This window comes from Gymnoscopelus microlampas, assembly GCF_963454915.1.
Source record: "Gymnoscopelus microlampas genome assembly, chromosome: 7".
Classification (NCBI taxonomy): Eukaryota; Metazoa; Chordata; class Actinopteri; order Myctophiformes; family Myctophidae; genus Gymnoscopelus; species Gymnoscopelus microlampas.
In genome coordinates, this window is record NC_139944.1 from 9,907,064 (window position 1) to 10,051,242 (window position 144,179).

General features: G+C 42.2%; 4 protein-coding genes across 9 annotated transcripts; 1 reads left to right on the forward strand and 3 right to left on the reverse strand.

The window, feature by feature from the left end:
- Positions 1 to 2,585: 2,585 nt before the first annotated feature.
- Positions 2,586 to 27,687, reverse strand: stau1 (staufen double-stranded RNA binding protein 1). The gene is made up of 15 exons (XM_084063405.1): positions 27,520 to 27,687; positions 20,126 to 20,563; positions 17,681 to 17,802; positions 16,504 to 16,648; positions 16,162 to 16,315; positions 14,813 to 14,984; positions 14,170 to 14,268; positions 13,512 to 13,724; positions 11,731 to 11,874; positions 11,045 to 11,191; positions 8,973 to 9,048; positions 7,151 to 7,473; positions 6,402 to 6,524; positions 5,522 to 5,601; positions 2,586 to 5,413 (listed from the first exon to the last, which is right to left on the reverse strand). Exons 2-15 carry the CDS (start codon positions 20,379 to 20,381, stop codon positions 5,326 to 5,328), a joined length of 2,142 nt encoding a protein of 713 aa, XP_083919531.1. The 5' UTR covers positions 20,382 to 20,563; positions 27,520 to 27,687; the 3' UTR covers positions 2,586 to 5,325.
- A 2,476-nt stretch (positions 27,688 to 30,163) lies between these two features.
- On the reverse strand, positions 30,164 to 68,473 carry LOC311049646 (protein polybromo-1-like). 6 transcript variants are annotated; one of them, XM_084063386.1, is made up of 31 exons: positions 68,392 to 68,473; positions 65,909 to 66,078; positions 65,441 to 65,538; positions 64,931 to 65,078; positions 64,623 to 64,772; positions 63,359 to 63,475; positions 62,967 to 63,035; positions 62,238 to 62,336; positions 62,065 to 62,150; positions 61,637 to 61,719; positions 60,598 to 60,814; positions 59,813 to 59,954; positions 54,276 to 54,364; positions 52,381 to 52,660; positions 51,424 to 51,532; positions 50,088 to 50,317; positions 48,618 to 49,033; positions 47,058 to 47,269; positions 46,066 to 46,254; positions 45,586 to 45,743; positions 44,626 to 44,877; positions 43,475 to 43,620; positions 42,965 to 43,122; positions 39,570 to 39,753; positions 37,960 to 38,167; positions 36,917 to 37,118; positions 35,597 to 35,755; positions 33,556 to 33,687; positions 32,231 to 32,298; positions 31,656 to 31,860; positions 30,164 to 30,994 (listed from the first exon to the last, which is right to left on the reverse strand). In XM_084063386.1, the coding sequence occupies exons 2-31, from the start codon at positions 66,044 to 66,046 to the stop codon at positions 30,831 to 30,833; spliced, it is 4,908 nt and encodes a 1,635-aa protein (XP_083919512.1). In that variant the 5' UTR covers positions 66,047 to 66,078; positions 68,392 to 68,473; the 3' UTR covers positions 30,164 to 30,830. The 6 variants fall into 6 exon arrangements, with proteins under 6 accessions (XP_083919512.1, XP_083919514.1, XP_083919513.1 ...); XM_084063388.1 differs by having other exon boundaries at positions 35,672 to 35,755; positions 61,637 to 61,728; XM_084063387.1 differs by having other exon boundaries at positions 35,663 to 35,755; positions 61,637 to 61,728.
- A 10,277-nt stretch (positions 68,474 to 78,750) lies between these two features.
- camk1a (calcium/calmodulin-dependent protein kinase Ia) lies at positions 78,751 to 111,539 on the forward strand (the record flags this gene model as incomplete). Its single annotated transcript, XM_084063425.1, has 11 exons — positions 78,751 to 78,836; positions 96,803 to 96,934; positions 101,762 to 101,836; positions 102,336 to 102,474; positions 104,173 to 104,299; positions 104,966 to 105,041; positions 107,098 to 107,210; positions 107,310 to 107,388; positions 107,738 to 107,825; positions 108,706 to 108,874; positions 111,436 to 111,539. The coding sequence occupies 11 exons, from the start codon at positions 78,751 to 78,753 to the stop codon at positions 111,537 to 111,539; spliced, it is 1,188 nt and encodes a 395-aa protein (XP_083919551.1).
- An 18,088-nt stretch (positions 111,540 to 129,627) lies between these two features.
- On the reverse strand, positions 129,628 to 141,420 carry LOC311049406 (protein FAM3C; the record flags this gene model as incomplete). Its single annotated transcript, XM_084062978.1, has 9 exons — positions 129,628 to 129,733; positions 130,008 to 130,131; positions 131,446 to 131,524; positions 132,350 to 132,400; positions 133,460 to 133,518; positions 134,397 to 134,517; positions 140,634 to 140,669; positions 140,774 to 140,881; positions 141,408 to 141,420. The coding sequence occupies 9 exons, from the start codon at positions 141,418 to 141,420 to the stop codon at positions 129,647 to 129,649; spliced, it is 678 nt and encodes a 225-aa protein (XP_083919104.1). The 3' UTR covers positions 129,628 to 129,646.
- Positions 141,421 to 144,179: the final 2,759 nt, after the last annotated feature.

The following is a 144,179-nucleotide window of genomic DNA, read 5'->3' on the forward strand; positions in this document are numbered from 1 at the left end:
AGAAAATTCAAGGTGTAGTGTCTGCTACCCAGGAGCTGGTGGAACCACAGGCAAAATGGCAAATAGGCATTTTGCCTGCCTACTCTGCAGAGGTATTGTTTCCATTTTGCATCGGTAACACAGTAATAATCCAATATAGTATTGGAATTATTGTTGTGACAACTGGCTTGAACGGTTAAAATATATTGACTGTATATAAAATGTTGACGTAAATGAAAAAAATATGGATTGAGAGACAAGTAAATAAAATGTTAAGACTTTGCTTTTCAGGAAATAAAACAAAGAGAATCAAAAATCATTCAACAAATATACTAGCATAGATAAATGTCTGATTTTCAAACCCAACTTTTTATCAAACCAAAATTGTATCTATTGATGACATCATGTCACAAGACGGACATTTGTCCACCTAGACTAGTCCACACCAGTTATGGCTGGTGTGGACACTGAAAAATGTGTGTATAATATCAATGATAAAATATAGCTGCAAGCAGTGATAATACGGGGCCAGGAGAGAGAAAGAGAAATGATAATTCCTTTAACAGGTCAGTTCATGAAAGTCCTTGCGGTCTTGTTTCCAATGAGGGCCTGTGAGCAATTAGGGGTTAAGAGTCTTGCTCAGGGACAGAGAGAGAGAGAGAGAGAGAGAGAGAGAGAGAGAGAGAGAGAGAGAGAGAGAGAGAGAGAGAGAGAGAGAGAGAGAGAGAGAGAGAGAGAGAGAGAGAGAGAGAGAGAGAGAGAGAGAGAGAGAGAGAGAGAGAGAGAGAGAGAGAGAGAGAGAGAGAGAGAGAGAGAGAGAGAGAGAGAGAGAGAGAGAAGAGAGAGAGAGAGAAAAGAAAGAGAGAGAGAGAGAGAGAGAAAAAGAGAAGAGAGAGAGAGAGAGAGAGAGAGAGAGAGAGAGAGAGAGAGAGACGGAATAGATTGAAGAGACAGAGAGAGAGACATGGAAACGGAATAGATTGAAGATAGAAACGGAATAGATTGAAGAGACAGAGAGAGAGACATGGAAACGGAATAGATTGAAGATGGAAACGGAATAGATTGAAGAGAGAGAGAGAGAACCATGGAAACGGAATAGATTGAGTCATGTTTTCTGCAATTCAACTTAAATGAGTCTGCATCAAGTGAGGCTTGAACCGGCAACCTTGCGATCGCGAGGCACTCTTAGGTAGCTGCAACACTACCTATAGTGCTATAGCTTTGTCCAGACTGTTATTGTCTGTTGAGGATCACAAACTCTTGCCTTCTGTCATGACCCAAGCCCCTGTTTCACTAACACAAAGATCACTCGTTCACAAACCATTTACCAATGAAGAAGTTGTACATCTCCTCAGAACCAAAACTAGTGAAAGTAGCCGATCTACAAGCTCACAAACCATTAAAAGTTGTCAGATTGTACATCGGCTATTTTCACAATGAAGTATGTTATACATTGAAAAAACATATTCTCATTGCTATCTGAAAAGTTGTGAGATTGTAGATCAGCTATTTTCACAATGAAGTATGTAAAAAACACTCAATTAAGTATTTCATGTTATCTTTAACAATTGCAAATGTATTCATTGATAGTCATGTTGTGTGAAATGCAACTTAGATGAAGTCTGCACCAAGTGAGGCTTGAACCTGTGACCTTGAGGTTGTGAGACATACACTTAAGCGGGACGCTATTGGACCAACAGACAAACCTCTGAAAAAAGAGATCACACTGATCATACAGTTTCACGCAAATAGCTGAAAAATCCTGGGTTTAAGTGTTTTTCAAACTGCTCAAGATTGCGGACAATCTAAGGGCGGTGCTTACTGGTCAACGTGATAGATGTGTTCCTCATTAGTCAAGGCACATGTGTAAGCAGGTCTAATGGCTGTCGGCCAAACGAGGCATGACTTTTGCCTGTTTAAAGTTTCAATTTTCAAAAAATTGCTATAGCGCCCCCGTTTGACCAATTGGAGTAAGATTGGTTTCAGTGATATTTGGAATGGCCCTTTACATTTCTGCAAAGTTTCAAAGAATGGTAAGTCTGCATGTATGTGTTAGGGGCAGATGAATAATTGTCATAAAACTGCAATATTCATTGGCTCATTAAAGCTTCATTTTTTCACTTATGGAAAATATTTTGCAAACGTTTTTTGGCATAGGTCCAAAGTTCATGTGTAAAAAGTTTCGTGCAGATTACTCAAAAATCCCAGGAGGAGATAGGTTTTAACTGTTTTTCATATAATTCAAAATGGTGGGAGATCTAAAGGTCAGAGGTCAAAAGTCAGAGTGTGAAAGTTATTCAGCATGAGGAGACGCATGTGTGCATCGAAGTTTCATGGCTGTAGGTCAAACAGGGCATGAGTTGTACCTGTTCAAAGTTGGCATTTTTCAATTGAGTGCTATAGCGCCACCTTTTGACGAAAGATTGTGAGAATTATTTCTTGATCGTTTTTCATGACCATCTATCATATGGCCGAGTTTCATAAAAAGCGACTGCACGGTTCAGCCAGAACTGCCAAAAGTGGCAGAAGAAACGGAATAATCTCAATAACAAAACGGGTCCATGCTGGAAGCCTGGCCCCGTAATTATGAAATAAAAGACAAAGACTTGTATGTATGTTTGTGCATGGCAGCACACAAGTTTTACTTACATTCCATGGGGAGCAGAGAGGAACAACAGGAGGGGGGGTACAGAGATGACGGGGGGGGTTATCGTGCTTCGACCATACGCAACGAGAGACTTACACTGCCCCGACCGACGCACACACACACACGAGTGGGGGGACAACATCACATTTACAATCACACACACGCTACATTTAGTCACAAAAAAATAAAATAAAATACCAAAAAAAAAAAAAAACTTCCTGGCCCTACATGGTAATGTAGACCACCGTTTCTCAACGTCCGGTTCCAGGGACCACCGGGGGTCCGACGACTTCTACCGGTCTGCTAACTTCCGAGAGGGTACAGTGGGGGATATCTCTGGGACCCCCAATCTAACACTGTCACATCTGCCAGTGTTAATTTAACTACGAGAGGGTACAAATAGAACCGAATTCGGTTCCATTTGCACGCTCTCAGAGTTACAAACCTGTTAAGGGTCCATTTGGAACCACCCGTTGAGAAACGGTGATGTAGATAAAACACTTCACTTATGGGTGTTGATTGAAAGCACTCTAGGGAAATCAACAGTGGTTCGAACGCTGGCTGCATCCCAGGCATCCACGGGGGTCCAAATGTAACCTTCAGGGTTATCTACCGTTAAAAGAGTACTTTTATCATTTTCCCCCTTTTCCTGTTAATTGCTCTCCCCTTGAAGCCTTAAAATTCCCGGAGAATCCTTTGCTTTTATCGCATCTCTTAATGAAGAACACAAAAAAAAAACAGATGAGATTAGTTGATGAATTGAAGAAAATGGAACTGAAATGAACCATCGACAAGAACTCAAGCCACAGTCATAGCTGGGAAAGCTTTCTTCTTGCAATAGGCAAGGCACATATTGGATTGCGTTTTATTGTGTTCATGCCAAGGGTTGTCGTGTTGCTCCCAACCCCTGCAGCTCCGACAGAAAGAAGAAAGGGCGGGCCACACCAGGCTTATTTTCACTTTGACAGTGGACAAATCCCCACAATAAACGATTACGCCACAGGAGAACTTGCACGGTAAAGGAGGACAAAATTATATTAACATTTCTATCGGTGGCGATATTGACCGAAACTTAGCTTCAATTCCTTTTTTTCAGTCATCGAGAACCAGATGCAGACACTGAAAGAGCAGCCGGAATTTCGAGAGGAACATCAACGAGCAGAAACTGGAGAGTCAAGTTCCGGGCACTAGAATTGACCTTTGACATGGAGCTGTGGAGTGAAGAAGGAGCAGGAGGTGCAAACGACGCAGAGCCAGCTGCGCAGCCAGCCGGAACGTTATGACAACTTTCTAAACTGCAGCAGACACCGAGCCACTCTCATGGATGGGACGATAATCGACATTATCGTTTATCGTGATAAGACACGCTCACAAATTAAAACGATTTTTAATTTATCGTGAAATTGTCCTCCGTCATACACTGGGATCAATTCACCGTTGCCGAGCTGCATATCCGGTACCACTTAAACCCTCTAGAATTGGTCAAACACACCTGTAAAGAACGTATACTCCTCTGAGGAAGGTCGCGACTGACCAAAACTTTGCTTCAATGAATTTTTTTCTCCTGTATCATGGCAAGTTGGGCAGTGTGCGTGTAATCTTATATATAGTTGATGTTCACAGCTGCTTTTAGACTTTTAATCTAGGTGTGCAGACGTTTTTTTTTGTTTTGTTTAACTAACAGTGGGACAAACACCATCCATCTTCTCAGGGATACTTTCACATTCATCTCGGAAAAGGCCAATCTTCATTAGCTAGATCGAAAACTGTACATCTTATGGTATTGAGCAGTGGTTTCTCAAAGTGGGGTCCTGGGATTCCCAGGGTTCCTTGAGGGGGGGGTCTATAACTCTGAGAGGTCCACTTGGTTCCGTTTGTACACTCTCAGAGTTATGGGGGTCCTTCAAAATAAAAAGTTTGGAGAACCACTGGTATAGAGAATGCCTGGTTTTCAATACTTCATAACTTGCCATGCTGCATTTTGATAATTTGTTCAGGAATGCGACGGGAAAAAAATAATAATCTCCATGATTTCAAAGCTTCATGGGGGCGAGTAACAAGATGGAGAGAAACTCATTTTGGGGGCCAAGTACTCCTTAACCCCCCACCTCCGGGAGGGGGGGGGCTACAACATAAAACACTTAAAAATCCAGAGAAAAGCAAGTCTCACTAAAGAGGAAATTAAAAGAGAAAACAAGCTCTAGTCAAGAACAAAAACAAACAAAAAAAAGCTTCCACGATCGTCGTTTCGTTCCATTTCAGCACCGCAAAAAAACGCCCGCTTTCTTTGACTAGGATGCAGCCGCATTTAACGCAAACCAATGAAAAAAAACAAAAAAATAATAAATAATGTGTACAATTAAACAACATTGAGGAAAACATCCTTTTTTTTAACAATCTTGTTTAACTGTGAACATTGCGATTAACATCTTATATGAACAGTGTTGCTTTAGAGCCTACACCCGCCCTAAAAGCGAGCTGTAGGCTTCCAAAGTGATTTATACTTAGTGTCGTGCCGGTGTGTCGTGTGGCGGAAATAGCCGATCTACAAGCTCACAGCGCTTGTACATTTACTGCCGTTTCCGACACGCGACGCAGGCACGCAAAACCAAGTGTAAGTCAGTCTTTAAACATCCAGAACACAGTGTGAGTTTTCTCTAGTGCTTTTTGTCAAGACAACCCATTGTGTGTTTGTGCGTCTAAACAGTGCCGTCCAGAGTCTGTGCCAAGGTGCTTGAGTTAGCCTGTTTGAGGAGCGAGTCGCCTTCCATGTCTTGCTTGCCGCACCTGGAGGAAACAGCGGCGTTTAGTTTGTCTGACACTGAATCAAAAGGTTTCTTTAGTAGGGACGTTATGTTTTTGAGAGAGAGAAGAGAAAAAAGAGTAAGTCTTTACCCAGAGATTGGTCCGTTTCCTGTCCTGTCATTGGGCTGCTGGTCCAGCTCTGAGAGTAACTTCAGAATATTCAACGCAGCCTGTTGGTTAGGAGGAACGACATTAGCAAATACAACGCGGTGGTCCAACCCCTACACTAGGCCTGGACTTTCAACGTTTTAGGGCCAAGGCCATTTGTTGAGGACACAAAAGGTCCTCAACAAATGCAAAACGCAGCAAGGCGATAAAAAAACACACAAAAAATCCATTTTATTAATTGAATTTAAGGTTTAAGAATGATTTCATTTTAAATACACAATGATCAGCGAAATAAATACAGATCTTCATTATTTCAGAATCTCAACAAGACACTGAAGTAAAAAAAGAAAGGAGGAAAAGAAGGAGAAAAAAAGGTGAAATCAGCTGGCACACCGCGGCAGTGTGGACGGGGGCATCAAGGCCACTGTGGCCTCATGGGTAAATCATGTTTTGAAGGGCATGAGGCCAAAACGAGGGGTTTAACGGTAGCCATGGTCTTCATGGCCTGCGTGACATTCCTGCCCTACCCTACACTCCTCCGCAAGTCAAATACAACTTCCAACGTGTGAAATGCATTTCCATGTCTACTACATCAAGGGTTCCCAAACTTGCCAGGCCATGACCCCCCAAAATAAGTTTGCCTATAAATATTCGGTTCCACATAAATATTGTGAAAATAGCTGAACTACAAGCTCACAGCGCCTCGCATAGTAGATCGGCTATCTTCACAATGCTTGTCTCTTTCTTACGTAATATTTGACAATTTGGCCAATTTTCACACATTTTCACGATTTAAAAAGCTAGTAGAAAGATCTACAAGCTAGTAGAAATAATTACCGGTAGTTGTTGGAGACAGACTCACCATATCATGACACGACTCCACATCCTTCCCGATCCCATGACTGATGAGAGGGGGCTGGGAGGAGCAGTTAATCAGCGACACAAACTCATTCTTATTGTTTTTGGGAAAATCTTTATATTCCACCTGCAAGAGAGTAAACAAATAAACCATTAATGTCACATTATTCCGTTCGAATCAAAAATCGACGATCTATAAGCTTGCATATCGGATTTTTTTTTGGGAGAACGTAAGGTGAATGATCTCAAACTGAAGTTGAGGCATTGCATTTAGTAATTTAGCTCACAGCGCTTCACAGCACGAGGGGTTGTGAGCTTGTAGATCGGCTATTTTCAAAATATTTGCCTCTTCCTTATATTATTTAACAGTTTGGCCAATGTTTAACTAGTTTTACAGTATAGTTTGGGGAAAGTAGTTAACATAGCATCATAATCATTTTAACCACTTTATCCATTTATGTGTTGGCTATTCAAAAATAGCAAATCTACAAGCTTGTACATCTACTATTTTTGAAAATGTTTGAAAAATATATAAGACGTTTGGAACATTTTGAATAATTTCGTTTTCTTTTTTAACATAAATGTTCTCTTTTGGCGGTCCCTGTTTTTCAGAAGGGGGTCCAAGACCAAATACACATCAATTTGGGGGTCCTTGACATGAAACAGTTTAAAAAAACACTGGTATGACTAAAATAAGGACAGCATTGGACCCAAAAGGTCGGGGCATCGGTCAGTCTCAAACGTTTTTTTTACCTGCAAACCCTGCACAGAGGCCAGGAACCCGAGCTGTTCGGAGGGTCGGGTCATGGGTCCGTGGGGGAGCTGGCTCAGCTGGTTGCCGTTCTTCAGGATGGTCTCGGCGGTCAGGGAGGCCCCCGCGTACAGAAGCTCGTTGGCGATCATGGCAGTGATGGTGGCCACGGCCGGGTTGGGCGCGGGCCGGTTGTAGTCCTTGGCGTGGGGACCCTGGCACATCATCCCGACGGCCTGGGCCACCTCGGGCACCATGGGCAGGATGCCCGCTGGGAGCTGCTGGTGGCTCAGGTAAGGCATGCGGAAGTCCTCCTCCTTGGAACCTGGGAGGGTAACCCACACAGGATTAGAGCTAGACCCATTACAGTATATATCCATTTGGCCAATATAGACTTATTAGCACTTAGTAGCAGTTAATAGCACTTAGGCCAACACCCTGGATAAAGCTCCCCACGTCCTAAACTCTTCTCTTCGGGGCGGCAGTGGCTCAGGGGTAGAGTGGCCGGGTAGAGTGAACTGGAAACCGCAAGGTTCCCAGTTCGATCCTGGGCTGGGGCGCTCCCCAAGAGTTAGTGTCAAAGTGTACTTGAGTAAGACGCTGAACCCCTAATTGCTCCCGATGAGCAGGTTGGTGCCTTGCATGGTTTCCTCCGCCATCGGTGTATGAATGCGTGTGTGAATGGGTGAATGGCACAATCAATGTAAAGCGCTTTGGATAAAAGTGCTATATAAATGCACCATTTACCATTTCTCCCTTCTCTAAAACACCCTGGACAACACTCCACACGTCCTAGACTCTTCTCCCTTCCCTAAAACACCCTGGACAACGCTCTACACGTCCTAGACTCTTCTCCCTTCTCTAAAACACATTGGACAACACTCCACACATCCTAGACTCTTCTCCCTTCCCTAAAACACCCTGGACAACGCTCCACACGTCCTAGACTCTTCTCCCTTCTCTAAAACACATTGGACAACGCTCCCCACGTCCTAGACTGTTCTCCCTTCCCTAAAACACTCTGGACAACGCTCCCCACGTCCTAGACTCTTCTCCCTTCTCTAAAACACATTGGACAACGCTCCACACGTCCTAGACTCTTCTCCCTTCTCTAAAACACATTGGACAACGCTCCACACGTCCTAGACTCTTCTCCCTTCTCTAAAACACATTGGACAACACTCCACACGTCCTAGACTCTTCTCCCTTCCCTAAAACACCCTGGACAACGCTCCACACGTCCTAGACTCTTCTCCCTTCTCTAAAACACATTGGACAACGCTCCCCACGGCCTAGACTGTTCTCCCTTCCCTAAAACACTCTGGACAACGCTCCACACGTCCTAGACTCTTCTGCCTTCCCTAAAACACTCTGGACAACGCTCCACACGTCCTAGACTCTTCTGCCTTCCCTAAAACACCCTGGACAACGCTCCACACGTCCTAGACTCTTCTGCCTTCCCTAAAACACCCTGGACAACGCTCCACACGTCCTAGACTCTTCTGCCTTCTCTAAAACACATTGGACAACGCTCCACACGTCCTAGACTCTTCTCCCTTCCATTAAACACCCTGGACAACGTTCCACACATCCTAGACTCTTCTCCCTTCCATAAAACACCCTGGACAACGCTCCACGCGTCCTAGACTCTTCCCTCTCTCTCTGCTCCTAAAATGTGGAATTAAACTCCCCACATTGCAGTCAGAACTGTAGACTCACTCCCAATGTTTTACTTGCTTACTCTGATTTCAAACATTTAAGGATAAGATAATGGATAAGAGCATCTACTATAGGCCAAAATTGTAAATGTTAAACTGTACTCACCCATGGCCACCTCCTCCACAGAGCCTGGCTCGAAGAAGGTCACTTTGCGTCCATCTCCAGGTTTCTTTATTGGGGCCTAGACAATAAACGTCACACACAATGAGAACAGGCAGAAAACTCCTCTCTCCATATTCAAACTAGTTTTTTCGTAAATTAACACCCTACTTGATCATACTACAGCAGTGGTGTCCAAAGTCCGGCCCGCGGGCCATTTGCGGCCCGCGGACACATTTCATACGGCCCGTGGCTTCATTCCTAAATTGTATTATGAACGGCCCGCCTGCACCTTCCAAAAAAAAAAAAAAAGATTTATAAAAGTGAAAGTTGCATTTTCCTTCTTCGCCTCAGGATGGCAGCACCTTCTCTAGCTCTTCTCCACTCGCTGTCATTTGAGCCGGGTCACACCACGTGACCCTCATACTATGTCCGGAATGCTGACATGAACGCTGCGCGCCAGACCTGTTTACTGCCCGATTGATTCAGCGAGGCCAGGCAGCCTACAATAGCGATGGCAACTGCACCGAAAAAAAGGAAGGTAGATGTTGAGGGCCGCCGCTTCCAGGAGAGGTGGAAATTGGAATATTTTTTCACTGAATACAGAAACAAATGTGTGTGCCTAATTTGCACACAGCCCGTTGCCGTTGTTAAAGAATACAATGTGAAGAGACATTATCAGACCCATGCCAATACACATGACAAGTTAACAGGGAGCGAACGGAGAGAAGAATTAAAAAAGCTAGAAGCTGGCCTGGCTTCTCAACAGCAGATATTCACCCGAGCTCGGGATTCAAATGAAAACAGCACCAAAGCAAGCTACGAAGTGGCGATGTTAATTGCCAAACAGTGCAAACCGTTTTCAGAAGGCGAGTTTGTTAAAGACTGCTTGATGAAGGCAGTGGAAAACATTTGCCCCGAAAAGAAGCAAGAGTTTGGGTTTCTTGGTCGATATCACAAAGCACCTGAATGTACTAAACATCAGCCTACAAGGGAAAGATGCCGTGGTGAGCCAGCTTTACGCACACATCAAGGCCTTTAGAAACAAGCTCAAACTATTCCACGGACACCTGTCACAGACGGAGCCCAACACCTCACATTTCCCTGCACTGCGTGAGGTCCTTGGGAATTCTGGTGTGCAAACCAGGAGGAAATATGCAGCAGCCATTAAATCTCTTTCTGATGAGTTCAGCGGGCGCTTTAAGGATTTTTTTGCTATGGACAAGGACATGCTACTATTCTCATCTCCATTCTCCGTGGACCCCGACACTGTCCCGCATCAACTGCAGTTGGAGCTAATTGAGATGCAGTGCGACGATGTGTTGCGCGGCCGACAGCAGCATCTCGCACTTGTGGATTTTTACCGACAGCTGGATAAAGGTAAATACCCAGAAATGCGAACATTTGCAAAGAGAATGCTGAGCTTGTTCGGCTCTACATATTTGTGTGAGCAGACATTCTCTGTAATGAACTTGAACAAGACCCGCGTGAGGACCAGACTAACTGACCCCCACCTACGTGATATTTTACGCATATCAACCACTGCTCTCACACCAGACCTGGCAAGTGTACTTAAGTCCAGATCTCAGTTTCACCCCTCTCACTGACTAGTAAGTTTAAGAAAAATCAGACCTCTTTGTTTTCACTCACACACACAATGTTCTTTTTTATTGTCTGAAAATAAAATAAAGAGAAGAGGAAAAAAAGAGTTGCTTGTCTGGCTCAGTTCATTCATTATTTTTTAAATGTTTTTATAATAATGTTTTTGATAATAAATCGGTTAAATCAGGCATAAATACGAATTAAATAACATAACCCTAAACTTAACCCTAAAACCGAAATAAAGTAACAATAAAACGCCCAAAATTCACCTGAAAACCGCATATTTTTTGCCCAAAATCCACCTATAACCGCAAATTGCGGTTATAGGTGGGCAAATTACGCGCGCGTGCATGTATGGCCCTTTGGTGTTTTCATATTTTCTAATATGGCCCCCTTTAAAATAAGTTTGGACATCACTGTACTACAGCGTTACAAATAAACAACAAATTCAACATTCAATTGGATCGCAGCGATACCTTTTCATCAGTTTTGAGTGCGGGCTTGGGGGGCTGAGGCTGAGGCACTTTATATCCCAAGAGCTCCAACATCTTCTCTGCTGCGTTCCGCTTGGCCACCTTTTTACTGGGTCCCATTCCCTCTGCACACTGGCTGCACACTGTCACCTACCACCCACACACACACACACACACACACACACGTCAGTGAGCTGAGAGATGACAGGATAAGGGATGGGCAATATATCAATATCATGTTTTATAAGACTAGATCGTCTGGGATTTTCAATATCGTAATATGTATGGCATAATGGTTGTTTTTTCCTGGCTTTAATCACTTAAAAGGGATATTTCACTTTAACATGTTTGGGGTCATTTAAACATCTAATCTGGCTTATTTCTGCAGTGTGCACCCCAAGCAATTTTTAAGTTGCTTGATTCAGTATTTAGATCTTTGATATACATTTTATCAGACTTCCTATACAAACTGCATTGTAACTTCAACCTCCAACCATGTTAGATTCATTTAACTCTCTCAGTGCCAATGAAATAAAAAAATATGTTCATACTGTGCCAGGATCTTTTAGTAAAAAAAGTTTTTAAAAAAAAGCGCTTAGGAAGCGAGATACAGTTTGGCAGTGAGGGCATTCAGAAAAAACTCGGGATATCTCGTTGAGGAGAGAACTAGGCGGTGGTTGGTTGTGTACCTGCATGACAAACTCCCTGCGGCGAGGGAGTCCCCGTTCTGTCACCATGCTGTACTCTGGCTCCTTCTCCTTCTTGGCTTGCTGGATCTGAGCCAGGCGACTGATGGGGTTCATGCCCTGACCGTACTCTGGGCTGGTCTGCAGCTGGCGGGGGGAGGACCAGAGGTTCATGGTTAAGACACGGATAAGAGCAGAAACGCCATCTGGATATTCACATCGCTGCGACTACGTTTGGGACGGATTTGAACAATTACGGTTCCTTAACCCATTAAGACCTGAAGCCGATTCTACATGTCTCCTAAATCTCAACAGTTTTCTGAAAAACGCATGTTTCTATATCAGTGGTGCTCAATCTTTTTCATGTCAAGGACCCCCAAAATGATATGTATTTGGCCGCAGACCCCCATCAAAGATTTGCACACATTTTCAATTTTTTTCAAAAATAGCAGATCTACAAGCTCATAGCGCGGCACTCGGTGCCGCGCTATGAGCTTGTATATCTGCTATTTTTGAATAGCCCAAAGTGTAAAATAATGCTTTTTAGCTCAAATCTAAAAATGACACAGTTCCAGGTCTTAATGGGTTAACACGTCCCTCATAACACATTGCACAAGAACGTTCCTTCAAATCCATCACTTGCCTGCAATTTCTTAGACAACTTCGGAATGTTCTCCGTTCGTTTTCTATACCGTGTGGGGTAACTGGTTTTGCCCTATTTTGGCCTAAAAATCAAATTTTTGAAGATAAAACCGAGAACTGGAAACGGAACCCGCTAATGGGAAGTGAGTGCAAAGGGAACCTGATGGTGGAAGTTACAGAGAACAGCGCGATCGCCAATTAAACATGAAAAAGCAATTGACTCAAAAACGCGTCGACGGCAGTCAAAGAGTTGAGGTAAAAAACAATGGCATGGGGATAAAAAAAACAATGTTTTAATCTCAGGCAGTCAATGTGTTAACGGTCCGATTCTGTAACGGTTCCCTTTAATGATGACTATAGGGGGGTTCCAAATGGACCCTTACAGGTCTGTAACTCTACAAATGGAACCAAATGGACCCTTACAGATCTAACCTTTTCCATAAGTGTTGTGCTGGCAGGGTTTTGAAACTCACAGCCAATCAAATAGCTACCACAGCTTATCCCAAATATTTAGGATTTTCCCCTGACCTCTGTTGAACTTGAACTTGACGGCGTTGTGAGATTATGCAAACGCTTGTCAAATCTAATTATTCAGTAAGAACTAATTACATCAAATGGTTTGGCCTGAACCAACTAACATTAGCGATCGGCTGCCACGATGGCTGATTAAATATGGATTTACTGTCCGTGCTGGGTCTGCTGACAATCAATCAAGTTCAGAGTCGAGTGAATGAAGGGATGTGTGTGTGTGTGTGTGCCTGGACTGTGAACGACATGCTGCACCGTCAGCCATGTTGGCCGTGGCCACAACAGGCACACGCACCACAACGTTTTGCGCTGTGGCTCCTAGCGGGCGAGACGTCTAGAAGATAAATGACTGTAGCTGCAGACAGACACAGTGTGTGTGTGTGTGTGTCTGGCTAATTTCTCAAACCACTGGACTGATCAGTGCCATTTCTTGCCAGCAGGGCAAGGAAGTAAATCCTTCGATTATAGATTAATTGTTAACATCTCTATTGAGAGCTGGTCGATGCCTATCGCGGATTATATGCTTCTTAATAAATATTTCCATTTTTAATGCATGGTTGTATGACGACAGAGCAAAATGGCTGCCGTCCCGTGTGACTGCGGTGGATTGTTACCTTGATGATGGATTTGGTTTTCTTCTTCATGCGTGGCAGCATCTTCTCCACCGTGGGTATGTGTGGCAGCTTCCTCAGCTCCTCCAGCACTGCCGTGGCTGCCAGCTTTTTGGCAATCTTTTTGCTCTTGCCCTCTCCCTCGCCAGCGAATTCCCCCACCGCCACCCGCACCACAAAACTCTTCATGTGGGGCGGGCCCGCCTCCTTCAGAACCTGGCGGGAACCATCATGGGTTCTTGAGTCACGTTTCTATGTGACAATTTCTACACACTGAACCCAATTGGGCCTAGAAATACTACACATTTTTTGCTTTAACCGTAAATGTTATATTTTCTCCCGTTTTTTAATTAAAAGAAAACACGGAAAAATTACGGACAAGCACAATATCAGTCCCCAGAAGCAGGGATGTGTGTTTTCAATGAGTCTAACATGGTTATCATGGAGTTTAAAGTTGAATGGGCATATATAGGATGGGGCGTGTCTGATCATAATGAATATCAAATATCTAAATATCGAATCAAGCAACTTATGAACTGTCTGGGGTGCCCACAAAAGCAGGAGTAGACGTGGAAATGACCCCAGCGGTGTGTTAAAGTGAAACCACCACTTTTAAGTGGTTAAACCAGACAGCACACAGCATGAATGAATCTGTACCAACCTCAAAGTTGACAGGCAGGTTTCTCTTCAGTGCAATTTCAAACACCTGGCTGATTTCTGATTTATTGAGGTTCTCCTCCTCTTCATCGTCCCCGTTCATCTGCAAAGTAAAACAATTAGGAATGGTTTATTTGTCACTTTCTCATACATAATCAGCCAAATGTTGGACAACAATTAGGCTTGAAACGATAAGGAATATAATCTCCCAAAGCTGCTTCACTACTTAATCAATTTACGGTGCTGTAAGTGGTATTTACTGGTTTTATATATATATAAAGTTAAAAGCTAATCATTCATACTATTCGATTATAATCATTGCTATAGTGTTTGTTCAGTAACAGGAGTCTCCCTATCACTCCAGCTCTTTAACAGAAAGTACATTTTCAGGTGAGGCACCAATTGCATTCCGGAGAGATATAGAAATGTATGTTCTGTTTACTGAAGAGCTGGAGAGACGGGGACACCCCTGTTACTGAACAAACACTCTATAGCAATGATTACTATTGGGAATATAGAGCTATTTAACACATACTGGCAATGGAATATCACTTACAAAACCTTTAAGCAGCAATACCACATTTCTTTGACTGCCGTGTGGAACAGACACATGTATATACAAGTGTGTTGAATGATCGTGATCTCACCTCTGGCAGCTGTTGCACGATGGGTTCTTTCTGGAGGAGTTTGAGCGCCTTGGCCGCAGCATCGTGTTTGGCTAGTTGTCTGGTGCGTCCCTTCCCGTGGAACTGCTGTCCCCCGATGGAGAGCTCTATGTGGTACAACATTGGTCCCACTGGTGGAAACGGATAGTAATACCTGCAAGAACACCACACGGCATTGGAAATGGTATATCGTATAACGGTGGCGCAAGCCAAGAATAGTCCAGTCTAAGGCCAATTCATGCCAATTCATGTACTGTATGTCCAGGTTGTAAAGGTTGCAATGCCTACTGTTATGCGCAAGACCATGGCACTTTCACTTCACTTCCTTATTTACATTTATTTTTAATGACCACCTTGAAAACGAAATGATACATCTCAAGGGGTTTATCCTTTAAATAAAGGCGAGTCACAGACAGTATGAATGCTCAAATCTCAGAACATAGTGAGACATGTCACGCCAAGCAAGGCCTCAAGTATCAGCACATTAAAAGGGTGAGTACATGACGTGCGTTTTGTTAAAACGTTAAAGATCTATATTCCAATCACAGACTGTGTTAGTGTTCCAGTTCTGATTTTGGCTTATTTGGTTGTAGTTTTTTTTTTAATCTTTCTTTTTTTTAATTTACAAATTTCACTCGTTTATCCTGTATGTGTTTTCTCTCCTGGAGGTATAAAATTGGTATCCCCGAAAACTACCTAATACTTTTCTGTTTACTAAAGAGCAGGCGAGACAGGGAGACCGTTACTGAACCATCTCTATAGCAATGATTTCTATATATAGACTTATTACACGGCTTGGTTGAATGCTTGATTCTGATAGGCCAATTGCTGAATTCAGCGGTGTGTTATTTTTGAATAATGAGCTCAATAAGAGCCGTCTAATCAAAGACTCAAAGCACCTGCTGCACTGCTTGATTTGATGCCGTATCCAACATGACACACAGGCACGTAAACAAACACACAATGTCATTTATAACTACACGTTGCTCTCAAGAATGTTTTTGAAAACATTTGAAGTGAAAAATAGACGATGCAGTAATCGAAAATTGATTCTATTTGATCAACACTTGTTTTCCCAGGCGACCGTGTCCGCCCAGCACAACACTTATGGAATACTTTCAGACTTAGTTGTGTTGTTACTTTTGGGTCAAATTATGAATTAATGTGTAATAAGCGGGATAATTGACGGGTCGTCGGTCATTATTGAGAAACAAATCCCTTAGGGGTAATAAACAAACAAAAAAAGACCGGCGACCCTGTCAATTATCCCTTGCACAATATATATGTTTTAATACATACAGTATTCATTTGAACAAGGATAGGAGACTCACTGTTGCATGGAGCGCTGGTAAGGCCCAGGAGCTCTGACGTTGTAGTTGAAGTTGGGTGGTCTCATGCCCAGGTATGGATCTACAGGTTTATACACAGGCTTCTTCCCCAGCTTCATACACAGAGCGTTCAGCTCCATAGTGTGTGTCATACAGTCTATACCATGAAGGAGAAAAAACAACATGGATTCAAGTTCTCTGTCGCCATGACTAATCTAAATGTGTGCTTGCTTTCTTCTCCAATATACATGTAACTAAACCCCAGTGCCTGTTGTGTGTTATGTACAAAACTCTAGCAGAGCCCGAGTTTCTTCAACCAGCATACGGTATGAGTGGTGGTTATACCTGTGTTGCGGGGTATCCTGACGGTGGGTTTGGGCAGGGTGGTCTCGGCCAGGGCGGAGCCGGCAGCAGTGTGCTGGGCTTTCTTGATGCTGGTGCCCTCTGCCTCCCAATGCTGGTCTCCCAGTGTGAGACGCACCGAGAAGATCTGACACCAAATGAAAAGAAAAGGTCACTTTTCTCACATAAACTCCAGTGACAGATAGGATAACCATAGATGAACGTTTTTGTTACCACCGCGCTCCGACTCCTCTGGTGCAATATCCTCACAATGACATTTAACCCATTAAGACCAGAGGCCTCCACAAAATGTCAGTTTCCTGAAACATTATGTTGCTATATCAGTGGTTCTCAGACTATTTAATGTCAAGGAGCCCCAAAATTATTTGTATTTGACCGCAGACCCCCATCTCAAAATATGATGTTCCAGGGACCCCCACACGCTAAGATTTGAGTTAAAAATGTTCGCTTAAAAAAAGAAATATATATATATATATATATATATATATTTTTTTTTTTTTTTTTCAAAGATTCGCACAAATGTTCAAGATTTTTGAAAAATAGCAGATCAACAAGCTCATAGCACGGCACTCGGTGCCGTACTATGAGCTTGTATATCGTCAGGGGACGAAGGCTGGATATCCGAAACGTTTGTCCTTTATTGTAAAGACATGGAGAAGAAATAAAAGATAGGATAACCATGACATTTTACTCCACTAGCAATTGTCATTCAAATCATTGCGGTTAACAATTGGATTGTGTTTTTCTATTGAACATTGGAACATCAAAATTAAAATTCTGTTTGGCTTTTAGGCTTTGTAAACATACTGCACGTGACAGATATGACAAATAACACAAATAAATGACAATGACACCGATATTACTAATGATACTAATATTCAAGATAAATAATGCACTATGGCCATATTTAATAATTTTATAAATAATAATTTTATAATTTACAAGCTCGGGTCTATTTCCACTATTTTTGAAAATGTACAGTATGCATTTTTCAACATGTAAACAATTATGACGCTTATGCTAAAATAATTGCGATTTGGCAATTATGTAAGAATTGTGACAGGCCTAGTGACAGAGGAAAAAAAAGATGCCAGCAGCACACAGGCCATGTCAGACACAAAGTGTGCTTCATCAGAGACCGTTCATTGGTGTGAATTACCTTGGAGTGAGCAGGTCCTTCCTCACAGAGCAGCTTATACTCCGGCTGGATCTTGTTGAAACGGGCTAACTCATTCACCAAACACATGGGGGTCTTCTCTTTAGGGTTTGCCATGTTAGATACTAGAAACAAAAACAAAAAGTGTCATTCAAATATCATCACAACCAGTGAGTTTGTAGATTTGCTATTTCCGGCACGCAGCTAAGTGTAAATCGGGCATTACAGCGCCATCATATTATGATATTTAATCAACTAAAACTAGACTAAAACTAAAACATTTCAGATGAGTAAAATATGACTACAACTAAATGGAATTGAATTCAAAAGACTGCCCAAAACTAAATAAATATTTGCTGTCAAAATAAACACTGATCACAAAAAAGGGGTACATTTTTTTTCAAATTATGTGAGGACATTGGGCCATTGAGGAATGAGACAGGGACAGTGACAGAGTTGGATGACTCGGACTGGCATCATGATCTTGCTTCTTTTTGCTGGACATCAAGCACATGCAGGATGCAAAAACTTGACAGAATACTTTGACACAACACTGGTGTCTTTCAAATCAAATTAGGTTTGTGAGAGATCCAAATATCCCGGAACAACCCAGCTCATTTCCCTCTCTCTCTCTCTTTGCAACGTGTCACTCATGGGAATAATTACAACACAGACGGGTACAAGCACACAATATCACAGCTGAAAAGTGAGTTTCAGAATAATTTACAAGTCTCCACTCGGCTCGAGAAGCAAGTATGACTCTTTGGCTTGTCGTTGGCTGTCAACACAGCATCAGAGGATTGAGGAACTCAAACCAAAGTATGTGATGTTCCGTGTAACTCTGCTTTGAAGCTTTTGAGGAGAAGCTGTGGGTTTGGACTCATTCTATCAATACCTGGGACCAAAATACCCCAAAGATGACAAGTCTTTACATATTTGGGACAACGTATCTCTGTGAGCAGGCGTTCAACATAATGAATATTAACAAATATAAACTCTTGCTCTTAGCCGAGACTGACACAGACATCTACTGTAAATGACAAGAATGTTTACCCTTTAATCTTAAAATAACTTTGATGTGTATTATTACTGTAGGAATTGACTTTACCAGACACATGGGTTTGGGGTTATGCTTGTACGTTAGTTGCACGCCGTGTCGCTCCTCAAATATAGCAGATCTACAAGCTCACAACGCGTCGCACTGCGATGCATTTTGAGCTTGTAGATTGGCTATATCCGGTGTGCAACACTGGCACAAAACTAAGTACATCCTTAGAGAAAGCCAAGAGTTAGCCAAACATCAAGACATGCTGGCCTCTATGGAATCCAAATGATGGTGACTAAGAACTTTAATCCATGCATTAAAAAACTAAATCACAACCACTAGAAGAAACCAGACTTTCCCATGGATTAAAGCTAAAACTAATCTCACGACCAATGTTGTTAGGCCAAGTCCCCTATCTGTGATTCTGTGATTTGTGAAACTGCGTGAAAGCCCCCCCCCCCACACACACACACTACTGCTCCGTTTCCTAAATAAAATGTACAATTATCATGTTTAGGTATGGTCGGTCTAAATGTATGTTCCCACTGTTCTACATACAGCCAACCAGTTAACCCATTAAGACCTGAGGCCGCTTCTTGAAAAATTCTGAATCCTAACAGTTTTTCGGAAAAAAAGAATATACAAAATACATTTTCACGATTTTTCAAAAATAGCAGATATACAAGCTCATGGCGCGGCAAATCTAAAGAGACACAGATGCGTTCAAGGTCTTAATGGGTTAAAAGAAATCGCAGATTTGATGCTGTTTTTATGAAAAATCTTTTTTGGAAGACGCTTCTGAACACGCGTTGTATTGCTAGTTTTCCAATTCAAATACAATTAAATCTTACAATAAATGTAATATCTATTATTACTGTAGGGTTTGTGGCTTTATCAGCCACATGCTTTATGGTTATGCCTGATTTATACTTGGTTGTGTGCCATGTATTGCATGTATTTCAGTGTCCGGCATGCAAACAAGTATACTCATCCTTTAGAGCAGTGGTTCTCAAAGTAGGGTCCGGGGACCCCCAGGGGTCCTTGGGGGGTTCAAGGGGGTCCCCAGCTAAAGTACTTAATACAGCATCACAATCATTTTAACCACTTTATCCATTTATATGTTGGCTATTTAAAAAATAGATACACAAGCTCACAGAGCGTAACTTCGTACCGTGCTGTGAGCTTGTACATCTGCTATTTTTTTTTACCATTTTTGAAAGAAAAACGTTGAACATATATATATTTTTTTTTACACAAGTCTTCTCTTCTGGGGGTCCCTGGCACAAAACGGCAAAAAGTATATACATTTGGGAACCACTGCTTTAGAGAAAGCCAAGAGAAAGACATGAAATCAGTCATGGGGGGGGGGGGGCTGAAAACGTCGAATTATTGCACACACGCACCTGTGGTGGGGGGAGGGGTGAAGGGCGTGGCTGAGCCCGAGGGCAAGGCGGAGCTCCTTAAGGGGTGGCTGGCACTCTCCGAGGGCAGGGTCCCTCCTGTGGCACACGGGATGCTGTACCCGGGCTGGGGGGCGTGCCCCAGTGGCTGGGGGGCGTGCCCCAGTGGCAGGGGTGCGCTGGCGGCAGCGGCGGCCGCCGTACTGGGCATGGCGGGGCTGCCGCCCCCCGGACACTGGAACTGGAGCTGGCTGGACATCCTTCCTCACTGGTTGGTTGGTTGGTTGGGGGTGGGGTGGGGGTGGGGCGGGGGGGGGTCAGTCGATGGCGGGAAGAACGACGTCACGGTTAAGAGCTTTGCAGTGCAGCGGCGGCAGGCGAATGACCCGACCGACGTCCAGGACCTGTTTGATTGTAGAGAATCTGACTGCAAAGCTCTGCCTGAAAAAGGGAGGGACACACACAATGGATTTTAGAAGTAGGTCTAGACCACTGGTTCCCATTGAGACCTGAAGCCGATTCTACATGTCTCCTAAATCTCAACAGTTTTCTGAAAAACGTATGTTTCTATATCAGTGGTGCTCAAACTTTTTCATGTCAAGGACCCCCAAAATTATATGTATTTGGCCGCAGACCCCCATCAAAATATTTTGTTCCAGGAACCCCCAGAAGCAAAGATTTGAGTTAAAAATGTTCGCTTTAAAAATATATATATATTCAAAGATTTGCACACATTTTCATGAATTTTCAAAAATAGCAGATCTACAAGCTCGTAGCGCGGCACTCGGTGCCGCGCTATGAGCTTGTATATCTGCTATTTTTGAATAGCCCAAAGTGTAAATTAATGCTTTTTAGCTCAAATCTAAAAATGACACAGTTCCAGGTCTTATTGGGTTAAGCAGTGGGTTCGGGACTCGGGACCCATTTTTGGGAATCGGATCAGTTCGTGGGACGCGGGTGAATCCCTTTATTTTTTTGGTTTCTTAAATGTTTTAATATTTTCTAAAGTTTTCCACAGAAATTCACACATTTTTTTAAACAAATTCAAACATTTTTCAAAAACAGCTTCATGCATAAAATAAAAATAATCAAAGAAATTCCCAAATTAGAAAACAAATGTTTAAGTCTTAAACATTTGTTTTCTAATCTGCTATTTTCACTTCTTCGTAACCTTTAAGAAGAAGTGAAAATAGCAGATCTGCAAGCTCGCACCGTGGCGCAAAGCGACGCGTTGTGAGCTTGTAGATCTGCTATTTTCACTACTTTGAGTCGCAGGCAAACATCTGATTTCTCGTTTGGGTCTTCAGCTAAAAAGTTTGAGAACCAGTGACATTATTTCACTTTTTAATAACAACATTGGTTTCAGCAATTTCGCAGCCGATAAGTCACTGATTTTTAACCACTTTCAACCCGACATCCCTAATTTGGGAATGTCGTTATAGACAAATAAAATCAAAAGGTTTTAAACTATTTAAAATAACTGCTGATCTACACGCTCACAACATGCTGCGTTGCGACTCGTGGTGAGCTTGTAGATCTGCCATTTTCACTACTTTTGTGACATCGTCATACAACAAAGTACCAAATAAGGGAATAATAATAATCATTTTAAAACATAGAAAGACGAACTATGAAACTATAATGTTTCTGCCCGACAGCTTCCATATGCAACATACTCATCCTCTGCGCTGCATGCTTGCGTAAAACTGTACGACCTACACAGTGTTGTAGTTGTACAACACGATGGAACAGAATGTGATGTTCTTCAGTGAAACAATGGAAACCTGTAGGACACTAATGCTTTGTGTGCTCAGCCCTCTCTTTTCAAATTCCATCTCAATGCTCATTGCTCACATATCTCCCAGTCCTGATGTGTGATGTCTTGCAGTGCTTCCCATATCATTGCCTTGCCACCAAGTCAAGTCCAGTACATTTTATTTTAGCACCACATCACAATATGACAATAGTCAAAATGCACTTCTCACATAGGGCAGGGCAGGGTCTAGAGTAGACCAATGGTTCCCAAACTGGGGGTCCCCACATGATTTGCTTAAAGGGATAGTTCACCCCAAAATGTACTCATCTTCTATCAATTACAGACCCCATGAAGCCTTGAATTAATTGATTTTTGTTTTGTTTTTGTTGCATTCCTAAGCCAATAATTTGATGACAGGCGGAAAGATGCTTATGCCTCCGGTATACCAGAGCCGCCGGCGGTCATCAAATTATTGGCTCAGCAATGCGACGAAAACAAAAAAAGCTTCATGAATTCAAGTCTACATGGGGTGAGTACCGTAATCGACTGAAAAAATGTCATTTTGGGGGTGAACTATCCCTTTAATGTGCAATATGGTCTTCTCACTCAACAGTAAACAATCCATCAGTATAAGCGTATACAGGGTACCTGCGCAATACTACATTTACAAAAACAATTACTAGAGGTTAAATGTGAACTAACCCTAACCTTTTTAACCCTATTAGACCTGAGGCCAATTTTACAAATGCCTTCTAAATCAGTAGTTCTCACACTTTCAAGATTTTTGCGTTGGCTATATTTGAATAGCCAACACAAAAAATCCAAAATGACAGATGCTTTCCCAGTTTTAATGGATTAATACCAAATTGGACAAATTGCTCAAAATGACATAAGACAGAGGCAAACATTGTGAAAATAGCCAATCTACAAGCTCACAACGCCCCGCAGTGGACCCCCCCCCGCCCCCCCTCTCTCTCATCTCTCATTACTCTCTAATCAATTAAACAAAGCTATCTAATTTAACCCATTGAGACCTGAAGCCGATTCTACATGTCTCCTAAATCTCAACAGTATTCTGAAAAACTTATGTTTCTATATCAGTGGTTCTCAATCTTTTTCCATGTCAAGGACCCCCAAAATGACATGTATTTGGCCGCCGACCCCATCAAAATATTTTGTTCCAGGGACCACCCAGAAGCAAAGATTTGAGTTAAAAATGTTTGCTTTAAAAAAATATATATTTAAAGATTTGCACACATTTTCACGATTTAAAAAAAATAGCAGATCTAAAAGCTCGTAGGTGCCGCGCTACGAGCTTGTATATCTGCTATTTTTGAATAGCCCAAAGTGTAAAATAATGCTTTTTAGCTCAAATCTAAAAATGACACAGTTCCAGGTCTTAATGGGTTAATGCTTTCAGACCACTGCATTTCCAGACAGTGTTTTATTCAATTTCCTGTTGGAATCCATTTGAATCTTACCAAGACTGTCAAAAACAAAGACGCACATTCTGTCACTATTCCTGAAATATTTCTACATTATAGCACAATTTATACAACATTACTTACAGAGCCACGTTTATGGTAACGATAAAATGTTGTAGATGACATGAGTTAAACGATTCAGGGTAGAACTACAGGAGTAGTAGTGACATGAAAAAGTTTGAGAATCACTGGCCCAATGCACAGCAAACTGGGAGGCGGGAGTAGGAAACATAATTGAGAATCGATAAGTGAAAGTGAGATGATCAAAGTTGTATTAAACAAAGCATGATGAAGCCAGATCATTGTGATAAAGATTATGTATCCTGGCAATACTAACAGATCCACTCCTGTCTCCTGCACACTACCGTCAAAACTAAAACAGTCTTTACTTTTGAGGGAAGACTCTCACAAGGCATTGTTCTGAAACTACTGCACCCACTAGAAGATGGATCAAGTGTCTGATAGGCCATTGGGTTGTCCAGTCCACACAGATATTTATTTTTAGCCACACAGGTAAAGTGCCAAAAACAGAAATGTTTGAGTCAACGGTAGAAGAACAACTGGGTCAAGAGGATTTTCCTGGCATGGTTTAGTAGTTTAGTTTCACTCAAATCCCTTAGGAGGAAAATAAAGGACAGCGCAATCCATTCTTACAATATGCACCCCACGGAGAAGACTTATTAAACCCTAATTATTTCTTTTTAATTTTCACTTCGGGAAGAAAACATAAATAACCGTAGGTTAATCAAAGATTGGAGAGTCAGGTTTTTATTTTTACTGTTTTTTATATATATATATATATATATATATATATATATATATATATATATATATATATATATATATATATATATATATATATATATATCAATGCTTCGACACTAACAACTATTTCTTTTATAATGAACTAAATTGATTAGTCAAACCGCTTAATAATATAGGGATATCATACTTTGATGTACAATGGTGGCATGCAAAAATAGCCGATCTACAAGCTTAAACGTGTCGCATCGCACCATGTTGTGAGCTTGTAGATCTGCTATTTCTACAGATTCTATTTTATTGAAAAGATGATTGTTCATTAACCGTAATCGAAGCAACAATTTGAAATAATCATGATATTGAATTGAAGTCATATCGCCCAGCACTGCTTTCAACCTAGCTGCAAACAACCCCCAGGGGGGGTCCCCACTCCCCACATGATATTGGGGGGGGGTCCACAGATGACAGTGAAGTGACACAACACCTGGCGTGTTGTGAGCTTGTAGATCAGCTATTTTCACAATATTTATCTGTGGAACCGAGTTACACTAAATGTAATGCCTCAACTGCTACATTCCAAGTGCTTGTCAGTGTGGGGGGTCCCCAGCTCAAATATGAGTATTTTGGGGGGTCACAGCCTGAAAAGGTTGAGAGCCACTGTATTAAAGGACAATAATATTGCTGTAAGCTATCCTTACAGGTGCAATATTAGTGAGTTTATTGTCGTTTAATGCAGTGTTTCTCAACCTTTTCAGGCTGTGACCCCCAAAATAATCATATTTGAACTGGGGACCCCCACCCACCCTGATAAGCACTTGGAATGTAGGAGTTGAGGCATTACATTTTAATTGACTCGTCGGTTCCACAGATAAATATTGTGAAAATACTTTTGAAAAACAACAAGCTCACAACGCCTCGCAACGTTGTGAGCTTTAAGATCTGCTATTTACAAATGTTTTGACTCTTTCAATCAGGATCTTCCTGTTTCATAAATGGGCTGTCAAATGGAGCGTATTGCAACTTAGATGCAGATAGCATGCAGCATCTAAGCTGCTTGCGGCTACTTTATCGCACATTGACTGATGGTAAACAATCACTTTCGTCATGGAAACGGTGTCAGTCAGTTTGGAGTGACTGAACAGAATAGCCTAACATGAAAGGAAAGTGGGTGGACAGGACACTGACAGATTACAGTGTAGGGCTGCAAATATTGATTATTTCTGACCTCAATTCAACCAGCTGTTATGGATCCTAAACATAATCCAATTGAATAAATTCCAATGAATTTAATCCGGTTAAGATGATAGCATTCTAGCGTTGCTCCGACACGTATCGACATTCAATGGTACTGTACATCCCATCTAATGTATACGTATTGATTGATTGAATATTTTATTAAACAGAAATGCAAACAAAAAAATCAAAATCTGTTGACCCCATAAACATCTGCTATTTAAAAAAAAGAAATCTTGAAGAGAATACGAAAAATGTTGAATATCTTTGAAAACATTTGAGCAACACAAATGTTATGGGGGTCCCAAACACAAACTATTTTCAGATGGGCCAAATACATACAGGTGGAAGAAGTACTCACACGTTTTATTTAAGTAAGAGTATCAATACTGCAATGTAGAAATACTCTGTTACAAGTCAAAGTCCGGAATAAAACATTTACTTGAGTAAAAGTACAAAAGTATTGGTATAAAAATGTACTTAAAATACCAAAAGTAGAAAGTACTCCTTATGCAGAAATGTCCCATTTCACAAGTTTTCAAATGTATCAAAATCTTTTAAAAATATCTACAAATCTATATCTACAAATTGTGAGCTTGTAGATCGGCAATTTTCAAATGGCTGAAATGTATAGGGTTGAAGTGGTTAATGTACATGTTCTGTAATAATAATCACAATCTACAAAGTAACTAGCAACTAAAGTTTTCAAATAATTGTAGTGGAGTACTAAAAGTACAATATTTGCCTCTGAGATGTAGTGGAGTAGAAGTAAAAGCATTGAAAATTGTAAATACTGAAGAAAGTTAAAAAATACCACAACATTCTACTCAAGTACGGTACTTGGGTACATGTACTTAGTTACTTTACACCACTGTCTGTGACCAAATACATATTAATCTGGGGGGTTCCATAAGAACCATCAATAACACTGATCAGCTGGAGTTAGCAAGGCCAGGGTAGCTAATAATGCTAAAGGTTCATAGTATCTCCATCACATAGGATCTCAGTGATCACAATGACATGGCCATCAGCACCACATGTCTGTCATAATAGCCTATTATTCATTATTAATGACTTGTCTGCCGAGGTTATTCTGATTAAAAAGACATGTTTGTTTGCACACAACAACTCAGGCCCAATAGCAGCTTTTTGCAGGCAGCCAAGGGTTCAGTTACAGAGGATGGGCCCGTGACGTCACAACCAGGAAGTGTGTATTGAGTCAATCTATGGACTGAATGTAATAAAAATGAAGAACCATAATTAAACAGTGGTGGAAGAAGTACTCACATTTTTTACTTGAGTAAAAGTATCAATACCACAATTTAGAAATGCTCAGTTACAAGAAAAAGTCTGGTATTCAGAATGTACTTTAATGAAAGTACAAAAATAATGGCAATGGCATCAAAATGTACTTAAAGTGCCAAAAGTAAAAGTAGTCATTGTGCAGAATGTCCCATTTCAAGTTTTCAAAATGTATAACAATCTTTTGAAAATAGCAGATCTACAAGCTCACAACGCGTCGAATAACCAATATATATATATATATATATATATATATATATAGATATATAGATATATAGATATATATAGATAGATATATATATAGAGAGAGAGAGAGGGAGAGGGAGACTTAGATATGAGTAAATGTACTTATTTACTTTACAACACAACTAAATAGATAAAAACAACAATGATATAACACAATGGCAAATGCAAACATTTACTCGTTTTACCTGTCATTGTGTCTTATTAGATTATTCTTATTTGTTTATCATGGTGGTATTTATATATTTATTTATTTTGGATCCTTTTCCTCAAACCAGAAACCTCCACATTAAAGAAGCCGGCGCTCGGCTATGACGACACTGACCAAACCGTGGCATCTTCGTCCTACAGGCTGCAGCCCCAGGGCTCTAGTGGCTAGCTAGCATAGCATGCTAATAGGAGGAATAGGAACTTATAATGAAGTCTCTTAGTAAATCAAATCAGTCCCACCATTAAATACCAACGCAGGAAGATAAGATCACACGTTTTGATCGCAACAAAGATGACATCTTTGTGCATATAATCTAATCTAATTTATAATCTAATAAATTGAAATGAAAAAAAAAAAAAGAGAAGAAAAAAAAAGAATTACAATCAAATATAAAACCCTTCCTTACCTCGTGGCTTCTTCCTGTCCCGGTGTGTGTGTGATCACTCCATATAAAGGTGTGATCTGCTGGGATCTGGCGTGTGTATTTGATGAGGATTGTGTGTAAAAGGCTGGCTGAGTGAGGAGGTTGGAAACAGCACGTATATACAAGGCAAACACTAAAGAGAATGAAGCCACTGTGGGATCGATGCTCAGGAAGTGACATCAACACTCACAGGAAATGATCAGTTGTGGGGAAGTCACTACATTCACAGATTTCGAAGAGATTGTAGTGTTTGTCACATAGATCATTGGTTCTCAAAGTGGGGTCCGGGGACCCCCCAGGGGTCCTTGAGGGAGTTCCAGGGGGTCCCCAGCTAAATGATAGATTAGGCACCAAATGGACCCTTATGGGTCTGTAACTCTCAGTTAAATTGACATAGGATTTTACAATATAAATCACTTAATTTCAAGGGGGTCCTTGAAATTAAAATGGCGAGAATCACTGCTAGAGCCGTAAAAAAAATCTTCTCTTATTGGGGTCCCTGGCATATCTTTTGAAATGGGGGTCCGCTGGCTAATAAGTGTCAATTTGGGGGTCCTTGACATGAAAAAGTTTGAGAACCACTGACTAGATGCAGTGGTGGAAGAAGACCGGAATTAAACATACTTGAGTAAAAGTACAAAAGTATTGGTGTCAATATGTACTTAAAAGTACCAAAAGTAGAAAGTAGGCTACTCATAATGCAGAATGTACCCGTTTTCAAATGTATAAAAAAATCTTTGAAAATGGCAGATCTATAAGCTCTCAATGCTATTTTCAAATAGCAAAGTGTTAATAGGGCTGAAGTAGTTAACATGTTTTGTAATAATAATAATCGAAATCCACAAAGTAACTAAAGTTTTCAAATAATTGTAGGAGGAGTATATTTACTGGAGTATTGAGGAGTAAAAGTACAATATTAGCCTCTGAGATGTAGTGGAGTACAAGTGCAGAAAATTGGAAATACTCCAGTAAAGTAAAAAATACCTCAAAATTGTACCCGTTGGGTCCATTTAGAACCTCCTCATGGAACCCTGAGAGTCCCTGGACCACACTTTGAGAACCACTGCTGTAGTGGTTCTCAAAGTGTGTAGATGAGTTTTTCCACAGGTTTTTAACTTTTTTTTAAGTAAAAAACCCAGTGCAGCATGCAGCAGGGTGAACAGGTTATAGAGGCGGGTGTGGTCTTTGATGACCCTCAGGAATGTCCTGTACTATCTCCTCCAGGCTGGGCAGCTCCCACACCAACTGGTGAAACTGGTTGTCAACGGGCTCTCGGTCAGCATAGGGCACATTCGTACTTAAATCAGTTCCTCAAGCACTTACTGGCCATAGGAGTGAGGACTATGGGACACTAGTCACTGAGGCTGATCACTGAGGCTGTTTTGGGGATGGGAATGACAGTGCTAGACTTGAAGCAGGTGGGGATAGTTCTGAGGGAGAGGGATTGGTTGAAAATACCCGTTAATACCCCTGCAGCTGTTGAGTGCGAGCTTTCATTATCATTTCATCAAATTTTAGTTTTTTTATATATATTTTTTTTACTTAACTTGAGTATTTAAATTGTTCAATACTTCTACTCCACTTCATCTAAGAGTATATGAGAACCACTTTGTGTGTTTTATTGTACTTTTTACTTGCCTACAATTATTTGACAGCTTTGGTTCCAAGTTACTTTGAATTATTAATACAAAACAGACTACAGTAATCAATAAAGCCCTGTTTTACACTATTTTCTACAAAATCACAACGCATCGTGTGGCAAAGCTTGTAGAAACATTCAAGATTTTTTTCACATTGGCAAAAGTTTATATTTTGATACCAATACTTTTGTACAACAATGTAGAAATGGCCGGTTACAAGTAAAAGGCCTGTATTCAAACTTTTGCTTGACTAAAAGTACAACAGTTGGCATAACAATATCTATTTACAGTACCAAAGGGAAAGTGCCGTTTCAAAATGCTTCAATTGTTTTTCTAAAAAAGTAGATACAACATGTTGTGAATTAGTAGATTTTAGGAGTATACAATAGGGCTTAATTGGTTAATTTGTTTTGTAATAACTGAAATCTGGCTTCGCACTGGGTTTCGAGCTTGCAGATCTGCTACTTTTGATGCTTTTTGTGTGACGCTGTAGTATGATCAAGTAGGTCGTTAATTTACGAAAAAACACAAAGTTAAATATGGAGATACGATGTACCAACGATGTACTTGGTTACATTCCACCACTGGAGGAAATGCACCCGGATATTCTTTAGTTGTGGGATCGATTTGCACCTTTCAGGTTGTAGATAGGGTAAATAGTCTGTGTGTGCATGTGTATATATGTGTGTATATGTGTGCAAATCACCCAACACAGCAGGCAGGCCCTACACCAGGTCTGTAAAAGAAACCAAGGCTGCCCACTGTTGCTGCGAAAAGCCTGGTGACTCGAAGTTACTTTTACGAAAATAGCAGATCTACAAGCTCACAACATGTCGCGGATGTGCGGTGTTGTTGTGAGCTTATAGATCTGCCATTTGGCTCGCAATGGGCTCTGCTATGTGGCTCGCGACTAAGTATAAACACTCATTTTCAAAAAGCAGTTGACCAGAGTCACTGCAAACAATAATAATGAAACAACATAAAGCTCAGTTGATGCTCTCAAATTTATTTTGGCAGTGTTTACAACTCCAAAACATCTATTTTGCAGATCATGATTTAAAAAAGAAAAACAGAAGGGAAAAAAAACACACACACTCACACACAAATCTACATCAAGCTTATTTTTGCCATTATTAAATACTGTATAAAAACTCCATTATTGGTTCACTAAAAAATATTGGTTCTATGGCATATAATCCTTTCTAAAGACCATATTGCGGTATAACAGTGAGCAGGTGCACAGGAAGGGACAGTGTCGAGGGTTCTACAGCAATGGTGTCGGGGGACCACCAGGGGTCCAGATGGACACTTATGGGTCAGTAAAGGGCTGTTCACACTGAGCAATATAACTATAACTAAGACGTTCACTATTGTATTATTTCATAGTTGGTGTGAACTCTAACTTTTTATAGTTAGTTATAGTGGTCAGTATGAACGGCCCTTAACTCTCGAGTGTTCAAATGGAACCAAATGGACCCTTACGGCCCTGCATTTGAAATTAACACTGAGGATTTTACAGTGTAGACTGAAGTCCCAGAGATAAAAACGGTATACAAAAAGTGGGGGTCCGTGGCCTAATGCATAGCGAACTGGGGAAAGGGGAGGGGGGTCCTTGAAAAAAAAAAAAAAAAAGAAGGCTGAGAATCAACTGGTCTACAAGTTGTACGACTGGCGGACGTTCAGAGAGTCTCTCAGCATCAGGTCGCGGAGGCGCCACAGAGCGTCTGCCATGGTGGTGTGGGCGCCTTTGCTCTTCAGCCAGTGGCCGGGCAGCCGGCTCTCCTGCTCTTTGGTCAGGTAGCCGTCTCGCCGTTGCGCTGTCGAGAGTAGAGAGAGAGATGACAGCAGTCGGTCAGAAATGACATTAATCGAATAAACCAGATATGTCCCCCAAGTCATACATGGACCGCAGCTTCCTTCCTACAATGTATTATTTATGGCAGTGGTTCTCACACTTCTTCATGTGAAGGACCCCCGAATTGATATTTATTTGGCCGCGGACCCCCATTGGAAAAGGTTTTGTGCCAGGGACCCCCCAAAAGAGAAGATTTGAGTTAACATTTTTTTATTTATTCAAAATCTTCCAAATTTTCTTTTTACCCCCCCAAAGATTTTCAAAAATAGCAAATGTACAAGCTTGCAGCACGGCACAAAGTGACTTACTGTGAGCTTGTGAAAAAAAGCGGGAAATAAGGCTCATTGTTTTTGTTTTGTTCACAGCACAGATGTGTTTACAATTTAGGCTTTCATTTGTCTAAACTGCCAACAAAAGACTATTGATGTTTGCACTGTAGTAGTTATACAAGATCGTTGTAATGTGATGCATTTGTATGAGACTTCCAAAAGCTACAGTGCATGACAGGAGAGGAGACACAGCCAGTCCTACGGTATGTTCATATTTTCAAATATGGCCCCTTATTAATGGGTCAATAATCCATTTCTCATCATCAAACAAATACGAGCAGATAAATAAGTTACCTCTGAGTGTTTGGTCCCATTTGCTGACAGTGCCAGTCTCTGCGTTCAAGCCTTCGATGTATTTGAGGTAGGCCTCCGAGTGCAGCACCCGCTGGGTCTTGGGAGGCGGGGCCACAAACATGGGAGATGTAGGCTGAAGGTGTGAGGCTTGACCCTGGCCCGGGTACGGCGGAGGGGCATGCTGTCCGGGGCTGAACATCCCAGGCTGGAATGGAAAAGGAGAAAACATTGACAGTGTTTGGTCAGTAAATTAACATAGTGGTTAGCAAGAGCGCACACACACACACACACACACACACACACACACACAAAGTGGTTCCCAAAGTGGGGTCGTTGAGGGGGGATTCCAGGGGGGTCCCCAGCAAAAGTAGTTAACGTAGCATCACCATCATGTTAACCACGTTATCCATGTATACATTGGCTGTTCAAAAATAGCAGATGTACAAACTTTTGAAAAATATAAAACAACAAAAAAAGGAAATATTTAATCATTTCAGTCACAGCCTGAAAAGGTTGAGAACCACCGCTATAGACGATTAGCCTCCTACAAAGCCACGTGATAGAACATACATTACCTGTTGCATATAGTGGTTTCCAGGTGCAGGGCTTCCTGCCATGCCGTTCATACCAGGACCCATCATACCTGGGAAACAGGAACAATTCTTTTTTTTTAAACTATGGCAACAGCAGCATCCTTGACATGTTCAAACCCCCATGCTGTAGCATGACAATAAATGTTAAATTGTGGATTTCAAAGTAACATATGAGAAGGTTAGTGTTTGTACAATCGCATTTATACATGCATTACATGTTTATGACTGCTTTTACTGAGATATAAGATCATTTTACCACTTATTAAGTGCAATGACAACTTTGGTAGAGGCTTGGGTTGTGTACCTTGCGTACACAAGGTTGTGTACCTTGCGCGTCATTTAACTAGACCAGCTGGCCAGATATCTTGCTCATTGATTAGAAAAAAAAAAGTCTCCTTATGGTGAAACAGGTCTCAAGCACATGAACGGAGGCAAACGAAGCAGATTCTGCCAATTATATAACATCACAAAACCCGGTATGGCATCGTTTAAAAATAAACATGCCAACACCATGTTCATTTCACAGAGAACTGATTCAATTTCTTTAAAAATATATCTTTATAAATTGTATACGTATATATATTGGCAGAATTTTGTGTTTGCATTCATTTCTGTGCTAAAAGAGTTACTTTGAGAGCTGATTCACCGTGCAATGTAAGTCAATAATGAGCCTATATTGTAGTCAATCAATTCAGTCAATTCCTAATCAATGGAGCATCTGAGCAAGATATCTTACACAGTTACACTTCATCACGGCAAGGTAACCAGTACATAACCAAAACCTCTACCAAAGTTTCCTTGAAGCCCTGTTTTAAACTGCATCGTAGCTGATCTATAAGCTCACATCGACTATTTTTTAAAGATTCTGTCCAAAATAGGGACGCTAAGTAGGCCTGTCACAATTATTACACAATCGCCTAATCACAACTATTTGAGACAATCGCAAGAATCTTTTGCATAATCATTTCCATGTTGAAAAAAGTTCATAAATGCACATTTTCAAACATTTAAAAAAAATCATATCAAAATACAATCATAAAATGTTGAGTTTCTTTTTCAAACAGAAATGTAATTTGTATTCATAATGTTCAATGACAGACATGACGCAATTATTCAAGTAAAATGTCAAAATCGTGACAGCCCTAAGGTTGAAAGCGATAAAGATGCACAGAACGTGTGGTGAAACCTACAGAGCTCTGCCTAAAAGGCCTTTGGAGACCCTATACAGCCATGTGTGCGAGGTAAACCAACCCCTCCCAACGGGAGAGAGACAAGACCGGTCGTACACTGAGCAGGTGTGGCCTTACCCGGGTGGGGCATGCCAGGGTACCCAGGCATACCCGGCTGGAGGTGGTGGGGTGGCATTGGGGCCAGGCACAACAGGCCCTCATGGGGGCCCTGCATAGGCATGTAAGGTGGGCCATAAGCTCCCAGCATGCCTTCGGGGGGGAAGAGAGGGCGAGGAGAAGGACAACAACAACATAACCATGCATAAGTGAACATGCAAGTAGTGACTAGAAGATTACATGCACTACTGAAAAAGGTGCTGTAAGTGATGTTGATTAAAACAAATGTTTAAAAAAAAAATGTATTGTTAAAAATGTTAAAGCTCTATATTCCGATGGTAATCATTGAGTGTTTGTTCAGTAACAGGGGTTTCCCCGTCTCTCCAGCTCTTTAACAGAAAATATTTTTTTAAGGTTGGACACCAATTTCATCCAGTCAGGAGAGAGATTTCATATTGGTGCTCTGAACTGAAAATGTTAACTAAGGTGGACAGACAGGGAGACCTTAGTTACCTTTTTTTTTTGCAATAATAATAATGCAAAAACAGAAGTATTTGTTTGCATTTGCTTTTTTTACCCCCCATATATTTTCATAAGCTTCCCCCCCATATATTTTCGTAATAAAAAAGTGCCATATATCATATTGTATTGATATCGTGAGCCCAATATCGTGTATCGTATCATGAAATGAGTGTATCGGCACACCCCTAAAAAGCATACATTGCTGGCTTTGTATATGAATTTTTATGAAATTACAGCAGTGATTCCTGCTGATTTGTAGGCCCATCTTATCAATGAAATGAACGAATAATATTGTAGCGCTGCTGCAAAAGACTCGGTTGCGACTCGCCCCCCCCACGTGAGTTTTCTTGACACAGCTGAGTCTGCTGGGTTCGATTCTAGCTCGGGGCACTAGAACGCTACAATATCAATAAAAGCAGCGCAAGACCCATAGTTTGAGAACCACGGCTCAATAGCAATGATTATTAACTGAATATAGAGCTATTCAATACTATATTTTAACAAAAACAAAACAAAAGCCTCTTATAGCACCTTTAACTACTAATGCATACAATGACACTAGTGGCTGAGGTTAGTAGTAAAAATAAGCATGAAGGTTAAATGAACAACAAACAAAAAAAAACAAAATAATACAACACATCCAGTCATGCAATTGATGTCATGCAATTTCTCATGTGTGGAAAAAAAGGCATTTAAAGCTGCAATCCTTAACTTGTACATCGTCTCTGTCGAGTGGAAACCTCAAATGTCCAAAACGGTTACTTTTCAGGATTCAAATTCAAAAGTAGCAGATCTACAAGCTCAAAACGAGCTTGCAGGTCTGCTACTTTTGAGGGACGCTGTAGTTTGATCAAGTAGGACATTCATTTACAAAAAAACACAAAAAGTTAGAATATGGAGATAGGAGGTTTCTGCCCGACAGCAACGATGCACAACAGAAAGTCTGTTACTTTGGACACAGGATAAATCTTGCAATACCTCTTACCAACCAGTAGGTGTCACACCCAACCACAGGATCTAAATTAGAAGAGCAGGTAAACCAACTACCAGGCACCAGTTGTGTTAGTTATAGTGTATTAACCACTTAAACCCTCTACACCAGTAATGACTTTATGTTAATTGAATTTCTTCAAAAGGTTTTGACAGTTCACACCACCACATTCATCCTACATAGACCCTTTCCCACCCTCTACACTTTTTTTCCCTTTGGTTATTGTTATTGTCCCGCACAAAAAACTAATTATAGGGGACCAATGGAACTCTACCATACATATTAGTTAAAATAAAGCTGTATTCATTAAAAAAATTAAATAAAAACGTTTTAGACTGCAGCTTTAAAACATGGGGAAAACGGCAAAAGAAACCAAACATTGACTTAGAAGAATGCAATTTGGCAAATGACTGAAGTTATGAATGGTTGAAATATTAGGAACGGGGAGGTGGGGGGATAACTTTTTCTCTACATGTATCTGTCCAGCATCGTTTGACCAGCTGCTATGTCTCAAACACTCGAGCCGTCCTCTGAGAGGGGAGGGGTTACCTGACCCAGGCGTCATCATTCCCATAGTGCTAGGCGAAGGCACCACCCCCATCATCATCGGCCCACCTGGGGTACCTGCTCTTGGGGACGCCTGTTCTTGCCGTAGCTGCTGGGCTGCCCTCTCGCGCTCCTGGTGCTCCACGATTTTGGCTGCCCGCTCTGCGACACACAGACACACACACACGACAGTATTGTTGTATTACCCGCAAAAAATAAATTTCAACTGCCCCTAGCGCGGCCGAACGGTAAGGCAGACGGAAATGGCAGTGGATGTGTTGGGTGCAGCTCAAAGTGAACTTAACTAGTTCGTCGCCGTCCCACCTTCCTAGCCCGTGTTATAAAAAGAAAACGGGCATAAATGGCCAGAACTCAAACACAACTAATGGCCACAATAAAAAAAAAGTGGCCATTATCTCTGGAACGGAAGGTCCAATCTGCTCAGTTCAAAGCTTGTTGGATGCGTGACTTTGAGGACAGTAAGCACACAATGACGTTTCGGGTTTTGGGGCCTAAAATGATGGTAATTGTTCGGGCCGGCCCAGTTAGGGCCCAGTCTTAATTTTCAGGCCCGTTAAGAACTCTAGCCGTCATCCCCACTTGTGGAGAGTCCTAGGACCAGTGATTCAAAAAACGTTTTAATTTCAAGGTCGCCCAGTTTACTATGCATGGGATCGCCGTTAACTCTGAGAGCGTACGAATGTACGGGTCCGTTTGGTTCCATTTGTACGCTCTCAGAGTTACCTAAAGCAACGATAGCTTTCATATTGTTGCTGTCGTGTAGAAACCTCAATATTTCAACTCTTAAATGTTTTTTTTTTCTTTTTTTTCCGTATGATTAATGCACTACTTCTACATTCAATAGTGTCACACTAAAGTAGTGAAAATAGCAGATCTGCAAGCTCACAATGAGTCACATCCCACTGGCTATTTTCACTATTTTACGTTTTCAAAGTAATAACCAAAAAGGAACGGTTCAGAATCTATTAAATTTGCAAACAGCAGAGGGCGCAATCAAGACAAGAAAAGACTAGACTAGAAAAAAAGAAGAAAATACAGGATCTTTGAGAATTGATTAAAAAAATATATCATTTGTCAGAGAAAACACAGTATTGTAAAAATATCAAAAAAATAAAAAAATGAAAGAAGAAAATACTGGATTTGTGTAAGAGGAAAAAAAACGATTTTTCTGGAAAATAATTTTGTGTTTAAAAAAGAAAAGTGAGAAATCGTATCGTGAACCTAGTATCGTGATTCGAATCGTATTGTGAGTTGAGTGAAACGTTACATGCCTACTGGGTACTAGCTTTCCCTCCCCCTCACCTTCGTACTCCGCTTTCTTGGTGGTCTCCAGTCCCCTCCACTCGGTGCCCACCAGGCGACTCAGCTCTCCGAAGGAGAAGTCTGGGTGGCGGGCCTTGATGACCGCACGCATCTCACTGCTGAAGAGGATGTAGCCGCTCATGTTGATCTTCCTCTTGGCCCCTTCCTTCTTGGACAAGCCTTTCATCTTGGGGGTGGACTGCTTTGGAAAAGACAAATCGGACAAAACGACCAAATCAAGACCATTCGTCTTTATGGAAGATGCTTTTAAACCGCTAGTTTGACCACTTCAAATACTCTTTCATCTTTAATCCATTCAATCCGAGAACACATCTGTGTCATTTTAGATCTTTTGTTATAACCATTATTTTATACTTTGGCTATTACAAAAAAGCAGATATACAAGCTCATAGTGCTATGAGCTTGTAGATCTGCTATTTTTGAAAAAGAAAAATTGTGCAAATCTATGAATATATATATATTTTTTAAGCTTTTTTTTTAAACTCAAATCAAAGATTTTAACTCAAATCTTTGCTTCTGGGGGTCCCTGGAACAAAATATTTTGAGATGAGGATCCGCGACCAAATACATATAATTTTGGACGTCCTTGACATGAAAAAGTTTGAGCACCACTGATATTATAGCAACATTCTTTTCAGAAAACTGTTAGGATTTAGAAGACATTTGTAGATGCGCTCCCGTATTGAATGGGTTAACACAACTAATGACCGAAAATAGCAGATCTACAAGCTCACAACACGGGTCCATTTCTCCACTCTCAGAGTTATGGTGGTCCTCGAAATTAAAGTGTGAGGACCACCGGTATTGTATATACCAGCTCTGACAGTTAGTGTGATAACTCATTTTTTCAATAGCCCAAAGTATAAAATAATGGTCATGGCTAAAGAATCTAAAATGACAGATATGCGTTCCCGGATTGAATGGGTTAATTAATTCCCGGCAGTGAATGTGTTATTGGAGACATGCTGGCTTCTATGGAAACCAAATGACTGAGGACTTTAATCCAATGCGTTCCGAGTTACCTGGGAAGGCGTGTACGGCACGACTTCCAGTTCGGTGGCCATGGGGGTCTGAACCTGTGGCATGGAGGGGGTCGCGGGGGCGTCGTCCTCGTCCTCGATGTCGTCCAGGTCTTCCTCCGCGTCCTCCATGTCCGCCAGCTTGGTCTCCAGCTCCTCGATCTTCTTGTCCAGCAGCGGAGACGGCTCCTTCTGAGGAACCATCAGCTTCCTAAAGAGGCAAAAGAAATATTATATAGATATATATAGATATATAACTCGTTGCTGTCGGACAGAAACCTCTTATCTACGATATTTTATCTTTTTTGTGTTTTTTTTCATAAATCAACACCCTACTTGATCATACTACAGCACCGCACAAAAGCATCAAAAGTAGCAGATCCACAAGCTCGAAACGTGGCTCGAAACGCAGTGCGAAGCAACGCGTTTTGAGCTTGTAACAAAACATTCTAACAGATTCTTTTTTATTTATAATTGACTAAATCGAGTAGGCTGATTAACCACTTAACGCTGCATTATACTTATATTTGTTTAAAAATTAAATAGGGTCACGCGATCGCAAAACAAACAGCCCGTTCTCTTCCTTGTAATTCGATCTGGAAGAATGGCTTTTCCTCTGTTTCTTTTTGTCGAAAACAACCTACTGTATATTCAGCTGCCCACAACTATAAAACGAAACACTCGAAAATCGCTGGCAGTGGCGTGGCAAAATTATGTTTTATGTCTGGCAGTCAAAGAGTTCTCTCTCACTGCCAGACTTATTTCTGGCTGCGTTTGCCCACTGCCAGCGATGTTTCGATTTTCTTAGCTTTTTCAAGTAGTCACAGAATATTTATCTCCAGTATGATCGATCCCCTGATGGTTGCTAATCACTGAGGGCTTCACTGTGTGGTTTCACAAATGTCAACGAGGTCATCGCGACCTCGTTGACATTAATCGTCTGCCTTTGAAAATAACATGTCTGGGCCAAAAATACATAGTAAAAGCCGAGATACAGCCTTTTTCACTCATTGAGTGCCCAAATTATTATTATCTATTTCTGGACAATTATGGTTTTTATTTTATTTATTTTTCAAAGTAAAAAAAAAGTGCTTAGGAAGCGAGATACAGCCTTTTTAAGTTATAAGTTAGTGGAGGAGGAGTGGATGGAGCTGCAAATCTTCAGATAATGATATCTTGGGTTAAAAAAAAGTGTTTCTCTATTTTTTTCAAAAACACGTGAAACACGTTAATGGCACGTTGCACCATAGCGGTAAAACACATGAAACACGTTAATGGCACTCAATGAGTTAAGTAATAAGTTAACCAAGAAGTGAATGGAGCAGCAAATCTTCGGATCACGATATCTTGGGTTCTGAACGTTTTTCTAAAAAAAATTAAAAAAAATGTCTCGTCATAAGTCGTTCTTGGCAGTCAAAGATGTTAATGGGTTAATAACAGGGGGCAGGCAAAAAAAGAATGTGACGTTTCTATGTCAATACATCTTCATCAGGACATGAAGATGTATTGACATCGAAACGTCACGTTCTTTTTTTTGCCTGCACCCCGTTAAAATTAAAAAGACTTTAATTGTCCTACTATTTACCACCTTCGTCGTCTGTGAACCTGCTCACCTGAAGTAGTAGATTTCGTCGTCCACCACCTTGGAGGAGAGCGAGAAGCGCTTCAGGCCCTTGAACTTCTTCATCTGTTTCTCGGACTCCATGTAGCGGCTCTCACACAGCAGCACGTCCTCCTCCGGTACCTCCGTGGGTCTGCAGGACAGGTAGTCCTTGAACGACGACACTATGCATTTACCTGGAGAAATACACAAATGCAATCCATTTGAGACCTCTCCATATTTAAACTTGTTGAGTTTTTCTTTTTGTAAATTAATGCCCTTCTTGATCATACTACAGCGTCACACAAAAGCATCAAAAGTAGCAGATCTACAAGCTCGACACGTGGCGCGAAGCGGCACGTGTCGAGCTTGTAGATCTGCTACTTTTGATGTTTTTTTTTTTTATTTGAATCCTGAAAAGCAACAGTTTTGGACATACAGTATATGAAGTTTCCACCCGACAGACAATAAGAACAACAAAGTCACGTCCATGTAAAATGTCCGTTAGAACTACAATTCAGAGAATTCTAGAAAGGAGCGCTCCTCAGAGCGCAGATCCCCGCCTAGCCGGGCTTTGCGTGATGTTAGTGGCGGGCATCGCGTGATGAATGCGAAGGGGGTCACACACTCAGTAACTATTTTTTTCAAATTACATATACCCCTCTTTTGTGATGTGGCATTTAAACAAAGTTTGTACAACATAGTCAATGACAGAATAAACCTAACTAGGCCGCCGGCAAAGGGCGTCGGCCTAGTATCTACAAATCCCTGTATATGGACATCTCTGATGTCATCAATATGACACCATAGACTGGCCTCTAAGTACTATGATAAAGGATAGAATAGAATATAACAGTCCCCACTCCTTCGGGTATTTTTTGTAACTATATTTGCACACACGCTAACATTTTCAGTGAGCGCCATTCTACGAAGCTCAGGGGGCAATTAGACGAATTGACCATATATATTAAGGACAATATGGATCGGCTTCACTGATTGGCCAAACTTTCCATGATATGTGTGTCGCTCTACACATATAGGTGGTCGCGCACACGCACACGCACACGCACACACACACACACACACACACACAAGAACTGTATTGTGTTACAGAACCAGACTGAATAAGTCCATTTTAAATCCCCAGTGCTGCTTGTGAGAAACATGTCGCGGTGGACCGTTAAACTCACTGACGTACCAAATGGATATTATCATACTGTTGCCGTGGGCAACAAGCTGTACTCCTTTGGAGTGGACAGGAGGAACGTGGACGACAGTGGTCAGATTGGTGTGCAAGTCTTCAACACTGAGTCTTTGCGCTGGAGGAAGTTGCCTCCAGTGACAACTGGAACAGGAGAACGTCCCATTGAGGTTCCCTCCATGCGATGGCACCACACAGCTGTGCTGATAGAAGAGATTGTCTACATCTGGGGCGGGTGTTCTTACTGCAGCGTTCTTTATGCATTTGATGTCGACTCCCACAGATGGTCCAAGCCAAGGATTTCTGGGACTGTTCCAAAGGCAAGGTGGCGCCACGCAGCCTGTGCCTTGGGCAAGGTTATGTATATACATGGAGGATATACCCAGAATAGACACAGTCAAACTAATGACATGTACAAGTTGGACACCACCACAATGGTCTGGTCTTTCATTTACACTAGCGGCACTCCACCATCTGATTCATGGTATCACTCTATCACCATCATTGGGACAAAGATGTATGTATTTGGGAGCCATGGGCAAGAGTACAACATCCCCAGAGTCAGAGTGTTTGACACACAGACCGACTGCTGGCTGAACATGCCTCGTCCACAGCCTCTTCCAGAAGTACTCTACAGTCATTCAGCCTTTGCATACAATGGAGAGCTGTATATATATGCTGGCTTCCGCGGTGACCTGACCTTCAATGATCTGTGGAAATTCAAACCAGAGACCTTCTCCTCGACGAAGGTTGAGCCCAAGGGGACTCGCCCATATATGACAACTGTTGGCAACTGTTGCGTGGTGGGGGATCGTATCATCCTCTTTGGAAAATACCGCACAACAAACAAAACCAGTTATGACCTGTATATCCTCGACTTCAGCCCTAGTCTGAAGACCATGTGCAAGCTAGCGGTTATTCGGTGCCATCTGGAGCAGTCAGAACTCCCACACAACATCAGGGGGGAACTGGCGGCCATGACTAACTAACAGCAAGAGAAGAAATACTATCCCACGCAATAGAAAAGAGAATCCACAAAAAATGTATAAAATAAATAAAATCAACAGGAAAAAATAAAAAATAAAAAACTGCCCATTATTATTTTTCTTTTAAATGAGACAAGATCAAATAAAAAAAAGGTACACGCACACAAAAAGAAACGAAGGGATCCAATAGTGGCGTGGCTTCCGTCAAAAAGATCATAGCTGATTGCCTGAAGTCCACCCCTGTGTTCCACCAGTCAGTCCTAGTGGGAATCACCCCTGTGTTCCACCTGTCACTAGGGTTGTCCCGAGCACGTTTTTTTTGCTCCCGATCCCAGTTATTTGATTTTGAGTATCTGCCGATAGATTTTTCACGATCCGATATTTCGGCAGAGCATTAAGAAAACATATTTTAGAAATGCATTAAAGTTGTACCTTACGGTTCCGCAATTGTAAAATGTGAGGTTGAAGAGCCGTTGGCGGGAGCAGACAGCTATGCATCGACAACTGACATGTGGTCTGCGAGACATATGGTGCCGTACATGTCATTGACAGTCCACACAATTACACGCGAGTGGATACTTGAGTCCCGGTGGATAAATTGCTTCAGTCACAACCTGAACCTGGCTGTTACCAACACAGTGCAGGAGCAGAAAAGGCCAGTATTGGAACGACTGGCCAACGTCCGTAGCATCACCGCTGCCTTTTCACACAGCTGGAAACCGTAAGAGAGAACTGTACAAGCAACAGGCGGAAAAGGGGGAAAAAGGGGAAAAGGGCACAAAGTCTAAAAACGGTAATAGGCTTATAAAATATATATCCCAAAAGATGATAAATGGACATTCCTTGATCCTCTGTGTCACGGGGGGCATGAGCAGTGACGCCGTTTTGGAGAACACAAAGCAGCAGTTGGAGATCGAGATGGTGAGTCTGGAGAGACGAAGCGGCGAGAGAGGAGCAGATGCAGCAGCCACAGCAGTTGTAGGGGAAGTAGGCTCAGGTGAGGAAACGGGAGGTGAGGGGCCTGCTCAAGTTGCTCAGCCCCCCCCCCCCCCCCCAAAGAAATTGTAATATAGGATGTATCTGTGGAACCGAGTCAAACTAAATGTAATGCCTAAACTCCTACAATGCCAAGTGCTTGTCACAGTGACGGGTCCCCGGTTCAAATATCATTTTGGGGGAGGGGGGAGGGTCACGGTCTGAAAAGGTTTGAGAAGCACTGACCTATGACGCAGGTCATGGGCAGGGTCTCCTCCAGGTTGCTGAGGAACACCTCTCTCTTGTAGAACATCTTGGTTGGTTCATGTTCCGTTTCCTCTGGATGGATGAAGATGGGACCAAAGAAGAACGTTGCGCCGTTCTGCACCCACAGCTTCTCTATCCTGCAATACAAGTCATATGGGAGGCCATGTTACTCGTAGTAACATCTATACAACATGACATACAGTGGTGGAAGAAGTTCCGCCCAGGGTTAAACCATTAAGACCTGGAACGCATCTCTGTCACTTTAGGCTATTCAAAAATAGCAGATATACAAGCTCATAGCGCGGCACCGAGTGCCGCGCTATGAGCTTGTAGATCTGCTATTTTTGAAAAATCGTGACATTTTATTTTTTTCATATTTTATTTTTTTAGGATTTTGAAAATGTTTGGAAGCGGCCTCAGGTCTTAATGGGTTAAACAAAAATGGCATCAGCACACACAGATGAAACAAGTGGTTGTACATTGACGTACCTGCCAACCCGGGGTTTTGGCAGACCGTGGGACTGGATGTAAACGCAGTCTCCCACCTTCAGCCACATGGTGTTGTAGCGTAACTGGTCATAGTGGTGACAGCCCGGCTCTGCACCGCTCATCTCCACAGGAACGTCCTCTTTATCCTGAAGAGAAGACATGCACATGTGCACACACACACACACACACACACACACACACACACACACACACACACACACACACACACACACACACCATGGTTTTACAGTGTCCTAGAAGATTGTTTCTTGTTTGTTGTGGAATTTTACAATACATCGCTTAATTCATTAAGACTGGGAAAGCATCCGTGTCATTTTAGATTTCTTTGGCCATTCAAAAATAGCAGATCTACAAGCTTGTAGCGCGGCACTCTTGTAGATCTGCTATTTTTGAAAATGTGTGAAAATCTTTGAATATATATATCTTTTAACGCTAACATTTGCAACTCAAATCTTTGCTTCTGGGGGGTCCCTGGAACAAAATATTTTGAGATGGAGGTCGGCGGTCAAATACATTTCTGGGGGTCCTTGTCATGAAAAAGTTCGAGAACCACTGATATAGCAACATACGTTTTTCAAAAAACTTTTAGGATTTAGAAGACATTTGTAGAGTCGGCCTCAGGTCTTAATGGGTTAAAGGAGTAGTTCACCCCAAAAATTACTTATTGTCTATCAATTACACACCTCATGAAGCCTTGAATTCATGGATTTGTTTTGTTTTTGACGCAGACGTGTTTCGGGTAGGAGACTCATAAAGAATCTCTTTTGAGTCCCTGATTTCTGATTCAAAGTTGCTTGAGAAAACCGCTAGAGAAAACAATAGCTAGCATATCGTTGCTGTCGGGCATAAACCTCTTATCTCCATATTTTCACATTTTGTGTGATTTCGTAAATTAATGCCCTACTTTATCATCCTACAGTCACACAAAAGCATCAAAAGTAGCAGATCTACAAGCTTGAAACGCGGAGAGAGACGATATGATGCTTTGAATGAACGATAAAACCAGCCTTTTGAATATAAGATTACAAAAGAAATTAAACTATAACATTTCCGTATGTCCAGTTTTAATGTAAATTTGATCAACAGAAAAAAACAGCATAACAGCAAATAAGTATTGCGTTCTCTCTCACCTTGTCAATATAGCTACCAGGGTCTGCAGCATCAGATGACACGGTCAGTAGTTTCTCCTGGTCGGGCTTGGCAAACATGGACGCCACGCGGACCACGGGCAACGGCACGTCCCTGGGTGCGAACCTCACGGAGGTCACAGGCATGGCCCAGATCTTGATCTTCTTGAAGGACTTGTTCCTGGCTGCGTAGCGCGATTCACACACGTACACATCCTCGGCTCTGAAGCCCTCGGGTTGGAATTTGAAGTAATCCTAAAGAACACAGGAAACGAATGGAATTATCCACATCACGGCTTTACAGAAAGGATATGCGTCAGTGATGCCCGTATCGTATTGGCAAAGCAATTCCATATTGCAGCATTTTGTTAGGTTGTTTAATAAAATGTCTGCATTTGCATTATACTAAACCAGTGGTTGTGGATGTTTTAATTTTAGAGAGTTAATTGGAACGCTGTGCTTCATATTCACACAGACACACACATTAAAACCTGGGAGCTGCCCAGTACAACCACTGTCTGTCTTTCACAGAGCATCTCCACTGGAGCAGTTGACGACAGAATCACAAATCATTTTAACCACTTTATCTAATTATATGTCGACTATTCAAAAATAGCAGATCTAGATCACAGCAAATCGCTTCGTGCCGCGTTGTGAGCTTGTATATCTGCAAATGTTGAACATTTTTGGAACATCTTGAAAAGCATTGAATAATTTCACATTATTCAATCAACACAAATCTTCTCTTCTAGGGGGTCCCTGGCAGAAAACTTTTTCAGATGGGGCTACGCGGCCAAATACACACACACACACACACATATATATATATCCTTGACACGAAAACGTTTGAGAACCAGTGCTTTAGGCCGGGACCACCGTTGCCCCAAGGCAACCCAATGGGCAAGATGAACATCTCAAGGCACACACAGACCTGTACTCGGCTGATCTACAAGCTTCCATTACCTTGACAAACATCACCATGCATTTGCCCAGGACTTTGCTGATGGGTGCTTTGTTGTAGTGGTCGCTCTTGAACACCTCCTTCTCCAGGAACTTGCGGGTGGCCAGGTGGAAGGTCTCACTGGGCCTGTAGAACCAGCAGCCATACAGCCACTTCTCACCTACACACACACACACACACACACACACACACACACACACGCTTCAATTAAATCTTTAAAACATTTCAAAACTTTGTGCCGCACTATGTGCTTGTAGATGTGCTATTTTAGAAAAAATGTGAAAATGTGTGCACATCTTTTATGTTTATTTTTTATTTTTTAAAGGAAACATTTTTTAACTCAAATCTTTGCCTATAACCATAAAAGAATGGTTATAGGCTATAGCTGAAGATCTAAAATGACACGGATCTGTCCCCGGGTTGAATGGGATAAAAATGTGAACAGGACATTTATTGCGTGCTGGCTGTTCTCTCGGCTTCACCTGCTTCGTCTTCCCACAGTCGTTCGATGCACACGATGTGCGGCTTGAGGTGGGGCTCGGCGGGCTGCACGTACACGCAGCCGCCCACGTGGTAGGTGTGGTTCTCGAAGCTGCAGTCCTGGCTGTACGTGCGCTGCGGTGCTCCCGGCTGCCAGGCCTCTCCCGGCAGGTCCTCGGGTTTGTCACCCTCTGCGTTTATTGGAGAGAAAATGGAGTTTTTTACGTCACATTGTCACCTTCGCGTCAACATCTTCAGTCCTAAGTCAGTGGGTTCCCAAACTGGGAATCGGGCAGTGGCGATTTTATAGGGGGGGGGGGAGATTTGCCCCCCTGATAGGCTCTATGCACAGCAGCCATATTATCGCTTCCTTCACAGGTGTTACCATCAGTAATACTAATGAAGGCTCTGTTCCATTTAGTGTAGCACAGTAGTTCTCAGATTTTTGAATTTCAGTTTTCCACAACCCCCATAACTCTGAGTGTACAAATGGAACCAAATGGACCCTTACGGGTCCATTTGGTTCCATTTGTACACTCTCAGAGTTACACACCCGTAAAGGGCCATTTGTGAGTGTTTCCAGTGAGCCAACATGCACAATATCAGCACCCTGACGCCGTCTGACCAGAATGGAACAGAGCCTTCATTAGTATCATTGGTAACACCTGTGAATGTCTTACAATATGGCTGCTGTGCATATGGCCTATTGGTCAGGTGAGGCTTAAAAAAGTTGAATAATCAACTTATATAATAATCGGTATAGCGAGGCGCTGTGAGCGTGCAGTTTCGGCTAGTTTCACAATATTTATCTGTGGAACCGAGTCAAACTAAATGTAATGCCTACAATTCCTTGTGCTTGTCAGGGTGGTTCCAATATGATCATTTTGGGGGGTCACGACCTGAGTTTGGTAACCCTTGTCCTAAGTAGTACTGGCCTTGAGTAAAAACACACACACACACACACACACACACACACACACACACACACACACACCTCTGCTCTCCTCCTCTCTCTTCAGCTTGTCCTCCTCTATCTCCCGGGGGATCTTGTCCCTCTTCTCCTGGTCCACGTCGCTGTGCAGCGTCTTGGAGGTGTAGTTGAGGGCAGCAGAGAGCAGGATCTCTCCGTTCTTGCATAGCTCGTCCCTGATCTTGATGAAGAACAGCTGCAGCTCCACAGAATCCTCAAAGATCTCAGAGTCGGTCCTGTGAAGACAAACAGTAGTTGTAAGGTTTGGTTTGTTCTTAAAACAAATCCTAGTGAAGAATTGGCATACACAAAGATTAAAGATCGTTGCTTCTGCTACTTCTTTAGACAAAATATTCGGACGGTCTGATATTTTAATTCTGAAATTGAATACATTTCCGTTGTTTGGAGGCTTAAATAGTATATTCACCAAGTGCAGTACTGCAAAGACACACAGCCTTCCACACTGCCCCGCTTATTAGTAAGGATTCAGCTTTAGAACCCTAACCTTAAATCTGTTTGTTTGAAAGGGGTAGAAATCCACCCTAATAGAGCAGGGGTTTTCAACCGGTGGTCCGCAGAGGTATTGCAGGTGGTCCCTGGCCATGCATTATTATTTATTTATTTTTATTTTTTTACTTTTAATAAGTTACAGGAGTTCTTACTGTATTGTATGTGTGATATGAAATGTGAGCTTACCATAGTCACAGTAATCCTTAATCATATTCCATCATATTCAAACAAAATCACTGTATTTTATTAGATATTATATTGATACTATAGCTATTTTTCTCCAGCTCCCTGTGGTGCATGAACCCCCCACCACTATTGTGTGGGGTGGGTCTATGCTGCACCCACCACGCACAATAGTGGTGGTCCCCAGGTGGCTCTTAGTCAGGATGGTGGTCCCTGGGTCAAAATCAGTTGAAAACCCCTGTAATAGAGGGAGCCACTATAAGCTGTGTAGCCAGGCTTTTGTGATAATATTTCCGTACCTGTTCAGCCTGCGTGCCTTCTCCAGCACCTCAAACATGTGATAATGTTTCTGTAGTACCAGTGTTGATTTCGTCGACTAAAACTATGGCGAAAAATGTTCGGCGACTACCTTTTCACTTACGAAATCTAAATAACTAAATAGAAACGAAGCTACGATGACTAAAACTAAGACTAAATATATTAATAATTTCATCAACAAATAAAAACTAGACTAAAATGTTAAGGAGGGACTAGTGGAGAAGAGATCCAGTAGAACTAAAACAAGTAATGTTATGTTTGGTTGCCCTCGGGGGGGGGGTGAAAATAGCAGATCTACAAGCTCACAACGCGTCGCGTCGCGCTGCGACGCGTTGTGAGCTTGTAGATCGGCTATTTTCAGTATGCAACCAAGTGTAAAATCAGCCATTATGACGCCATCAAGGCACCGCCAAAATACATTTTAGTCGACTAAATCAACTGTACATTTAGTCGACTATAATCTAATGATATTTAGTCGACTAAAACTAGACAAAAACTAAAGCATTTCAGATGACTAAAATATGACTAAAACTAAATCAAAGTTTGCTGTCAAAATCAACACCGTTTCCGTACCTGTTCAGCCTGCGCGCCTTCTCCAGCACCTCGAACATGTGCTCCTGGAACACGTCGAGCCTCCGGTAGCGGCCGCGCTCCACGTTGGCCCGGACGATGTCGAAGTTGAGCTCCGGCTTGTCGGGGCCGCTGGCCGGGTCCGCCGCGGCGGGGATCTCCGCCAGCGAGTCGCTGTAGCAGCGGCCCTCCTCGTCCTGGTGGCCCAGCACCGACACGAACAGGTTCCGGATCAGCTCGCGGACCAGGGGCCCCGCGGCCGGCTGCCCCGAGTCCTCGCCGCCTTGCTGCTGCTTGTGCGTGGCCAGGAGCACGCGGTGCAGCACCAGGGCGTCCCGGTAGATCAGGGACTCGGGCTCGTTGTAGGTGCAGGCGTTGTTGAACATGAGGGCGAAGTCCTCCACCAGGGCCTCCACGTCCTGGAGGGAGGAAGGGATGTAAAACCATTTAGGAATTTTTGATTCTAAGCCCTGAGAAATAATCACGATTTTTACAATTATCATGTGTGCATTTTATTATGCTATGGATATCGTTGCTGTCGGGCAGAAAACCTCTTCTCTCCGTACTCTAACTTTTTGTGTTTTTTGGTAAATTAACGTCCTATTTGATCGTACTACAGCATTACACAAAAAGGATCAAAAGTATCAGATCCACAAGCTTGAAACGCAGCGTGAAGAAAGAAATCACACCCAGTGTGAAGAGAGTGGTGCCTTTGAAAGTGTAACTGGTTGCATCCTTGTGTTGCAATCAGCAACAGTATGTTGTCACGTGACACGTGACAACATACTGTCACGTGAAGCTTGACCAATCAGCCGTGCTCAAACATACGGACGGACATACGGACGGACGGACAAAGTCAAATGTACTGTAGGAGTGGTTGGCACCACTCAAAAAGTATATCTCTTTGGAAGTAATTAAACGCTACAGGTTTAAACATCCATGTAGGCTACAGGACCTCTGTAAAGCCTCTTGCGGTTGGGCTCGGCAGGCTGTAGGCCTCTGTAGGCTCTTTAAATGTATTACAAAATAGACATTTCAGTCCTACATTACAAGAGAAGTGTTTGTTGTTGTTTTTTTACACGTTTTTATTGAACCTCTAGTTCATTGGTTCTAAAAGTGGGGTCCTTGGGGGGGGGGGGGGGGGGGTTCCAGGGGGTCCCCAGCAAAACTAGTTCATTTGGTATCACAATCATTCTAACCACTAAATCCATTTATGAGTTGGCTATTCAAAAATAGCAGATCCACAAGCTTGTACAGCTTGTTTGATTTTATTCGATTTTTTACACAATTCTTCTCTTCTGAGGGTCCCTGGCACCAAACATTTGAGATAGGGGTCCACGGCCACACATACATATCAAGTTGGGGGTCCTTGACTTGAAAGATTTTGAGAACCACTGCTCTAGTTAATGAATTGTGACATTTAAAAACACGGCTAATAATAGTAAAACTGGTTAATACTAGTCACAGCCCTACCTGGTAACGGCCGGCCACCATGTGGCTGCGCAGGCGCTCCATGTCGAGCGGTCTCTTGATGGTGGCGTAGTAGTCGGGCAGCTCGGAGCGGGACGGCAGGCGGAGGAAGATGGTGCTGAGACGGCGCCCCCTGCGGTCGGTGAAGTTCCTCACGGCGTCGTAGCACTCGTTGAGGCGCTGCTGCAGCGGGGTGAGGTATTTGGACTTCTTTGGAGACACGCCGGTCTTTCCTAGATCGGCGTCAGGTGGAAATAAAACGGGTATGTGAGTCAACAGCATTACCAAGAATAAGGGTAAGCATAATCGGCATTAATAGAATAGATTTTTGGATGAAATCAATCGAAATTTCGTGAAGTTAACACAACTTTCAAGCTGCCATTCCTATTTTGGGCATGTCACAGGCAAACATTCTTCAAGAATAGCAAAAAATAGTAGTTCTACAAACTCGCATTGTGAGCTTTTAGAACGGCTATGTTCACTATTTTCAGTGCGATATTGTTGATTAGATTTTTTTTTATTTGAAATGTTTATTTCAAATAAAGACATTTTAAAACAACTATAACAAATGAAATGAGTAATGCAAGACTTATTGCTCCTTAACTTATTGTTGATAATGAAACATTTTTGTGTGAATTCTTTGCGGGTGGCAGTGACTCAGGCAGTAGAGTGGCTGCTTGGGAAATCAATCCCTGGCTCCTCCTGGGTAAGTGTATAAGTGTCCTTGAGCAAGACACTGAACCCCCAACTGCTCCTGATGTCCTCTGCCGTCGGTGTGCAAATGTGTGCCTGAATAGGTGAATCTACAAGCTTGTGACGCATTGCTATCTTTTGCAGCTTAATAACATTAAGACCGAGAACGCATCTGTGTCATTTTAAGATTTCGTCACTTGGTGCCGCACTATGAGCTTGTAGATCTGCTATTTTTGAAAAAAACGTGAACATTTGTGAAAATCTTTTAATGTATATATTTTAAAGATAACATTTGTAACTCAAATCTTTGCTTCTGGGGGTTCCTGGAACAAAACATTTTGAGATGGGGGTCCTCGGCCAAATACATAATCTAAAAATGTTTTCTAAATCCTAACAGTATGTTGCTATATCAGTGGTGCTCCAACTTTTCCATGTCAAGGACCCCCAGAAGCACAGATCGGAGTTACAAATGTTCGCTTTAAGACATATATTCAAAGATTTGCAAAAATGTTCAAGGTTTAAAAAAAAATAGCAGATCTATAGCAGATCTGCCGTTTTTAAATAGCCAAAGAAAACTTAAAATGACACAGATGCGTTCCCGGATTGAATGGGTCAAGTGGTTCCACTATTGATGTGTCAAACGTACTGAGTTTGAGTTTGGGAGAGGCAAGCTCCTCCTGCTCTTCAGGAGAAGGTCCCAACTCCTTGCGCTTGTCTTTCACGATCTTCTCCAGAATGTCTGCATCATTATACACCTAGGAAGAACAAAAAACAATATTTAAAGACAAATGGATTTAAATAAGACCAGCTTATGACTATAAAAATGTGTGGCTTTTTAGGGCTGTTACTATTGTGAGCGATTAATGACGATCGATTGTCACACTAATAATTGCGATTAACGATTTAATTTTGTTGAATCAATCGTTGAACACTTGAACATTAATAAGGGAAATAGACGATCTACAAGCTCACAAGGCACGCTGTGAGCTTGTAGATCTGTTATTTCCCCCCAAAAAAAGAAACTGTTATGACAAGTGTGCAAAGAATTATAGGCGATCGATTATCAGTGTTGATTTCGTCGACTAAAACTATGACGAAAAATATTCGTCGACTACCTTTTTTCACTGACGAAAACGAAATAAAAACTACACTACGATGACTAAAACTAAGACTAAATATATTGACAATTTCGTCAACAAGTAAAAACTAGACTAAAATGTTAGTGAGAGACGAGTGGAGGAGATCCAGTAGAACTAAAAGACAAGTCATTTTATGTTTGGTTGTGCTCCGGTGTTGCACTCTGAAAATAGCAGATCTACAGCTCACAACTTGTCGCGCTGCGACGCGTTGTGAGCTTGAAGATCGGCTATTTTCAGCAGGCAACCAAGTGTAAAATCAGCCATTACGACGCCATCAAGGCACCGCCGAAAAACATTTTAGTCGACTAAATCAAATGTACATTTAGTCGAATATAATCTTATGATATTTAGTCGACAAAACTAGACAAAAACTAAAACATTTCACAAAATATGACTAAAACTAAATGGAATTTTATTCAAAAGACTATGACTAAAACTAAATCAAAGTTTGCTGTCAAAATCACCTGAGATCCCTCCTCGTTGTAGTGGCGAGCGTTGCGGAACATGAGCCTCATGTCGTTCATCATGGCCTCCTCGGTGGCGTAGCGCTCCTGGCGGACGTTGAACTCCACGGTCTTCATGTCCATGGGCTCCAGGATGACCTTGTAGTAGTCGGGGTAGTCCTTCTTGGACGGCTTGACCATGAACAGCTCGCACAGGCGGCGGCCGGTGCCCGCCTCCCGCGCCTCCGTCACCGCCGCGTACAGGGCCTTCATCCTGTTCTTCTTCACGTTCTTCTTGTGGCTGAAAAGAGAGGATTCATGGGACTCATGGGACATGAGTGGTTCTCAAATGTTTTCGTGTCAAGGACACCCAAATTGATATGCATTTGGTCACGGACCCCCATCTGAAAATGGTTTGTGAGCTTGTATATCTGTTATTTATAATATATAAAATGCATACAAAATACATATAAAATATGGATAATGGTTAAAATGATTGTGATGCTGTATTTAAAATTTAGCTGGGGACCACCTAGAACCCCCCTCACTCCCTGTCTCTCCATCCCCATTTCCTGTCATTCTCAACTGTACTATCCAATTAAGCCCCAATAAAATCCCCCCAAAAAGTAAAAATAACTAGAAAAAGTGCTCCTCGGAGCACAACTCTCCGCTGTTGGGAATGTTGGGAATGTTCTATCTGTATAAGTGTCCTATCCCTCCTGTCTGTATAAGTGTCCTATCCGTCCTGTCTGTGTAAGTGTCCTATCCGTCCTGTCTGTGTAAGTGTCCTATCCAATTGTTACAGTATCCGCCATTTCTCAACCATTTCGTGATTGTTCCTGTCTTACCTCACTCTTACCAGACTTGTGTTGGGAATGTTCTAATTCTTATGTTCTAACTGTCCTATCCATCCTGTCTGTATAAGTGTCCGATCCGTCCTGTCTGTATAAGTGTCCTATCCGTCTGTATAAGTGTCCTATCCGTCTTGTCTGTATAAGTGTCCTATCCGTCCTGTCTGTGTAAGTGTCCTATCCCTCCTGTCTGTATAAGTGTCCTATCCGTCCTGTCTGTATACTGTAAGTGTCCTATCCGTCCTGTCTGTATACTGTAAGTGTCCTATCCGTCCTGTCTGTGTAAGTGTCATATCCCTCCTGTCTATGTAAGTGTCCTATCCGTCCTGTCTGTGTAAGTGTTCTATCCGTCCTGTCTGTATAAGTGTCCTATCCGTCCTGTCTGTATAAGTGTCCTATCCGTCCTGTCTGTATAAGTGTCCTATCCGTCCTGTCTGTGTACTGTAAGTGTCCTATCCGTCTGTGTAAGTGTCATATCCCTCCTGTCTATATAAGTGTCCTATCTGTCCTATCTGCCAATTATGTATCAGCCATGCAGCCATTTCGTGATGGTTCCTGTCTTACCTCACTTTGACAGTGGCAAAGACACTGTCAAAGTGATGCCATGTATGTATACAGTATTTCACCGTATTGTCACGTGTCACGTGAGGCTTGACCAATCGGTGTGTCATATTTAGAAAGTGAAAACAATACTCTCCTGCGGAGAGTAATAATTAAAATAAAATAGCTCCTTTTTGTATCTTTTTGTATCCTATAACTGGGTTTGGGACCCATCCGTGGTGAAAGTTTGTCTTTCGCTGTACTGTGATTGGCTGATTGGTATTCAGACCCTTTGTTCAGTACTGTGATTGGCTAGCGAGACGCATGATGAAATTAAATCATGAAATTAATAACTCATAAATATCACCACTCACTTCAAAAAAAATATATATATTTTTTGAGCTTCCATCACTGTGATGACCACGGTTGTTTTTAAATAGCACCGCTCACTTCACACTGGGTGTGATTTTTTAATAAATGGAATGGATGTGTCAATGCCTGTGACAGAGACCGGTGAATTCACACCTTTTCCTCTTGGTGGTACTCCCTGCATCAGACGATAGAATGCTGTCTCCATCCTCATCATCTCTCCTCAGGAGCTCTCTCTTCTTCACCTGAAATACAGAAAATCATAATTTATAACAAATCATTGCGTGCTTTTTCAGTAACAGGAGTCTCCATGTCTATCCAGCTCATTTTCAGGTCAGGATACCAATTTTATCCAATCAGGATAGAGAACTCGGACAGGACACATAGTGCAGCAGGTTAATGGCAGATTTCAAAGGAATCGTTCACTTTGTGATGCAAGCATGACATTTGGCACAGATACTCTCTAAGGGTCACTCTTATGAAAAAGTGCGCTGGCCACTCAAAAATCCAAGATGGTGCCCATTTGTTTCAAGATGGCCGCCACCTTAGCAGCGCAGATAGTGATATAATGTTTCAGGTTGTGATACGGGGGGGGGGGGGGGGTTCCCGCTACTCCAGTGACAGTGCAGATACCCGGTGCTGTTGCTGCTCTTACCACCATTATTATTATAATTATTATTGGTTGTGGTACTCATAATTTAGCCCTGGGATTTTTTTTTTTAGGTTTTCTGACCTCAGTTACACCCAAAAAAACAGAACTTTGAACATTCAGTGGATTTTCTGTGGTTTGGGGTTTTCGGAATAGGCTCAGAAAAGTGCTGTGATTGGCCCATGGACTTTGATGTCAAAGTCCATTAATCCCGCCCCCTCCCCGCAGAGCAGAGGTGATGATTGACAGGCAAAATCCCTCAACAGCGACAACCGCAGGCAAATAGGTTTTCTTTTCATTGCAGCTGAAAAGGCTTCAGAACACCGAGAGAAAAAAACATAGCTCACTGGAGGGGATTTTTCAGTTAAAACCTTCTAATACACGTTTGAAGGACCATGATAAAGACTTAGTGTTTTGTAAAACCAGCATGTCATGAAACCTTTAAATCCTGTGTTGAGGGTCACACAAGGAAATAAGTTGAGAACCAACCATTTATTTGGTTGTTACAGTGTGCTCGAAAAGTATGCATCTTCAGCAGCTAGTGATGGCCAACCGTTAACCGGTAATCGACGAATCGTTAAGAAATTGGTAACCGGTTAACACATCAAGTGCCAGAGGTTTTTTAAAACAGGGTACATCCAGTGCCACCGTTTACGCCGATCTGTTTAGAGCTGTAGAAAACCTCCACGAGGACCCGGATGTAAACAAAGGGTGTCTGGTGATGGTCGAGGGTCCTGACTAACGACTGGAACAATAACATTTCTAACGCGATCCGCCATTGCAGAGTGATCGCCCGTCGAAAATGGCTTGTTTTCACCACTGTAAAAAGATATGGAGATATGGACCTTTTTCTCAAGATCCTATCATTGGAACGGACGGAAGGTACGTTTTTTTAACTGGATTCACATCCGTCCATTTCAATTTAACAGGGTCCTCGGATCATTCCTAAGTTGCGTTAGAGCACCCCATGTGGGGAAAAAAAATGTTTTTAATTGAAAACATGTAGATCTACGTTTATGGCACACAGGGGCGCCGATTTGTGTCCGCCCCTGGGTGCGCAACGTGCGCGCGTGCATGCGCGGCCGGTCGAAAATGTGCGGTTATTTTCCGGGTTTGTTATCTTTTTAGGGGGGTTTTGTTACTTAAATGCGGTTGATTTGGTTAATTTGGTACCAAAAATGTACTCCATGAAGTGAAGATGTCGGTGTTTTTTATTGTTTTGCTTTTCTGTGAGGAGTTTGTCATGGGTGCTCTTCATTTCCCCTGGGTGCTTTAGCCACGAAGCACCCGCAGTATCGGCGCCCTTGATGGCACGCGACGGGTGTATTTGCAAACACGTAGATCTACGTGTTTGGTACTCCATCTGCTAATACTAACGGTTAATGTTAACTGTGTGGACACACTTGTGTATTTTCAGGTGATCTAACTGACTGAAACTCTTGTTACACTATTACAGTAGAAAGGTTTTTCTCCAGTGTGAATACGCTGGTGTCTCTTCAGGTGTCCACTGAAACTCTTGTCACACTGTTTACAGTAGAAAGGTTTTTCTCCAGTGTGAATACGCTGGTGTCTCTTCAGGGATTCGAACAAACGGAAACTCTTGTCACACTGTTTACAGTAGAAAGGTTTTTCTCCAGTGTGAATACGATGGTGTCTCTTCAGGTCTTCTAACAAACTGAAACTCTTGTCACACTGTTTACAAGAGAAAGGTTTTTCTCCCGTGTGTACACTCTGGTGTGTCTTCAAGTGAGAATTGCGACTGAAACTCTTGTCACACTGTTTACAAGAGAATGTTTTTTCTCCCGTGTGGACACTCTGGTGTGTCTTCAAGTGAGAATTGCGACTGAAACTCTCGTCACACTGTTTACAGTAGAAAGGTTTTTCTCCAGTATGGATACGCTGGTGTCTCTTCAGGTATTCTAACAAACTGAAACTCTTGTCACACTGTTTACAATAGAAAGGTTTTTCCCCAGTATGGATACGCTGGTGTGTCTTCAGGTTACCTAACTGACCAAAACTCTTGTCACACTGTTTACAATAGAAAGGTTTTTCTCCAGTGTGGACACGCTGGTGACTTTTCAGGTTATCTAACTGACTGAAACTCTTGTCACACTTTTTACAAAAGAAAGGTTTTTCTCCAGTGTGAATACGCTGGTGTCTCCGTAGGCTACCTGACTCACTGAAACTCTTATCACACTGTTTACAATAGAAAGGTTTTTCTCCAGTGTGGACACGCTGGTGACTTTTCAGGTTACCTAACTGACCGAAACTCTTGTCACACTGTTTACAATAGAAAGGTTTTTCTCCAGTGTGAATACGCTGGTGTCTCCGTAGGCTACCTAACTCACTGAAACTCTTGTCACATTGTTTACAGATGTGAGTTTTCTTTCCTGTGTCAGTCAGACGACGTCTCTTTACTTCCGATTGCGTTAAGGTCTTGGTAGACAGTTGACTACTGTAAGGTCTTTCTTCTTCTGAGTTTCCCTGGTGCTGGCTCGTTGTCGGGAACAGTGGGTTCATCGTCAAAGCTGCTGCTATGCATGGGCTGTAATTGTCCAAGAATGTAATTAATGATCTGTGACCTTACGATCCAGGATTGATTACAGGGCAATTACCAGCTGAATATCAAGTGTATGGATCTCGGCTAATAGTTCCTCTTGTTGGCGTTGAAGTCTTCCTCGATGTCTCTCTCCATGTGCGTCCTTCACACTGTGCAGTCTGGTTTTAAGCTGAGCTGATTCAAAGCTCATGTTGTCACTATGATGTCAGCCATGCCCAAATATGGAGTTCCACGTCATTTATGGAGATAAAGTTTCATCCCAGTCACTATGATGTCAGCCATGCCCAAATATGGAGTTCCACATCATTTACTGAGATAAAGTTTCAGCCCAGTCACTATGATGTCAGCCATGCCCAAATATGGAGTTCCACGTCATTTACTGAGATAAAGTTTCAGCCCAGTCAATCAAACCTTAATTGTCTTCCAGTATGAAATTAACGAGCATCAACGAGCATCAGCTGGATGCTCGTTGACACACACACACACACACACACACACACACACACACACACACACACACACACACACACACACACACACACACACACACACACCTCTGCAGTGCTCTAAAAGCCCTCTCCAAAAGTCCTTTAATATGATGGAATATGATTGAGGATGACTGTGATTATGGTATGCTCACATTTCATATCACTCACACCATGCCTGCAACTTTCACTAGCCAAGTGACAGGGGTTGGTGCGGGCCGGACAGTTGCCCCTCGTGGGCAGCAAATGGGCCGCGGGTCGCCTATTGGGGAACCCAGTGATACAAGGATGAAATTTGCTTTCCTGCTGCATTGAGTGATAGTGGAAAGCTTTATGCTTGCCAGAAATCCAAGCTGGCCTCCATTCTTGAGACCTACATCACATCTCCAGACCAAGAACCAGACACTGATGTCATTATCATAGATGGTTCCGCTTTGGTCCACACACTACCACCAAAAAGATCAAAGACCTTTGAAGACTATGCAGAGTTGGATGTTCTACCAACTCTGCGTAAATGTTTCAAATTGGGGTTTGTCTGCACAGCACTGTGCAGTTGCAAATGTGAGTATAACTATTTGGACAAAAACAACATGGTCACCATCTTCACATTTCATGTGTAGTGATTGTTTTATTGTCAAGTGACCTTTGGAGACTGCTCCTGACAATTTTCATGTTTGTATCATGACCTGAAAGATTATATCACTATCTGCTCTGCTAAGGAGAAGGCCATGAAACAAATAGTCGCCATCTTGGATTTTTGAGTGGCCAGTGCCTTTTTCTATAAGCGTGGCCCTTACAGAGTATGTGTGCCAAATTTCATCCTTGTATCACAACCTGAAAGATTATATCACTATCTGCTCCGCTAAGGTGGTGGCCATCTTGAAAAAAAAAGGTCGCCATCTTGGATTTTTGATTGGCCAGCGCCTTTTTCCATAAGAGTGGCCCTTACAGAGTATGTGTGCCAAATGTCATCCTTGTATCACAACCTGAAAGATTATATCACTACCTGCTCCGCTAAGGTGGTGGCCATCTTGAAAACAATGGTTGCCATCTTGGATTTTTGAATGGCCAGCGGCCTTTTCCATAAGAGTGTCTGTTGCGAACGTTCAGGGCATACTTGCCAGCACTGGCTTATATATGGAGATCCCCATAAATGGAGACGATCGACCTACGAAGTCGTCATAGAGACCCAAGACGTGCCATAGATACGGGGTCTGACATCAGGGTCTGACATCAGCGAACCCTTCCCAGAGACTCCATAGATGGAAATGGCCGGCACGTCCAGGACTGACGTCATGGTCCCATATTTGGGCATAACTGACATGGGCAGCTCCATGTATGGAGACATCAGGGGCACAGCCAGCAGTATAAAGGTCGCTGGATGCCCTGGTTAAGGAGGGTGTCCTCAGCGACGCTCGAAGAGCATCTTAACCCTCTCCATAGTACCAGGAGATTAGCTGGCCTTACAACCCAGTTAGTTACTCACGGATTGCATATTCAGGACGACTAGCTGGCCTTACAACCCAGCTAGGCCTTCACACTGGCTCTTGAGTCCGGTTCTAAACAACCAGCCGATTATCAGTTCTACAGTGTCCCTTACAGATACAGTAGGTGTGCCAAATTTCATGCTTGCATCACAAAGTGAACAATTACGATTAACCTGATGCACTAACAGATTAAACAAGTGAAATTGGAAGTGATGACACAAAGAAATGAGCTGACAAAATTGGAACTGGAACACTATAAAAATGAAGCTGAAGAATGGGTACTATCTCCTGATTGGCTGACATTGTGTCACCTACCTGACATTGTATTTTCCGTTTATTAAAGAGCTGGAGAGACAGGGAGACCCCTGTTACAGAACAAACACTCTATAGCAATGATTACTATCACAATATAATTGCTTTAACCTTTTAACAAAAAAACGTTTTCTTTTAACCAAATAATATCACTTACCTCTGTTAATAATTTGACACGACACATTATAGAAGTAAGTTACCTGCAGGATCTGCTGAAGCCTGAAGGCCCGTTTGTAGATGTTAGAGTTGGGCATGTTGTAGCGCTTTGCATTCTCAAACATCAGGGTGAGGTCTGCATCCATCTGCTCCACACTGCTGTACTCCCCATTCCTCATCTTCTCCCTGGGAGAGCAACAAAACATCATCAGTCCTCTGTCACTGTAGCATGGTCCACTCAATTGATTTATAGTGCAACATTACCCCAAGGGGTCTCTGTACAGTTCATAGCGAAGAATACACAATACTTTGAAATATGTGTGCACACCAGGCCTGGAATTTTGTCATTTTAGGGCCACGGCCACTTGGCCTTTGGTGTCGTCAATTATTTTAGGGCACACAGGCCAAAAGCCAGGGCACGAAGGCCATCAAATAAAATGATTTTAATTCCACGATAATAATGAATATAACTTAAAAGGTTAAGGATGATTACATTTTAATATAGTACTAGTACAGTAGTAACATATAACCTGTTTATTTCACACATTATTGTATTGACAAATTACCAATATATGTGTACAAAGTCACATTGGTCTCACATTCAGCACGCTGATTGAAGTAAGGGTCACATGAACATTCACAGACTCAAAGTTTTATTGTATTTTCCCCATCAAGGTTGTAATTGAAGATGAATTGTGATTGTGATTTTGAATAATGTAGATAAAAAAAAACATACATCTTCTCTTCTGGGGATACCTGGCACATAACATTTTCAGATGGGGGGTCCGTGGTCCGAGAGAATCTATCAAAAGGATCATCCCGTACGTACCTGATCACCTGCAGAGAGGTGGGCAGTTTGATCTGCTGGTAGTAGTCGGGATACTCCCTGCGTGAAGGCAGCATCAGGAAGGGTTCACAGAGGAGCTGGCCCTGGTTGTTCCTGCAGCCCCGCACTGCCTCGTACAGCTGGAAGACGGGGTTAGCCATGTCCATGCTGGAGTTCAAACACTCCGCCTCGGACTCGCCTTCGTCGTAGCGCACGGAGCCTGCAAAAAGATCACATAAAAGATATTCATACAGTTTTTTTCCCTGTTTTTTATATGCTCTCATATACATGCATATATATATATATAATTTGTATATTGTGTTTTTTTCTTACTTTGATTCTCTCTGAATATTTATTTTTATTATGTCGTTGCTGTTGGGCTGAAACGTCTTATCTCCATATTTTAGCTTTGTTTTTTGTAAAATAACCCCCTACTTGTGCATACTACAATCACTGGAGAATGCACAAGTAGGGAGTTAATGTACAAAAAAACAAAAAAGTAGTGTCACATAAAAGTATCAAAAGTAGCAGATCCACAAGCTCGAAAACGCAGCGCGAAGCGACGTGTTTTGAGCTTGTATATCTGCTACTTTTGCCATTTCTTTATTAGAATCCTGAACAGTTTTGGACATGAGGTTTCCACGCGAGACGATACGTTTATTTGTGTATTTGCTTTATTATTTGTTCTGCTAAAAGTAAAACTCAACAAAAGATATTCATATGTTTTTATAAGCATGGACATGGAGGTTGTGCTCATATATCCAGTGTCACGGTGTTATTATCTTCAAATACAGTTACATTTTGTGGAAAAGGAAGCTCTTTTACAAGATCATTCGAGTAGAATCTATTTATCCACCTATATACATGACTAGTGAAAATAGCCAATCTACACGCTCACAAACTTGCATTTTTGACATGCCCGAAATAGGGATGCCAGGTTGTGTAATAAAATAAAGACATTGTAGACCTTTTTATAGAGCGAGTATCACTTTACTTTACAGCCCATATAGACACAAACAACACAAAGTTGTGTGATGCTTACCAGAGAGCACGGAGTCCTCTTCACCCTCGGAGCCGTACTGAAGAGCCAGAGTGATGGCAGACAGTCTGTCCCCCTGAGCAGACCTGCGATTTCTGAATAGGTGAATAGCATGTAAGAGGCCACAAAATCACTTCTCCTGCTCTGGGTTTTTATTTTAATACTCCACTGCACCATGGTGTGGCTCAGGGGTCTTCAACAGGGGGCCCGGGACCCCTATCGGGGGCCCTCAGAGATACTACAGAAGGCCACTAATCTTTTTGTGATAGGAACTTTTTTTTTGTTTTTTTACATTAACCACTTCAACCCTAACATCTCTATTCCGGGAGGGAGAAATTAGACAAAAATAGCAGGTCTACAACCCCACTTTGAGAACCAATGCTTTTAGGGTACATGAATATACAGGAAAGGAATCCTACTATAATATATACCTGATGCGAAGGCTAGATTTAGTGGGCTCAGCATGTTCAAGTTCAGTCTTCCGCTGGATGAAGACCTTCTTGATGGTGTTTGCGTCCTATATTGAAAGAAACCATTTGTTTAACTGTGACGTAAATGATACACCGTGTTAAAGAAGAAAAGAAATGTAGAAGTTGGTCCGTACCTTAAAAACCTGAGATCCGGGTTCATTGTACGTTTTGGCATTCTTGGCCAGCAGGTCAACATCCTTGGCCATAGCATTGACACTTTTATAGTATCCAATCTATACAGGAAAAATGTCTTAGTTATAACACAATTTTTATTATTATTTGATTTTACAAATCAATAACTACAGAAATACTGTAGAAATACCACATTGCGGCTTGTATGCCTCCGCTAACCAGATTCCATTTACGGTACATCCTTGTTAGACTCATAGAATATCGTTGATGTAAGGTGGAAACCTCATATATCCCAACTGTTACTTTTCAGGATTCAATTTCTAAAGCAGCAAAAATAGCAGATCTACAAGCTCAAAACACGTCGCCATGCGACGCGTTTTGAGCTTGTAGATCTGCCATTTTTTCTCAGTTTGCGTGAAATTGTATGATGAAGTAGAGCATTAAAGTACGAAAAAGTATAAAGAGATAAGAGGTTTCTGTCCGACAGCAAAGATAGTGATAAAGACATTGAATTTAATGGACATGTGAGGTCACGGTGACCTTTGACCTCATACTTCTAATCAGTTCATCCTCGAGTCCAAGTGGACATTTGTGCCAAGTGTCACAAAATGCCCTCAAGGTATCACGTCGCGTTCACGAGGTTGGAACGTACGCACATGAGGACACAAAATCATGATGCCCACTGGCGAAGACATGAATAGAAAATTATAATAAGCCAACAAATTGGTCACCTGTATTCTTTGTGCGATGGCTCGCAGGTCGATGGGCTCCTTTATAATGGCATAGTAGTCTGGGTAATGCTAGGAAAGAACAGAGAAGAAGAATTATTTCAAAATGTGTATTGCTACAGATTGACAACAGGAAGCAATGAGTGAGCAAATAGTAAACATAGCTGATCTACAAGCACGCAAAGCGCCTCGATGCAACGCGTTGTGAGCTTGTACATCTATCATTCCCGCCGTTTGTGAAAATGTTTTTTTCTTTTTACCTAAATTGACTTGACCAAAATAGGCTAACGCCAGGGTTACTATGGTTATGTGTTTTGAGGAAAAACAAACGCGTATTGGCGTCATTTCACACTCAGGGAAGCGTGGTTGACGATAATATGTTGAGAGGGACGTACCACTTTGGAAGGCAGCTTCTGGAAGAGCTCACTGCACAGACGTCCTGCGGGGTCAGTGTGAGACACCACCGCCTCCAACAGCTGCTCCAAGATCTCCTTCAAACAACCCACTGACGTCTACGAGACACGCATGGGCATAATATTACAGGATTGAACATTTTCGGTTTTTTTAACCCATGCAATCCAGGAACTCATCTGTGTTATTTTAGATTTCTTTGGCTATTCAAAAATAGCAGCTCTACAAGCTCATAGCGGTGCCGCGCTATAAGCTTGTGGATCTGCTATTTTTGAAAAATCTGCCATTTTTGCCAATCTCTATTTTCGCTTTTAAGCAAACATTTGTAATTCAAATCCTTGCTTCTGGGGGTCCCTGGAACAAAACATTTTGAGATGGGGGTACGCGACCAAATACATATATAAAAATGTCATGTTAAGGACCCCTAAAATGAAATGTATTTGGCCGCGGACCCCCATCTCAAAATATGTTATTCGAGGGACCCCCCAGAAGCACAGACCAGAGTTAAAAATGTTTGCTTTAAAACATAGCCAAAGAAATCTTAAAATGTCACATGCGTTCCCGGTCTTGTGTGCATAATGATTCATCAAAACTCGTTGACATGAAGTTAATAGCAGTATAAATGAGAAGTATTCATGTGTCCTAGGCCATTGTGTGGGTCTCCCTACAGTGCTGTAAAGCATTGGTTCTCAAAGTGGGGTCCGGGGACCCCCAGGGGTACTTGAGGGAGTTCCAGGGGGTCCCCAGCTAAATGATGGACAGGGACCAAATGGACCCTTATGGGTCTGTAACTCTGAGAGTGTACAAATGGAACCAAATGGACCCTAACGGGTCCATTTGGTTCCATTTGTACACTCTCAGAGTTAAATTAACATTGATTTTACAATAGGAATTGGGGTCCCAGAGATATACATGCCATTAAATGGGGGTCCGTGGCCCTAATGCATGTCAAACTGGGGGTCCTTGAAATTAAAATGGTTGAGAATCACTGCTAGAGAGCCGTAAAAATCTTCTCTTATGGGGGTCCCTGGCTTATCTTTTCTAATGGGGGACCACGGGCTAATAAGTGTCAATTTGGGGGTCCTTGGCACGAAAAAGTTTGAGAACCACTGCTGTAAAGGGGATAAAGTAGACAATATGCCTACATGAAAAAGACATCACTTAAGGGTTGTGTAATGATACTTTTTCTTGTTGAAATAAATATAGAAAAAAGCTCTATGTTCTCTTGCGTTATGTACAGACACTTACTTCATCTTCGGTGGACATTCCGGTGTTATCCAGCATATCGTCAGCATCTTCGTCTTCGTCATCCCCATCTCCAGGCTGCACAAACTCATTCCTGGTTTGCAGATACACCACCCACAACCTGTTTGCAGCCTGGTACTCCTCATTTTCGGGCTGAAAACATATGAAACGATTCACATTAGGTATCCGGAAAAGCATCGGTGTCATTTTAGATTTTAGCTACATACGTTTTTCAGAAAACTCTTAGGATTTAGACGTGAGGTGATCGGACCCAAAAGCAAACCTGATGAGTGTCCCTAACGATATCCTACCTTGTAGTATGATTTGGCATTATTGAACATGAGCTGAACATCTGCAGTAAGCTGTTCCACGTCCTGGTAATCCTCTGACTTGAGCTTCTGTTGGATCTTCGTCATGTCGATGGGCTGTGACACCACTTCATAATAATCAGGTTGATTCCTGGGGAGGGAGGGGAAACATGTATGAGTACAGTTACATTTCCTCAATAAAACACTGACTGGTACATAAACTTTTAACTATATAACGTGGATAGTATAATTGTGTGTCTGGCATTTATACTTAACTGTGCATCATTTCTAGGATAGGACTATATACATGGCCAAAGCAAAAATAAAATAAAAGGCCAAGTTGTAATCTGCGATTTGTGAAACAGCATGAAAGGATTCCCCAACACTAGAGCTATGTTTCCTAACAATTATCACAATATGTAGAATTATGATGTCCCTCCCAAATATACAAATTTTAAAAAAGAATGTTGTGAAGAAAATACATGAATTGTAACTTTGGTGTGTGGGTTTTACCTTCTCTTTGGTACCCTGATGAAGAAATCAGAAAGGTGCCTCCCCTGATCATCTTTGTGGTCCCTGATGGTGTTGAACAACTCGTGGCATACAGCAATCTGCAGGAAGGACATCGTTACGTTAACCACTTAAACCTTCTATTCTTAGTCAAACGGACCCGAGTGTCAACTGTACTTGCTTTTTTCCGGCTATCTTTGGCTAATGTTTCCCCCAGAATGTGGATGCTGGGTTTCAAGTTGTTAAAGCTGCGCTATGTAACGTTTGAAAAAATGTTGTGTTTTTCTTTACACATACACTGCGGGGTCCCTGGCACAAAACCTTTTCAGATGGGTAGTCCACGGCCAAATACATTTTACAATTTGGGGGGTCCTTGGCACAAAACATTTGAGAATCACTGCAAATAGGTCAAAAACTACGATTAATTCACACACAAACCAATTACATAGAGATTTAAGAGGTTCTTCTTACCGGGTCTACTGTGGGAACGTTGGAGGTTCTGCGTCTCTTTCTGGCGCTTCCAGGAGTGGATGAGGAGCAGTCATCAAAGTCTCCTCCACTCACACTGCTGGAGGGAGACGTGGCTCTTCTCCGCTTGGAAGCACTCATTGATGCAACTGGCTCTTCTGGTCTGCAGCAAGCTAGGAATGAATGAATGATTGATTGAAAACTTTACTTCAGGGGTCTTCGACAGGGGTTCGGTGAGCCCTAGGGGGTCAGAAATAGTTTAATCTGCAACACAACTTTATAACATATGTAGAGGGGGTCCCTGCTTCATCTCTGTCAGCTAGGGGTCCTTGGGCTGAAAACGTTGAAGACCCCTGCTTTATTATTCTAAAATAGAGCTCTTCTGGTCTGTAGCAGGCTACAACCACTTTTATTGTCACATCATGGCATGGCAAAATGACATCAAATGAATGTCACTGTTATTTCAAACTTTTGCCTCGATTACGATGAATGATTATTAATTGTTAAAGATAGTGAAAATAGCAGATTTACAACCTCACAGTTTCAGTATAATACAGAGCTATCAAGTGGTTAATCAGATTAATAGCTTTAATAGATCATAAAAATAAATATAGCCTATTCAAATTTCTTTATGTCGTTTTGAATCAATCAAAAATTGAAAACAGCCTCTTGATTATTCCATTAACCTACATGAGCCAGATTAAGTCATCTATTGCTTCTAAATGTCAGTTTCGATATATTTTCTGTTAATCGCCCAGCAGCACAGTTTTATAGGTGTAAAGCAGTTGGCTAATATTTTTTTCTTCATACAAGACAAGCAGCTCCATCATTTGAGCTAGCAAATGGCAACTAAAGTAATCAAAAAAAGTCAACCAAGGAACAAGATTGTTGTACAGGATCTCCTCACTGGTCAGTAGGAATACATTGAGGATCTAACAGGAGCACTCATCCAATGTCACTTCGACTATGCATGCACCTCATGGTACCATAGCACCACAAAGGCCTTCAAAACAAGGCTCCAGACATCCCAAAACAAACTGGTCAAGCTTGTCAACCTGACAAACTAGTAAAAACACAAACACAACACCAGAGGGAGCTCCACAAGTATACTTACTTTTACTCCACTACATCTCAGAGTCAAATATTGTACTTTTACTCCACAACAATTAATTGAACACTTTAGTTACTAGTTACTTTGTAGATTGTGATTGTGATTATTATTATTATTATTATAAATCCTACTTCAACTGCATTTCAGCCATTGAAAAATAGCATAGATCTACAAGCTCACAACGCGTTGAGAGCTTGTAGCTCTGCCATTTTCAAAAGATTTTAATACATTTTATAAATATGATACCTTGTGAAATAGGACATTCTGCATAATGAGTACTTTTTACTTTTGCCACTTTAAGTACATTTTTATACCAATACCTTTGTACTTTTACTCAAATGCATTTTTTTATTCTGTACTTTCACTTGTAACAGAGTATTTCTCCGTTGCCGTATTGATACTTAAAACAAATGTGAGTACTTTTACCAGCACTGTCTGTAGCCAGCTAGCCTGCTAGCAACAACATGGGATAACTGGCCATCAGAGATACTTAGCTGCACACTAGCTATAACCAGAGTCAACTACACACACATTCTAACACACCTGTACGTATAAACAACAACACACAAGCAGTGTGTGGACATACACAACTTGTTATCTTAGCGTTAGCATTTAGCACAGCTTGGGATGCATGGGACAGTGTTGCCATATTTCATGAGAGAAATAAGCAACCAGGTCTAGGAAAACAAGCCCACATGAGCACTTTAAACCTAGATACAGTGCATTGGCTATTTGAAAATAGCCGATCCACACGCTCACAATTCGCGACGCGTTGTGAGCTTGTAGATCTGCTATTTTCAAAAAGGTCTTGTTAAGAAATAGTGAAATAATATTTGGAATACATATTTTTTCCCCCTTAAGTTCAGATGAGGGTCTGCGGAGAAATACAACAATTTGAAGCAGATCTACAAGCTCACAACGCGTCACTCTTGAGGTCAAGAACTTGTAGATCTTGAAATAAAATGTGCAAATTTGTAATACTTTTTTCTTAAAAAAAAAAAAAAAAAACATTCTAACAACAAAAATGCTCCCCTGCAGCTCGAAACATTCATGAAAATATTTGGAACCACTGATTTAAAAACAAATATTAAAATGTTTGGAAACAAGCCTAAAATAAGCAACTTCATTTTAGAAACAATCAAACCCAAAAAACCGCAACCCACAGCTACCATTACTAGCACCAAACCCAAAGTCGCTTATAATACGCGGACATGGCAACACTGGCTTGGAACAATGCACAACAAAGCCCTGATGTTAGCACGATATCCTAGCTCCGATTAGCACGTTTTAACATTCACAATACAATGTAGACTAAAGTACATAGAAACAAGCGAGCCGTGACGATAGAAATAGATTATTTCATATTTTAAATTACCAATTGTGACTTTATATTCCGTTGAATTAACTCCCTGAGTGAAATGTAGTTGCTATGCTAGCAGCTAGCCTCTGTTTGAAAACTACAATCCGGAAGTTGTTGGTCGAGTTCGCTTTGTACTCAGCAGGAAGTCAATGAAAAAAGGTGTGATCTTGAGACATTACTGCCATCACCAGGACAACGTTGGTATAGCGCCTAAAATCAGGGTAAGTGATATATTTGATTTTTTTATTAAAAGGTTAAAGTACTATATTCTGATAGTAATCATATTGCTACAGAGCGTTTGTTCGGTCACAAGGGTCTCTCCATCTCTTTAGTAAACAGAATATAAATATATTTTCAGGTAGGTGACAACATTTAAGCCAGAGAGCACTGAAAATGCATTTTCTGTTGAAGAGCTGGAGAGACATGGGAGACTCCTTTTACTGAACAAACACTCTATAGCAATGAGTACTATCAGAATATAGAGCTATTTAACACTTATTTTAACAAAAGTAAATCACTTACCCTACCATTAATAGACTGCTATACCTCCATGGTGTTAAAAACTATAACACATAGACCTAAACTACATTCACTCAAGTGCTGTACTATTTCAAGATACTTCTATATCATCAAAAATCTTCAAAACAGCAAACAGCAAAATAGCAGATCTACAAATTCATAAAAAGTTGCGAATTGCCTAAGTATAAAATAAGATTTAAGTGGTTAATGATCAATAATTATAGTCCAAGCATTCTGACTTTATGCCCATATATGGATGGAGATCCCAGATGTATATCATATGGGCATGTTGATATAACCATATGATCTGTCAGTCCTTGTCCCTTTTATGCCCATATATGGAGATCCCTGATGTCATTAGTATATGCCCTTATATGGGCATACCCCCTTTTGTGTCCATATATATGGAGTTTACTGATTTGTTTGCTGATGCCATGACCACACATTGAGGTTAGACAACACACTCCATATTTGGGGCATATGGTTATGGCTGAGTCATGGTGACATGAGCGTGATAATGTGTGTGTGTGTGTGTGTGTGTGTGTGTGTGTGTGTGTGTGTGTGTGTGTGTGTGTGTGTGTGTGTGTGTGTGTGTGTGTGTGTGTGTGTGTGTGTGTGTGTGTGTGTCTGTGTGTGTGTGTGTGTGTGTGTGTGTGTGTGTGTGTGTGTGTGTGTGTGAGTGTCTGTGTGTGTGTGTGTGTGTGTGTGTGTGTGTGTGTGTGTGTGTGTGTGTGTGTGTGTCACATCATAAGCAAGGGAATAGTCTGCTACTATTAGCCACATATCCTGTTCTAACCCCATTAGAGAATATCCCCTTCGAGTACAGTTGTAAAAACAACACAAGATCCTCCTGTTTGTGTGTGTGCGTGTGCGTGTGCGTGCGTGTGCGTGCGCGTGTGCGTGTGCGTGTGCGTGCGCGTGCGCGCGCGTGTGTGCGTGCAGCCTCATTTCAAATGAGTCATGGACTTTGACATCTTGCCATTACCAGAGATTCCCCCATCTTTAAAAAAAAACAACAACAAAAAGAAAAAGTGTCTATTTATATAGTGTGTATCTTACAGTATGTGTGCGGTGTAGTAAGATATTAGCCTATATATTAAGTTTTATCTTTATTAAAGAGACTTTAGAGTGCATGGCTAGCCTATATAATTCACCCTTGGGCATTTTATACTACTCAAATTACTTGCATTGGTGTGAAGTAACTAAGTACATTTACTCAAGTACTGTACTTAAGTACAATGCCGAGGTATTTTTACTTTACTCTCTGGAGTATTTCCAATTTTCAATAATATTACTTCTACTCCACTACATCTCAGAGGCAAATATTGTAGGCTACTTTTACTCCACTATTTGAAAACATTAGTTACTAGTTACTTTGTAGATTTATTCTTCCAAAACCACTTCAGGCCTATGTACTTTGGCAATTTGAAATTAGCAGCATACAAGCTCACAACTCGTCGCTTTGTGACGCATTGTGAACTTGTAGATCTGCTATTTTCAAAAGATGTGTATACATTTTAAAACTTGTGAAATGGGACCTTCTGCATAATGGGTACTTTATAGTTGTTTGTACTTAATACGTACATTTTTATTTCAATACCATTATACTTTTACTCAGGTGAATTTTAAATACCAGACTTTCACTTAATGAAATGATGTGATGCCCCATATTATAGTCTGGGTGGTTGTGGGTGTACATGCCTTGCATTAACTCTTGGCCTATAGGGGAGCAGGGTGGGGCTGATTGCTCATTGGAGAGCACCTGGGCCCAGTGCCTCCAGGAGGCTATAAAAACCCTGCCCTGGCCAGTCTCTGGGGGAGACCTGAGAAGAGTAGACCTGTCTCCACCAGCTCCAGCCATTATCATTATTATGTTCTTGCTTTCCATCCACACACCTCGCACCACACTATGCTCCACTCATCCACATCTACACTACTGATTCACTGACTCCACACCTCATAGGACCATTAAGATGTTATCTTCACCCTTGGTTAGTTCTTTGTTAGTTGGCCTTCTTTAATAAATATGTATTTGCTTTATGCCTTCACCCTTGTCTCCTCCCCAATGTTTGTCACGGCCTAGAGCCAGCAGCAGCTTCATTTTAGCACCTTGAAAAATGCCTAGAGATTTGCACTTGAACAGTGAACCATTATTATGATGGTTGAGACAGTGGTGGAAAAAGTACCCACATGTTTTACTTAAGTAAAAGTATCAATACTGCAATATAGAAACACTCTGCTACAAGTAAAAGTCCAGAATTCAAAGTGTAGGCCTATTTGAGCAAGAATTATGCAGAATGTCCCATTTCACACGTTTTCAAATGTATAAAATGTCCAAAAATCTTTTGAAAATAGCAGATCTATAAGCTCACAATGCTTCGCATGGCGAGGTATTGTGAGCTTGTAGATCTGCTATTTTCAAAAGTGGTTAATATATGTATTGTAATAATTGTAAAAATCTACAAAGTATAGCTAAAGTTTTCAAATAATTGTAGTGGAGTAAAATTACAATATTTGCCACTGAGATGAGTGGAGTAGAAAGAAGTATAAAACTATTGAAAATTGGAAATACTTCAGTAAAGTAAAAAATACCTCAAAAGGCTACAGTACTTGAGTAAATATACTTAGTTACTTGTAAATGTACTTAGTAAATGTACTTAGTTACTTAGCGACACCGTCGCACCAGGGAGTATAAATGATGAGGCTTGTTTCTTGACGTCAAAAGAACTCATGAGGATCCAGTGCGCATCGCAGGCAGAGCGAGCATCACATCACACCACGAGAGAGAGAGAGAGCGAGAGAGAGAGAACACGCATCTTTCACATCGCGTTGAGGTATGTTGATTTATTTAAGCATCTGATCAAATAGATGATAACGGACATGCTGGTTGATCCCGATCTTCCTCTCAAATCTTAACGGTTTCTAACGGTTTCTGTGTCGCATGTCTGTCTGCATCCACCTGATTTCACACAGAGATGCTGGGTTTTACCCTTGACCGCCGCAGCATGCTTATATCGGTCCACGACAGGCATTTCATCCTATAGCCTAGTCTAACGGTTTACCACCAAAGAGGAGAGTCTTTCTTTTTTTAGATATAGCATTTATACCCTTTTATTATTGTATTATTTTATTATTTTATTATATTATTATTTTATTATTTTATTATATTATTATATTATTATTTTATTATTTTATTATTTTATTAGTTTATTATTGTATTATTTTATTATTTTTATATGGGTAACCGGAGTCCCTCAGGGCTCAATGCTAGTGTATTTTCTGTTTTCTGTTATTGTGGGGAAAGCTTTCACTGAAAATAGCAGATGACACGTGTTGTGAGCTTGTCGATCTGCTATTTTCAGCGAAAGCTTTCCCCACAATTAATAGGGATGCTGGTGGGGTTTAAGTGGCTAAGAATAATGCAATGGGAATAACGCTGAGCTCAATTCCTTTGCTTTAATGATGCTATATCATTGGGATATGTGGGGTGCATTTTATTATTGTAAATATTATGTAACTGACTGAATGGATTGTACATGTATTGTAATTGTATGTACATACTATATATATATATATATATATATATATGGGGGGGCAATATTTCACCGAAATGATTTAGGATACATTTAAAGGAATTCACCAGGTGTGGCTCTGTCCATTGCTTTTGTTTATATGCTCTCTAGGTCTCTGTCCTATAGCCCATATAAGCCATTTGCTATGCCTGAATTGCTTATTCAATTCAATTGTCACACATTCTATGTACAGTAATGTGCATATTTTGTGTGTCTTTACTCTTTAGTCTCTCCACCACTATAGCCTACCCACTGGGAGGCCTTTTGGTTTTTGCAAAGCCTTGATGAGTTCATGCTCCTAATTTAGGCGGGTTTAGCATCAAACACACATCTGAAGAATAACTCACAGCAACAGACTGAAAGTTGACTTCTCTATTGTTCAGGCATGCTTTGAACCAGCGCATGGTTCTCAAAGTGGAGTCTGGGCCTGGGGGACCCCCAGGGGTCCTTGAGGGGGTCCCCAGCAAAATGAGGAACGGTTTAATAAACCCAAAGCCCTATTTTACGAGGCGCTGCGTTGTGAGCTTGTAGATCGGCTATTTTCAAAACAAATCTTGACAGATGATGACAAATCTTCTCTTATGGGGGGAATAACACGTGTCTCGTGTCACATGTGGACCAGGCATTGGATTGAGATGCACCCAGTGTTGATCTGAAATCAGATAATCTGCCAAAAAAGAATTCCCCTGAGACCCTTGTGTCCTTGTGACACGAAAATGTTTGAGAACGACTGGTCAAGGGCCTGCTTTAAAGGGATAGTTCACCCCCCAAACAAATATATATATCGATTAATCACCCCATGAGACTTGGATTCATGGATTTTTTTTTCACGTTCCTTAGCCAATAATTTGATGACCAGCGGACCGGTAGGCAGCGGTTCGGGTAGGAGACACAAAGGAGACTCTTTGTGTCTCCTACCGGAACCGCTGCCGGTCATCAAATTATTGGCTTAGGAATGCGACAAAAAGAAAAAAAGTCATTTTGGGGGTTAACTATCCCTTTATACTGAATTGTGGGCCTTGGTCTTTCTTATATCCAGCTCATTAAATGGTTTCAAAATGGAAAGAAGAGTTCTATAAGCTATGAGCACATCATTGTTATGGAAATCAATGAATATGATGGCTGAAGGGTTTATGTATCAGTCCCATCAGTCAGCTCAACCTCAACCACTTAAACCCCATATGGTTGAGCGGAGTCCCCCGGGGCGCTATAGTGTCTTTTCAGTGTTCTGTTGTTGTGGGGAAAAGCTTTCTCTGAAAATAGCCGATCGACAAGCGTTGTAAAGCTTGTCGATCGGCTATTTTCAGCAAGAGCTGTCCCCACAATATGGATTCTGGGGTTTAAGTGGTTAATGGGTCTCCTCAATTGAATGAACCGGTGATACGAGATCTATTGCTATACCAGGAGAATCTTAACTAGATTAAATATCAGTCTAATTTTGGTGGTACCCATGGGGTACTAGCAGTGGTGGAAAGTAACTAAGTACATGTGCTCAAGTACTGTACTTATGTACAGTTTTGAGGCATTTTTACTTTACTTGAGTATTTCCAATTTTCAATACTTTTACTTCTATTCCACTACATCTCAGATGCAAATATTGTACTTTTACTCCACTACAATTATTTGAAAACTTTAGTTACTTTGTAGATTTTGATTATTATTACAAAACATACATTAACCACTTTAGCCCTATACAGTATACATTTCGGGTCATTTGAAAATAGCCGATCTACAAGCTCACAATGTGGCGCATCGCGGCGCATTGTGAGCTTGTAGATCGGCTATTTTCTGCTATTTTTTTACATTTGAAAACTTGTGAAATGGGACATTCTGCATGAGTACTTTTACTTTGGCATTTTAAGTACATTTTGATACCAAGGGTTAGTTTTGCTCAAGTACATTTTGAATTCCTGACTTTTACTTGTAACAGAGTGTTTCTAGATTGCAGTATGGATACTTTTACTGAAGTAAAAAAAATTGAGTACTTTTTCTGATATAATCTACCTTCATATATTTGGTCCTGTAACGCTCATTACAAGATGGTACCATTTCTTTCTACGCTCACTCTGTGTCTCAGAGGAGGGCTGTGGACAGATCAGAAAACCGGCTACCAGTGACATCGTCAGTAGGCAGTTTTATTCGCGTTAGAACAATTGCTTCTAACTTTCCAGGAAGAGAAAGTCTATAGTTTCTATTACCGTGGATTCCCCATCGACGATGTCACTGGTAGGCGGGTTTCTGAACTGTCCACAGCCCACCAATGAGAAGCAGAGTGAGTCGGCGGAAATGGTGCCATCTTTATACGCATTAGTGACGACCCGATTATATGAAGATGAGGTTGGAATTGGGTGAAGTGCTCCTTTAAGTAGCTGTCAGCCTTTGATACGTCGCATGATTGTGTCGCTGGTCGAGAGTAGCTGATCTTTTCGGCAAGCGACATCGTTGTGTGATGGAGTATGAAAGGAGCTTAAGGTATACGATGCATAGGGTCGCGAACCGGAGAACCGGAGGAACCAGATCCAACTTCGAGGAACCGGAATCGGGTCCATTCACATTTGGAACAGTTTCCGGAACCGCTTTATCACACAGTCAGAGCTGGTATGTGGACTTCACGTCTGCCATAGTGGTTCTCAAAATGTATAACCTCAAGGACCACCATAACTCTCAGAGTTACAGATCTGTAAGGGTCCATTTGGAACCCCCTATATCTTCAACGTTTTTCAGACCAAAGGACCCCTTAGCTGAGAGAGAGATGAAGCAGGGACCCCCACTACATGTTGTATAAAATGCTGCAGATTAATGGACTTTTTTTTTTTAATTGGACTTTTTTTCTTGGACTTTTTCATCGATTTCATAGACAGCCTCACAGGCTTGTTTGACAGCACTATCATCAGTGTATGTTGGTTTAATATGGATGTCTATTGTCAGACATTTAACCTGCACTTAAACCCTCAATACATAGTAAACGTGACCTTTCACTCTGTACTTGATCTGCTCTTTTTCCCCTCACACCAAACCTCACCAAACCGCAACGCAGCGCATCGTTGTGAGCTTGTAGATCGACTATTTTTGGCTAAAGTTCTCCTCTGAATAGGGATGCCTAGGGTTAATGTAAAAAAGATAAATCAAACAAGTTCCTACCACACAAAAATTTGGCGGCCCCCCTGACCCTTGGGGGTCAGATAGGAATCGTTAAAGGGAACCGGTAGTCGTTAAAGGAGGAGTTCACCCAAAAAATTACTTATTTTCTATCAATTGCACACCCTATGAAGCCTTGAATCCATGGATTTATTTTTGTTTTTGTCGCATTCCTAAGCTAATAATTTGATTCCCGTCTCCTACCGGCTAATGTATCCGGTAGGAGACACAAAGTAGATTATTTGTGTCTCCTACCGGAAATACACCCGGTCATCAAATTATTGGCTTAGGAATGCCACAAAAACAAAAATAAATCCATGAAATCAAGGCTTCATGGGGTGTGTAATTGATAGAAAATAAGTAATTATTTGGGTGAACTCCTCCTTTAAGGGACCTGAATCGTTAAAACCTTAAGGATCTCAGCCCTAACCAGTGGTGTAAAGTAAAGTATATTTACTCAAGTTAAATTAAATACAATTTTGAGGTACTTTTACTTGTCGCACCCGTCGCACCCGCTGCGTCGACCATGCGGCACCCGTTAGACGTGACGGGACTCCCCTGCGTCTCGCGTTGACATCTTGTTTGCGCGTCGATGAGGAGGACGAATGATTAACACTTCTCGGCCTATTGGTATGCAACTCAAACAGCGCTGAGTCGCCAGAAGTGGACTTTTGCGCTGCTTGGCAATGCCACTCCCACTGGCTCACCTAAAGCCTCGCTCGGGGGTGCCTGACGGGGCGCTTCTGACGGGGGCCTGCCTTGTTTGAAGAGTTTTTTTAGCCAACATGTTAACCTGTGACGAGTAGGTGGGAGTGAGAACGGCACTTCCGCATTTCCAGTGAGAGGAACTACTGGGAGCATTGAAACATGCGGTTTCAATTGTGGTTCCATGTATTCAATTCATCAAGACATTTAAAGATATACATACAATAAATCATCAATACTAGGAGAATTAAAAGTATATTTACAGGGTAATTTATTTTGGCAAGTTGCAAATTGTAGACAAGTGCTCTTTTTGAAGGAGTGTAGGGAATCACACTTTTTGATGGCTGGTGGTAGGGCATATTTTGGTGGCATAACAGTAGAATGAATTCATCCCCATGTTTGTGCCGAATCTGGGGGGGAGTCTGCAGAGACAGCATCTGAAGGTACAATGCAGTGTTGTAGGTCTGCTTTTAGAAAGTATACTCCACTTTATTATGCTAAGTGAGAGTCTATAGTTAATAATCAATATCCAGTTATGAATAATTCAATGAAACGTACAGTTTGCAATCTGTCAAATGGTCTCTTTCAATTCAATCACAGCGTTTAAAAGATAACCCAGTGGACAGTGACCCTGATGTAGACCTGCAGTCTGACCAGGCACACACGGGCAAAACAGTGCGTATTCTACTCTGTATCGGATATCTAATCTTTTCCTTCATCACCGCAACTACAACCACATTTCAAACTAACTAAAAATGAGGGCACCCTCCATACCCCCCCACCCAACACACGCACGCGCACGCGCACGCGCACGCACACGCGCACGCACGCACGCACGCACGCACTCACGCTCACGCACACGCACACTACACCTCTGATTACAACACAGCATGTAACAATGCTGCTAGGGGATTTTTTTCTTTCCTAAGCCCTTTATGTATTTTGTCAATGTTCAGCGGTTCAATTAACGCGAGGCTTTCATTGACAACTCCATTAAGATACAAAGCTTTCCTGTTTGTGGTGTCATTAACGGCTGCCAAAATCCAACATTACCCTGTCCCTGACCCAGCATTCTTATGCATTTTTCCATTGTTGTCCAATATTGCATGTGCTGTAGTTATGGCATTTGGACAAAAATCTAATTTTAACCTCTTAAACCATTTATACACTTAGTTGACCGGGGTCCCTCAGGGCTCTATACTAGGTCCGCTAGTGTTTCCCTTTACACCAGATCTCTTTTGGTGTAAAGGTGCTGTCGCGTCGTGTCGTAAGCTTGAACATCGTCTATTTTCGGCGAGCTGATCAGCCATCTCTAGCGAGCTTGGTGTAGAAGATTGGCGCAGAGCCTCTTCCATGGTGACAAAAGCCTAATATCTTCCCCAGCCAAGGGGGGAATTCCCCTTTAGGCTAGCGGTTAAGATGTTTGGCTTGTAGCGTCCCTTCGCGCACAGGAGAGACTGTCTATTTATGGCGAGCTTGTGGATCGGTCATGTTTGAACACTGTTCGCTGCAGGATAGGGATGCTAGGGTTGCGGTGACCCGGTTTGGCCGGGATTGTCCCGGTTTCAAGCTGGGTGTCCGACTGTTTTTGTTTTTGTACATGGACATAACACACACACACACACACACACACACACACACACACACACACACACACACACACACACACACACACACACACACACACACACCCACACACACACACACACACACACATACCAGCTCTGACAGTGTTATAAAACCAGTTCCGGGAAAGGGTTTAAAATGTGATGTAACGGTAAACATCCGGGACAACGCTCCACACGTCCCAGACTCTTCTCCCTTCTGGCTCCCAAACTGTGGAACGAACTCCCCATTGTAGTTAGAACTGCAGACTCACTCCCAATCTCTTCTGCCGTAATCTGGAGACTCACCTCTTCAGACTCCGCAGCACTTGCCGTAGCACTTGCCGTAGCCTTGACGACCTTGCATGCTTATGTAAAGGCTAAAATGTAATTTAGATAGCATGTTATGTAGACCAGCCAGGCTCATTTGTAGACCTGGCATCCTATAGTGTGTATAGTTAATAATGTACAGACTATTCTTTTTTTAATATTATACAGTTTAGACTGATGATAGGTTCTTGGTTTACCTATGATCCTAGACGACTATTACCATGCATTTGATGTATTACTTCGTATTTACCTGCTTATACTGTAAATCGCTCTGGATTAAGGGCGTCCGCTAAATGCCTAAATTGTAAAATGTAAATTGTAACCGATTCCGGATTCAGTTCCTCCGGTTCCAGATCCCAACCCTACCCTCAGCCCGTTGCATGGTGACGCGTTGTGAGCTACTTTTCAAATCAGATTTTAAGTGCCCTGACCCTGTTCTTACTATTATGTGTTTTTGTGTGGCTGTGCTGCAGTACTGGCGTGGCGGATCGGATCATCGTTGTAGAATGCCCCTCGGAGAGGACGGAATCACATGGAAGAAGAAGACATCGGACATCAAAGAACATTATGACTTCAAAGAAGTGCTGGGAACGTAAGTCCCTGACATTGGTGTGTGTGTGTGTGTGTGTGTGTGTGTGTGTGTGTGTGTGTGTGTGTGTGTGTGTGTGTGTGTGTGTGTGTGTGTGTGTGTGTGTGTGTGTGTGTGTGTGTGTGTGTGTGTGTGTGTGTGTGTGTGTGTGTGTGTGTGTCAAGCTTTTGTTGTATTGCTTTTTGAAATGTTTGTTTGTTTAAAATTAGCATCGCCGTTCAGCCGGACTATTTTAATCCCATCAGTTCTCATGTCCATGACCAGCTGTTTCCCCAGATGTTATCGGTATTGCCTACATACTACTATACTGTATAGTGTATAAAGCCTGGACAGTGAAAGGGAGACTTGAGTTTTTAGATTTTTACATCATATTTATTTGGAGGTCTACACCCAAAGTGTCCCATCTCTTGACCAATAACTGTAAACAAATTTGTAAAAGGCACAAGCTACTTAAAGTACAGAAATGGCAGCATCTTTTTGTCTTACACAGTAGAATTCTCAGTGCTCATTTAACTGAGAGTTAAACGGTGGATAAAGATGTTTTTGCAGAGAAACGGAATGGATGCCCGCATGGACAGTGTGTGGTTGGATTCCAGGGGTCCTTGAGGGGGTTCCAGAGGGTCCCCAGCAAAATTTGTTGATACGGCATCACACTCATTTTAACACCTTTATCCATATTTTATACGTTGGCTATTCCAAAATAGCAGCTATACAAGCTAACTTCACGTCACTTAGTGCCGCGCCGCAAACTTGTACGTCTGTTATTTTTGAGTGTACACAAATCTTCTCTTCTGGGGGTCCCTGGCACAAAACATTTATAAATGGGGGTCCTCAGCCAAATACATATCAATATCTTGAAACTGAGTTAAGTTAGCCATTTAAACCCTGGGACCGGAGTCCCCCAGGGGTCTATAATAGGCCCCCTCGTGTTTTCCCTCTACTATTTTTGCCGAACATAATCAACAAGCTCACAATGCACCGCGACGCAACTTGTTGTGAGCTTGTAGATTAGCTATGTTTTTGCCGAATGTTCACCCCAAAATAGGGATGCTAGTAATATTCATGTGGTTAGATGAGGATCTTTCTGCCCATAAATGTTGAAATATTATCAGACGAGACAATCCATGAACCTAAAATAACATTCCATCTCATTATCTATAACTGTTTAGCTATGCATATTCCTTCCAATACAAGTAAACGCTAAATCAGCATATCATTTTGAAGAAGGAACATAATGCTGCTATGCTTATCCACTGTTGCGTTTAAGCACTTAAAATGACTTCAAAGCCATGCTTGTTGAATTTGATGAAAGCTACCAAGATATTATTACAGAAAAGTTACATAACATTGATTTAAAGAAGGAATGTCCGGGAGAGTACATTCCTGTGTTTCATAAAAAGGAAAATAAATCTTTAGCAATACTCTGCAGCTCCTCCTGTCAGCAATGATTTATTTAAGTACACATTTGAGGTACTGTGAGGTCCGTTATTTCTATATTGTTATATTTCTACTCCACTACATCTCAGAAAAATATATTTACGAAGTTATAGATTTAGATTATTATTAAAAAAAAAACGTTTTGAAAATACCTGATTTACAAGCTCACAACACGTCATGGTGCGACACATTGTGAGCTTGTAGATTGGCTAATTCCGAAAGATTTTGGCAACATTTCAGACCCTTTTTTAGTATTTAGTATTTTCTGATTTTGTGGTATTGCTACTTTTAAAATCTTTGTGTTTTGGCAATTATTTGGAGGCCCACTTGCAATACCCTGGGCCTCGTGACCCTATGTGGGCCCCGGTCCACAGGTTGAGAACCACTGAGTTAGAGAGTATTATGGGCCAGTCATAGGGCAGCATTAATGTGTTGACGGAAAGCTCCTTAGGAGATTACAGAAGGGGCTCTATCCAGTAACTCACTGTGTGGAAAGTCAATTGATTTATGTTCAAATGTTATATTCAGAGCCGGCTAATCCCTGCTATTCTTCCACTCTCTGCTTCCGTGCGGTTTGGAGGCAGATTTAGGACAACCTTTTCCTCAAGGTTGACTTGGATTATGCTGCGACATCGCTCACTGTTCACTCATCACATTCTTTTGACCTTTCTGTTTTATTTCATTTTGTCCACACAGCAAAATCCTCAGTGTTACAGGTGCATGGTTAAAATGAGTATTGAATAGCTCTATATGCTGATAGTAATACTTGCTATAGAGCAGTTGGTCAAATTGTCAAATAATACAAGAAAGAGGCAAAAATGGTGAAAATAGACAATGTATATCTGTGGAACCGAGTCAAACTAAGTGTAATGCCTCAACTCCTACAATTCCAATATGATTATTTTGGGGGGTCACAGCCTGAAAAGGTTGAGAACTACTGCTATAGAGTACTGTTTCCCAAACAGTGGGTCGGGACCCATTTGTGGGTCACTACGCGTTGCTGTTGGGATGCGTTGTGAGCTTGTAGATCGTCTATTTTGGCAAGTGTTCCCCCCACAGAATATGAATGCTACGGGAGTTCAAGTGTTTTTTTATTGCAAGGACACCCAGTTTTGACATGCATATCCATTTGGTTCCTATACTATCAATAATTTAGCTGGGGACCCCCTGGAACCTCCCAGGGGTCCTATAGGACAGTGGTTCTCATTGTGGGGTCCAGGGACCCCCGGGGTTCAAGGGGGTCCCCAGCAAAATGACTGATAGTTAGGAACCAAATGGACCCTTGCAAGTCTGTAACTCTGGGCGTGTACAAATGGAACCAAATGGACCCGTAAGGGTCCATTTGGTTCCATTTGTACACAGCCAGAGTTAAAGGGATTTACAGTGTAGATTGATTGGGTCGAAGGAGACAACAATTCTGAACAAATGGGGGTCCGTGGTCTGATGCAGATCAAACTGGCGGTGGGGGTCCTTGTAATTAAACAAAAGCTGCTTTCGGAGGCATAAATGAGATCCGTACCGTACGATTATCCATAGATTAAGCATAAGCTCTCAGTCTAAAAGCTCATGGAAAAAATCTCGACGCCCAACTATGTTGTGAGATCATAGCTATCTGGTTGCCGCGACAACAGACCGAACTGTTTCCACTTGGATTCGTCAGTGTCACTATGACGACGGGAGTTTTTTCCTTTTTTTTTTTTAAACGAATGAATGTGTAGCAGACACACTTCGAGATCCCCACTCACACCCATGCTCTTAATAGACCTCTCCAGAGCCCCTGAGACTCGTCCCAAGAGTCTCTACTCCACTTCAACACTGGAGGGGGTGAGGCAATGGTGGAAGAAGTACTCTTTGTTGTTTTACTTAAGTAAAAAATAGCAATACCACAATATAAAAATACTCTGTTACAGGTAAAACGTCCTGTAGTCAAAATTTGACTTGACGTAAAAAGTACAAAAGTACCGGGATCAAAATATACTTAAAGCAGCAAAGTATAAGAACTCAAATTGCTCTAAAATGTTTTTTATCGGAAATAGCAGATCTGGAAGCTCAGAAAGCGTTGCAATGTGAGCTTGTTGATAAGTATAAAACAGGGCTTAAGCGGTTAATGTATGTTTTGGACATACTAGAGGTTTCCACCCGACAGAGACAATATAATATTTGCCTCTGAGTTGTAGTGGAGAAGAAGTGTTAAAGTGTGGACATACTCAAGGTACAGTAAAAGTACCTCAAATGTGTACATACAGTACAGTATTTGAGTAAATACACTTATTTACTTTCCACCACTGGGTAGAGGAGAGTGGCGTGTCTGGCAGTTGAAAGGCTGTCACCCTGAATGTCTTCTGTTTCACGTCAACTATCAACAAGCTACTTAGAATGGTTTAGAGTTATTATTATTACATTATGGGGAGATAAGTCAGCATTTGTAATGCTGCCTCCTCTCAGTGTTGCCAGATGTTGCGGGAGAAACAAGCAACGAGGTCTATACCATGGGCTCATTCAGTCCACTCTTTCTCGTCTACAGATCGTCCAAAATTCAGTTGCCAGACTCTTGACCGGAACTAGGAAACGAGAGCACTTTACCCAGGTTCTGGCCCAACTGCACTGGCTACCAGTGAAACATCGCATTGATTTGAACATTTTACTTTTTTTTTTAAAGCCTTAAATGGCCTCGCACCACAGTACATTTCTGATCTGACTTGTCAATGTATATAGAGTTGCGATTAAACTGAAGCAAGCCCAAATAAACAAACAACAAAAATGTCTCTGCCAGGGCAGGTAGCTTATTGTGGGCCAACAATGTTTCACAGCAATCGGACGCTGCGTTCATGATTTGAGGCATTTTGTTCAAAACGGGCCGCTCCTGCAAACTTTGGAAGCCAATCTTAGCCAGTCAGGATGGAATATGATCAATCAGACAGACCCGTCTTGATCACGTGACTATAATGTGTACAGATTGGCGTGACAAATTCTTTAGGAGTAAGGAGTAAAAATTGGCCTTCTGATGGCTCTATAATGTAAATAATTTGGGGCAGAGGTTCTTCTTTGGCCTCCAGGGAGTGTGCGTGCAAAGTTTCATGCCGATCGGTCCAACGGTGCCGGAGATTTCTTACTCACAGAAATCTGCCTGTAATAGCGCCACCATGAAGCCGATTTTTAAAAAAATCCATGGCCTATAGTGAGAATGTGCGTGCAATTTTTCATGGCAATTGGATGCTGCGTTCATGATTTGAGTCATTTTGTGCAAAACGTTTGTAGCCAATCTTAGCCAATCAGTGTGGAATATGAAAAGTCGGACAAATCCGTCTTGATCACATGCCTATAGAGATAATGTGTACCGATTTGCGTGATGTTTGGACAAAATCTGTAGGAGTAATATATATATATTTTTGCAAAATTCTGCCTACTGGTAGCGCTATAACAGGCCAATGTGAAAGATTTGTGGCAGAGGTGCTGAGAGTGTGAGTGTACAGTTTCACGTCGATCGGGCCAACGTTGCTAGAGATTAGCTGTACACAGACATTCAAACGGACGGACGGACGGACGGACAAAAACCACAACCCGTAACTTCCAATATTTAATAAGCGACATTCCAGGAAAACAAGCCTAAAGTCGCTTAAAATAAGCAGACTTGGCAACACTGCTTGCTCTATTTCATGGACGTTGACATTGATCCATTATAACATTCATCATCAATCATTCATTTAGTCAGGATACAAGGAAATTGCACATACGCCGCTGACGGGTGTAAGCCTTGTATTTGTCTAAAACTGTTACTTTTCAGGAAATGGAAAAGAAATAACCTGTGTTCCAATGGATCCAATGTAGTTATTATTACTTAGTCACAAGCTCTTGTTAATACTCATTCATTCAATATTCATAAAACCCACAGACACACTTTCACTTTCAAAATGTTAAATAAGAAATGGCCAACAAAATTGCAGATCTACCTAGAATATGGACGAAGGGAGCCGCCACGTGACCCATCGGTCTCTACAGGCCCGTTTTGAAGCCACTTTTTCGGCGAATTCAAATCCACCATCTTGGAACCATCCGGTCCCGAAAAGCAACCGGAAACTAATGCTATTGGCGACGCACTGTGAGCTCGTAGATCTGCTATTTTCACTATACTCTTGTGCAACACTCTTTTATGATGAAGTAGGGTATTAAAAAAAATACCAAAAAACATTAAAAGTTGAAATATTTAGACACCAGCTTTCTGCCCGACAGCAAGGCCACGTTGTTGCGCACGGCGGCCACGTCTGGGAAGCACTTGGTGTTGCCAACAGTAAAGGTCAGCGTGCAGTAATATAAACACTGTGTTTACACTGAACTAAATACTGTTGGAGAGCTCTCGTGGGAGCGTCAGTGTGTTTATGCGAGGTTGTCTGCAGCCAAAGGCTAAGGACGACCTCGGTACAGTAGCCACAAGAAATACAATAACACTCACGGACAGGTCCTCGAGTGTGAGTGAGAGCAAGGCACCGGTCTGAACCCCGGCCCTGCTACTGCTCCAGTGGGGCTGCTCAGTGGCTGGCAGTGTGTGGGATTGTGGTTGTACTGGGCAGAAAAGGTGGAAAAGATACGACAATTTATTTACTTAAAGGAGTAGTTCACCCAAAAACGTACTTTTTTTGTTTTTGTCGCATTCCTAAGCCAATAATACCGGCGGAAAGATGCTAATTTATCCGGTAGGAGACTCAAAGGAGACTCTTTAAGTCTCCTACAGGAGAGACCGCCAGTCATCTAATTATTGGCTCAGGAATGCGACAAAAACAAAAAAATCTCCATGAATTCAATGCTTCATGGGATGTGTAATTGATAGAAAATAAGTCATTTTTTGGGTGGACTACTCCTTTAAGTAAAAGTATCAATGCTGCAATGTAGAGATACGTACGTAAAGTAAATGTCCGGAATTCTAAATTTACTTGAGTAAAAGTACAAAAGTGTTTGTATCAAAATAGAAAGAAAGTACTCATTATGCAGAATGAAAGTTTTCAAATGTATAAAAATCTTTTGAAATTAGCAGATCTACAAGCTCACAATGCGTATTTTCAAATGGCCGAAATGTATATAGGGTTGAAGTGGTTACTGCATGTTTTGTAATAATAATCAAAATCTACAAAGTAACTAGTAACTAAAGTTTTGAAATAATTGTAGTGGAATAAAGTAAAAATACCTCAAAATTGTACTTAAGTACTGTACTTGAGTAAATGTACTTAGTTACTTTACACCACTGGCCACCAGTGCCAATGTGTGTTGCTGTGTGAAGAGGGTGAAGCAGGGCCCACTTGAGATGGAATAGATGGAAAGCTCTCAATGTGATTTACCCTGGTTAAAGCTGAAACTTTGTTTAGTGATTATGTTATTTTGTCTAATCTGTATGGTAGCGTATTAATACAATATCTCTGCTATCGGGCAAAAACCAGCTATGTCTAAAATATAAACTTTTCAGGAAATTAAAAAGAAAAACATGTTTTTAGAACAACTTAACATCACTGCCTCATCAAAGTTGGTATACGGTGACTTTATACATTGTCAGATACTTGAACGTGTCCTTATATTATCATCACTTTACCCAAATACAGAACAAGTGGAGTAAGGAGATTTTTGACCATTAATGTGGAGATACGTTCTCTTTTCCGTCTGACTTCGTCATTCTAATCAATGATGGAAAAACAACCTATCTCCAAAGTTGGAGTTAGGAGGTTTGACCCACAGTTTGAGCATCCAATGGAGTTAGGAAGTTTAGTCAGAAGCACTTTTTAATCATCAGCACCCATACCCTAGGTGGGGTTGGCGAAAGGGCCTACTCTGTGTGGAGTTTGCATGTTCTCCCGTGTCTCCTAGGGTAGTTAATACCCTCACAAAAACATAATCCTGGTCGCTATACCGCCTCCCCCATGACAGCCGGGGCGCCTGATGGAGGGGAAGGGAACTGAGTTTAATTGCGCGCTGCAACACGTTGTGAGCTAGTAGATCGGCTATTTGGGGTGCAAGACAACACTTAGTTGTGTCCCACAACTAAGTATAAATCAAGTCTAAATGTAACATTTAGTTTTACCATGAAACAGCCATTTATTTTCTTGTTAGGACCAGGAAAAGTGTCCTCACAATATCTATTTGTCAAAATCGATTATACTTGTGGGGTCAGGTGGCTCTCACAAGTAACGCATGCACGCACGCACACACACACACACACACACACACACACACACGCACACACACACACACACACACAGAGAGAGAGTATACTAGTGTACAGTTGCGGTTACAAAAATGGATTAGGCTGCTATAAAAAGAAAGCTTTTCTAGGCCTTGCAGGCAGATTGGGCTTCAGGGAAACACCTCCGTCTCAGTGAAATCAATAGTCTGATGCAGGCTGTCTGTCCTCAGGTCTCCAACAGATTGATGGTCCAGCCTCTACTGTAGAACAAAAAGCCCCATCATGTAGTTGCTATATCAGCAAGCAGCCATCAATTAAGGAGATGATGGGGCCACATCTTTTTTAAACACATCAGATGCTGTCTGTGGTAATAGTGAGATAAGATAACATCCAATATATTATTTCAGTCAGACACTTTCGTCAAGTTAAGCCATGTATTGCAATGATTTTGCATTAACACTTGTAAGTCGATCCGACTAAGAGTGTCTGCTAAATGCATGAATTGTAATTTCCAATATCGTCGCTGTCGATAAGAATGTCCACTTCCTCTTGATTTTGCTATTTTTATTAAGAAGAAAACCCGGACTGGATCTGTGGATCATCAGCAAAATCAACAGAAAGTCAACATTTTTATTTAAAAAACAAACAGTATGGGTTTGGTGATGTTCTATATTGTCTGAATCAACTTTGTATGTGATTTTGAACGGGCTAAAAGAGTGACTTTGAGAGCTGTTTCACGTACAATGTAAGTCAATGAGGAGCTCATTTTGAATAATCCATTTCTAATCAATGGAGCAATTATTTTAGATTTCTTGCCCACCTCTGGAGCTACATCATGTCAAGGTAACTACACAACCGAAATCTGTTATTGCCCTTTAACACCTAAAATCCAAATCTGATCCTCTCACTTATATTAAGGCTTAAGCATGAAATGTTTTGAACTCTTGGACCCAGAGGATGAACCACGCTGATTTTGGGGCCCCCAAGGACGTTCCTCTAGTCTATAGCTCCACCTTTGGGGCAAATATTCCACTTGCACACAAGATATCTCAAATTGTACTGTTGGGCGGACTGACATGAAACCTCATGCTCCCCGGAACATTGAGCAATCCCATGACCTTTCCTCTAGCGCCAGCTTCAGGCCATAATGTCAACTTCTTTTTCATTTTAAGCCTCTTGTATTATAGAGCGGGCTTTGGCTACATCAGTCACTTCAGTTCAAACCACTTTGCCCCAGTTGGGTGTAAAGGAGCAGCATGGCCTCTAGGGGCTGCTAGCAGTGGTGTAAAGTAACTACTGTAAGTACATTTACTCAAGTACTGTACTCAAGTACAATTTGGAGGTACTTTTACTTTACTGGAGTATTTCCAATTGTCTATACTTTTACTTCTACTTCACTACATCTCAGAGGCAAATATTGTTCTTCTACTCCACTACAATTATTTGGAAACTTTTGTTACTAGTTACTTTGCAGATATACATTATAATATTATAAAACGTACATTAACCACTTCAGCCCTATTTTATACATTTGAAAATAGCCGATCTACAAGCTCACAACGCGTCGCGATGCGACACGTTGTGAGCTTGTAGATCTGCTATTTTCAAACATTTTAGTACTTTTACTTTTGGTACTTTAAGCATATAATCTTTGATGCCAATCCAGTATTTCTGCGTCGTGTTATTGATACTTTTACTTAAGTAAAACATTTGAGTACTCCAGCAATTTTAACCTAAATAACACGTAAAGTAACCAACACATATATCTGCATATTAGCATCTATCTATCAATAGGCATCAACAAGTGATACAATGTTTGCGTCTAACACTGGGACACTGTGATAGCAGTATAGGAGAAGGTGTGAGACAGTGTTTGCCCATGAGGACAGCTGGTATTATAGGTCATTACACAACTTGTGCGCGACGTGTGTGAGTACTGTATGTGTGTGAGAGAGCGAGAGAGAGAGAGAGAGAGAGAGAGAGGGACATGGACAGACAGAGTGAGTGAGTGAGTGAGTGAGGAGTGAGAAAGAGTGCGCACGTGTGTGTGAGTACATCTGTGAGACAGCATAATGTTTGCCTGTATGACATCCAGTGGTGTAAAGTAACTAAGTACATTTACTCAAGTACTGTACTTAAGCACAGTTTTGAGGATTTTTTACTTTACTGGAGTATTTCCCATTTTCAGTACTTTTACTTCTACTCCACTACATCTCAGAGGCAAATATTGTACTTTTACTCCACTACCATTATTTGAAAACTTTAGTTAGGGCGCGGTCCCACCGCCAAAGCATTGGCAGATTCCGGCCATATAGGTCAAATAAAAGTGCGGTGGGACCGTGCCCTAACTAGTTACTTTGTAGATTTTGATTATTGATTTACCCGGCGATATTTTCTGCTATGGAAGGGACCAGGGTATGCTGAAAACCAAAAACCAAAACCCAGAAAAACAAAGCTGAAGTGCGATGCTCAGTGCTGGGACGAGGAGAGCTCCAGCACGTCATTACCATATCGTTTCTGTCGGGTGGAAACCTCATATCCGAAACTGTTACTTTTCAGGATTCAAATTCGAAGTAGCTCGAAACGAGCTCGTGGATCTGCTACTTTTGACCTTGTGTGCGACACTGTAGTATTATCAAGTAGGGCGTTCATTTACAAAAAAAAACACAAGATATTTAAAATATCGGAGATAAGAGGTTTCTGCGCCGAACCGCCACGATATAGAAATGCATGACAGAAAGGAGCTGGAAGCTCATAAAAGGCTTTCTGTGGACACGGCCCCTTATGTGGATAACTAAAGCTCATGACAGCTAGATCCCCCCGTGCTCCAACCCACCCTGTAGCCCCCTAAAGTCCCCGTTCTCCACCCCCCCCCCCCCGTAGCCCCCTAAAGCCCCCGTTCTCCACCCCCCCTCCTCCCTCCCCCGTAGCCCCCTAAAGCCAGTGAGCTGAGCCCACCCCCCTGCGTCTGATGCTCTGTCTCCAAGGAGAAAAAGAGACACTAGATGGGTAATTACAATGTGGCTCACGGCAACACTGGAGCACTCTGTGTGTGCGTGTGTGTGTGCGTGTGTGTGTGTGTGTGTGCGTGCGTGGGTGCGTTTGTGTCATGTGTGTGTGCACATCTCCCTCTAGTGCTGTTTTTCACCCCCAGTCACCCTGTGTGTGTGTGTGTGTGTGTGTGTGTGTGTGTGTGTGTGTGTGTGTGTGTGTGTGTGTGTGTGTGTGTGTGTGTATTCATATACTTGTGAGGGCCAAATGTCCCCCACAAGTATCGTAGAATGGTTTGTTCTATGGTGTTATTAAACAATATGAAAATGTGTTTGGTGAATATTTACACATTTGGTAGTGCCTCATTTCATTTCATTCACAGTGAACAATCGACATTGTTTAGAAAAATAAATGATGTTGCGTTATGTTCACATTTGTCTGACTATTGGGCAGTACCCCGGAATCATGCGGTTATGGTGCTTGCCTTGCTGTGGTACAAACCAGGGGTTCTCAACCCTTTCTGTCACGTCCTGGGTCTGTCCCTAGCCCCTCCCCTCTCCTCTTTGGACTGATTGCCTAGAGTGGACTCACCTGCGGGTGCAGCCGTGCCTAGTTGGCTAACGAGCCCCAGAGACTATTTAAACCTTAACACTGCTTGTGATTCTGATTTCTGTGCTTGTTCATTATATAGTGTCTTGGTGCTTGTCTCCGGGGCTCTGTGTTGTGTTGCGGTGTTGTATGTTGTCAGTGTGTGCTTGTGTGTCCTTTAAGTTCAGTAAAGTCTTTGTTTATTGTCAACCTTGGTTTCCTGAGTGTATTTGAGTTTGAGTTCCTGCACATGGGTCCAATAACATCCGGGCCCCTGACACTTTCTGGGTCATAGGGCTCACTTGAAAATCTCGAAAGTGTGGACCGCGTGCATGTTTATTTGAATGAGCAATCAATCAATTGTGTTGGGGCTCAGATCAATGGAAGTAACCTGATAATATACTTGTATACCTAGTTATTTACATCTTTATTTGGATGGGACAGCGCATATTAGTGAACACCACACATACAATGCAGTGGAAATACACCAGATTCAGCAAGAATGCTAGTTTCCATCCGTAGTCCCCATACAGAAAAACAAGCAACACGAACAAACAACAAAAATGAGCATCGTTACTTATCTTAAGTAATTGCGAGGAGATGATGTAATAATTGTGACAGGTCATGATTGCATGTTGAAAGTAACTTCCACAACACACTACTTGTAGTGGCCCTTCAACCTTTTGAGGATCACGATCTTTGGAAAGGTCAAAAGCGTTTGCGGCCCACCCACCTGACCTGATGGGTGTTAAGTCAGATGGGTGGGCCTCGTGCATTATCTGATCTTAATGATCAATCCATCAATTGTGTTCCAGCTTGGATCAATGAAACTAACGTAGTATAGCCTAATTTAAGTTCATATTTGTCTGTATCACAATGAAAACTCATTGTTTAAATGAATGTTATATTATCAACCAAATTGTAGTGTTTTCCAGTTCTTTGGCGGAACAACTTGCCGTATCCTCAAGACATGTTGTGCCCAGCGGTCATAACCTCTGCTCTGAACACTGCTGTCAGCATAACAGTCTGAACATTCTGCTGGGGTTGCTTTTCTATCATCCTATTGGTCTGTCTGTCTGTCTGTCTGTCTGTCTGTCTGTCTGTCTGTCTGTCTGTCTGTCTGTCTGTCTGCCTGCCTGCCTGCCTGCCTGCCTGCCTGCCTGCCTGCCTGCCTGCCTATCTGTCTGTCTGTCTGTCTGTGTCTCAATGTTTGTCTACTCTGTCTCTCAGCCTGTGTGTCTCTCTATATATTTGCCTGTCTATCTCTCTGTCTCTCTGCCTGCCTGCCTGTCTGTCTGTCTCCCCGTCTGTCTCTGTGTATGTGGTGCTAGAGGTGTTGTCGTTGTGCAGGCCATTAGCACTAAATGGATTTTCACTGACCAGTAACAGAGCGTTGACCTTTGCCCTTGACCCTGTGATAAAAACAGAGGGTGTAAATGTTGCACACTTCAAAACCGTTCCAAAAACAGAGACAGACTTTTTACGGGTCGATTGAGAGGAGATGTGATTCAGTAGTGAAATCACTTTAAACACAACAAAGCAAAACTGGCAATGTGTGAAAATAGGCTGACACTCTCTCTCTCTCTTTGTGTGTGTGTGTGTGTGTGTGTGTGTGTGTGTGTGTGTGTGTGTGTGTGTGTGTGTGTGTGTGTGTGTGTGTGTGTGTGTGTGTGTGTGTGTGTGTGTGTCTGTGTGTCTGTGTGTGTGTGTGTGTGTGTGTGTGTGTGTGTGTGTCTCTCTCTCTCTCTCTCTCTCTCTCTCTCTCTCTCTCTCTCTCTCTCTCTCTCTGTCTCTGTCTCTCTCTCTTTCTCTCTCCCTCTTTTTCTCTTGGAGTCAGCCTTAAGGCTTGATTATACTTAGCTGAGTGCCGTCTCATGCCCGGAAATAGCCGATCTACAAGCTCTCAGCGCGTCACAGCGCAACGCGTTGAGAGCTTGTAGATCGGCTATTTTCTGCGAGCGATGTGTATATGAAGCCCTTTACCATGCAGTTGTTTCTGCAACACTGCTTCATTGAGCACTAGACGGTAGGGCTAGCCCTGTGGAACACACACACACGCACACACGCACACACACACGCACACACACACACACACACACACACACACACACACACACACACACACACACACACACACACACACACACACACACACACACACACACACACACACACACACACACACACACACACACACACACACACACACACACACACACACACACACATGCCTATTTCTGTCTGGATTCATAATAATGAATAGTTTATAGGCATTGAAAGCATGGGTATCATCCTCCAGACAGATGTGCTTTGCCTCCTCATGGCAAGGTTTGCTCGCCGTTGACAACTCACTGCTAACGAACCGTCAAGTCCATATTATCTGTTCTTAACCCATTCAGACCTTGTTATACCTTTCAATTCGGGACAGTATCTGAGTCACATTAGTTGTTACTAATATGGCAAAGTTTTTATTTTTTATTTTCCCCCGGTTTTTCCAGAAAACATATAGGTTAGGATTTAGACCTCAGATCTAAATGGGTCACTTGAACCCCATCCATATTCTGTTGGGAATGTTGGCCAAAAAGCTGAAGAGATTTAGGTGTAGACAAAAAAAAAAGCGGTCCAAGTACAGAGGTAACTCAGGTCCAGTTCATTATACTCTATATCAGGGGTAGGCATTCTAGGCAACCTTAGGCACGGGTGCCAACATTGTCAGAGGGGAGGGTATTCACTGGCACACTGGCGTAAGTGTGAGAGAGAGGATTTTCAGTTTAAAATAAAATATATTAAATGAAGTCCCTCACATGTGTATGCAAATTTACATCCAGCACATGATTCTACATTTATCCAAACTCTGAACTCTGACTCGTGAGGGAGTCTGGGAGTCTAATAGGGTCTATTCACAGCAGCCATATTATGAAGACATTCACAGGTGTTACCAATGATACTAATGAAGGCTCTGTTCCATTCTGGTCAAACAGAGTCAGGGTGCTGATATTGTGCATGTTGGCCCACTGGAAACACCCTGTTACACCAGTAGGTCTACAGTTGGGGTCCAGGGACCCTCATGGGCTTCCAAATAGCTGAGAGTGTACAAATGGAACCAAATGTTGGTTCCATTTGTACACTCAGAATTATGGGGGTCGTGGAAACCACTGTGCTACACTAAAAATGGAACAGAGCCTTCATTAGTATCATTGTTAACACCTGTGAAGGAAGTGATAATATGGCTGCTGTGCATAGAGCCTATTGATCATTACATCCTGATGTGAAAGAAAATATTGAACAATCAAAATCTGTTACTTTATTTGGTGGTGTCATAATTAAACTTAATGTTGATATGGCACACTGACTATCAAGAAAAAAAAAACATGGCAGTTCATGTCAAAAAGGTTGCCGACCCCTGGTGTAGATGGTTGATGAAGATCGCATTAGGCCAGTGTTACCCAACCTGGGGTTCGTGCTCCCCTTGGTGGAGCACCAAAGATCATAGGGCGATTCATTTGGGGGGGGGGGGAAACTCATAGTGCGGCACTGAGTGCCGCGCTATGAGCTTGTAGATCTGCAATTTTTGAAAAATCGTGAAAACACTCGTAAAATATTTTGTTCCAGGGACCCCCCCAGAAGCAAAGATTTGAGTTACAAATGTTCACTTTGTATATATTTGTATATATATATTCAAAATGTATTAATTCAAAGATTTTCACACATTTTCACTTTTTTTCAAATAGCAGATCTACAAGCTCATAGCGCGTTCCTGGATTGAATGGGTTAAAGAAGGGGGGGGGGCAGTGCGGCAGTGCGTTGGGCATGAAGTGAAGACATCAGCCGCGTGAAGCCTTCCAGCCGCCCTCGCACGCTCTGCCATGTGATGAACAGGGAACACTTGCATTTTACATAAGAAACTGTTCCTTCTGACATGCAAGCTGCCTGGCCCATGGGGGAGGCTGCTATGTAACCACGCACTGGGAGATATGTAACCAAGTACATTTACTTGAGTACTGCACTTAAGTAACATTTTTTTTGGTACTTTTTTCAATTCTTTACACTTCTACTCCACTAACATCTCAGAGGCAAATATTGTACTTTTTTACTGCACTACGATTATTTCACTTAATTACAAGTTACTGTACAGATTTGGATGATTATTACAAAACGTAATGTACATTGACCACTTAAGCCCTACACTCGTAAAATAACAGATCTACTATCTCACAACAAACCGTAGCGCGATGCAATGTGAGCTGAGCTTGTATATCAGCTATTTTAGAGATACAATAGACAATAGGCAACGCTTTTGTACTTTTACTCAAGTAAGGCCTTTGTAACAGAATGGAACTACTGTCGTCTCTGTCGGAAGGAAACCTCATTATGTCCAAAACTGGTACTTTTCAGGATTCAAATAAAAAAATATCAAGAATAGCCGATCTACAAGCTCGAAACGCGTCGCTTCACGTCGCCTTTCGAGCTTGCAGATCTGCAGATCTTTACGAAAAAACACCAAAAGTAACAAAAAAAGTAGGGGTTTTCTGCTCGACAGCAACGACATAGCGGTATCGTTACTTGTACTTAAGTAACACATCTGAGTACTTCTTCCACCTCTGTAACCACGTACAGTCTGTCCACGCCTCCAGCTAGTAAAGTGCTGCCAGGTTTTTCTTTTTTATGTGTTTTTTTCTTCTTGCATCCGGAGTACATGGTCGAGTATCTCTACGCAAACACATGTTGGCTGTGTTCTGGCTTCTGGGGGAGGGAAGCCAGGCGGGGGAAGGTCACTCCATGGGCTGGGGGAGGCAGTACCTGTCAGCGGGGAATGTTGAGCGGGAGGAGGAGTAGGAGCTCGGATGCAGGTGCTACGTACGTCCTCCCGGTGGGGGCTCCTCATTGGCAGCAGTGTTGATTTTGACAGAAAATCTTGATTTAGTTTTAGTCATAGTCTTTTGAACAAAACTCTGCTTCGTTTTAGTCATATTTGAGTCGCCTGAAATGTTTTACTTTTATTCTAGTTTTAGTTGATTTTGAAGATTTTTGGCGGGGCTGTGATGGCGTAGAAATGGCTGATTTTCACTTAGCTGCATGCCGAAAATAGCCGATCTACAAGCTTACAACACATTGCGCTGCGACACGTTGTAAGCTTGTAGATCGGCTATTTTCGAGCTGTGACACCATGATTACGTTTCTTAGTTCTACTGGATCTCTTCTCCACTAGTCCCTCCAAAACATTTTAGTCTGTTTTTTATTTGTTGACAAAATTGTCAGTATATTTATATTTTATAGTTTTAGTCATCATAGCTTAGTTTTTATTTAGTTTTCGTCAGTGAAAAAAGGTAGTCCACAGACATATTTCGTCATAGTTTTATTCAACGAAATCAACACTGACTGGCAGGTGAGCCAGTACAGGCTACAACAACGGTGGCAACTGGCAACGCAGAAATGTGTGGGGAGGAATTAATTGGCGTGACGGATAATGTTGGGAGAAAAAAGGGGGTAAAATAAGTTGCTGCTCTACATACAAATAAGAAATAAAAATATAAAAGCTGTGTTTTTCACTTGAATACCGTGTGTCTTTGGCAAGCGACTCGTCCGACGGTGAAAGTATAAAGTTGGCTTGCTAGAGTGCATGGGCATGCTCCCAGGCACAGTAAAGTCCTTGATTTGTCCATTTGTAACTGTGAGAACGTATAAATGTAACCAAATGGACCCTTTGGTCCTCCGAGTTCAATTCAACACTTTGTCCTGGCACCAGTGATCCATAATGCATTCCATTTGCCCCTAAAAACAACAACAAACGAGCATCCTGCATTGACTGAATCCATTATGGATAAAAATAGGGCTGTTGTTTTAGTGGCCTATCCACTGTTTTCTGTGAACTTGTGACTTTGTGTAGAATGTTGGCTTCCCAAAGCCCCAAAACTCTATACGGCAAAAAGCCCTGAAAGCACTGATGTTAATAGTCACCATGTTGAATTATTCATCTGCATGACCCACGCATGCACACATACGCACACGCACACGCGCGCACGCAGTGGTGTAAAGTAACTACACAGTGGTGTAAAGTAACTAAGTACATGTAAGTACTTTACTTAAGTTTTCATGCCAATACTTTTGTACTTTTACCCAAGTACATTTTGAATACTGGAATTTTACTTGTAACAGACTATTTCTATCTACTTTAAAAAAAAAAAAACATAAAACATCTGAGTACTTCTTCCATCACTGGATAAACATGTATGCACGTATGCACTCACTCACATGCGTATGTTCTCCATAATCCCATGGCTCACTGCAATCTGCAGGGATCAACTTCACACATGTCTGTCTGTCTGTCTGTCTGTCTGTCTGTCTGTCTGTCTGTCTGTCTGTCTGTCTGTCTGTCTGTCTGTCTGTCTCTGTCTATGGTGAAAGTTGAATAGAATAGAATATTTTTTATTGGCAGCAGTTAAAAGCACAGCATCAATAATTACAATGCACCAAAATGGATTAATCACAGAATAGCCAAAGCTTGTTGACATTGTGGTCCAGTTTATATCATACAGAAAATGATAAAAAGGCAGATATCAGAGGTTACTAAATAGGCGTATAATATAAGCTCAGTATTTTTAAATTACTTTTCACAATTATACTAAATAAGCTACTATACTAACTAAATCTCTCTCTCTCTCTGTGTATTTGTTTCTGTGTGTGCGTGTGCGTGTGCGTGTGCGTGTGCGTGTGCGTGTGCGTGTGCGTGTGCGTGTGCGTGTGCGTGTGTGTGTGTGCATGCGTGTGCGTGTGTGCTGTCCCCCAGCGGTGCGTTCTCAGAGGTGGTGCTAGCGGAGGAGAAGAGGACCCACAGACTGGTGGCCATCAAGTGCATTCCCAAGAAAGCTCTGGAGGGCAAGGAGAACAACATAGAGAATGAGATCGCTGTGCTGCACAGGTGAGAGAGAGAGAGAGACATGCCACCAGCTGCCACGATGACACTGATTCTCAAACTTTTTCATTTCAAGGACCCCCATTTTGATATGCATTAGGCCACTGTTTCCCAAACAGTGAGCTAATGCACTTTTTTTTCAATTCCTACATTTAAAGCTGCACTAGTTAACTTTCCTCTTCTACCCCGGATTTTAACCTGTTTTTTGCGCCAGTGCTGGCGCAGAATGTTTTTTTTACAATTGAGCCAATAGAGCCTGCCTGCTTGCTCAGGGGATACATTGAATCTTGAGGGAAATGGTTGTTTTATGGTTCAAAAAGATTTAGGAAGGGAGACTTACAATTTGGAAAAGATCCAGGTTGGAGTTAGGGTCGCACACCAACAAGAGCAGATCTACAAGCTCACACCATGTCACAGCACAACACACGTTGTGAGCTTGTAGATCTGCTAATTTCAGTGCACATCAGCATGCAATTATAGACTGTAGGGTTAAAAAAAAAAAAAAAAAAAAGGCCAGCCTAAAATGTGTGCTTGTGCATTAGTGCCCAAGTGCACGTGAGCGTGTGTGTGTGTGTGTGTGTGCGTGCGCGCGTGCGTGCGTGCGTGCGTGCGTGCGTGCGTGCGTGCGTGCGTGTGTGTGTGTGTGTGTGTGTGTGTGTGTGTGTGCATGTACCGGAAATGTCAGGAGTAAAGAAGACCTATTTTTAGGGTCCCTGTTGCCACGGCAACAGCATACAGAGGAGGAGTCAGTGTGGAGACCCTGCAGCATGGTGATGAGACACTATCATACACACACACACACACACACAGGCTGGGGGCGAGACAGATAAACACACAGACAGACAGGCTGGGGGTGAGACAGATAAACACACAGACAAACAGGCTGGGGGTGAGACAGACTAACATACAGACAGGCTGGGGGTGAGACAGACTAACACACAGACAGGCTGGGAGGGTGGGGGTGAGACAGAGACGGAGGGGATATAATGAACCACATGGACCCTAGCATCCCTATTCTGGGCATTCTGTCCACATTTTTCACGTCTCCCACCTTTTCTGTTCGCTTCATGGGCTCCCAGTTTCTGCCTTTTTTTGTGTAGAAACGAGAACTCGGTTTGGCTCCTCCCCTTTCTTAGTCCACTTCCTCTCAGGTGCTTTTGTGTTTATTCCTACTAACTAACAACACTACATGTTTAGGGCAGTGGTGCTGACACATTCTGCTGTTAGCAGAATGAGAGATTAGGTGGGAGCAGACTACTCCAAACCTTAACCCTTTCAATCCCGGGAACGCATCTGTGTGATTTTAGATGTCTTTGGCTATTCAAAAAATAGCAGATCTACAAGCTCATAGCGCGGCACCGAGTGCCACACTATGAGCTTGTAGATCTGCTATTTATTTATTTTTAATCGTGAAAATTCTTGAAAATCTTTGAATATATATATATATATTTTTTTAAGCGAACATTTTAATTAAAATCTTTGCTTCTGGGGATTCTACAAATGTCTTCTAAATCCAAACAGTTTTTTGAAAAAACTTATATTGCTATGTCAATGGTTCTCAACTTTTTTCATGTCAAGGACCCCCAAAATGATATATATTTGTTGCAGACCCCCATCTCAAACTATGTTGTTCCAGGGACCCCCTAGAAGCAAATATGTTATTTACAATTGTTCGCTTTAAAACAATCTATATACATTCAAAGATTTGCACATATTTTCACCAAATAATTGCAGGCCTACAAGCTCATAGCACGGCACTCTGTGCCGCGCTATGAGCTTGTATATCTGTTATTTTTTTAATAGTCAAAGAAATCTAAAATGACACAGGTGTACCCCGATTGAATGGATTAACTCAACTCAGGGACAGTGTAGTTGCAGAATGGTCCATTTCACAATCATATTATTGGATTGTAATTAGTAATGCATTCATGTGTGCACTTTACTGTTGGCTGATTTCAATTACTTTATCTGCTGTTGGGTAGCTTATCTAACTATATAAATGGCGAGCAACTTCCGCACCCTCGGTGGTGACACCCCACAGCTCTGTTATCGAATAAACAACGCACCGCCAGACCACATGTCGCCTACTGACTCGCCACGGCCGCCGCGCTGAATTTACGCCTCGCGTAGGGGACATCTCACTGCTCACTACACCGTTTCCACCGCGCAACATAATTAATTCTACTCACCAAATGTCGGACAAAACGGAAGGGGAGCCAGCTTCGTACCGTTTACCGTGCGCACGACCTCATCACCACTACAGCAGGCAGCCGCTGCGGGGGTTTTTTCCTTTTTTTCCAAACTTTTTTTTTGGTCACCATTTTCTCCAGGCACCATTTCCGGTGTAACGTCGGGTGTTTCTTTTCACCAGCCAATCACCTTTCACGTTGCCACGTCCGTTGCCACGTCGCGCTGACGTACGCTAAACAAGCGCTGCCGTGCGCACAATGCAAACGAGCCCAAAGGCGCGCAAAAATAAGCCGACCATTGCTTACACACAAAGTCAGACCTGGCAACGCAGCCTACGCCAATCATGTGTGACAGATCTACAAGCTATGGGGCAGAGACGCCACCGTATCTTAGCAACAACTACAGCGCTCACTCTCATTGGTCGTGTCACGCTAAGAGCAGTCTCCAGACAATGGCATCGCAGACAGCTTGCTGTTACTGCTGTAGCCATCACAGGCAGTTGCAGCACGACGGACAGGGCGCTGTGATAGCTGCCATGTCGCTAACGCTAACCTGGTTGTCATGCCTGCAGCGCCTGTGCAATCACTTTGTCAACAATGCACGTTCGTGTGGTGAATGTCTATATTGCTGCTCAGTTCGTCCATTGTAGATGGTGTATGTTTGTGTGTGTCTTCTGGAGAACTATGTAGCTCCACAGCAACTACAGTAACTAACGTAATGGCAGGACCGCCCCGTGCAACGCATGTTACGCTGCATTATGGTCATGTAGTCATTTCAGATAATTTCGCTCCGATTAGAGCAGTGTTTATCAACCCTTTCACGCCGCCCCCCCCCCCCCCCCCCCCCCCCCCCAAATACACGTACTTGATCTGGGACCCCCCCATTCTCTTTGACTCCGTTCCACAAGTAAATATTGTGAAAATAGCCGATCTACAAGCTCGAAACGCCTCACTCCACTCTGTGCTGCAGCTACACGGACACACAGACAGGGACACGGAGGGACCTACAACATGTCTGGACATGTCTGTGTAAGCGAGAACTATACTTCGCCAGTACAACGCTGTGTAACCGACAGCACGTGCGCACGACCAAATCACAACAACACCAGGCGGCCGCCATCTTGCAGAAAGGGCTGCCATTCGCCAGCTTTCAGAAAAACAAGCAGCCACCTTCATATTTTTTTTTTTTTTTTTTTTTTTTTTCCTTTTGGAAATTTTCATCCCACGATTTCCGCGCGGACCACCAGGGGGTCCGCGGACCCCCTGGTGGTCCGCCAAACATACAAAATATAATTTCTTCTACTTATTTTTCATCATTTTGTAACTTTTACATTATACTTTCTTACAATTTTTTTTTTTTTTCCCCCTTTTTGCAAATGTTACTTAGACAATTTGTCTACCCCCATATACACACGCCCACGCGGGCCCCGTGCGCGTACATGCCTCTAACAGCCATAATCCCCATCTATACTGCCCACTCTGTGCTGCAGCTACACGGATACAGAGACAGGGACACGGAGGGACCAACAAACGCAAAGCCCCGTGCGCGGCTGGGGTTGAGGGGGGCGTAGCCCCCCGAAACTCTAGTATACTATACTGAGCAAGACACTGTGACTGAACCCACCTGCTCCTGACGAGCAGGTTGATGCCTTGCATGGTTAACTCAACCGTCAGAGTGTGAATATGTGTGAATGTAACACACATTGTAAAGCACTGTAGTGTGAATGTGTGTTAATGTAACACACATTGTAAAGCACTTTAGTGTGAATGTGTGTTAATGTAACACACATTGTAAAGCACTTTAGTGTGAATGTGTGTTAATGTAACACACATTGTAAAGCACTTTAGTGTGTGAATGCGTGTGAATATAACGCACATTGTAAAGCACTTTAGTGTGTGAATGTGTGTTAATGTAACACACATTGTAAAGCACTTTAGTGTGTGAATGCGTGTGAATATAACGCACATTGTAAAGCACTTTAGTGTGTGAATGGGTGTGAATGTAACGCACATTGTAAAGCACTTTAGTGTGTGAATGGGTGTGAATGCAACACACATTGTAAAGCTCTTTGGATGACGGCACTACCATTTAACTACAGTTCTGTAATGTTCTAATGCTATCTGGTGACTATTGTATATCGTTGCACTGGCAGGAGAAACCTCTTATCTCCATATTTGTTTTTGTTAATTAATGCCCTACTTCATCATACATCATATGTCTCACAAAAGTATCAAAAATAGCATATCTGCAAGCTCTGCAAAGCGACGTGTTTTGAGCTTGTAGATCTGCAATTTAAGACTATCGGTGACCACTCTCTGTGTTGGTTCATTATATAGTGTCATGTTGCTTGTTTCTGGATCTCTGTGTGTGTTCAGCTGTTGTGTAGGTTTACAGTGTATGCTTGAGCTAACCCTTGTCTTCAGTAAAGTCTTAAATAGTCTCTGGGGCTCGTTAGCCAACTAGGCACGGCTGACACCCGCAGGTGTGTCCACTCAAGGGAATCAGAGACCAAAGAGGGGAGGGGAGGGGCTGGGGACAGCTATTTGTCAAAAGTTCATTGAGAATATAGAAGCTATACAGTTTAAGTGGTTAATGTATTCTCTGTTGTATGACGGTGTATAAATCAGGCTGTCTCTCCTTCAGAATCAAGCACCACAACATTGTGACACTGGAGGACATCTTTGAGAGCACATCCCACCTTTATCTTGTCATGCAATTGTGAGTACACTCTCTTTGTTTCTGTGTTATATTTAAGTGGTTAATAACTAATCATAATCATCAAATAATAATCATCAAATAATAATGAATGAAGACAAATCAGAGATAAATGTATTTTTATAAATCTGATAACGTTAGACCGGAAGGGCTGGATTCTGTTTAGATCACGTGATTTCCGGGTGTATTTTTCTTCGGGAGTCCTAGGATCACTGACAGGTTGCGGAAGAGCGCCCTCTATCGTAATCACTGACATCACCAAATGACGTCCATAGACGTCAATGGCAGTGAATTGTTGGATTTAAATGATGTCTATAGATGTCAATGGCAGTCAATCGTCATCTTAAATGTTGTAATCGTGACAGCTACATGAGGAAATCTAATTTGCTTATTGGCTCTAAATATCGGTTTTAATTTTTGGTTTAATTGTCCAGTCCTAGTCAAGGCACATTGTCTTCACGTGTGTGTAGTTATTATGCAACAGTGCGCTGTAACCTTGCAGGGTATCGGGAGGAGAGTTGTTTGACAGGATCGTGGAGAAGGGTTTCTACACAGAGAGAGATGCTAGCCAGCTCATCCGCCAGATCCTGGATGCAGTCAAGTACCTCCATGATATGGGCATAGTCCACAGAGACCTGAAGGTACCTTCACAGCACTGGTGGCAGAAGTACTTGAGCGCTCAGGGCTCTATGCTAGTATTTTTTTTATTTTATGTTATTGTGGGGAAAGCTTTTGCTGAAAATAGCTGATCGATTTGCTATTTTCAGCAAAAGCTTTCCCCACAATACGGATGCTGGGGTTTAAGTAAAAGTAGCACTAACTACAATGTAGCCCTACTCTTTTACAAGTCAAAGGCTTGTATTCAAATTTGTGCTTGAGTACAAGTGCAAAAGTATTGATATCAAAATATCAAATATCAATGTCAAACTTTTTCCGTAGAAATTGCAGATCTACAAAAATAGGGCTTAAGTAGTTAATGTATGTAATATTTGTTTTAATACTCTAAATCTTCAAAGTAACTAAACTAAAGCTGTCCAATAATTGCGATGGAGTAAAGGGTACAATATTTGCCTCTGGAGTAGAGTAAATGTACTTTGTTACTGTCCACCACTGCTTCACAGAAGGCACTATCGGGCAGAAAACTCTTTTCGCCATATTTGATCTTGTTATGTTTTTTTCCCATAAATTAACGCCCCGGCCCTACTTGATTAGCCTGGTTCCAGACAAATCTGCCATTGCAAAAAAGAAATTTCCCTTGGCAGATTAGGTCTGGCCCCTCTCAATAGAGATTGTATTTCTCTCCCTCCGAAGTTGTGAGGAACCAATCAGGGCCCAGTATGCAAATATGGGGCGGGTTTATCACCTGAGGCATTTTTTTTATTTGCCCCTCGGAAATGCAGGTTCCACATTGAGATTCCAGACTAATATCTACGCAGTGATATTAGTCTGGCCATGCCAGGCTACTACTTGATCATACTACAGTGTCACACAAAAGCATCAAAAGTAGCAGATCTACAAGCTCAAAAAGCGTCACTTCGCGCCACGTTTTGAGCTTCTGCTGCTGCTGTATTTGAATCCTGAAAAGTAACAGTTTTATTGGACAGTTTTGGAGGTTTCCACCCAACAGACGATAACCACTTTCATCTAAGCTGTTCCAGTTCAATATTGCACGTTCTCTTCTGCAATATTCAGTTATCCCTGAAGTCCTGTGTTCAAGATTTTCTTTTTTTACTTGAGTACGAGTACAAAGTAATACAGTTTTGGCATAAAAATAATACAGTACCAAAAGTAGAACTCATTATGCAGAATGCCCCATTTAAAACATGTTTTATTGTCAAACTAAATTATTTGAGAGATGTATGATTTGTATGATGAGATGGAGTAGGAGTATAACAGGAGTAGAACATAAATATTCACATAAAGTAAAAGTACCTCAGAATCAGAATCAGAATCAGAATCAGTTTTATTGTCACATCACAGGTTTACAAGGTAAAAAAGTGGGTGAAATTCGTTTTTGTACATCACTCCCATCGCAACGTTAAATTCCGTAGAAAGAAGAGTGGGGAGAGAGAAGAAGAAGAGGGGTAGGGGGCAAGTGGGAAGGAGATTGAACAAGAGAACAATAGAAGGCCAAAAACAAGTTATCTACATATTTACATATTTACCTTGAAATTGTCTTAGTTACTTCTCACCACTACTCTTCTGCAATGTTTACTTACCCCAAAACATTTTTCTTTCTTTTTAGTTACCCCCAATACATGTAAACTAAGTTTACATGTACATGTACAGACATTTGCCAGCACCCCTGTGACTGTCTCATCCCCTCCTCTTCCTTGCAGCCAGAGAACCTGCTGTATTACAGTATGGAGGAAGACTCCAAGATCATGATCAGTGACTTTGGGCTGTCCAAGATCGAGGATACAGGCAGTGTCATGTCCACCGCCTGTGGTACTCCTGGTTACGTGGGTAAGATCTGCGGCCATCCAATCCTCTCTCTCTCAGTCAGTACCTCCTGTAAGGCAGTGGTTCTCAAAGTGGGGTCCGGGGACCCCCAGGGGTCCTTGGGGGGGTTCCAGAGGGTCCCCAATAAAATATGCTAATACAGCATCTCAATAATTTTAACCATTTGATCCATTTATAGGTTGATCTAAGCTCACAGCATGTCACTTCTATGTTTTCTTTAACATAAATCTTCTCTTCTGGGGGTCCCTGACACAAAACCTATTCAGATGGGGGGTCCACGGCCAAATACATTACAATTTGGCGGTCCTTGACACGAAAACGTTTGAGAACCACAGCTGTAAAGTATAGGTCCAGCTAATAGCTCTTTTTCTGTGTGAATGAGGAGCGTGTAGAGACTCAAGTCCTGTTGACCATAGAGTCAACTGCTTGTGCTTCACAAGTATTGTTGTTAAATGCAGCAGAGCTGCACACACTGGCTACGGCGACCTCAGCAGGCCCTCGCCTTTTACGTAATCACTACCATTCTCTCTTTTCACATTTTGCGGTATGTGTGTGTGTGTGTGTGTGTGTGTGTGTGTGTGTGTGTGTGTGTGTGTGTGTGTGTGTGTGTGTGTGTGTGTGTGTGTGTGTGTGTGTGTGTGTGTGTGTGTGTGTGTGTGTGTGTTGCAGCTCCTGAGGTGCTGGCTCAGAAGCCCTACAGTAAAGCAGTGGATTGCTGGTCCATAGGAGTCATTTCTTACATTCTGTGAGTCCAACAGTTATATTTCTATAAATGCATGGAATCTCTGTCTGTCTGTCTGTCTGTCTGTCTGTCTGTCTGTCTGTCTGTCTGTCTGACTGCCCCTGGCTTATCCTGAGATCTGTCCGACGGATCGACTTCAAACTTGGCTTGCACGTCGCAGAGGACCTGAAGGAATGTTGTGTACCCTGACAACGGGTACTGTGACAAGGGATACAATGTGTAGATTTGGATATTACATAACCGGAGGGACATGCATGCCTTCCCAACGGGCATCATTCCCAACGGACAACGTTCCCATTACAGCCTAGTAATGTGTACAATTTAGGTACTTAGCAGACGTGCTTGTTCAGAGCTATTTACAAATTGCACTGTCGGAGCTCAGCCATGAACATATATCAAACAACAGGTTTAGAGGTCCAGGATAACAAGTAAGGCTAGGATGACAACATCATAGGCGGATTAGGAAGAAACGGGCCCCTGGGCCGAGACACGCAAAAGGCCCCCCCGCCCCCTTCCGTGGGTGCACGCGCGCGCAGCGCACGTGCACGCACCCACACCCGCGCGCGCAAAGCGAAATTTTTGCGGTTAAATCTCGGTTAATAATGGAAATTAATAGGGGTTTTTTCGGTTAAAAACGTCTGTGCACGGCGGCAGATAGGCTAATATAATGCATGTTTTACCTATAACTTAAATACAAAGAAATTGTTCCGTTATATTGCGGTTAATAAGGGAAATTATTAGGGTTTTTTTATGTTAAAATTGTTAAAAAAAATATGTTAAAATTTTTTTTTATTAAAAAAAAAAAAAAGGCTCAAGCTCAGGGGCCCCCCTAGCTCAGGGGCCCCTGGGCCTGGGCCCAGTCGGCCCGTTGGGTAATCCTCCTCTGGACAACATGTAAGCAGCGTACCTCAGTGGCAGCTGCCCCAAGACTCTGGAAAAGCTTGGTTTTTCTTAGGTTTTTAAGTCTTTATTGAAGACTCACCTTTTCTTCCCGACCTTCAATTCAAGTTGAGCTCGACACCATGGCATTTGACATGTACTGTTGCTCTACGCCCCTGTTTTCTTTTTTCTTTTTTGTCTTGTTTGTTAAAAGTGCTTTTTTGAGTTGAGTTGAGCCCAGATACATTTTTGTCATGGATTTGGTTGCTGTCGGGCAGAAACCTCTTATCTCCATGTTCTAAGTTTTTGTGTTTTTTTCATAAATTAACTTCCTACTTGATCATGCTACAGTCAGTGTCACACAAAAGTATCAAAATGAGCAGATCAACTTTGAGTCACGTTTTAAGCTTGTATATCTGCAACTTTTGTTATTTTCAACAGTTTTGGACATTATGAGCAGGGGTGCACATAACTTTTTAGGTCTACTACTCAGAAGAGCACCTGGAAATGTGAGTTGGTGCGCACAAAATAAATGGTCCCGTGCCGTTCTGTCAATGGGGGGGGGCTTCAGCACGGTGCCCACCGGACAATTTTGTCAACGGGGGGGTGCTGCTTGAGAAAAAAAGGACGGTCTGCTTCCAAATTCCGCCGTTTTTTGCCGTTTCTTTTTCTCTCACGCCGTTTGGTGAAGCCCCCAAGGTTGGTGCCCTGTGCTGCGCTGCTTTTATCCGCCAGATTTGGACGTTCACGGCATATTTTGCACCATTACGCTGCGTTCATCATCGGTGACGAGTGCCTTTAACATCCTCAGTGGATGTTAGAGGCACTCAGCAGGCAATGCGAGGCGATGCGAGACAGACACTCACACAATCACGTGCAGCTGGCTGCGTGCATGCAGCCAGGCAATGCGAGGCGATGCCAGACACTGACACAATCACGTGCAGCATGTGTCCTCGTTCTCCAGGCTTTTATTTTTTAGTTTTGCTAAAAAATAAAAGCTTGGAAATTCCTGTCCCAGCTGTTGGTACGCAAAAGCGCCTCGCGTCGTTTGATGTGGTGCGCATTATTTATTTTGGGTGCGCATGCGCACCTGCGCACCAGTTATGTGCACCCCTGATTATGAGGTTTCCACCCAACAGAGACGATTTGTAATTTTAGACGCTGTGTTACTCTTCTTCAGATTATGCGGGTACCCGCCGTTTTACGACGAAAACGACGCCAAGCTGTTTGAGCAGATTCTGAAGGCAGAGTATGAATTTGATTCTCCATACTGGGACGACATCTCCGATTCAGGTATTCATGGATCTCTAAACACGTGTACAGCCGAGATCTGCACTCCTGCAGGTTGTGTGAGTGGATTGTTAGTGAGAACAATTCCTTTTTTCTTGGCAGCCAAAGACTTTATCAGCCACCTGATGGAGAATGACGCTTCGAAGAGATACACATGTGACCAGGCCCTACAGCACCCATGGTAATAGTCACATTTCTTACCCCCTTCACCAAAGTACATTAGTCAAAATGGTTCCAAGTTATCCCAACTCATATAGACCTTATTTAGCCCATTAAGACCTGAGGCCGATTAAAAAAATCTACCTTAAAAGATAGTCAAGGAAACAAATGGCAAGCATACAGTTTCCAATTGAATCCACCACCAACATTTCTTAAAGTCTAATCTTGTTGGAATTCTGTCTGTAGTTGCTTCCAGGCTGTGGAGGCAGTGTAAATAAAAGCATATTTGCCGAGTTTAGTTAAAACCTTATTCATAGGGTGTCATTATTAATGCATTAAAGTATTCAGTAAAACCCTCTACCTCTTTCCAGGATCTGTGGAGACACCGCTCTGGATAAGAACATCCATGAGTCTGTCAGTGCTCAAATCAAGAAGAACTTTGCCAAAAGTAAATGGAAGGTCAGTGTCTGACACTATAGTAACAAACATCTTCAAGCGTCCATTTTTCTGTGTTCTTTCTTTGTGGATCACAAAGTCCATATTGTTTCTGTTGTCTCTCGGTAGTGTACAGCAGTGGTTCTCACCCCCCAAAATGATATGCATTTAGCCGCGGACCCCCATCTGAAAAGGTTTTGTGCCAGGAACCCCCAGAAAATGCGAACGTTTTTTTAATATGGATATCGGGGTTCAAATGATTGTGATGCTGTTTTAACAAATTTTGCTGGCGACCCCCTGGAACCCCCTGAGTCCCCGGACCCCACTTTGAGAACCACTGGTGTAAAGTAACTCAGTACATTTACTCAAGTACTGTACTTAAGCACAGTTTTGAGGTACTTTTTGTTTACTTTGTCAATCTCAATACTTTATACTTCTACCCACTATATCAAAGAAATATATTGTGCTTTTTACGCCACTACAATCATTCGAAAACATTCTACTATGTAGATTAAGATTATTATTACAAAACATAAGCACACCTAACCACCTAAGCACTATACTTCGGATATTTGAAAATAGAATATCTACAAGCTCACAACGCGTCACAATGTGATGCGTTGTGAGCTTGTAGATCTTCTATTTTTGAACGATTTTGTGTTTGGGGTCATTTTAACGTCTACTCAGGCTTTTGGCATTTGGTATTTAGATATTAAATATCTAAATACTGAATCAAGCAGAACTGTCTGGGGTGAAACGCGAAAGCCAGAGTATAGATGTTAAAATGACCCCAGACATGTTTGAAAGTGAAATATCCCTTTAAACAATCCTCCACCACTGGTTTGTCACTCTCTCTACATGGCCGCCCCCACACACACACACACACACACACACACACACACAGCAAGCCTTCAACGCCACAGCGGTGGTGCGTCACATGCGGAGGCTACAGCTGAGCACCAGCCTGGAGGGCGCCAGTCACGTGACCCCCACCAGCCCCTGCCGCGGTCACCTGCTCCCCGAGGAAGAGGAGGAGGACGAAGATGACCTGGGGAACGGGGAAGAGGAGAGCTGTGAGTTATACCGACGTAACAAATTTCAGGATCATGATCGTGATCAATTTGAACTAAATGTGAGGAATAATGATAATAATAGCTTCTCGGTACCTCTGTACGGGGAAAGCATCTGTGTCATTTTAGATTTTAGCTATATACAGTATACTGTATATAGCACATTGGTTCTCAAAAGTGTGGTTTTATACTTTGGCTATTCAAAGATAGCAGATATACAAGCTCATAGCGCGTCACTTCGTGCCAAGCTATGAGCTTGTAGATCTGCTATTTTTGAAAAATCTTGAACATTTTTGTGCAAATCTTTGAGTATACCGGTATTGTTTAAACTAAAATCTTAACTCAAATCATTGCTTCTTGACCCTGGCCCTAAATATTTTCAGATGGGGGTCCGCAGCCTAATTTTGGGGGCCGCTGACATGAAAAACGTTTGAGCACCAGTGAATGAGGGCGGTATTGAGTTTCACAATAACCCTGATCTGGAATCTCTCAGGGTGTTAAAGGACGACTTCACCGATTTTCATCTTCATAAAATAGGTCCTCACTAATACTCATGATAAAATGGTACAATTTTTTTCTACTTGGTCTGTGTCTCATAGGAGGGCCGTGGACAGTCCAGAAACCCGTCTACCAGTGACATCATCATTAGGCATGATTTCTTTTTCCAACAGGATTTCACATTTTTTATTTAGATTTTTATTAAAGGAGACACACCATGAATTTCACTTTTTTTTTTTTTTTTTTTTTTTTTTTTGGGCTCCCCAGTGTCTCTTGTACCCCAAAAAATATTTTTTTTTAACATTCAGTCATTCATTCTCATTTCAGAGATTTTCAGAATGGGCGTGTCTGAACAGGCCATCTCAGAATGGCAAGTTTGCTTACCTCACGAAACTTTTTGCCCATGTATTTTGACAGACAGAATTGCTCAGTACCGCAGTACAGCGCCCCTCTGCCCAACAGGACATTTTGGTATTGCAGCTGAAAATGCTTTATAAGCCTGAGAGAATTGACTTGGGATGAGTATATCTGAGTGTTGATTTAGGCTCAAACCTTTTGAAAATGGTTTGAGGGACATACACCATATGATATTAAATATCAAATATTTTTTTTTAAATTCATGGTGTGTCTCCTTTAACACGAGAACAATGGCTTATTTTATTGCATTGCAACTTTCCAGGAATAGAAAGCCTGCAGTTTCTATTAGCTTGGATTCCCCATTGATGATGTCACCGGTAGACGGGACTCTGAACTGTCCACAGCCCTCCTCTGAGACACAGACCGAGTAGAAAAAAAGTGTACCATTTTATTTTATGAGTATTAGTGAGGACCAATTATATGAAGATAGGTTGAAAATCGGTGAAGTCGTCCTTTAAGCTGCCCGGTCTCTGCGTGTACGAACCAATCAGCGGCTGCTAGGGGGCGGGATCATCCAATCACCTGCCAAGTAGCTTGAAAAAATGAAATGCCGTCTGGCATCGATTCTGCTACCGGAGTCTCAGATGGAAGTAGGCTGTGAAACAAACAAGTAGGCTGTGTGTGTCGCAAGCTTCTTCCATTTGGCGAAGTCGGGTTACAGTGACGTAGCGACATATACGTTTTTCAGAAAACTGTTACGGATTCAGATGACATTTGTAGAATGGGTCTCAGGTCTTAATGGGTTAACAGAGAGTGGAAAGATAGGAATTCAACATTCAAAACTGACCTAAAAAAGCAGATGTCCTCAAATTATTTGTTGATTATTTGTATCGTATTGTATATCATCTCTGTTGGGTGGAAACCTCATTATGTCCAAAACAGTTACTTTTCAGGATTCAAATGAAAAAATATCAAAAGTAGCAGATCGACAAGCTCAAAACGTGTCGCTTCGCGCCACGTTTTGAGCTTGTAGATCTGCTACTTTTGATGCTTTTGTGTGACGCTGTAGTATGAGTATAAGTTAAAATATGGATATAAGAGGAAACAAGCCCCCCCAGGGCTTTTTCGTGTTATCCTTTTAGCTTGTTAAATTGTATTGCCGTACTGTTTACTACGTGTTAATTAAGTCAGTGGTTCTCAAAATGGCTCCCAGGGGTCCTTGGGGGGGGGGGGGTTCCGGGGGGTCCCCAGCTGAATTAACTAATACAGCATCACAATCATTTTAACCACTTTATCCATTTATATGTTGGCTATTCAAAAATAGCAGATCTACAAGCTTGTACATCTGCTAATTTTGAACGTTTTTGTAGTATCTAAAATGTTTTAAAATGGGAAAAAAATGGATATTGTATTCCTTTGACATAAATCTTCTCTTCCGGGGGTCTTTGGCACAAAACGTTTTCAGAGGGGGGGTCCGTGGCCAAATACATATTAATCTGGGGGAACCTTGACATGAAAAAGTTTGAAAACCACTGAATTAAGCGCCACGCTAAATGGAACAGAGCCTTCACTAGTATCATTAACACCTGTGAAGGAATCGCCTGCTAATAACCCTTCCTATCTCAACCTGTCCCGTTGTTCTCTGCCCACCCAACCCAACCCCCCCGACCCCTCCCCCCCCCCCCCCCCCCCATCCCCCCTGTCCGCAGTGTCCCACTGTGAGGACGGGCGTCGTGGGAGCGTGGAGGGCAGCGTGGACCGGGACAGCCTGCGGAGCTGCACCTACTGCTGCCGGCCGGCCAGCCGCGTCTGAGGAGGAGGAGGAGTAGGAGGAGGAAGAGGAGGAGGAGGGAGCACAGCCTCCGCCCACTGCGTGTGTGGTGACACCGCGTCTTTTCCCTGGAGCCTCCTGTCCTATAGCCCCGCCCCGCCCCGCTCACCCAGTCTTGCCAGGATTGCAGAGTATATAAGCCTCAGGCAGCGTCCACTAAAGTCATTGGTTCTCAAACTGAGGGTCGGGACCCCCCAGCGGGGGGATCCCCAAAGAATTTTTGTTGGGGGGGGGGGTCCCCATGATGATTTGCTTAATTGATTGATTTGTTTTCTCACTCAGCAGTTAACAAACCAACATACAGTATAAGTGTATACAGGCTATCTGCACATTTCTAAAGTTACAATTCAATTACTTTTGAGTTCTTTTTAATACCAAATTGGCCAAATATTACACAAGGAAGAGGAAAACAATGTGAAAATAGCCGATCTACAAGCTGACAACGCCTCGCAGTGCGAGGCGTTGTGAGCTTGTAGTTCGGCTATTTTCACACTATTTATCTGTGGAACCGAGTCAAACTAAATGTAATGCCTCAACTCCTACAATTCCAAGTGCTTGTCAGGGTGGGGGGTCCCCAGTTCAAATGTGATTATTTTGGGGGGGTCGCGGCCTGAAAAGTTTGGGAACCCTTGCACTAAGTCAAAACCAGGAACACAAATCCCCTCCTGGATGAAGACAAGACATGTACAGTACGTGTTTGGTTTTTCATTCCTGTTATTTTGGGGCAGAATGATATTACTCACAAGAACCCCATATAACGTCCCTATTCTGGCCATTAATAGGCGAACATTCAGGCGAAAGCAGCCAATCTACAAGCTCACAACAAGCTAGTAGATTGGCTATTTCCAGGCAAAGAAATTTGGTGTAGAGGGTTGGAAAAAAGGAGGGGACCAAGTACAGACCCCTGAGTCAACAAAGTATACATGTTTTTTTTTTGTTGCTCAGAGTGTCCACATACGGTGGCAAGACGTGAATGAGGTTCAATAAAATACTGGTTGCTGGGTTAGCAAGTACGTAGCAAAGCCACGGTATTGAACACAGTCTCAGGAAGAAGCAAAACTATACAAGCTGTATCATGGATGACGACGAGGCCTAGAGGCAAGTTGTTCCCAATTGTTTTCCCATTTATCTCTCATATCTACCTCTATTCATACGTGTTATATATCTATATCCATCTGACCCATATACAGTCGGCTCTGTTGCAAGCAGCTCTCTCCACATTGGGGCCAAAACCCGGGCAGTGAGAGAGTTGAAACCGAGGAAGAATGATTGTGTCTCTCCCCGCATGTGTGTGTATCCACTTACCAACAGTCTTCCTATGTAGGAAAACACCAATCACTGACCTTGTAGTTATTACCATAGACGGAGTTAGCCCTATTGTTTTTCTCCATTGTCACCAACACCACTGACACCTTTCAATCTGTTTGCTCACAGTGATGGACAGTAACTAAGTACATTTACTTGAGTACTGTACTAACACTGTTCACTTTTCTTTATTTTTTTTTAACCTTTCATCACCATTGTCGTAAAGTATCATTAAAGGGGTATTTCACTGTAAAACACTTGGGTTCATTTTAATGTCCTACTCGTGCTATTGTGGGCGCTCCAGACTGTTTATAAGTTGCCTAGATTCAATATTTACATATTTGATATTCATTTTATCAGACATGCCCCCTCCTATATAAGCCCAAGTCAACTTCAAACTCCATTTTAACCATGTCAGACTAATTGAAAACAAATGTCCCTGGTTCTGGTGACTGGAACTGTCCTTGTAATGCATTAGGGGGCCGAAATTGGTGTTAAAAATCCAATAGGCTTATATGGGGGGGGGGGGGGGGGGGGGCTATTTAAAAACTGTCTGGGTTGCACACAAAGGCCTGAGTAGAAATTAAAGGCACAGTATGTAACATTGCCCTGTGCTTATATAACAAAACAATTAATACATTTTTGACCCATCATTTCCCTCTATAGGTCTACCAGCAGTCATCAGCCACTAGAGTAGTGTGGTGGTGTTTACCTGCTGTTCACCTGCATAAACACATTGCCCTCTCGCTGTATTTGTGTGCAACCAATAGGCTCTATGCACAGCAGCCATATTGGAAGAAATTGGGCCTCTTCTTACCTCCTTCACAGGTGTTACCAATGATACTAATTAAGGTTGTGTTCCTTATTCTGGTCAAACAGACCATGTTGTCCATGTTGGCCATTAATTAACTGGAAACACTCTGCTACACCAGTGGTTCTCAAAGTGTGGACCAGGAACCCTCATGGTTCCTTGAGGGGGTTCCAAATGGCACCTTAGAAGGTGTGTAACTCTGAGAGTGTACAAACCTTACGGGTCCATTTGGTTCCATTTGTACACTCTCAGAGTTATGGGGGTCCTTGAAATTGAAAGGTTTGAGAACCACTGTGCCACGCTAAATGGAACAGAGCCTTCATTAGTATCATTGGTAACACCTGTGAAGGAAGAGGCCCAAGTTCTTTCCAATATGGCTGCTGTGCATAGAGCCTATTCTAACTACAGCAAGAGGACAATGTGTTTCTGCAGGTAAACACCACCACACTACTCCACTGGCTGATGACTGCTGGTATAGGGAATTGATGGGTACAACATTTTACATATTGTTTTGTTATGTAACACAGGGCATACATATGCCTTTAAAATGAACCCAATTTAATATGTACACACCTTCATAGTTTAAAGCCTATAGTAAAAGGAATGCTTGCGGTCACGGTGATGGGGTTGGAGATTAGGACACAAAAAAAATAGTAGATTGGCCGGAAATAGCTGACCTACAAGCTCACAGCTTGTAGATCAGCTATTTTTTTCTTTTGGCATACAATAAAGAATAAATCAGGTTTTATGGGTATTCTCTATATTCTGTCTCAGACTAGGTTTGTGAGGAATGGTTGTGGCTGCATGCCTTTGCTGGGGGTGGGTTGGGGTGGGTTGGGGAGGGGCGGTTAGGGAGGTTAGGGTTAGGGGAAAGTAAAAACAGTGAAATGTATGAATATCAAAAGGGAGACTTGTTTTTTCTTATGGCTGTTCTGTTATCAGAGGTTCAGACTGAGGTCCCTGTGTAGGAGCATCATCATATCAGAGGAATGAGACGTTTCCTTTGTGGGCTTTGTGCCACCAGACTTTAAAGGGCCGTTCACGCGCCTGTAGACCCCTTAACAGACGACGTCACACTGATAAGAACCATGCGTGCAACCAGTATGCACGCAATGAAACCCATTCTGTCAGGTCTCGCTAGGACGCGCCTCACTAGCCAACACACAAGAGGGGGTTGGGGTGTGCTGAAACCAGCGCACCCCGAAACAACAGGTTGGGAATTGATTGCGTGAAACAATCACCTGTGCGTCCAGTCTCAATGTTGGTAAACAAATAATTGGTCTATAGCGCCATAACTATAATAGTTAAAGTTATCGTTTATAACAGTTATAGATAATTATGTGAGCGTCCACGCGGATGAACGATAACCTAACAGTGGCACCAAACAATGCCCCACACAGAGAGAAAGAGAGAGAACTTGTACATCTGCTTTTTTCACTATTTAGTTTTAATAATTGCTCATTAATCGTAAACGAGGTTAGCCTGGCTCCAGCCCCTGAAATCGCTAGCCTCGCATTCAGGTTCTGGTGATGCTGTAGAAGGCGGGTTTTTTTCTCATTTGCAAATCTAAACGACCCAGCCGGGATCGGGATAATCCAGTATGAACCAATCGCCAAAGAGTCCCACTTTGGCCACGCCCCCAGCTCAGAAAACAGGCTGCACTGAGAGGGCTTTCAGACTGAATAATGGAGTGAAACGAAATGAAAATGCAGGCTGAGTGTCAGGCCAAAGCGAGGTGAAAGTTTGAAATAATTGTGATATTGTCCATTGTCAATCATATCGCCCAGCCCTACTGCTGGGTCTGACATCATCACACCTGATGTTTGGCCCCGCCCCCATCCCGGGCGCCAGTGGACAGGGATCTCAGTGTGAACTCTGTGCCTGATCTGTACTGTGCACCTCTAAGTGGAAGACATTTTGGTCTATACTGTTTGCATGTCAATATGACCTGGTTAAATATGTTTACATGAATGACGATGATCAATAAGTATAAAAAATAACATGAATATTAATACTCTGTCGTATTGAAAATGATGTAATACTGTAACCTGAACTATATAATGTGAAAGTGAGTAAGTAAGTCCAGAGGTAACGTTGGTTGACAAAAGTACAACACAGTCTGGAGGTGGAAGAAGTACTCCCATTTTTTCTTTCTTTTTTTATTTAAGTAAAAGTAGCAATACCATAGTGTAGACATACTCTGTTACGTAAAAATCCTGTATTCAAATTTCTACTTGAGTAAAAGTACAAAAGTATTGGCCTCAAACTATACTTAAAGTACCAAACGTAAAAGTTGTCATTACGCCGAATGCTCCATTTCACATGTTTTTTCAAAACTTTTCAAAATTTGTCATGATCTTTTTACAAGCTCACAACGCGTTGCGATTTAACCCGTTGTGAGCTTGTAGATCGCCTATTTTCAAATAGACAAAGTATATAATAAGGTTAATATACAGTATATTTTGTAATATTCTAAATCTGCCAAGTAACTAAATTGTACTAAAAAGTACAATAGTTGCCTCTGAGATGTAGTGCAGTGGAAGCATAACAATTTTAAAAACTTGACATACTCAAGTAAAATAAAAGTAACTCAAAACTGTACTTAAGTACTGTACTTGAGTCAAATGTACTCAGTTACTTTGCACCACTGCAAGCTAATCCCTAAGGCTCTGTTGCATGGGTTAATTCCACTTTAAAGCGGTTAGGTGGTGCACGCACATCCAAACATTTCAACGGGTGCTGGATCCGACTAAATAAACATGAACAAAAGGAAAGGGTCCGCACACCGTCTTAATGCTCCCAGCACATTTTAACAGATATATCGGTAGAAATAACAACGTTTCGGCCGATGTGGCCATCGTCAGGTATACTGAGCTGAGTGAAGAGACAGGTATAAAAAGACAAGAGAGGGCAGAAATCACTAATCACTGAGTGGGACAACGCCCCAATGTCTTCATACATTGTGGACAGGCATTGTATAGGGTATGGACTATTATGTACACAAAATGTTTTCCTCTTTCCTGATGGCCACATAGGAATAATAATGGCTTATCTATGGACCTGTCATAGACTCAGAATTCCAAATTGGGGCGTTGCCCTCGGGTGCCTTCACTCAGTGATCAGTGATTTCTGCCCTCTCTTGTCTTTTTATACCTGTCTCTTCCAGTAGCGTCCCCAGGAATTACATTTAGGGCAGGCGAGATTTTTCTTGCCCCCCCCCCCCCCTGCCCTCGAAAAACATCTTGAAAACCGGCGAAAGTGGCCGTTTTCAAGATGTTTTGGTCATTATCTCTGGAACATAAAGGTCCAATTTTCTCAGTTCAAAGCTTGTTGGATGCGTGACTTTGAGGACATTAAGCACACAATGACACCTTTTCGGGTTATTTGGGTTTTCTAGGGGAGGCGAGATCTTAGTTGGGCAGGCGACCGCCTGTCCTGCCTCTACAGTGGGTACGCCACTGGTCTCTTCACTCAGCTCAGTATACCTGACGAAGGCCACATTGGCCGAAACATTGTTATTTTTTACCGCTATATCTATTAAAATGTACTGGGATTAATTCCACTAACCCATTTAGACCAGAGGCCGGTTCTAAAAAATAGCCTCTAAAACAGTTTTCTGAAAACCTTAAGTTGCTAGTATATATCGTGTCCGTCGCGTGGAAACCTCAAGAAGAGCAAAAGTAGGAGATCGACAAGCTCACGTTTAGAGCTTGTGGATCTGCTACTTTTGATGCTTAAGTGTGAGGCTGTAGTATGATCCAGTAGGACGTTAATTTACGGAAAAAAACACAAAAAGTTAGAATACGGAGATAGGAGGTTTCTGCCCGACTGCAACGATTCTTTAGCTACAATCTAAAATGACACAGATGCTTTCCCGGATTGAATGGGAAGTTACCTTGAATTATTCTTGAGCAAAGCATTCATAGCGAAAGGTCCGTAGTACAATAAAGTAAAAAAAAAGGCAATCACTCTGGATTTACATGACTGTAGTTGTGTAAAACAGTGGTTCTCAACCTCTTCTGGGTCAGGGCCCACTGGAAAAGCGTTCACGGCCCACCCATCAGACCACTTAACACGGCAGCATTTCAGCACATATTTATTAGTGTTCTGGCTTGGATCAATGGAAGGAGTACAAAACATTTCTTCTTCTTTTATTTTTTATTCAAAAAAATAATTTTCAATGTGATTTCAATAAATAGGAACTTAAAGGAGCCCTTCACCCATTTTCAACCTTATATCTTCATATAATGGTCCTCACTCATGCTCATTATAAGATAGCACCATGTCTGTCTATACACTCTGTGTCTCAGAGGAGGGATGTGGACAGTCCAGAAACCTGCCTGCCAGTGACATCACTTATGGGGATTCCAGGCTAATAGAAACTGCGGCCATTCTCTTCCTTGAAAATGATCATGCTGAAATAAAAGCCATTGTTGCCAAATTACCAAACCTGCCTACCGATGTGTCATTGGTAGGCATTAACCCATTCAATCTGGAAACGCATCTACAAATGTCTTCTAAATCCTAAGAGTTTATTATTTTTTGCTATATATGTATCATTGGTACTCAAACCTTTTCCTGTCAAGGACCCCCAAAATGATATGTATTTGGCCGCGGACCCCCATATAAAAAATCTTTTGTTCCCAGAAGCAAAGATTTGAGTTACAAATGTTTGCTTTAAAAATATATATATTCAAAGATTTGCAAAAAAAATCCAAGATTTTTCCAAAAAATAGCAGATCTACAAGCTCATAGTGCGGCACTCGGTCCACAGTCCTCCTATGAGACAGAAATGGTGCCATATTATAATGAGCATGAGCAGAGGTTGAAAATGGGTGAAGTGGGCTTTAAGTTCCTATATCGGTATCACAATGAAAAGCATTTTTTTTTATTTGTAAAGAAAAAAATGCCACGACATTTCTTTTAACAGTACTTCTTTAATACAATGCTATTAATATTATTTTCATTACAATCTTTAGTGTTTTGCCAAAAATTGGGCCCCTTCTGACTTCCTTCACAGGTGTTACCAATGATACTAATGAAGGCTCTGTTCCATTCTGGTCAAACAGAGTCAGGGTGCTGATATTGTGTATGTTGGCTCACTAGAAATACTAGTGGGTCTCAAAGTGTGGTCCAGGGACCCTCATGGTTCCTTGAGAGGGTGTAACTCTGAGAGTGTACAAATGGAACCAAATGGACCCTCCCGGGTCCATTTGGTTCCATTTGTACACTCTCTGAGTTATGGGGGTCCTTGAAATTAAAAAGTTTGAGAACCACTGTGCTACACTAAATGGAACAGAGCCTTCATTAGTGTCATTGGTAACACCTGTGAAGGAAGAGGCCCAATATCTGTCCAATATGGCTGCTGTGCATAGAGCCTATTAGTTGGGGGCCCACTTGCAATACCCTCGCGGCCCAACAGCGGGCCCCGGGCCCACAGGTTGAGAACCGCTGGTGTAAAATATGCAAACTGTGTTTGAAGGGCTTTGTGTCAACTGTAAGATAGTTATAATACTGGTGACTTTGATATTGTCTCTGTCGGGGGGAAACCTTGTATGTCCAAAAACCCTTACTTTTCAGGAAATGGGAAAAAAAAGAACCTGTGTTCCAATGGATCCAATGTAGTTATTATTTAGTCACAAGGTCTCGTTAATACTTTTCATTGGTTCAATATTTATGAAACCCACAGACACACTTAACCACTTTCATTCAAAATCTTTTCCAAAATAGCGAAAACAGCAGTTTCTATTTTCTTTTGCGGGACACTCTTTTAAGAAGAAGTAAGGCGTTCATTTACAAAAAACACAAAAACTTGAAATATGGAGATACAAGGTTTCTGCCCGACAGCAACGATAACCTGGCTATTATTTGTTTGGTCATTATGTTGAGCCTTACCTAGGACTTGTTTCCACTTATTTCTTTCTAAGGGGCTTATTTAACCATTATAAACACGTATAAATGCATTAAGGAAACACATGTATATTATATATATATATATACTACAAGTATATATTGTATATCCTTTTTTGTAAAAGCTGTTTTGAGCTACAAATGTATGGATGCAATGCATCATGGGTTATTGATCAACGCGGCAGAAGAAAACAATGATTTGTAAACACAGGGATATGATTGCAGGAAATTAAATAAAACTTCCTTGTCTATGCATTGTGTGTTCTCTCCTACTGTTTCCCTCTTAAGCGGGGCCCATGCTACCATTTTCGGTGGTCACCTTATCACCGCTGTGGTTTGAAAAAAACTACAACATGACTCACTGAGCCGCGATGATAAGCGACTCACCGCTCACCCTGACACATCGCTCTGCTTTTACTGACCGACTTCACCCTATCACCGCTGGCTCGCTGTATTGTTTCTGAAAGTGGAGTCCGGGGACCCCCAGGTCCCCGCAACAACCCGCAGCGGACGCTGCAACGGACCCTGCAACGGACCCTGTAAGTGTAACGGACCCCGCAATAACCCCACAACGGACCCTGCAACGGACCCTGCAATGGACCCCGCAACAGACCCCGCAACGGACCCCGCAACAGACCCCGCGACCGACCCCGCAATAACCCCACAACGGACCCTGCAACGGACCCTGCAATGGACCCCGCAACAGACCCCGCAACGGACCCCGCAACAGACCCCGCGACCGACCCCGCAATAACCCCGCAATGGACCCCGCAACAACCCCACAACGGACCCTGCAACGTCCCCTGCAACGACTATGAGCGCCTAGTATCAAAACCACCGTTTCGGTAATCACCTCATTTGGTAGCATACAGGGGCCTTTACAGGGAAGCTATAATCTGTCTAGTGGTAGCTCGCGTGGGAGTCCAAACATTTCATTTTGTATAGCTGCCTACCACTACGGAGTGTGGGGGTTCGAATCCACCGTGGTGAATACGGGCTGGGGCGGCAGAACGGAGTGTTGGGCAGGAGGAGTATAGGACGGAGGCTCCACGTCCTCCCGGTGGGGGCTCCTCACTGGCAGGTAAGTCAGTAGGATACAGCAGGAGTGACAGCACACGGAAATGTGTGTGGGGAGGAAATAGTTGGCCCCATGACTACATTGGAGAGGAAAAAGTCATAAGAATAATCATCTTCTGTACTCGTAACAATCGGCCTTTTACTTTGAAAGGATAATTATTAACTGAAAGGAAAAACAACAGGATCGGCAGGTTTTTAACTGAATGACTTTATATTTAAGCAGTAATAATGTAATAATGTAGTAATGAGTAATAATTCACAAATCAAATGGTAAATAAATAATAAACTTCTGGGTTTAAATCGACTTCTGTCCCTATCTCTGTTCCTAACAAACAAACAAATATTTATCTTACAAGCCCCTTCCCACCCAAACAATTCCCAATGTCTTTTATCACAAATCACAGATTCGCCCGTAAACCATAAACAAAGTCACATCGTCAGTTACATATTCAGAGCGCTGCACGGACAGTCGCTTACTCGCTTGACCAACAATAATAAACAATCCCTCTTTAAGGTCCGAACAGCCTCTTGTAACCGCGGTCTCGAGTGTCTATTGTGTCCTTACATCCAAACGAAACGTAAACGTCTTCTGCCACGACGGTCCAAATAATAACTAAAGTTCGGGGTACCCCTTAAATTGTAATCCAAAGAACGGCGCCTAGGAGATCTCCTCTCTCTTCCTCCTGTTGCTTCTGATACACATTGTTTGTTCCCCCCTCCCCCCGGTACCACACCCTGACTATTTGTATAATCGGGTGGCACAAATCATGCAATCACCCCCGTAATTCAGACCCATTACCCTTCACGTGAAAAGGAAATGTTCATATTGACTTGAAGTCACTTCACAGTGTTACATATCAATCAGATACAATAACATCCATAGTAATGATGTGCATTTGTCACACTCTCTATGTCTGTCTGTCTGTCTGTCTCAGAGAGAGAGAGAGAGAGAGAGAGGTGTACATTTCAAGTCATACCATTTGATTGGCTGATGAGGAAACCATAAGTGGCACAAGGAGTTAATAATCAGACCTCACAGATTACAGAGAGAGAGTTTGAATGACAAAAATCTGTTCAGAATTACGTGCGGCATCAGACCTGATACACCATGCATCCGTTACTAAGCATTACACGTTAACTTAACACTCTGATTGGCGCATTCCCGTAGTTGTGTCTCGGAGCCCGAGCACCCACGGAGAAAATTGAGCACCCACAGGGAATGTTCCAGTGATTCCCCACTGGAGAATCTGCGGGGTCTGGAGAACTTCCTGGGGATTCTCCTGTGATGTCACAGGATTCAATCTTGATTATTCCTGGACTACAGTGGAGACTACAGTCCATGTTTTCTGTAGTTCCAGTCTCCAAGTTGAACTACGCAAGATTCAGGTTTTTTTTTTCACTTTAGAACATATGTAAACACCAGCACACCACCTAACAGTATTAATATTTGCAGACACAATACAAATTACTATTAATACAGGTTAAAACACATGCATAATGAAGTAAAGAAATAACAAACAGCTCCAACCACACCCCACTCTCTTTCCTGACCACTTGGTACAGCCTGACGTAATTGACAGTCTTAACAATGTTAACAAGGTTAAGACCAAATGCAACCAAATGGAACCAAATGGAATTTCTACACTCTCAGTCCATTTGGACCCTTGGTCCCCAGACCCGAAATTGACAACCAGTAGAGCTTGCCTATGGAGGCTGGGGTTGATATGGTGATCTAATCGGCATATTAGGCGAGATCAACATGGCAGCAGTTTCCCCGATTGGCCAGCCCCAACCGGATAGGCTTTGCGGATTGGTCAAGCGTGCCGTGACGTTTGTGCTGTTGTACCAATAGAAGTGCAAGCTTTTCTAGAGCGAGACCCGACCAACCCAGGAAAATAAAGCCATGTTGTGCTGGACAGCGCACCGGACGGGAGGTAAATAAAGCCATGTTGTGCTGGCCAGTGCGCCAGAAGGGAGGAAAATAAAGCCATGTTGTGCTGGACAGTGCACCAGAAGGGACCGCGGGGGGCTCTCCATGCTGCTGTTGCAGTGAGGCACAGGGTGTATTCCTTTGGAGGGTACGGCTACGCCAACGACGGCAAGAAGATCGGTGTGCACATCTTCAACACAGTATCTTTGTGCTGGACGAGGTTGCCTCCCGTGACGACCGGAGGAGGAGAGCGTCCGACCGAGGTTCCCTCCCACCGTGTGGCCCTCACGGCCGTGCTGATAGAAGACGTCGTCTACATCTGGGGTGGATTAGTGAATTATTGGATAGAGGAGGCCAGCAATGGGGAGCTTACCATCTACGGGGAGCACTGCAACATGCTTTATGCGTTTGATTTGGAAACTCACAGGTGGACCAAGCCTGATGTTTCCGGGGCCGTTCCGGAGGGGAGAAGCGTCCACTCGGCCTGTGTCTTGGGGAAGGTCATGTATATCTTTGGAGGACAGAAAAACCAGGTGACTGCATTTAATGACATGTACATGCTAGACACCTCCACAATGGGCTGGTCTTTAATTGAGACCAAAGGCACTCCGGCACCTGTCTCATTAGGTCACTCTGCCACCATCATCGGGACAAAGATCTTTGTATTTGGGGGCCGTTGGGGCATGGACCACTTCAGACACATCAACGCATTTGACACAGAGACCAACTGCTGGCTGAGCACGCCGTCTGCACGGCTTCTTCCAGAAGGACGAATGTATCATTCGGCCCTTGCCTACAACGGAGAGCTGTACATATTTGGTGGCGACAACTGTCCTCTGAACCAGACCTTCAATGATCTGTGGAAATTCAATCCCCAGACCTTCTCCTGGAGGAAGATTGAGCCCAAGGGGAAAGGCCCCCCCAGGATGCATAGGATGTGCTGTTCCTTGGTGGGAAATCGTATCATCCTCTTCGGAGGGAAGCGCACACCCGAAGACCTGTACATCTTAGACTTACGCACCAGTCTGAAGACGTTATGCAAGCTAGCCGTTATCCAGCGCCGTCTAGAGCAGTCAGGACTCCCGCACGACATCAAGTGGGAAATGGCAGCCATGACTACCAACAGCAACAGAAATATGTAAATAATATGACTACAATGGCGGAGAGCAAGTTCCAGGCAATGGAACAGAAGAAAGGGAAAGACAAGGAGACCGGTGCCCTTAAAAATGCTTCCTTCATTCAGATGGGAAAGCAGATACCAACCAGGAACAAAGAGAGAACCAAACGGATGCTTTGGAAAAATTAACCAAAAGGCAAGGAAGAGGACTTCAAGAAACTAATATTTGTGAAGGAGAACAGGGAATAAGTGAGGGTATTTACTGCAGAGGTGGATGCCCTATGTATGTATATATATTTATTTTTGGCATTTTGTGCTTTATTTCTGTCACGATTTACAAAACTGGCAGACCCAAATGCAGACACGACACTTAAAGATATAGTCCAAGGGTTTTTATTGAACAAAAGAGGTGTTGTCGTCTTGGAGTGAAGGTGGTAGGCAGGCTGAGGTGAAGGCAAACAGGTGAGCGGGTATAGGCAGGCAAGCAACTGAAGAAGAGGAAAACAGGAGCGAGTCAAAAAACCAAAAACACTGGGAGCAAAAACAAGGACTCAGTATAGCTAGAATGCTAAAATGCACTCAAAATACACAGAAATAACTGGCTAGAAGCGTTACCGCACTGAGACGGTTTAGCCGCGCGCCGGCAGAAGACCAAGGGCTTTTATAGAGTGGAGGTTGATGAGCAGATGGCAGGCAGGTGAGTGAGATGAGATGACCAGAGCCAGGTGCGTCAATCTGGGAAGCCAGGAAGCCTACGCCCACACATGCCCAAACACAGACAGACAGACAAACACATATAGACAAACACAGGACACTGACAGGGACTGTGACAATTTCAAACAGATAATAGTTATTTTTACTGTATGTATTCAATTGTTTTACCTTTTTATGTTCATTTTCTTTTTTTATCCAATTTCTTTCTTAATTTCTGTCACCTTTTCATGTATTTTTATTATATTTTTATTAAACAATTTGTGTCACCTTTTAATATGTGTTTATTTACTACATTTTCTTTATACATTTTTTTTGTTGTAATTTTTGTATCACGTATCACTACAATGATTTGAAAGCTTTAGTTACTAGTTACTAGATTTTGATTATTATTACAAAACATACATTAACCACTTCAGCCTTATATATATTTCGGCCATTTGATGATAGCCAATCTACAAGCTCACAATGCATCGACAATGCGACTTATTGTCAGCTTGTAGATCTACTATTTTCAAAGGATTTTTATACATGTTATACATTTGAAAACTTGTGAAGTGGGACATTCTGCATAAAGAGTGCTTTCTACTTTTGGTACTTTCACTTGTAACAGAGTATTTCTACATTGCAGTATTGATACTTTTACTTAAATACAAAATGTGAGTACTTTTTCCACCACTGATGCGATGCGATTCGGTGCGATACAATTTGAATTATTATTGATAGAATTATTGTTTTTTGTCTTTGTCGCAGTAGGCTACTAGGCCAATAATGTGTCTCCAGTGGGAGACAAAGCGTCTCCTACCGCTGGTCATCAAATTATAGCCTCAGATAATACAAAAACAAAACAATCTCCTTGATTTCAAGGCTTCATGGGGTGTGTAATTGATAGAAAATAAGTATTTTGGGGGGTAAACTATCCCTTTAAGTACAGTACTTGAGTAAATGTACTTAGTTACTTGCCACCACTGCTTACAGTGCAGAACCCATAAACACAGTGACAGTAACAAACAATAGTATCAGATATCATAGTGGAGGAGATAATAGATCTCACCTGGCCTATTCAGGTGTGTCCTACTTTCTGGAGCAAAAGCCTGATTGAAGTTGAAGTTGCGTGTATGTGTGTGTGTGTGTGTGTGTGTGTGTGTGTGTGTGTGTGTGTGTGTGCGTGTGCGTGTGCGTGTGCGTGTGCGTGTGCGTGTGCACGTGCGCGTGCGTGTGCGTCAGCAACACAATAACCAGGCTGACATAGGCATACCAATACAGACAGACACACAGTGCTGAGGTCATAGTACAGTATGGCCTCCAAGTACCAGTGGTGGAAGGTAATGAAGTACATTTACTCAAGCAGTGCCATACAGATTTGCGGTACTTTGACTTTACTTTGAGTATTTACATTGTTCAGTACTTTGCAAATATTGTAAATTGTTTTACTCCTCTACAATATTGAACACTTTGGTTTACAAGTTACTTTGTAGATTTGGATTATTTGACCCAAGGGGTCTGGCTGTTTTCTCCATACATGGGCATGCTCCCTTTGTCCTTAGGCCCCAGCCATAAAAGTCTGTCCCCCTTTCGTCCATATATGGGCATACACAGGCTGACACGTCATGTGAAGTCCGGCTTATAAAAGTCTGTCCCCCGTTCGTCCATACATGGGCATAGACACATGGGCATCTGCCGGGTCTGGCAGAACCAGGTCTCCTGATCTTGTTATTACAAAACATACATTAACTAATTAAGCCCGATTTTATGCAAAGAATGGGGGGCAGCAAGTCACATTCAGGACACACCTGTGCAAATCAGCACTAATAGGCCACACTTTGTGTTGGTGACGTCAGACCAGAGCTATATATAAGGCCGACTTTGTTGACATTCTTCTGTTCACGACAGATTAGCAGACGCTGGAACGAAGAGAAGAGAAGAGAAGAGAAGAGAAGAGAAGAGAAGAGAAGAGAAGAGAAGAGAAGAGAAGAGAAGAGAATCAGATTCATCAATAGTTGGTTTCCACAGCCTAAAGCATATTCTCAGAGTGGCTTTGGATCTGGTTAACGAATCAGCCGATTATCAGTTGAAGCCCCAATAGTCATCTCCCACGATATCCTCACCACAACATTCATATTGAGACAAACATGGCGGATGACAACAAGGATCCTTTGAAAATTTTGAACGATCTGGCTCAGGATTCCGTCAAAGTTCCTCCGGGCGGCTTCCTGGGGGGGCTCCTGGCCGGGTACGTGGTCGGCAAGCTCCGTGGCAGTGTGGTGGTCGGGGTGCTGCTGGGCACGGTGACCGGCGTGTACGTGGCACAGACCTTCCAGGTGCCCAACATCGAGAGCACCGTAAAAGACTACTTGGACAAGTTGAAGAAAGGACCAAAGTGATTCACGGGGGGAAGAGTGCTCTTGATAGTTAGGATGTATTGATCCTGTATTGATCAATCAAGTATAACTGATTCATTGGTTCTCAAAGTGGGGTCCTTGGGGGGTACCAGGGGGTCCCCCAGCTAAAATAGTCAATAAAGCGTCACTATCATTTGAACCCCTATATCCATATTGTATACTTTGGCTATTCAAAAATAGCAGATCTACAAGCTGATAGTGCGGCATCAAGTGCCGTGCTATCAGCGTGTAGATCTGCTATTTTTCAAAAATCTTGAAAATGCGTGCAAATCTTTAAATCTTTTTTTTTGTTGTCATTTTTAACAAAATTCTTTACTTCTGGGGGTCCCTTGGCACAACATATTTTCAGGTGGGGGTCCGCAGCCACATACATCAATTTGGGGGTCCTTGGCACGAAAAAGTTTGAGATTAGGAAATCTCACCCATCTGACATCTCACGCCCACCCATCTGACCACTTAAAGGAGCATCCTTTGCACCCTATGGCCAGAGAAATATAGAAGTATGTGTGTTTGACTGGGGTTTGACTGGACTGCTGCATTACTACAATGACCATAATGCTTTGGGGCACTGCCCTTCCTTGTGGGGAGGGGAGGCTGCGAGGGGTGTGGTCTACATTGTAGTCAGGAAATAAGGTGAGATAAAGAGACTATGAGTCAAATGACTCATAGTCTCTGAGGATATGGATAAAAATCTAAAAATACAGATACAACACAAAAAATCACACACAGTGTGAAGTGGGCGGTGTGTGGTCATCACAACATGACTCACTTTAAAAAGGATAGACTTTTTAAAGTCCATACTGCTATTCATAGGGCTGCACATGTGTCATGTGTTTCGCTAGCCAATCACAGTCCTGAATTTGCAAAGTCAGCCAATCACATTACAGTTAGTGGTGATGACACTAGCTGTAATGTGATTGGCTGATATGAAAAATGTATCGATTTGCATTAACAATGGAAGGGTTAGGGGGTACACAATTTTTTTGGTCGGTGTCCAAAACTCACTTATAGGGGGCGGCTACACCGCCCCAAAAACACACCAGGATCATGTTTATGGGTCCTAGACCTAGATAAAACTAGAACCAGGAGACCTGGTACTGCCAGATCCCTAGTGGTTGAAATCTGAATGGCCGGACTTCGCATGACGTGTGTGCAGAGGAAAAGTGGGACAAAAGAGGGACGAAAGAGAGACAGACAAAGCCTCATGTAGGCCGACCCTCTGGGTCTGGCAAATAGGGGTTTGATGCAAAATCGGCGAAATGTCCCTTTAAGTGGTCATATGGGTGCATTTTTAGAGCATTTTTATTTTAATGATCAATTGTGTTCTGGCTTGGATCAATGGAACTAACATAGTTTATCTGTATCTCAAGGTGACTGTGGTCCTTCAAATCTTTTCATTTTATTTTTTCATTTTCAAAAACATTAAAAAAGAAAAATTAGGCCTAATTGAAAAATCACACCCTGTGTGAAGGAAGCGGTGCCTTTGATGAGCCCCGTATTGATGTTGTCATCAATATTTGTTTATAGCCCAGCCAATAAGAATGTCCGGGTGTCCGGACAACCGGACACCCGGACACACGGACAAAGTCAGATATAGAGCGGTTGGCACCGCTAATAAAAACAGTCCCCCACACATTAGAAGGACAACATCAGTCCCCAGAAGCAGGGACGTATGTTTTCAATAAGTCTAACATGGTTAACATGGAGTTTGAAGTTCAATGGGTTTATATAGGAGGGGGTGTGTCTGATCAAATAAATATGAAATATGAATAAGGCAATGAAACTGATACCCCTTTTTAATAACATCCCAGGCTTATGTTAGATCTATTTGCAATAGTCTCTATGCACAGCAGCCATATTGGAAAGAAATTGGGCCTCTTCCTGACTTCCTTCACAGGTTTTACCAATGATACTAATGAAGGCTCTGTTCCATTTCATGTAGCACATTGGTTTTCAAACCTTTTAATTTCAAGGACCCCTATAACTCTGGGTCCATTTGGTTCCATTTGTACACTCTCAGAGTTACACACCTTCTAAGGTGCTATTTTGAACCCTCTGAAGGAACCATGAGTGTCCCTGGTTCACACTTTGAGACCCACTGGTGTAGCAGAGTGTTTCAAGTGAGACAAAAACAAAACAATATGGGGTGACTAATCGATAGGAAAAAAAAGTAATTTTGGGGGTGAACTATCGCTTTAAGTGGTAAAATATAAGATGTACATTAACAAAAAACAAAACATGAATTTATGCACACTGACAGTGGTGTCAAACAAGTCTATGAAGCTATCTATGAAAAAGTTTAATCTGCAACACAATATTATACAATCATGTAATGGGGGTCTCTGCTTCATCTCGTGCGAGGCGTTGTGAGCTAGTAGTTCGGCTATTTTCACAATGTTTATCTGTGGAACCGAGTCAAACTCGTGCTTGTCAGGGTGTGTGTGTGTGTGTGTGTGTGTGTGGGGGGGGGGGGGGGGTAAATATCATTATTTTGGGGGGTCGTGGTCTGAAAAGTTTGGGAACCCTTGCCATAGAAGAACACTTTTTTGGTTCCAGAGATCTGTCTATAAGACATGGTTTAAGAGTTTAAAGGTTGCTAAAAAAAAGGAAAAGGTTCACTAGAACTAGATGAGGAACATGAAGAACCATTCACTTGACTAGATCAAATGGTTCTTTAGTGGTTGAGGGTTCTTTGTGGTACCATATAGCCTTTCAGAGTTATGGCGGGGTCCTTGAAAGGAAAAAGGTTTGAGAACCAGCGATGTAACGAAAGTGCGTGTCATATTCCTTTAAGTCATTGTCTTGTAGAGTCTTGTCTCCTTTGTGTTACAGCCTCCTGGGAAAGCATCCTCCCACCTCCACCACCGCCGGCCACGCCCCATAAATGTTGGTTTTCGGGTCGCTAGCGGCTCGCTGTGTTGGTTGGAAACAAGAAGTAAAGACGTTAGCTTATCGTACCCCCCCTGCGTTCATTGCATGTTTTTAAGTAGCTGGCCTAATTAACCACTTAAAGGAGTAGTTCGCCCAAAACATTACGTATGTTCTAGCAATTACACACCCGAAGCCTTGAATTCACAGAGATTTTTTTTGTTTATAACAGTCGACTCGTAGCCAATAATTTGATGACTGGCAGAGTCTCCGGTAGGAGACCCAAAGAGTCTCCATTGAGACTCCAAGGAGGACTAACCTTCTCAAATGGACTTTTCTCTCCACCCGCACCTCCTGCAAACACCCAGCTGTCTCTGTGTTTCACTGTATTGATCATGGTGCTCCCCAGTCCAACGAACATCTCTCTCATCTCCTCTGTCATCCTGAGGACAGAGCAGTGGTGGAAAAAATACTAAAATGTTTTACTTGAGTTAAAGTATCAATAATGTAGAAACACTCTGTTACAAGTAAAAGTCCGGAATTCACAGTACAAAAGCATATCAAAATGTACTTTAAATTACCTAAAGTAGAAAGCACTCATTATGCAGAATGTCCCATTTCACAAGTTTTTAAATGTATGAAATGTATAAAAATCTTTTTAAAATAGCTCACAATGAGTCGCATCACAACGCAATGTGAGCTTGTAGATCGTGTATTTTCAAATGGCCGAAATGTATACAGGGTTGAAGTGGTTAATGTATATTTTGGAATAATAATCTAAATCTATCTAAAAGTAACTGTAATATTTGCCTATGAGATGTAGTGGAGTAAAGGCAAAAGTATTGAAAATTGTAAGTACTCCAGTAAAGTAAAAAATACTTCAAAATGTTACTTACTGTAATAAGTACTGTACTTGAGTAAATGTACTTTCCACCACTGTGAAAGAGTAGGGATGGGGGGGGTATCGTTAGGATTTTATCGATTACGGTTCCGATTCCGATTCTGCTTATCGATTCCGGTTCTTATCAATTCCCCATTTCGGTTCCATAATGGGTAAAAGAAACGTAAAAAGATCTTCATTTGTTTAAGCGTTTACTGAAGTAACTAATATTGACTATTACTAGTACAAAGTGTGTATATTAATGAATAGTAACCTTAACTCTCATACATTTATTCCATGACAACACAATGGAAAGCAGTAGAAAAAGCTTGTAAAGTTTGTAATACACTTAATTTATAGGAAAATACAGGAGGACACAGGATTGTAACGATTCTAATTTAATCCTTCATTGTTACTGTATGGGTACCCGGTACTCGGAAATTTGAATTCGGAAAGAGTGACCACTTCATGGTAAGAGGCTCATGATTTCCAACAGTGGTGGACAGTAACCAAGTGCATTTACTTACTTGAGTACTGTACTCAAGTAAATGTTTTGAGTATATGTTCTTTACTTGAGTATTTAAAAAAAAAGAAGAAAAAAAGATTAAACTTATGCCTTTCACTCCACTTCATTTCAAAGACAAATATTGGGCCTTTCACACCACTACACTTTTTTTTTTAATTAGCTGATCTACAAGCTCCAAACGATCATTATTTTGAAAATGATTTGAAATTTGTATTTGACAGAGCAACTTCCACTTGTAGTTGAGTAATATTTGACCAAAATGTACTACTCAAGCACTAGAGTTCAGTACTTTGTCTACCACTGACCATTTCAAGGGAAAATCACTTTTATTAAAGTTATGGACTCACATACTTTTTCGTCACGTCATCAAATGATGCGACCAAAACAATGGTTCCTGGTTGAATAGCCTTGAGGTACGCCAGAACGTCTTCTATCAGAATATAGGAGAAACACATATCGTATCTGTCGGGTGGAAACTTCATGGGGCCCTATTTTGCACGTCTTAAAGTTCACCCTCAAAATGACTTTTTTTTCCCCGATTAGTCACCCCATGGAGAATTGAATTCATGGATATTTTTTTGTTTTTGTCGCATTCCTAAGCCAATAATTTGGTGACCGGCAGTGGTTCAGGTAGGAGACAGAAATAGTCTCCTTTGTGCCTCCTACCGGAACCACTGCCTACCGGTCCGCTGGTCATCAAGTTATTGGGTGACAAAACCTTTTTGGGGTGAACTATCCCTTTAAGTACCAGGTCTTATGACTTAACTTAAGACCTGGAGGCATGATCATAAAGGTCCTTACACACCGGGGGCGATTATTTTCATGCGAATAATACATTTAAAAAAAAAACCTTATATAGTCAATGCAAGCTTCCACATCAGTTTCGCGGAGCGAAAAAGCGTCTTTTATTTATTAGGACCGAGTCCGAATTTTGCGTATATTCGCGTGTGTAATGACCTTTAAGACCTGGTACTTATAAGACACTCAAAAATGTTACTTTTCAGGATTCAAATTCAAAAGTATCAAAAGTAGCAGATCTACAACCTCGAAGCAGTCAATCTGCTACTTTTGATGCTTTTGTGTGATGCTGTAGTTTGATCAAGTAGTAGGGCGTTAATTTACGAAAAAACACAAAAAGTTAAAATACTGTATGGAGATGGTTTCTGCCCGACAGCAACGATATCCTCAATTATACAATGTTCATATCACTGCATTGAATTAAAAAATAAACTCCTCTGTCTGGTTCTCATCTTACCTCCAGTATTCATGTTAAATGAGGAAATGTTTGCTACTTTTCCATTTTCACCTGTAAGATAACAAAACAAATGTATATCTGTTGCTTGTGATGACACTTGTGCTTCATGGCTGAGTGATGGGAGGAGGACTTTTTTTTAAAGTGATAATGTGTAACATGTATTATTGTTTTTTTTATAGGCAACACCTCTTGCAGCTCTGTTGTCATTACTCATTACAGTGTTTGTCTATATGGAAGTACCGCTGAAAAAGGCATGCTGCAGGGTCCTAGCACCAAATATTTTGGAACGCAAGTTCCAAAATAAGTTGTCAGAAACTGTATATTTAAGTAAATATTTTCCTGTACATTTCCGGTGCCTATGTCATTTGGTGCGAGTGTCTGCAACAGACTCTTGCGAATACAAATAGCGTTTATAGTTTTTAGAGAAGGTGTCCAAAACAAACAACACATTTATGTGGAATCCTCATTGTGAAAAATATACCAGTGAAAGATTCAAAATTAACTTCGGTTTAATTGAAACGGTTACACGGTATGACTTTAAGACCTACAGTATATAATACACTTCTTCTTACAACTAATAGTGAAAATAGCCAATCTACAAGGTCACAACGCGTTGTATCGCAGCTTATTGTGAGCTTGCAGATGGGCTGTTTTTGAATTGAAAACATCTATTAACATTTTTGACTAATATGCCCAAAACAGGGACACCAGGGTTCATGTGGATAATATACAGTTTTAATTAAATAAAATATTTATATTATCAAAAACATAACCATCAAACTTATCAGATTGATTCAGGCTGACCAGAAGCATGGATAAAACATATCCCCACCGGCCATAAAAATAAATGGGATATCAAGAGCAGAAAACTACATCAAAAGTAGCAGATCTACAAGCTCGAAACGCGCCACGTTTCGAGCTTGCGGATCTGCTACTTTTGCTGCTTTTGTGTGATGCTGTAGTATGATCAAATAGTGCGTTGATTTACGAAAAAAAAACGCAAAAAAGTTAGAACATGGAGATAAGAGGTTTCTGCTTGACAGCAACGATATCCAACCCTGAATAGACTCATGCATTTCTTGAGGGCTCCAGGAGAAGAAGGCTACTCACCATTTATCAGCACTATGTTCAGTCCATGTGCCACATTGTTGTACACATTACTCATAATACTGTTGAGATAAGAACCAAGATTAGATTTAATATAGTTAACAATCACTGTCGATTCTTAGACTTTAACCCATTAAGACCGGGAACGCATCTGTGTCATTTTAAGATTTCTTTGGCTGTTAAAAAATAGCAGGTATATATGAGCTTGTAGATCTGCTATTTTTTGAAAAATCGTGGAAGATTTGTGCAAATCTTTGAATATATATTTTTAAAGCGAACATTTGTAAAATATTTTGTTCCAGGGACCTCCAGAAGCAAAGATTTTATTTCGAAATGTTCACATATATATAAATATAATACTCAAAGATTTGCACACATTTTCATGTTTTTTTTTTTTTATTGACAAAGTATAAAATAATGGTTCCAAAGGCTTCCAATGCAGTTATTATTTAGTCACAAGCTCTTGTTAATACTTTTCATTAGTTACATTTTCACAAGCTACAAGCTCACAACGCATCGACGCGTTGTGAGCTTGTAGATCAGCTATTATATTTGCTACCTTTGACAAGTAGGGCATTAATTCGCGAAACATATCGTCTCTGTCAGGTGGAAACATGATATGTCCAAAGCTGTTACTGTAGTAAAAGTGTAGCAAAAGTAGCAGATCTACAAGCTCATAACGTGTTGCTTCGCGAGCTTGCGGATCCACTACCTTTGATGCTTTTGTGTGACACTGTAGTATGAGGGCGTTCGGAATTTACGGGAAAAAAAATAAACGGAGATGAGAGCTTTCTGCCTGACAGCAACAATATATTAAAATGTAAAAAATGCAGATAAAATATATGGTTTCTGTTTCTATAAGTACAAAACACCCTTACGGTACACTCTCAGAGTTAAACTAACCCTCAGGGTTTTGAGGCGTACTGTGCATGATACGTACGTTTTCCCATCGAAGCAGATCTTCGGGCCCACGACGTCGGCCGCTCCGCTGCTTATGTGAAAAGCAAAGTGGTCTACGGGGCAGCGTCTGGACAGGCTGCATTTATGAGGGGTTGGAAGAGCTGAAAAAGAGAACATAAAAACACACTGGGAGATGGCACATACTAAAGCTGCGATCTTATTGTAATGAATGAAACCTAGTTAGTTACCTTAGTTTAACCAAATCTGTACAATATATGCTAGACTCTAGCGGTGGTTCTCAAACCTTTTCATGTCAAGGGGGACCCCTAGATTGGTACGGACCCTCATCTGACAATGTTTTGTTGGCAGGGACCCCCCTGAATAGAAGATTTATGTTTTAAAAAGAATCAAAATTATTCAAAGGTTTCGAAACATTTTCGATATTTTTCAAAATATTCTTCAAAAATAGCAGATGTGCAAGCTCGCAGCGTGGCGCGAAGTGACGCGCTGCAAGCTTGTAGATCTGCTATTTTTGCACAGCCAACGTATAAATGGATAAAGCGGTTAAAATGATTGCGATGCTACATCGACTACTTTTGCTGGGGACCCCCTGTAACCCCAAGGACAAAGTATGGGGAGCGACTGTAGCATAGTGCGTCCTGCTAAACCTTCCCACAATCTCCCAAGTGAAGGGGGTTTGAGTTAGCCTGGTAAACCCTCCCTCCGGAAATCTCATTTGATTTCCGGAGGGAGGGTTTACCAGGCTAGGTTTGAGTGGTCGTCCATGATAGCGTCCAGCTTCCTCGCTACACTCACCTTCATCACCTCCCCCACCCCGTCCAGGGTAGTCCCCACGATGGAGCCAGCTTTCCTTGACCAGCCTATTCAGGTTGCTTGTGTCCCCGGCATTAATGTAACAGCCCCCCCGGCATGCAATCGCAAAGAAGAGGGCACTAGCCATTACAGACTGATAGAACATCTGCAGCATCCTGTTACACACAGACCGAAGGACCTCAGCCTCCTCAGAAAAGAACAATCCACTCAGTCCCTTGCTGTCGAGGCCATCAGGGTTGTCAGCAGTGTTCATTTTGAAGACTAAGACTAAAAGACTAAGACTACAAATATTTTGATATTTAGTCAACTAAGACTAGACTAAGACTAAACAATTTCAGAAGACTAAAATAGGACTAAAACTAAATGGTGTGTTATTCAAAAGACTGACACTAAATCAGAATTTGCTGTCAAAATTAACACATTTTATCGACTAAGACTAAGACTAAAAATATTTTAATATTTAGTCAACTAAGACTAAACAATTTCAGAAGACTAAAATAGGACTAAAACTAAATGATGTGTTATTCAAAAGACTAATGTAGGAGCAGATTAGGAGCATATTACAAAGGGCAAGGGTCAACAGCTCACAGGCCTCAATGCAGCAGAGAACATCAAGTATTGCAGAGATGACTCGAGCAGAGAGACAGGGTGACAGCAGAAACATCTGGAAGCCAGTGACGGAGCAGGGTGTGAGATGAACATTACACAAGATGGCGTAAGGTAGCGTTTAGTGGTTACTCTAGCAGTCCCCCGGATGAGGCAAGAGCTAGGTTGCTGCAGTTTCAGCAAATAGGTCTCACAGAGGACAATTAGAACCCATGGTGATATGAATGCAATAAGAGAAGAGGAGGGGTGGCAAACTAGAGTACGGTAAAGTTGATGGCAGGTTTAATTGGTTGCGACAACATGTTTGTGCATTTCTGTGGTGAGAACTGTGGTGAGAACATGATTGGGAAATAAGACACAGGGGAGAAATTGATGAGATAATGCTGACACATGACCCTGGAGAGAGAGGGGGGTGAGAGAGAATAGGAGTGGCAGTAGGAGGGGGAAACAGAAGTGAGGAGGAATATATATGCATGTAATGAGATGAGAAGTGTCAGAACTTAGAGATTCGGATCATCATGCTGCTCATCACGCTGCTTGCTGCTTATCGTCTGAGACTGTGAACTCTTCTATAATAAACCCTTGTATGATGTAACTTTCACGACTGGACATGCGTTCTTATACCACCTCACCTGAAGATGTTGGCGATTACTAAAGACCTCGTAAATCAGCAAAGTTACTACTGTAAGACTAAATCAGAATTTGCTGTCAAAATGAACACTAGTTGTCAGTCCAGTCCAGTTGCTTGTTCAAGTGCACTCCCAGAAACTTGCAGCTACGTATATCCACAATCTCCACCACCTCCCCGTGAATGACACTAGTGACCGGGGGGGACCCACTTGCCCCTGTGATGATCCATGAGCATCTCCTCGGTCTTGCCGGAGGCGGTTCACCTCGCTCCACCTCACAAAGCTCCCCTACCGCGGCGTCGCGCTCCCTCGTGTTGTCACCTGTGACGCGAGCTGACAACGACTGTGTCATCCAAGTGGGCCCGTCACAATTATTACATAATCGTGTAATCGCAATTATTTGAGATAATCGCAATTATTTTGCATAATCGCCATAATCGTTTCCATGTTGAAAATGTTCATACATGTTCCAAAAAAATTGCATTTTTGCAGAAATAGCAGATCTACAAGATCAACGCGAGCTTGTAGATCAGCTACAGTATTTCTGCTATTCTTATATTTTTTTAAAGCATTAAATGATTAAATATGTCAGTAATTTCATTGAATATTTAAGCTATTTGCGCTGTGCACTTTTTGATTACAAAGCTTAAAAGGCAAATAGAAATACATGTTTTATTCATTATGTTCCAATGTTCAATACCAAAAACATAATCAAATCGTTAATCGCAATTATTTGTGTAGACAATTAATCGTCAACTTAAATTAAATGATTTCGCATTTAATGCGTAATCATGACAGCCCTACATCTGAGAACTTCTGGAGGAGGTGACAGTTAGAGTTGTAACTAACGGAAGTCAGAGGTGTAGACGGTGGAACAGGAAGGGTGGAACACACCAGACCCGACGTCCCTGCATTCTCACGTATAATGCAGCCTGTCTGTGAGTTAATCCGTGAGCCGTGCCACCTGCCAGGTGTGTTTGGATGGTGTTCAAGGCACTGTAGGAAGAAGTCAAAGAACACGATTCTGACGGTGTTGTTGTCCTCTGTGTCGAGAGTAGGCCCAGTGGTGTGTTCTAGGTTTATTTTTCGGAGGGATACGATAATCATTCCCTACACGACATGCGCGTGGTCGTGGAGATACGCTAGTGCGTTTTCAATGCATGAAATGGTTAGTAGAGCGCTACGGCGCTTGGCTACGAAAATGTTCTGCAGGTCACACTACGTAGTATATAGTGTAACGCGGTAGAACACACCACTGGGTATAGGCCCTATTCAGCGGGTAGATGGTTGCATCCTCGTCAAGGTGGTCTCTCACCGGAGGTTTCAGGTGCTGCAGTATCAACCACTAGAAGGACGTCATGACCAGTGAAGTTAAGGCGACTGGCCTATAGAGTAGTCGTTATCCTGTGGTACACCTCCTTCTTGCCAGCACTGGCACACAGGACCTCATACAGCGGTGGCAGTATAGGGTGGTCTTGGAGCGCTTCATCAGGTTTTGGGGGGATCCCGTCGCCGCCTGGTGCCTTCTCTGCGGTCAAGCTGTCTTATGGCATTGGTTCTCAAAGTGGGGTCTGGGGACCCCAAGGGGGCTTTAGGGGTGTTCCAGGGGGTCCCCAGCAAAAATGAATACAGCATCACAATCATTTTAACCACTACCATTTATACGTTGGATATTCAAAAATAACAGATCCACAAGCTCGAGCTTGTACATCAGCTATTTTTGAACATTTTCGAATAATTTTGATTTTTACAAAACATTTTCAGATGGGGGTCCGCGGCCAAATATATACAGTTGGGGGTCCTTGACATGATAAAGTTTGAAAACCACTGGTCTAAGGCCTTGCTGAGCTCCACTAGGGTTGGCTCTGTATCTATAGCTCTTCCATAGTTGGTAGGCATGTAAAGGCATGGAGGGCAGAGGGAGACACGTGTATCTGTCTGGAGTCGAGGTCCAATTAGTAGTCGTAAAGAACATTCAGGGCATATTTGCCAGTATTAGCCATAGATGGATAACACCGCAAGGGGGATCATGGCAGGTAGCCCAGAAACCTATATAAGGGGATGAATGACCCATTCAGTCTCGACCTTTAGTGACCCAGTCGATCCCAACTTTCCCATATTTGGAGATCCCCATAGATGGAGACAGCCAACCTCCCCAAGTCTGACATCATAGAATCTCCAAGACGGCTATACGGTACATGGAGATACCTGGCTTACCGGAACTCCACATATGGAGATAACCGAAACGTCCAGGACTGACGTCATAGTCTCAGATTTGGGGATAACTGACATGCCGCTCCATATATGGAGATGTCTGTCACTACCTGACATCGCCGTAGTGACATAGGGCCGCAGCCAACGGTATGTAAAGGCTCGACATGCAGAAAATCCAGCAGTAGTTGATTCTCACAGCCTAAAGCAGGACATATCGGTTTCCCTACTTCGCATAAAGGCTTTCGGATCTGGTCAAACAACCAACCGATTATCTGTTTTTCCACAGACATTTTGAACGATTCAGATCAGTTCACTCATGTCAGCAGGAGGCGGAGGCGGTGGAGGAGGAGAAGATGACGACCGCGGCAGCAGCGGAGGAGAAGATGACGACCGCGGCAGCAGCGGAGGAGGAGATGACGACCGCAGCAGCAGCGGAGGAGGAGAAGGAGGAGATGGTGGAGGTGGAAGCGGCGGAAACCGCAACCGGTATAATCGACAAAGGAAGAAAGGCAAGAAGTCTCTTAGAATGAACGGGCATACCGGCACCTGTGGTTGTAGGGTACCGTTTCGAAGGCTAAAGCCATAGCCTGGTGCGCATGCCCCAACTATAGGATTTTTAGAAAAACACTTCTAATTCCGTTTTTTTTTTGTGACGAAAACCACCCATTTTCAACGGGCCATAGCCCCAAAATGCCGATCGCGGTTGGAATGTTATTGTTTCAGTGGATACACAGATCCCTCCCCCAACCCACAGAGACGTTTCTTTTTTTTTTGTACACAACGTGGCCTCCACAGCGTTTCAAAGATTACGCTGTAATTACACTGGCAAGGGGATAAAAAAACGATGTTTAATATCTTAATCTTTTTTTTCTTCTTTTTTTTTAAAAACTGACTGCGTTGGTATCCATCACCTTACGCCAAGCCAAGCTCCACCTTCGACGCCATGTCTCCTTCACAAGCTGTCCAATGAAACACAGACTACGCTGGATCACACACCTTTGACGTGTCATTTCAGCAGTCCAGCACAGCAAAGTCTGCCACCTGGATGTACTCAGTAGAATTGAAGAAGCTCCTCTGTCTCTACTTGAAAAAATACTTGGAATCTTCTACAAAAACAAGGGAACCAGGAGACATGGTACTGCCAGACCCCTAGTGGTTGAAATCTGAATGGCCGGGCTTCGCATGACGTGTGTCCCTTCTGGAGGACAAAGTGACCATGCCCATGTATGGAGAAAACAGGTACAAAGCCTCATGTAAGCCCGACCCCTTGGGTCTGGCAACAAAACAACAAAACGAAACAAAAATATTTCAAGTTAGATTCCCACACTCGATTGGATCATTTTAACGCTAACCCTAATTAGTTTGACTCAGGCTATCAACCAACCACCCACCCTACACTACTATTTATTGGTTGAATTTCATGTGGTTGCTAGATCCGTGGGGCAGCTGTAAAGAACATTCAGGGCATATTTGCCAGTATTAGCCATAGATGGATAACACCGCAAGGTGGATCAGGATACCCAGAAACCTATATAAGGGGATGAATGACCCATTCAGTCCCGACCTTTAGTGACCCAGTCGATCCCAACTTTCCCATATATGGAGATCCTCATAGATGGAGACAACCAACCTCCCCAGGTCTGACATCATAGAATCTCCTAGACGGCTATACATGGATATACCTGGCATACCTAGTTCTGACATCAGAGAACTCCTACCGGAACTCCATATATGGAGATAACCGAAACGTCATAGTCCCAGATTTGGGCATAACTGACATAGGCCGCTCCATATAAGATTTCTGACACTACCTGACATCATCAACATCATCGTATGAACATATGTTCATGCACATGTATTGCATTTTCTGTCAATAAAAACATCATCACTCAATCAATCAATCAATCAGCAGCGTCGCTTTTTCCAAATACATTATTGATTTGTGCAATTGTGTCCTGAAACTATAAACACATTCATAACTCAACAACACTCACTGGTGATGACTGGTGGTGGTGTTGCGCTCGGAATCCCTAGAATCAAAGTATTACAGTCAGGTTTCCGTTTATTAAGCTATTATGATGCAAGCAAAAAAAGATATATAAATAAAGATGTAGCTGAAGACGTTTAGCCTCACCCAAAAAGTTCTGAAAGTTTCTTGCGGTTGAGTGTATGTTTGGTGGTCCGGCAGAGATCCCCCATGCCACCAGGATGGCAACGATCACAGCAACAAGACACACGACCCCTGCCAAGTACACAAACCATCAGTGGTGGACAACAGTGGTCCCGGACCCCCATTTGAAAACAAAAGGGTGCCAGGGACCGACCATGTTTTGTGTTGTTATCATTTTTCAATTATTCCTTAATTTTAAACAATTTTCAAAAATAGCTGATCTACTTGATCGCGTTGTGCGGAACTTTTTCAAAGTAAGTGATATTTTTTGGTTAAACGTTTTTTGCTAAAAGATTAAAGCACTATTTTCTGATTATAATCATTGTTATAGAGTTATTGTTCTGTAACAGGAGTCTCTCTGTCTCTCCAGCTCTTTAATAAACAGAAAATACATTTTCAGGTAGGTGACAACATTTCTGCCAATCAGGAGAGAGTACTTCATCATCCAAGAGTGCCGCACATAGGTAGTGAAAATAGCAGATCTACAGGCTCACAACTCGTCGCATCGCGAGTTGTGAGCCTGAAGATCTGCTATTTTCAGTATAAAAACAATAGTTTACCAGATATATACCAGATATTATGGAAAGCTTCCTCTTACCTCGTTGTCTCATGTCTGCTTTTCCAACCAGATGGATTCAGGTGTACTGCTCTGACGGAGATACTCCAGGTACTTAAATGTGTAATGTTGTCAACAGAGCAGGCTTTTGCGTGGCATTTCACACTGTGGTTTAAGTGTGAGTGACACGGTTCACAGCAGAATATCATGTTGTGGTTTTGCATTGTGATGCTGTATTGTGTAGCCACACACACACACACACACACACACACACACACACACACACACACACACACACACACACACACACACACACACACACACACACACACACACACACACACACACACACACACACAGGCAGATACTAGATGATCAGGTTCCTTCTCCCTCCGTTGGGAGAAGACAAACTAACCGTAACAGATACGCTTTGGATTCTATAGAGAAGGGAAGTGGATATTTCTGGGGTGTCAGCAGCATGCATTTGGGAGCAGCAGGGATCAAGCGATAAGTAGCCACTATAACAGTGGTGAAAAGTACTTTTACTCTAATACCAGTGGTGGTAAAAGTATCAATCCTGCAATGCAGAAATACTCTGTAGATGTCCGGAATTCAAAAGTGACTTGAGTAAAAGTACAAAAGTATTGGCATCAAAATGTACTTAAAGTACACCAAAAGTAGAAAGTACTGCAGAATGTCCCATTTCACGTTTTCAAATGCATAAAAAATATAAAAATCTTTTGAAAATAGCAGATCTACAAGCTCACAATGTGTCACATCGCGACGCATTGTGAGCTTGTAGTTCGGCTATTTTCAAATGGCCGAAATGTATATAGGGCTGAAGTGGTTAATGTAATGTAATGTATTTGTAATAATAATCAAAATCTACAAAGTAACTAGTAACTAAAGTCTTCAAATAATTATAATGGAGTAAAAGTATAATATTTGCCTCCGAGATGTAGTGGAGTAGAAGTAAAAGTACTGCAAATTGGAAATACTCCAGTAAAGTAAAAGTACCTCAAAACTTTACTTAAGAACAGTACTTGAGTAAATGTACTTAGTTACTTTCCACCACTGTCTAATACTAATACTTTTACTTGCCTTGAGTATGTTACCTATAATCCTATACCTATAATCCACTACATCTCAGAAGAAAATGTTTGCAATTTTGACTCCATTATAATTATTTGAACACTTATTTCAGTTACTTTGTAGATTTCGGTAATTACAAAACATACATTACCCAATTAAGCCAATAGCCAATCTACAAGCTCACAATGCTTCGTGATGCGACAGGTTGTGAGCTTGTAGATCAGCTATTTTTGATAGAATTTGACAGATTTTGAAAACTTCTAAAGAATGAGTACTTTTGGTACTTAATAATAATAATTTCTTATATCTTTATAACAGAAGGATTATTACTTTACTGATATTCATAACTATTTTCTCTAATTTTTAATATCACTGGTTCCCTTTATTTAAATTACATTGCTGTGGCTGCCCTCTAGTGGTCACTTCAGACTCTACATGGGTGAACCCTTATCTCTTGTTATGCCCTGATGATGACAAGCTGTGTGTGTGTGTGTGTGTGTGTGTGTGTGTGTGTGTGTGTGTGTGTGTGTGTGTGTGTGTGTGTGTGTGTGTGTGTGTGTGTGTGTGTGTGTGTGTGTGTGTGTGTGTGTGTGTGTGTGTGTGTGTGTGTGTGTGTGTGTGTGTGTTTCAAACATGTTGGCTTTGTAAACCATGTATCCACTCTACAATAAAGACTTCTTTCCTTCTTGTTACCATTTTGAGTGCCTGGTACCTATTTCTTGTCTTTCTATCTTCATTCCTATAGTTATATAACTCCAAGAGCAGCAAGTTGGCCAATAGGCTCTATGCACAGCAGCCATATTGGGAATGAATTGGGCCCCTTCCTTACTTCCTTCACAGGTGTTACCAATAATACTAATTAAGGCTCCATTCCATTTAGTGTAGCACAGTAGTTGTCTTATTTTCAAGGACCCCCATAACTCTGCGAGTGTACAAATGGAACCAAATGGACCCTTACGGGTCCATTTGGTTCCATTTGTACACTCTCAGAGTTACACACCCACCATAAGGGGCCATTTGGAAACCAAAATGGAGTGTTTCTAGTGAGCCAACATGCACGATATCAGCTCCCTGACCAGAATGGAGCAGAGCCTTCATTAGTATCATTGGTAACACCTGTGAAGGAAGTAAGAAGAGGCCCAATTTCTTTCCAATATGGCTGCTGTGCATAGAGCCTATTATTCGGGGGCCCAATTGCAATATCCTCCCGGCCGACCAGTGGGCCCTGGCCCACAGGTTGAGAACCGCTGCGTTAGACTTGAACAGGGCCTGAACACCACCTGTCAGCAGGTTCTGATTTCTCACACCTGCATGTGAGACTTGCACAAAGGCCTATATGTTCTGTATCTGTTACTGTTCTATTGCTACACCTTATGTACACATCTGCTTCTATTTTTAACCTCATGTACATACTGTACCTGTTACTATGTAGGCCTACTGCTTTCCCCTCCTTTTTCTAACCCATTCAATCCGGGAACGCATCTACAAATGTTTTTTTTTTTTTAAAGGAAAAAAAAAAACAGTTTCCTGAAAAAACGTATGTTGCTATAATATCAGTGGTTCTCAAACTTTTCAGCGAGGTGTAAGTGAGGCATGTAGGGAGAGAATGTAATAGTTATGCAGGGGGTCCGCGGTCAGCCCGCTGGTGGCCGGACCCCCTGTAAGTGTAGGGGCGCGTGGGGACCCCCGTAGAAGAGGGCGGGGCCCTTGGGATGGGTGTTG

Excerpts from the sequence above, each read along its gene's own strand:
- stau1 (XM_084063405.1), bottom strand. The coding sequence starts at position 20,381 with ATGTCCAGCCAGCTCCAGTTCCAGTGTCCGGGGGGCGGCAGCCCCGCC. Across the intron at positions 11,875-13,511 it reads AAACCAAATCCATCATCAAG|CTGCAGACCAGCCCAGAGTA; the intron begins GTAACAATCCAC and ends TCCCCCCGCCAG. Across the intron at positions 5,414-5,521 it reads GGAAACGGACCAATCTCTGG|GTGCGGCAAGCAAGACATGG; the intron begins GTAAAGACTTAC and ends TGTTTCCTCCAG.
- LOC311049646 (XM_084063385.1), bottom strand. The coding sequence starts at position 66,046 with ATGAGTGCTTCCAAGCGGAGAAGAGCCACGTCTCCCTCCAGCAGTGTG. Across the intron at positions 65,079-65,440 it reads ATCAGGGTACCAAAGAGAAG|GAATCAACCTGATTATTATG; the intron begins GTAAAACCCACA and ends CTCCCTCCCCAG. Across the intron at positions 63,476-64,622 it reads GAATGTCCACCGAAGATGAA|ACGTCAGTGGGTTGTTTGAA; the intron begins GTAAGTGTCTGT and ends CGTGTCTCGTAG.